The 144,179-nt window shown below is 41.0% G+C and overlaps 2 protein-coding genes across 2 annotated transcripts in view; one reads left to right on the top strand and one right to left on the bottom strand.

The window, feature by feature from the left end:
* Positions 1-24,152, top strand: part of LOC128666743 (gastrula zinc finger protein XlCGF26.1-like) — a 95,773-nt gene extending 71,621 nt beyond the window's left edge. The window contains exons 3-4 of the mRNA XM_053721499.1: positions 13,646-13,756; positions 21,269-24,152. Of these exons, the coding sequence (XP_053577474.1) occupies positions 13,646-13,756; positions 21,269-22,578 (1,421 nt within the window). The 3' untranslated portion in view covers positions 22,579-24,152. The remainder of the gene's footprint in view (positions 1-13,645; positions 13,757-21,268) is intronic.
* Positions 24,153-71,007: 46,855 nt separating this feature from the next.
* LOC128666742 (gastrula zinc finger protein XlCGF8.2DB-like) lies at positions 71,008-142,576 on the bottom strand. Its single transcript, XM_053721498.1, has 3 exons — positions 142,560-142,576; positions 106,152-106,259; positions 71,008-73,047 (listed from the first exon to the last, which is right to left on the bottom strand). The coding sequence occupies exon 3, from the start codon at positions 72,866-72,868 to the stop codon at positions 72,125-72,127; it is 744 nt and encodes a 247-aa protein (XP_053577473.1). The 5' UTR covers positions 72,869-73,047; positions 106,152-106,259; positions 142,560-142,576; the 3' UTR covers positions 71,008-72,124.
* Positions 142,577-144,179: the final 1,603 nt, after the last annotated feature.

Here is a 144,179-nt window from a genome sequence, read left to right as displayed (position 1 = left end):
TGGGACTTGAGTTTTAAGTAGTTCTGTCAGCCTCTCAGTGAGAGCATGGGTTAATGTTAGAGTCTGGAGATGCAGGGAGAGTCTTTCTGCGATCCCATCCCTACTCAGTTTAACAGCTCCATTAGCAATCAGCGTTTCGCTTCCTGCTTTTCTTCTCTCAAGTCTATGTCAGGAGCGACGCTAGGGCCGTGTTCCTGTTCGACGGCATTGATTCTGGTAAGATCGTTTCATTATATATATGTGATAACGCAAGAAGACAGGGTCACAGTGTGACTCCTTTTATCTTTATAGAATCTAGGGTAATATCCTCGGAAAGGGGGTTATGGAACAGGGGGGATTTTATTATGCGTAATATTGTTTGTGTTTTTGCTGCACTTGTGTGAGATGAGGTTCTGTCAGTGTGGAACAGTCAGTCATTAGCGAGAGATTGAGGCGGGCTTTTTTGGCATGTCTCTCTCTCTAGTGCAGGGGCGGTCCTGCATGGCACTACATGTGACCGAGTGTGGCCTCTGTAACTTCCTCTTTCTCAACCTGCGTTTGGAGACGAAAGCTGTTTCTTGTAGTCCGGGTCATAGGAGGTGGTGAGTGCCCCGGCGATTGGAATATAAAGGTGCCGTTTAATAATTTAATCAAGTCCGTAATAAAGGCGCAAGCTATGGAGGATATGTTAGAGGATATTCCCTCTTTATCTAAACCTATTAACTGTGTATACTGTGAGGAAGTTCCTGTCGAACTGCCGTCACAACTCTGTCCCACATGCTTTGACAATATTGCTATATTGAAAAAGAATATGGTATTTAGTACGACTGAGCCGTCCACCTCTGAGGGTTCTCCGCTCCACGAGGTGTGTTCCCTACAATCATCTCTGATTACACAAGCAGTTCCCCAGGGCCCTTTGGCCTCCAGACTTCGTCGATCAGTTACAGACGGCGGTTTCTGCGGCCATAAATGCCATGCCTCGTCCTACTAAGCGCAAGCCAAAGGTACGGCACTGCTATCCATCTCAGGGGTCTTTGACTCCACTGGATTATCCACTGAGTGGGACAACTCAATTTCAAATTTAAGATGGAACATTTGCGCTTTCTGCTGAAGGAAGTGCTTGCTACGATGGAGGTTCTGGAACCGAAACTCCCGGAGGAACCTTCGATCCCTAAACTGGATAGGGTTTACGAGGACATTGTAGTGTCCCAGGCCTTACCGGTGCCTATCAAAATGGCGAACATTATTAAGAATTAATGGGACAAACTGGGTTAGCCCTTTTCTCCCTCGTCTTCTTTTAATAAGCTTTTCCCTGTTCCGGATGCTTGAATTATGGGGAACCATCCCTAAGGTGGATGGTGCTATCTCCACGCTCGCTAAGAGAACGACCATTACGCTTGAGGATAGCTCCTTTTTTAAGGAACCCATGGATAAAAAGATGGAGTCCATGTTGCGGAAGATGTTCCAACTTACGGGGTTTGTTTTCCAAATGGCGGCAGCAGTCGCGGCGGTGGCTGGTGCGGCTACCTACTGGTGTGACGCACTATCAGTAATGGTCGAGGTGGAGACTCCCCTCAATGAGATTCAAGAACGAATCAAAGCCCTAAGGGTAGCGCATTCGTTTATTTGTGATGCTAACATGCAGATTATTCGCCTGAATGCTAAGACATCAGGGTTTTCTGTTTTAGCCTGCAGGGCTCTGTGGCTAAAATCGTGGTCTGCTGACATGACATCTAAGTCTTGCTTGCTTTCCCTACCATTCAAGGGGAAGGTTTTGTTTGGCCCGGGCCTGAATTCTATCATTTCTACAGTCACGGCTGGCAAGGGTGCCTTCTTACCTCAGGATAAGAAGCCCAAACCTAAGGAATCTACTTTTCATCCCTTTCATGCGGACAAGTTTTAGCGCCAGCAGCCTGCCACAAAATCTGAGCAATCCAAGGGATCTTGAAAGCCAGCAAACTCTTGGAACAAGTCCAAGCAGAACAAGAAGCCTGCCGAGTCAAAATCGTCATGAAGGGGCGGCCGCCGACCCGTCCTTGGATCAGGTAGGGGGCCGACTATCTCTTTTTGCGGAGGCCTGGAAGGGAGACGTTACAGACCCTTTGGTCCTGGAGGTTGTCGCCCAGGGGTACAGGATAGGTTTCAAATTGTATCCGCCCAGAGGCAGGTTCCTCCTGTCAAACATCTCTTCAAGACCAGAAAAGAGAGACGCCTTCCTGGGGTGTGTGAGGGATTTCTCATCTCTCAGGGTAATCGTCCCAGTACCTCCGCCAGAAAGAGGTCTGGGGTATTATTCAAACCTTTTCGTGGTCCCAAAGAAGGAGGGCACGTTTCGTCCAATTCTGGACCTAAAGGCCCTAAACAAGTTTTTTTCAGTTCCATCGTTCAAGATGGAGATGATCAGGTCAATTTTGCCCCTGGTTCAAGAGGGGCAATTCATGACAACTATAGACCTGAAGAATGCTTACCTTCATGTTCCAATCCACAAGGATCACTTCAAATTTCTAAGATTTGCCTTCCTGGATCAGCACTTCCAGTTTGTGTCCCTTCCGTTTGGTCTGGCAACTGCCCCAAGAGTCTTTACAAAGGTTCTGGGAGCTTTTCTCGCAGTAGCGAGAGCCAGAGGGGTTGCAGTGGCACCCTATCTGGACAATATCCTGGTCCAGGCTCTGTCCTACAGTCTGGCGGAGGATCACTCAAGACCTCTTCTCCTTCTGTCCCACGGGTGGAAGATAAACAAAGGAAAGAGTTAAACGAAGGAATGGAGCCCTTTGCAAAACCTTAAGAACCAAGTTTAAGCTCCAAGGAGGAGCCGGATTCCTGAAGACAGGTCTGATCCTAACCAGAGCCTGAACAAAGGACTGAATGTCAGGAAGCTCTGCAAGCTTCTTATGCAACAGTACAAATAAGGCCGAAATCTGTCCCTTAGGGAACTGGCAGCAAGAACCTTATCCAGACCGTCCTGGAGAAAGGCCAAAATCCTGGATACCCTGACCTTATGCCAGGGATATCCTCATTCCTCACACCAGGACAAGTAGATCCTCCACACCTTGGGTACAATAATAGATTGTTCAGTAATGAAGATATTTTTGACAGATCAGAGACGTTGCAAGCTTGCGTCCAACTGTCTAGCCCTTCAGACCTTCAGACATCCTCCAGGACATCTGTTGCCAGGTGTATGCAGGTAATCTGACTCATGGTATCCAGCATAGATGTCATTCCATTTGCCAGCTTCCATCTCAGACCTTTTTAGCTGTGCATGTTGAGACAATGGAACGGCGATCATTCAGATTTGTCCCAACAAATATCTCTGGACAGACCGTTGAGGGAGTCCCTATCTTGGTGGATCCGACTGGGGCAGTTGTCTCAGGGGACATCCTTTCTGGGACCATCCTGGGAGATTGTAACCACGGATGCAAGTCTATCAGGATGGGGAGCTGTTTGGGGTGCCTGAAAGGCACAAGGCAGATGGATTTGAGAGGAGTCGAGTCTACCTATAAATATTTTGGAACTTCGAGCGATATTCAATACTCTGAGGACTTGGCCCCCTCTGGGGTCTTCCCAATTCATCAGATTCCAATCGGACAACATTACCTCGGTGGCTTACATAAACCACCAGGGGGGGGACGAGAAGCTCCCTAGCAATGAGGGAAGTATCGCAGAGACTCACAATTTTTCGCTCTAAGCGATCCACATTCCGGGTGTGGACAACTGGGAAGCGGATTTTCTAAGCAGATAGACGTTTCATCCAGGGGAATAGTCTCTCCACCCCGAGATGTTTGCGGAGATCTGCAGCAGATGGGGGACGTCGAGACAGATCTCATGGCGTCCAGACTCAATTGCAAGCTACCCAAATACGGGTCGCAATCCAGGGATCCCCAGGCGGAACTGATAGACGCCTTGGCGGTACCCTAGGGCTTCAACCTAATTTACATTTCTTTCATGTAATTAGCAAGAGTCCATGAGCTAGTGACGTATGGGATATACATTCCTACCAGGAGGGGCAAAGTTTCCCAAACCTCAAAATGCCTACAAATACACCCCTCACCACACCCACAAATCAGTTTTACAAACTTTGCCTCCTATGGAGGTGGTGAAGTAAGTTTGTGCTAGATTCTACGTTGATATGCGCTCCGCAGCAGGTTGGAGCCCGGTTATCCTCTCAGCGTGCAGTGAATGTCAGAGGGATGTGAGGAGAGTATTGCCTATTTGAATTCAATGATCTCCTTCTACGGGGTCTATTTCATAGGTTCTCTGTTATCGGTCGTAGAGATTCATCTCTTACCTCCCTTTTCAGATCGACGATATACTCTTATATATATACCATTACCTCTGTTGATTTTCGTTTCAGTACTGGTTTGGCTTTCTACAAACATGTAGATGAGTGTCCTGGGGTAAGTAAGTCTTATTTTCTGTGACACTCTAAGCTATGGTTGGGCACTTTTTTAATAAAGTTCTAAATATATGTATTCAAACATTTATTTGCCTTGACTCAGGATGTTCAACATTCCTTATTTTCAGACAGTCAGTTTCATATTTGGGATAATGCACTTGAATCAATTATTTTTCTTACCTTAAAAATTTGACTTTTTTCCCTGTGGGCTGTTAGGCTCGCGGGGGCTGAAACTGCTTCATTTTATTGCGTTTCCGGCGTCATACGTGTCGCCGGAAGTTGCGTCATTTTTGACGTTCTTTTGCGCCAAAAATGTCGGCGTTCCGGACGTGGCGTCATTTTTGGCGCCAAAAGCATTTAGGCGCCAAATAATGTGGGCGTCTTATTTGGCGCTAAAAAAATATAGGCGTCGCTTTTGTCTCCACATTATTTAAGTCTCATTTTTCTTTGCTTCTGGTTGCTAGAAGCTTGTTCCTTGGCATTTGTTCCCATTCCTGAAACTGTCATTTAAGGAATTTGATCAATTTTGCTTTATATGTTGTTTTTTCTCTTACATATTGCAAGATGTCTCACGTTGCATCTGAGTCAGAAGATACTTCAGGAAAATCGCTGTCTGGTGCTGGAACTACCAAAGCTAAGTGTATCTGCTGTAAACTTTTGGTAGCTGTTCCTCCAGCTGTTGTTTGTATTAATTGTCATGACAAACTTGTTAATGCAGATAATATTTCCTTTAGTAATGTACCATTACCTGTTGCAGTTCTATCAACATCTAATGTTCAGAATGTTCCTGATAACATAAGAGATTTTGTTTCTGAATCCATCAAGAAGGCTATGTCTGTTATTCCTCCTTCTAGTAAACATAAAAAATCTTTTAAAACTTCTCTTTATACAGATGAATTTTTAAATGAACATCATCATTCTGATTCTAATGACTCTTCTGGTTCAGAGGATTCTGTCTCAGAGGTTTATGCTGATAAATCTTCATATTTATTTAAAATGGAATTTATTCGTTCTTTACTTAAAGAAGTACTAATTGCTTTAGAAATTGAGGATTCTGGTCCTCTTGATACTAAATCTAAACGTTTAGATAAGGTCTTTAAATCTCCTGTGGTTATTCCAGAAGTTTTTCCTGTTCCTGGTGCTATTTCTGAAGTAATTTCCAGAGAATGGAATAATTTGGGTAATTCATTTACCCCTTCTAAACGTTTTAAGCAATTATATCCTGTGCCGTCTGACAGATTAGAATTTTGGGACAAAATCCCTAAAGTTGATGGGGCTATTTCTACCCTTGCTAAACGTACTACTATTCCTACGTCAGATGGTACTTTGTTTAAGGATCCTTTAGATAGGAAAATTGAATCCTTTCTAAGAAAAGCTTATCTATGTTCAGGTAATCTTCTTAGACCTGCTATATCATTGGCTGATGTTGCTGCAGCTTCAGCTTTTTGGTTGGAAACTTTAGCGCAACAAGTAACAGATCATGATTCTCATAATATTATTATTCTTCTTCAACATGCTAATAATTTTATCTGTGATGCCATTTTTGATATTATCAGAGTTGATGTCAGGTTTATGTCTCTAGCTATTTTAGCTAGAAGAGCTTTATGGCTTAAAACTTGGAATGCTGATATGTCTTCTAAATCGACTCTACTTTCCATTTCTTTCCAGGGTAACAAATTATTTGGTTCTCAGTTGGATTCTATTATCTCAACTGTTACTGGTGGGAAAGGAACTTTTTTACCACAGGATAAAAAATCTAAGGGTAAAAACAGGGCTAATAATCGTTTTCGTTCCTTTCGTTTCAACAAAGAACAAAAACCTGATCCTTCATCCTCAGGAGCAGTTTCAGTTTGGAAACCATCTCCAGTCTGGAATAAATCCAAGCCTTCTAGAAAAGCAAAGCCAGCTTCTAAGTCCACATGAAGGTGCGGCCCTCATTCCAGCTCAGCTGGTAGGGGGCAGGTTACGTTTTTTCAAAGAAATTTGGATCAATTCTGTTCACAATCTTTGGATTCAGAACATTGTTTCAGAAGGGTACAGAATTGGTTTCAAGATAAGACCTCCTGCAAAGAGATTTTTTCTTTCCCGTGTCCCAGTAAATCCAGTGAAAGCTCAAGCATTTCTGAAATGTGTTTCAGATCTAGAGTTGGCTGGAGTAATTATGCCAGTTCCAGTTCTGGAACAGGGGCTGGGGTTTTATTCGAATCTCTTCATTGTACAAAAGAAGGAGAATTCCTTCAGACCAGTTCTGGATCTAAAAATATTGAATCGTTATGTAAGGATACCAACGTTCAAAATGGTAACTGTAAGGACTATCTTGCCTTTTGTTCAGCAAGGGCATTATATGTCCACAATAGATTTACAGGATGCATATCTGCATATTCCGATTCATCCAGATCATTATCAGTTCCTGAGATTCTCTTTTCTGGACAAGCATTACCAGTTTGTGGCTCTGCCGTTTGGCCTAGCTACAGCTCCAAGAATTTTTACAAAGGTTCTCGGTGCCCTTCTGTCTGTAATCAGAGAACAGGGTATTGTGGTATTTCCTTATTTGGACGATATCTTGGTACTTGCTCAGTCTTTACATTTAGCAGAATCTCATACGAATCGACTTGTGTTGTTTCTTCAAGATCATGGTTGGAGGATCAATTCACTAAAAAGTTCATTGATTCCTCAGACAAGGGTAACCTTTCTGGGTTTCCAGATAGATTCAATGTCCATGACTCTGTCTTTGACAGACAAGAGACGTCTAAAATTGATTTCAGCTTGTCGAAACCTTCAGTCACAATCATTCCCTTCGGTAGCCTTATGCATGGAAATTCTAGGTCTTATGACTGCTGCATCGGACACGATCCCCTTTGCTCGTTTTCACATGCGACCTCTTCAGCTCTGTATGCTGAATCAATGGTGCAGGGATTACACAAAGATATCTCAATTAATATCTTTAAAACCGATTGTACGACACTCTCTAACGTGGTGGACAGATCACCATCGTTTAATTCAGGGGGCTTCTTTTGTTCTTCCGACCTGGACTGTAATTTCAACAGATGCAAGTCTTACAGGTTGGAGAGCTGTGTGGGGATCTCTGACAGCACAAGGAGTTTGGGAATCTCAGGAGGTGAGATTACCGATCAATATTTTGGAACTCCGTGCAATTTTCAGAGCTCTTCAGTCTTGGCCTCTTCTGAAGAGAGAATCGTTCATTTGTTTTCAGACAGACAATGTCACAACTGTGGCATACATCAATCATCAAGGAGGGACTCACAGTCCTCTGGCTATGAAAGAAGTATTTCGAATTCTGGTTTGGGCGGAATCCAGCTCCTGTCTAATCTCTGCGGTTCATATCCCAGGTATAGACAATTAGGAAGCGGATTATCTCAGTCGCCAAACGTTGCATCCGGGCGAATGGTCTCTTCACCCAGAGGTATTTCTTCAGATTGTTCAAATGTGGGAGCTTCCAGAAATAGATCTGATGGCGTCTCATCTAAACAAGAAACTTCCCAGGTATCTGTCCAGATCCCGGGATCCTCAGGCGGAAGCAGTGGATGCATTATCACTTCCTTGGAAGTATCATCCTGCCTATATCTTTCCGCCTCTAGTTCTTCTTCCAAGAGTAATCTCCAAGATTCTGAAGGAATGCTCGTTTGTTCTGCTTGTAGCTCCGGCATGGCCTCACAGGTTTTGGTATGCGGATCTTGTCCGGATGGCCTCTTGCCATCCGTGGACTCTTCCGCTAAGACCAGACCTTCTGTCGCAAGGTCCCTTTTTCCATCAGGATCTCAAATCCTTAAATTTAAAGGTATGGAGATTGAACGCTTGATTCTTGGTCAAAGAGGTTTCTCTGACTCTGTGATTAATACTATGTTACAGGCTCGTAAATCTGTATCTAGAGAGATATATTATAGAGTCTGGAAGACTTATATTTCTTGGTGTCTTTCTCATCATTTTTCTTGGCATTCTTTTAGAATTCCGAGAATTTTACAGTTTCTTCAGGATGGTTTAGATAAAGGTTTATCCGCAAGTTCTTTGAAAGGACAAATCTCTGCTCTTTCTGTTCTTTTTCACAGAAAGATTGCTAATCTTCCTGATATTCATTGTTTTGTACAAGCTTTGGTTCGTATAAAACCTGTCATTAAGTCAATTTCTCCTCCTTGGAGTTTGAATTTGGTTCTGGGGGCTCTTCAAGCTCCTCCTTTTGAACCCATGCATTCATTGGACATTAAATTACTTTCTTGGAAAGTTTTGTTCCTTTTGGCGATCTCTTCTGCCAGAAGAGTCTCTGAATTATCTGCTCTTTCTTGCGAGTCTCCTTTTCTGATTTTTCATCAGGATAAGGCGGTGTTGCGAACTTCTTTTGAATTTTTACCTAAGGTTGTGAATTCCAACAACATTAGTAGAGAAATTGTGGTTCCCTCATTATGTCCTAATCCTAAGAATTCTAAGGAGAAATCGTTGCATTCTTTGGATGTTGTTAGAGCTTTGAAATATTATGTTGAAGCTACTAAGTCTTTCCGAAAGACTTCTAGTCTATTTGTTATCTTTTCCGGTTCTAGAAAAGGCCAGAAAGCTTCTGCCATTTCTTTGGCATCTTGGTTGAAATCTTTAATTCATCATGCCTATGTCGAGTCGGGTAAAACTCCGCCTCAAAGGATTACAGCTCATTCTACTATGTCAGTTTCTACTTCCTGGGCGTTTAGGAATGAAGCTTCGGTTGATCAGATTTGCAAAGCAGCAACTTGGTCCTCTTTGCATACTTTTACTAAATTCTACCATTTTGATGTATTTTCTTCTTCTGAAGCAGTTTTTGGTAGAAAAGTACTTCAGGCACCGGTTTCAGTTTGAATCTTCTGTTTATGTTTTTCATTAAACTTTATTTTGGGTGTGGATTATTTTCAGCAGGAATTGGCTGTCTTTATTTTATCCCTCCCTCTCTAGTGACTCTTGCGTGGAAAGATCCACATCTTGGGTAGTCATTATCCCATACGTCACTAGCTCATGGACTTTTGCTAATTACATGAAAGAAAACATAATTTATGTAAGAACTTACCTGATAAATTCATTTCTTTCATATTAGCAAGAGTCCATGAGGCCCGCCCTTTTTTTGTGGTGGTTATGATTTTTTTGTATAAAGCACAATTATTCCAATTCCTTATTTTATATGCTTTCGCACTTTTTTCTTATCACCCCACTTCTTGGCTATTCGTTAAACTGATTTGTGGGTGTGGTGAGGGGTGTATTTGTAGGCATTTTGAGGTTTGGGAAACTTTGCCCCTCCTGGTAGGAATGTATATCCCATACGTCACTAGCTCATGGACTCTTGCTAATATGAAAGAAATGAATTTATCAGGTAAGTTCTTACATAAATTATGTTATTTCCACCGTTGCCTCTTCTACCTCGGGTAGTGGTCTGCATTAAGCAGGAGCAAGCTTCGGCTATTCTAAATGCTCCGTCATGGCCGCGGAGGACATGGTTTGCGGATCTGGTGGCGATGTCGTCATCACTGCCGTGGAGGTTACCTTGTCGGAAGGATCTGCTAGTTCAAGGTCCCTTTCAACATCAAAATCTCGATTCTCTGAGGCTGACTGCGTGGAGATTGAACGACTAGTCTTAGCCAAGACAGGTTTTTCTTAAAAGCGTGATTGACACACTCGTTCAGGCCAGGAAGCTGGTCCCTAGACGCATCTATCACAAGGTGTGGAGGATCTGCTTGGTCTGGTGTGAGGACTGAGGATATCCCTGGCATAAGGTCAGGGTATCCAGGATTTTGGCCTTTCTCCAGGACGGTCTGGATAAGGGTCTTGCCACCAGTTCCCTAAGGGGACAGATTTCGGCCTTATCTGTACTGTTGCATAAGAACTTTGCGGAGCTCCCTGAGATTCAGTTCTTTGTTCAGGCTCTGGTTAGGATCAGACCTGTCTTCAGGAATCCGGCTCCTCCTTGGAGCTTAAACTTGGTTCTTAAGGTTTTGCAAAGGGCTCCATTTAAGCCTATGCATGCCCTTGACATTAAGAGTCTCTCATGGAAGGTCTTGTTGTTATTAGCTTTTGCATCGGCATGAAGAATCTCTCTGAGTTGGCGGCCTTGCAATGTGAGCCTCCCTACTTATTTTTTTATGCTGATAAGGCTGTTCTTCACACTGGATTTGGATTCCTTACCAAGGTAGTGTTGAGTCGTAACATCAATCAGTAAATAGTAGTTCCTTCCTTGTGTCCTAACCCTTCTTCTTCGAAGGAGAGGTTACTTCATAATCTGGATGTGGTTCGGGCCTTAAAGTTTTATCTTCAGGCCACGAAGGAGTTAAGACCGACGTCGGCCTTATTTGTTGTGTACTCTGGAATGCACGGGGGGCAGAGGGCCTCTGCAACTTCTCTATCCTTTTGCTTGAGGAGTATGATCCATCTGGCATATGAGACAGCGGGACACAAGCCTCCTCAGAGGATTACGACTCACTCGACTAGAACTGTAGCTTCTTCTTGGACCTTTAAGAATGAGGCTTCTATGGAGCAGATTTGTAAGGCGGCCACCTGGTCATCCTTACATACTTTAGCAAATTTTTATAAATTTGATGTTTTTGCTTCAGCGGAAGCAGCTTTTGGGAGACAGGTTCTGCAGGCTGTGGTGCCCTCAGTATAGGGTCCGCCTCCTTTTACCCTCCCGTTTTTTTCATTCAGTGTCCTCTAGAGCTTGGGTATTTGTTCCCACAAGTGATGAATGAAGCAGTGGACTCTCCTCCCCTTTAGATGGAAAACATAAATTATGCTTACCTGATTTCATTTCCATCTGTGGGAGGAGAGTCCACTGCACCCGCCCGTTCTCCGGTGGGCGGACCTAAATTTATTGTTAATCTTCTGGCACCTTTTATACCCTAATGTTTCTCCTACTGTTCCTTGTTCCCTTGGCAGAATGACTGGGGGATGAGGGGAGTGGGGAGGTATTTAAGCCTTTGGCTGGGGTATCTTTGCCTCCCCCTGGTGGCCAGGTTCTTATTTCCCACAAGTGATGAATAAAGCAGTGGACTCTCCTCCCACAGATGGAAATGAAATTATCAGGTAAGCATAATTTATGTTTTTCTGCAGTGTAGGATCCCCCCTTACCACCCAACCGCCCTGACCCCCCCCCCCAAAAGAGCTCTCTAACCCTCCCCCCACTAACTTTTTGCCACCATTTTGGGTACTGGAAGCTGTCTGCCAGTACCCACTTTGCAAACAAATTTGGTATTTTTATAAAAAGAAACCCCACTTTTTCTGTAGTGTACCCACCCCCTCCCAGATCCCTTTCCAAATATTATTTTCCTCCTCCTTTGCAACCACCATCTCCCAGTGCTCCTGCTCCCACCACCCTCTTCCAAACTATCTGAAGATCGCGCACGCCCATGCCCCATCTCCCGCGCGCGCTTCTGAGCACACCCGGGAGTGATTTCCCACACCTGGCCGGAAACTCACCAGCCTTCCTGCAATGGCTCCCACCCACAAACGATCGGCACCATCGCTGGCCGATGCAGAGAGGGCCACATAGTGGCTCTCACTGCATCGTTGTGCCAAAAAAGGTATTGCAGTGATGTCTCAATATCGAGGCATCATGGCAATACCTTGAAAGCTGCTGGAAGCGATCAGGAACGCTTCCAGCCGCTTTAAACCCCTACCGACGTACAGGGTACGTCGCTGGTCTTTAACGACCAGTTTGGGTATGATGTACCCTGTACAACATGTGTTGTTGAGGGGTTATATATGCACAGTATGTATCAGTAATAAAATTCTGCATTACATAAGGTCTGCACGCAAAATAAATGTTTATTTATACACAGTATATATCCGTAATTGAATGCTGCATTACATAAGGTCTGCACACACAATAAATGTTTATATATGCACAGTATACATCAGTAATTAAGTGCTGCATTACCTAAGGTCTGCACGCACAATACATGTTTATATATACACAGTATATATCAGTAATTAAGTGCTGCATTACGTAAGGTCTGCACACACAATAAATGTTTATATATGCACAGTATATATCAGTAATTAAGTGCTGCATTACATAAGGTCTGCACACACAATAAATGTTTATATATGCACAGTATATATCAGTAATTAAGTGCTGCATTACCTAAGGTCTGCACGCACAATACATGTTTACATATACACAGTATATATAATTAAGTGCTGCATTACAAAAGGTCTGCACACACAATAAATGTTTACATATGCACAGTATATATCAGTAATTAAGTGCTGCATTACATAAGGTCTGCACGCACAATACATGTTTATATATACACAGTATATATAATTAAGTGCAGCATTACATAAGGTCTGCACGCACAATAAATGTTTATATATGCACAGTATATATCAGTAATTAAGTGCTGCATTACCTAAGGTCTGCACGCACAATACATGTTTATATATACACAGTATATATAATTAAGTGCAGCATTACATAAGGTCTGCACGCACAATAAATGTTTATATATGCACAGTATATAGCAGTAATTAAGTGCTGCATTACAAAAGGTCTGCAAGCACAATAAATGTTTATAAATGCACAGTATATATCAGTAATTAAGTGCTGCATTACCTAAGGTCTGCACGCACAATACATGTTTATATATACACAGTATATATAATTAAGTGCAGCATTACATAAGGTCTGCACGCACAATAAATGTTTATATATGCACAGTATATAGCAGTAATTAAGTGCTGCATTACAAAAGGTCTGCAAGCACAATAAATGTTTATAAATGCACAGTATATATCAGTAATTAAAGGGAGAGTCTACACCAAAATTGTTCTTATTTAAAAAGATAGATAATCCCTTTATTACCCATTCCCCGTTTTTGCATAACCAACACAGTTATATTAATATACTTTTTACCTCTGTGATTACCTTGTATCTAAGCCTCTGCAGACAGCCTCCTTATCTAAGTGCACAATGTTATCTATATGACACACATGAACTAGCACTGTCTAACTGTGATAAACTTTCAAAATGCTCTGAGCTAAGAGGCGGTTTTCAATGGTTTAGCTTAGCTAGGTTTAGCTTTTCAAAAATACCACCAAGGGAACAAAGCAAATTTGATGCTAAAAAATAAATTGGAAAGTTGTTTAAAATTGCATGCCCTATCTGAATCATGAAAGTTTAGTTTTGACTTTACTGTCCTTTAAGAACTGCATTACAAGGGGTCTGCATACCTTTTTTTATTTTTTTCCTCTGCTATGAAGAACTAGGCACATATATATGACTTAACATTTATTTGTAAATAACAGGTGCATACGAGGAACAAAACTCTGACATTGTAATAAAACATGAGGAGGGAGAGGATGAGACAGATGACGTTTATATTCTTCAGATGGAAACTATTTCAGACGTTTCTCTTGGTGAGTGATAAACAAGATAAGTTATCTTAAACGTTGTTACTTTAATATTCCCATCCCAAGTGATCAATACAGGAGCCTGCCTCAAAGGTTTTTTTTTCAAAGGAGTTAGGATTTCTGAAAACATTAATGAACACCCTGGTTATAGCCCTTCACATGATCCACTAATAATAATATGATGCAAAAATAAAGACTATATGTGACTTTGTTTGCCCAGAGGACAGCAGGCTCTGTCACAAAACAGGAAGTCATTAAATCAAATTGGGTCATACTTAGATAGCTAAAGCAGTTTCTATCAGCAGACAGAAGGGTAATCATGTGACAGGCAAGAGGTCAGGTACTGATACAGGACAAACAATATCAGCAGACAGAAGGGTGGTCATGTGACAGGCAAGAGGTCAGGTACTGATACTGGACAAACAATATCAGCAGACAGAAGGGTGGTCATGTGACAGGCAAGAGGTCAGTTAGTGATACAGGACAAGCAATATCAGCAAACAGAAGGGAGGTCATGTGACAGGCAAGAGGTCAGGTACTGATACAGGACAAGCAATATCAGCAGACAGAAGGGTAATCATGAGACAGGCAAGAGGTCAGGTACTGATACAGGACAAGCAATATCAGCAGACAGAAGGGTGGTCATGAGACAGGCAAGAGGTCAGGTACTGATACAGGACAAACAATATCAGCAGACAGAAGGGAAATCATGAGACAGGCAAGAGGGCAGGTACTGATACAGGACAAGCAATATCAGCAGACAGATGGGTGGTCATGAGACAGGCAAGAGGTCAGTTACTGATACAGGACAAGCAATATCAGCAGACAGAAGGGTGGTCATGTGACAGGCAAGAGGTCAGGTACTGATTCAGGACAAACAATATCAGCAGACAGAAGGGTGGTCATGTGACAAGCAAGAGGTCAGGTACTGATTCAGGACAAACAATATCAGCAGACAGAAGGGTGGTCATGTGACAGGCAAGAGGTCAGGTACTGATACAGGACAAACAATATCAGCAGACAGAAGGGTGGTCATGTGACAGGCAAGAGGTCAGGTACTGATACAGGACAAACAATATCAGCAGACAGAAGGGTGGTCATGTGACAGGCAAGAGGTCAGGTACTGATACAGGACAAGCAATATCAGCATACAGAAGGGTGGTCATGTGACAGGCAAGAGGTCAGGTACTGATACAGGACAAACAATAACAGCAGACAGAAGGGTGGTCATTTGACAGGCAAGAGGTCAGGTACTGATACAGGACAAACGATATCAGCAGACAAAATGGAGGTCATGTGACAGGCAAGAGGTCAGGTACTGATACAGGACAAGCAATATCAGCAGACAGAAGGGTGGTCATGTGACAGGCAAGAGGTCAGGTACTGATACAAGACATGCAACATCAGCAGACAGAAGGGTGGTCATGTGACAGGCAAGAGGTCAGGTACTGATACAGGACAAACTATCAGCAGACAGAAGGGTGGTCATGTGACAGGCAAGAGGTCAGGTACTGATACAGGACAAACAATATCCGCAGAGAGAAGGGAAGTCATGTGACAGGCAAGAGGTCAGGTACTGATACAGGACAAACAATATCCGCAGACAGAAGGGTGGTCATGTGACAGGCAAGAGGTCAGGTACTGATACAGGACAAACTATCAGCAGACAGAAGGGTGGTCATGTGACAGGCAAGAGGTCAGGTACTGATACAGGACAAACAATATCCGCAGACAGAAGGGTGGTCATGTGACAGGCAAGAGGTCAGGTACTGATACAGGACAAACTATCAGCAGACAGAAGGGTGGTCATGTGACAGGCAAGAGGTCAGGTACTGATACAGGACAAACAATATCCGCAGAGAGAAGGGAGGTCATGTGACAGGCAAGAGGTCAGGTACTGATACAGGACAAACAATATCCGCAGGTAGAAGGGTGGTCATGTGACAGGAAAGAGGTCAGGTACTGATACAGGACAAACAGTATCCGCAGACAGAAGGGAGGTCATGTGACAGGCACATCAAAAATTGCTCATCAATATCCTTTAAAGCTGGAAACACCCAGAGGCTACTTTATGTAAAGACTCGGGCCTGGAACATAAAGTGAAAGCTGTGACATATTGTAAGAGCTGTGACCGCGCTCTAGAACTTGCATGACTAAGCAGCGCAGCAGCAGCATGACAATCTGTATTTATTGGTGTAGTCCGCTGTGCAGCCATTGCCTGTATCTGAGAAGCACAGAGTTTCCGGTTTCCAGCTGGAAGTAAAGTATTTACAATAATGAGTAATGTAAATTAGGCAACCTTCATTTAAAGGGACAGTCTACACCAGAATTTTTATTGTTATAAAAGATAGATAATCCCTTTATTACCCATTTCCCAGTTTTGCATAACCAACACAGTTATAATAATATACTTTTAACCTCTGTGATTATCTTGTATCTAAGCCTCTGCAAACTGCCCCTTTTTCAGTTCTTTTGACAGACTTGCAGTCTAGCCAATCAGTGCCTGCTCCCAGATTACTTCACGTGCACGAGCACAGTGTTATCTATATGAAATATGTGAACTAACACCCTCTAGTGGTGAAAAACTGTTAAAATGCAATCTGAAAGAGGTGGGCTTCAAGGTCTAAGAAATTAGCACATGAACCTCCTAGTTTAAGCTTTCAACTAAGAATACCAAGAGAACAAAGCAATATTGGTGATAAAAGTAAATTGGAAATTTTTTTAAAATTACATGCTCTATCTGAATCATGAAAGTTTATTTTGGCCTAGACTGTCCCTTTAATCCGGCGTTTCTATAGTTATTACATTTGCTTTGTTCTTATGGTATTCTTTATTGAAGAACATACCTAGTTAGGTAGCATGCAAGTGTCTAGAACTCTGCTGCCATCTTGTGCTTTTTCAATTAAGTATTGCTGCCATATAGTGCTCCACACACGTGCATGTCCCTTAGCTTGGCTACCTTTCTTTCAAAAAAGGATACGGAGACAGCAAAATCAGTTTGATAGTAACAGTAAATTGAAATTTATTTTTAACTGTTTGCTGCATCATAAAAGCAAAATTTGGGTTTTCATGTCCTACTAATGAAATTCCTGATACCATTTTTATGCTAAGTAAATAAATAATTCAGTACAGATTTGCCTTCTTTTCCTGTAATACTTAAGTATGTTGCAGTTTTCCTGACCCTGATACATGCTACAGTGGTTGCTTACATCACTGCAGGAGCCTTTCAATGTATCTATTTCCATACTGCTCTTTTTTTTGCAACCCTTCTCTCCAAACAATCATTTTAAATGCTTTTGTAACATTTTATTTTTTGTACTTTATTTCCAACATATACTATATTTATCCTTTAAATGACCAGTGTGGATATATGGTTAAATGTCACTAAATAACTGCAATATAAATCTTCTAGTAGAGTTAAAAGTAGTCACAACTCTTCTGGTTTTGTACTAGAAATCACACTAGTCTCCGTAGGTTTGTGTGAGTTTGGTGGATGTTGTGGTATCTTGTTCTTATGTAATCTAATTATCTCCATCCTAGAGTTGAGGGTAACATTTAATTATCTTAGCAGTGCCTCCACATCAATGTGTAAATTATGATTGTTCAGTTTCATCACACGGGTGACTACAATAGAGCGGCACAGATCAGAGGATCGGCAGGAATTGTTTCACTTACAACAATCTCCCTAAATCAGTTTTGTTATTCACAGATCAGAATACTAAAAGTTGGCTTTATGTCATCACTCAGTCACAATTTTCTGATGTTTGGGGCCAGCATTTGGGAGGTTATTTCAACATTAAGTAACACAGTCCTCAGTCTTTTGTGTATTTAGTTTATGCAATTATTAGACTTTATTTGCAAAGAAATTTGAGCTTCGTTTGAAGACTTTGTTCATTAAAGGGACATAATACTCATATGCTAAATAACTTGAAACTGATGCAGTATAACTGTAAGAAGCTGACAGGAAAATATCACCTGAGCATCTTTATGTAAAAAAGGAAGATATTTTACCTCACAATCTCCTCAGCTCAGCAGAGTAAGTTCTGTGTAAAATGTTATACTCAACTGCTCCCAGCTGCAGGTAAAAAAAATAAAAAAATAAAAATGAAGAAATGAACAGCAGCCAATCAGCATCAACAGTGCTGAGGTCATGAACTCTTTTACTGTGATCTCATGAGATTTGACTTAACTCTCATGAGATTTCATTGTAAACTTCCTTAAGCTGAATAGGGAAATAAGATGAGAGTGCACGTATGCTCGCTCCTTCCTCTGTCCCAGGACAGACATATTGATATGCTGCTTAGAAGTCCTTTACAATGGGATGTGGCTACTGATAAACTTTTGAGGTAAAATATCTTTCTTTTTTACATAGAGATGTTCAGGTGATATTTTCTAGTCAGCTTTTTACAGCTATACTGCATCACTTCCAAGTATTTAAACATTTGGGTATTATGGCCCTTTAAGTAAACTAATTTATGAAAGCAAAGTTTTCTCCTATGTATCAAATGGAGGAACTAAATGAACACATTTTATATTCATTAGTTTGTTTAGATAAAGTTCAGACAAAATTATCTTATTCATAACCAAAAACTGAATGTCTAGCAATTATTTTCATAAAATATTTTACTTCCTATATGGATCTTGTATTAAAGGAGTCTTGAAATATCTCACAGGAAATGTTTCTCAAACCTGACCATATGGTTTATAGGGTCTTGTTGTCCGCTTCTAACACAGATTTCGCTGCTACTGAAACCTTGATCACAAATGAAAGGCTACACTGCCAAAGTGAACTGGTTGAAGCCTATTAAAAACAATGGGAGAATAACAGGAGGATACATTTATACATGGCTGTAATTACATTGTTTTAAGAAAGTGTATTATTTTTATCCATTAGTCGGAATTACATTGTTTCCTTTTTTTAATTTTACATTATCTGTATTGAATTTAGAAACTGATGTCCAAATCATATTTGCTCTACTCTTGACACATGAAATTCTTGGAAGATCAATCAGAAACTTTTTTATATTTTTTACATAAACTAATCTGTGGGCTGGTGAATGATTATTTTTTTTTTTTTTTAAACCCGCTGTTATATGCATTACAGTACCAGTATTAAGTTTAAAGTATTACATATTACTTCTCTTGGGTATGGGGCGTTTACAGGGCCTCAGCTTCAGGGACATTATTCTGTAGAGTATAAATAAGAGACTTTATGTAAGCCTTTAAGAAATTATAGCTTTACATGTTGTCTGTTTTGTTTCAGGGTTACTGTCTTTTCTTCAGTTGTTTAGGGTTCTGTACGTGAGTGTAATACCCTAACATTGTCTTGTGCAATTCATAATTTACTAGTTTCTCTATTCAGATTTTGCTAAGTATTCATATTTCCCATATGTCTCCTTAATGCTTGTCAGTGTCTTGAAAAGACATGTTGGGGATCAATTCACCACAAATACTTTCATATATACAGGAGAGAATGCCATATTGGGTAGTTATCAGTCCTGGAGCTGGACCCTAAGGTTGAGTTAGGATTTTTAAAAAACATTAGTCTGAGCACCCTGGTTATAGCATTTCACACAACACACTAATAATATGATGTGAAAATGAAGGGAAAACTTGGATACCTTACTGAGTCAATGTTAGCTTCCATTTCCCATTAAGCCCATGAGAAAGGACTGTTATGTCTTAAGCTCAGATGCAAATGTTCAGTTGCAAACATAAAGCTACACAGAGGTACTTGATTAATCCAGGAACAAACCAGCAGTGGACAAGTCTCTAAAGCTCAACGCTTGAATCTTTGCTTATCCCAAATGTGTCGCTACATGGGTGAATGTTTTCTAGAATTGTCCCTTCATCAATGGTTAGTTGTGAGTTTAGTAACACTGTCCTGTTATTGGGTGGCCAGTTGTGAGTTTAGTAAAACTGTCCCGTCATTGGGCGGCTAGTTGTGAGTTTAGTACAACTGTCCCATTATTGGGCTGTTCGTTGTGAGTTTAGTAAAAATTTCCCGTCATTGGGCGATTGTAAGTTTGCTGTAGTATCTTAACCTTTTTGCAAACGTCTGGTATCTGTGGCTGTTGATGATGTCAGTTTCTTTGATGGCCGACAAGGATTCTAAAATTGTGAAATTATCTGTAAAGATCCATCAGTGCTTCATTGGTCTGTGATAGGAAATATAAACTATCAGGAAGCCTGGTGCTGGAGTACCCGCAAGGAAGAGGCAATCACAATATCTTACGGGTCTTGAAAATGATCATTGGAAAGAGGTGCTTCAGATTTAGGCTGTAGCTATTATTAAGCTACATCATGGTCTTGCTATCTATTATAAAGTACCTGAGGTTATGTCCCCTGACATACATTGCCTCTTTGTAGTCTAATTTCATTAATTCAGCTTTTTCTTTGAGTAAATTGTTACAGAGAAACAGCTGTGAAAAGCAATAACATTGTCATCTGTGCAAATTCCATGCTTTTCCATGTAGTGTGGTTGTATATAATTAAATTGTTTTGCTTATTCTCCCCCCCCCCCCCCGTGCCTCCATATTTAGCTGTTAGAGTTAATGAATGGATGTATTAATATTATGCTATACTTTTATACCTTTCTTCAGACTGTGTTTTTGTTTTTTATATTTCTCATTGAGAAATTAGGAATACAGTAAGCTGATACAATATATAACGGGTTTCTAGAGTCAGAACTGTTAATAAATGTGCATATGTTTCACCTTATTGTAGAATATTCAGAATAATTTCTTGACATAATGGAAGCCACCAGTTTGAGCTAAGCCAAACTGACCAAGTGTGGGTTTAGCTAATAAAACCTACTGAATCGTTTGAGGCATTGGTATCATTTATGGCAAGGAAAGCACTAGTCAACCTATCACAAGCTGGAATGAATTCAGTTGTTATAAACAATATATTTTGCGTGTTTTTTCTCAAGCATATTTTTTACTTGTTTTTTTTGGTGTAGCTTGACCTTGGCCATATATGCGATTGTAACTTAATTGAAGGAATACAACTGGACATGAAGAGTCAAGACTGGGCAGTATTTCAATTCTATGTCTTTCAACTGGCCAAAGCCATATTCCCTGTCTGTTTAAAGAGAATGAAGATATATACTCTGCTATTGGTCTTCTGCATTTTTATCTGATTATCTTTTAACTATAATCTTGTTGTTTCTTTTTAATAGTTTATCATTTCAAAACTCCAAACACAAATTCTATTACCCATCTGCATTGAAAATATGTCTTGGCCTCAAAAAATGATTAGCTTGTAAGAAAATATGATTTATAGAGACCAGATACATGCATTTTTCAAATACAAAAATGGTAAACATTTTAAATACTCTCTTTTATTTGACGCAAAGAAAAACATTGACTACAATGTCCAGTTAATTACAGAAAATGGTTATCTTTATTTAACATTTTTATTGTTTAACCTACTATATTAAGGAGATCGTTTGAAATGTACTCCCTTCTGACATACAGATAAATATTTTTACACTCCGTGTTATATATCTTCCTACAGGTACCGCACTGTGCCAGAATTCTCCAACAGGTACCACACTGAGCCGGAATGATCCAGCAGGTACCACACTGAGCCGTAATGCTCCAATAGGTACCACACTGAGCCGCAATGATCCAACAGGTACCACACTGAGCCGCAATGATCCAACAGGTACCACACTGTGTCGTAATGCTCCAACAGGTGCTACACTGAGCCAGAATGCTTCAACAAGTACCAGACTGAGCCGGGATGCTTCAACAAGTACCAGACTGAGCCAGAATTCTTCAACAAGTACCGGACTGAGCCGTAATGCTTTAACAGGTTCCACACTGAGCCGTAATGCTTCAACAGGTACCACATTGATTCGGAATGCATCAACAGGTACTGCACTGAGCTGGAATGCTCCAACAGGTACCCCACTGAGCTGGAATGCTCCTGGAACCTATCAGAATTTAGTTACGGATATCGTGGATTGTTGTAACAATATCAATGTTCCCGGAATTCAGAAAAATGATTATTTTGAAACATATAGTTTCAATGACTATAATACACAGCAACATAAGCAGCAGACCGTTAACTCAATGAAGACATTTGATTATCGTGAACAGGGCAGGCATCTTGCCAAGGAAACACAGATTAACAATCAGATGACTTGCACAACGAATAAATCATTAGCATCTTCACTTGGTGGGAAATCATTTGCTCATACAATAATTCAACAGCCAAAAAGCCCTACAACAGAAAAATCTTTTTCATGCATTGAAAAAGGGAAACATCTTACCCAGACATTAGATCTCCAATATCAGAAGTTACATACAGCAAAAAACATTTTTTCATGTACTAAATGTGGCAAATGTTTTACGTGTCAGTTGGAGCTTCTAGCGCATGAGAAAATTCACAGTGGTGATAAACCATTTTCGTGTTCTGAATGTGGTAAGTGTTTTGGCCATCAAGCAGACCTTACTCTACATTACAATATTCATCAAGGAGAGAAATCATTTTTATGTCCGACATGTGGGAAATGTTTTACCCGTAAACAAAACCTTCTCGAACACCAAATTATTCATACAGGGGAAAAACAATTTTGGTGTTCAGAATGTGGGAAATGTTTTGCTCAGAAATCAACCCTTCTTACGCATCAACGAATTCATAGAGGAGAGAAACGATTTGCTTGTTCTGATTGTGGAAAACGTTTTACCATGAAATACAACCTTATAGCACATCAGAGGATTCATAACGGAGAGAGACCATTTTTATGTTCAAAATGTGGGAAAAGCTTTAATCAGAAATCGAACCTTAATAAGCACCAAAAACGCCATATGAAAGATTAATGAATGAAAATGACTTTTTTTTTTAAAGTCTCCTCTTTTTTATGTGTTCCATGAATATTTATTTATTTGGTACTAATGCCTAGATATGCCATGGGGTGCCTTCAGATGTTTTCATGTTTTTCCTCAGATTTACTCAAAGAACTTTCTATAAATGTTCCAAAACTGTGGTTCTGTTTCAGTGGATGTTTCCACTCAGATATTTATTACATTATACACACCTGTAGTCGAACCTGCATACCTCTGAGGTTGTGGAGATAAATCATCCCAAACACATTTGTTTGGGGTGATTGACAGGCCCTGCTTTTACGCAATGTTGCACAAGGCAATCGTCATGCAGTAGTACCTGCTGGTGGAGAACATACAATGTCTACTGCTAGTTCGCTGCAAAAATGGGTGGATAGTTTCCCAAGTCAAACCTTGTCCTCTAACTCATTAGTACATTGAGCCCATAATCTCAACATTCAGAAGTTGATAAGAAGTTCAACTCTCCCTTATAATCCTGGTCAGTGGCTTCCAAAGACACATGCAGAGCTCCTCTCTTCACAAATCTTTTACTTTGTCAATGTTCACTATAAAGCCTTTTGGCAGACGTCCCATAACCTCATGCAAAACAATAAATTCTCAACTAAGTGGCTACAAAAAGGCATTTATGTTTCTGAGATACAAACATTGATCTTCAAACATAAACCCTTATGGAGATGGTTCATAAGTGACAAGCAGTGGACAAATCCCCAGAATGACAGCTGATGTTTGAAACTTAATATTTGCAGCTTATCTTATCCCAGAAGAGTCTATTGCAAGTGGTTATTTTACTGTGGTTCCTTAATCTGATATTCTTCATTTGAAACACTGGTTACTGTGGACCTCATATTGTTTATTTTTAGTGGCAGTCTATGTGACGTGTATAATTTTAAGTTGAGATTGATAATATCTAGTTCCTAAAGTAGCTGGAGGTCTGCTTTGGTTTCAAATTGATGCTAGGTTTCAGCAGCAGGTGTTGTGGTACTTGAAAGAAATAGCCATGCAACATACTTTAGGTTTGAAGTTGACAAAAAAGGAAGTCCAGGAGTCTTCAGCACCATTACTTTTGGACAGAGTCTGTAGCACAGAAATATCTATTATAGTCACACCATATTACTAAGAATAACTCAGGTAAGGGAAAAGCCAAAGCTTTGTATCCTTGAGTTGAAGGGGTATAAGCCATTCATCCTATCTCTTTTCATAAATGATATGTTCAACACCCCTTTTTCTACTTTAATTATTAAGGAGCCAGAAAACAGTGCTCTTAGATACGGTAACCAATTATCATCATGGAGGTCAGCCAACTTGATGGTTGATTGACAAGTATAGGAGCCACTAAGAAGGGTGTAATTCAGCTATACAATCATGTATCTGTCCTTTAGAGGAGCTTAGCACAGTTTGACAAGCTCTAGTTTTCTATGATCCACAAATGTCCACAAGGAATTTGTTACTGACAAAACAAATCTGATACAGGTTGTAGGTTGCATTGTTCTCTCAGTTGTCTTGTATGCATATTTTCTCAATAAAGGTGATTATAAGTTTTTATAATGGGGGGTGGGAGTTTGCAGAAGTATTTTTTTTGCTGTTTTCTAAACCGGTTTAAACTTCACTCATAGCCACAGAGGGTAGAGAACTTGTTGGACTTAACTTGTATTAGACTGTCGGCTCCTACCTTCCCTAGTACCACTGAGACATCACACAATTACTCCTACTTCTTTCCTGTCATTCCAGTCCCTACTGTTGGCTCTTCCTATAAAAGGGTCCTATGATGGAAATGCCCATTATTTTTATTCTTTCCCAGAATAATTTGGACACAAGCTTAATCTCATGAACAAGACTATTAATATAAATGAGTAGGTACCTATTTTCTTTTGTGTGTGTGAAGGGTTTGATGCAATTACACTAGAATATGGGGTTTAGAATTACGAATGAGAGTGTGTGCCTTGTGCAACAACCAGCACTCAATGCTGTTGGCGGCAGCAAGATGAGTCAAGTGAGTTTTCCATGACCCTGCAAGGACAATTTTTAGGGGACTTTACATCTCTTTTCCTCAGGTGCATAATGATTACAAATAGCAAACGTAAAGAACTTAATGAGTTTAATCCACTTCAATACATAAATAATTAAAAATATAAAATAAAAATCCTTTAGTAAGAAAATAATGAAAGTGATATACAGGTGATACCTTTAGTAACTGACTAATAGTGGCTACAGCTGCAAGCTGACACTGAGGTCCCTTAGTCAGGCATTCTGATGTACATTTAGCCTCTAATCAGCCAGCACTTCCCAGATGCCGAACCAAAAATGGGCTGGCTCTTAAGCTTACATTCCTGTTTTTCTCAAATAAAGATAGCAAGAGAACGAAGAAAAATTAATAATAGGAGTAAATTAGAAAGTTGCTTAAAATTGCCGCTCTATCTGAATCATGAAATAAAAAAATTGGGTTTAGTGTCCCTTTAAATGGCCTCTTTATTATACATGTTTTTTCTATTAGAGTAATGAGTGTTTTGTTTATTTTGACACAATCTCACCACTGTTTAGTTTGTGAGATAAAACAACGAGCTCTGCAGGGGAAATGTTTAGGGAATACACTGCTAATAGAGGAGAAGCTACACCCACGGAACACCCACTGTTAAGCCCACTTGCAGAGCTGTGGTAAATCATTTGACAATAAGGAAAACAATATGCTTTGATTTTCATATTATAAATACACATTTTACAGTGTTTTGTGTAGGTGCAGTGTAGTTTATTATGGTTTCTAGAGTTTTTCCTGCATAATTTCAATACAAATTTGAATTTCCATAAAATAATTTTTTTTGTAACAATCTTGTAAGAAATGTAAATGTGATTTAGTTTTAACAATATAATTTTGTTACTGCATATTTTTATTTTAATATCACATTTGTTTGTTTTATACAATTATTAAATTACGTTTTTTGTGAGCAATATTGTAAAAACCAGTCTTTAGAGAGTTACACCAGGGGCTTCATTTTAATAGCGAGATTTCTTATAGAATCTCGTAAGCCGCAAGACTTCTTTACAGAATCTCATAAGCCGCGAGACTTCTTTACAGAATCTCGTAAGCCGCGAGACTTCTTTACAGAATCTCATAAGCCGTGAGACTTTTAGATAATCAGGCACTTAAAGAGAACGATTGAAAATGGAACATTTTAATTAACTGTCTAGTCCACCCCAGTAGAAGGATCATTTCTGCTTGCTTCCTTTTTTCATAGCTTTTCAAAAGAGAATACTGCAGTATTCATGTTGCTATATAGGTGGTGGTTTCATAGGGCAAAAACAACAATTTCAAATGACAAAATAAAGATAAAGAACATTTTACTTTTATATCTCTTTAGATATTGTATATATAAATATTGTGAGAAAGAGCCGCCATATTCTGTAGCACACAATAACTTGCTAGAATATATTTATTTTAAAATGAGTTCTTCCCTCAGTTGAAAGCACTGCTACGCAAATGCCAATGCGTTTCAGTTGGGTCAAGCCAAAATGGCAAAAGTTTGTGTTGGCCCAAAATGAAACATGTTGGCTTTCTTGAAGCAATGCTTTCAGATATTTCAAGATAGTCAACCAATCACAAACTGGAATAATTCAATATATTCTAAAATGTTTTGTTTCTCCAACATAGGTGTGTCCGGTCCACGGCGTCATCCTTACTTGTGGGATATTCTCTTCCCCAACAGGAAATGGCAAAGAGCCCAGCAAAGCTGGTCATATGATCCCTCCTAGGCTCCGCCTACCCCAGTCATTCTCTTTGCCGTTGCACAGGCAACATCTCCACGGAGATGGCTAAGAGTTTTTTGGTGTTTAAAAATTCCTAGGATTTTATCCTTTCTACAAGAGGGTTTGGAGAAGGGATTATCTGCAAGTTCTCTGAAGGGACAGATTTCTGCGTTATCTGTTTTACTTCACAAAAGGCTGGCAGCTGTGCCAGACGTTCAAGCGTTTGTTCAGGCTCTGGTTAGAATCAAGCCTGTTTACAGACCTTTGACTCCTCCCTGGAGTCTTAATCTAGTTCTTTCAGTTCTTCAAGGGGTTCCGTTTGAACCCTTACATTCCGTAGATATTAAGTTATTATCTTGGAAAGTTTTGTTTTTGGTTGCAATTTCTTCTGCTAGAAGAGTTTCTGAGTTATCTGCGCTGCAGTGTTCTCCGCCCTATCTGGTGTTCCATGCAGATAAGGTGGTTTTACGTACTAAGCCTGGTTTTCTTCCGAAAGTTGTTTCCAACAAGAATATTAACCAGGAGATAGTTGTACCTTCTTTGTGCCCGAATCCAGTTTCAAAGAAGGAACGTTTGTTACACAATTTGGACGTAGTCCGTGCTCTAAAATTCTATTTAGAGGCCACTAAAGATTTCAGACAAACTTCTTCTTTGTTTGTTGTCTATTCTGGTAAAAGGAGAGGTCAAAAAGCAACTTCTACCTCTCTCTCCTTTTGGCTTAAAAGCATTATCCGTTTGGCTTATGAGACTGCCGGACGGCAGCCTCCTGAAAGAATCACAGCTCACTCCACTAGGGCTGTGGCTTCCACATGGGCCTTCAAGAACGAGGCTTCTGTTGACCAGATTTGTAAGGCAGCGACTTGGTCTTCACTGCACACTTTTGCCAAATTTTACAAATTTGATACTTTTGCTTCTTCAGAGGCTATTTTTGGGAGAAAGGTTTTGCAAGCCGTGGTGCCTTCCATTTAGGTGACCTGATTTGCTCCCTCCCTTCATCCGTGTCCTAAAGCTTTGGTATTGGTTCCCACAAGTAAGGATGACGCCGTGGACCGGACACACCTATGTTGGAGAAAACAGAATTTATGCTTACCTGATAAATTACTTTCTCCAACGGTGTGTCCGGTCCACGGCCCGCCCTGGTTTTTTTAATCAGGTCTGATGAATTATTTTCTCTAACTACAGTCACCACGGTATCATATGGTTTCTCCTATGCATATTTCCTCCTGTCCGTCGGTCGAATGACTGGGGTAGGCGGAGCCTAGGAGGGATCATGTGACCAGCTTTGCTGGGCTCTTTGCCATTTCCTGTTGGGGAAGAGAATATCCCACAAGTAAGGATGACGCCGTGGACCGGACACACCGTTGGAGAAAGTAATTTATCAGGTAAGCATAAATTCTGTTTTTAATTAGGGCTTTGTATTAACTACTTTAAATAAATAGTACATATAACATACACATAGGAAAACCTGACAATGTCTAATAAAACTACAACTAAACAATATGGCATAATCATAACTGATCACAGTACGCTCAGTGCATGGAAGTCACAAATATACTCCATTGCGCACAAACGATAAATTAAACGTTAATGTGACGTACAACTTGGGACCTACACCACCATAGACTAGACACAGTCTGCTGAAACTCCGATAAGCTTGCCAACTGCGTCCTCTGGTCTTCATCTACTCACTTGTCCGACTGACAAATAAACCTTTAGGGTATCTGAATGTTCTCTCTCAACCAAGACAGCAAAAACTGGTGAGTACCTGAGGAGTCCAGCAGCAATCTGTGAGAGTACAACCTGGGCAGTATTTACAAAGACTTTACTCGCTGGTGACTCAAGTGATATAGCTGAAAGGGAAAGATATCTTGAATCACTCTACCCCAGATTCCACAAACTTAACCCGAGTCTGTTGTGAAATTAGTATCTATCCTTTTCTGAACCCCACACACATATTTGTACAGTACCAATCTTGTTATCCCAGTTTATATGCATGCTAAATACTTGTAAAAGAACCAGTAACAATTAAATATATACAACCCCACGTAGCTCTTTCTGGCAGAGAGGAATTTTCTCTTTTGATGTGAGTTAAGGATGCAATTTATGTATCAGGTGCCAGAGTCTGTTGTTAGGGTCATCAATCTGGCAATAACCATCTTCCCTAACAACTGTGGTCGTGCGTGAGCTCAATGTTAGTTCATGTGTACCATATAGATAACTCCCTCTAGTGGTGAAAAATTGACAAAATATATTCACATAAGAAGCGGCCTTTAAGGTCTAAGAAATTAGCATATGAGCCTACCTAGGTTTAGCTTTTAACTAAGAATACCAAGAGAACAAAGCAAAATTGATGATAAAAGTAAATTGGAAAGTTTTTTTAAAATGACATGCCCTATTTGAATCATGAAAGGTTATTTTTGACTTGACTTTTCCTTTAATGTTGACAAGACATTTTACTTGATAATTCTGATGAGTTGACATGAAATTTAGAAATACCAGTAAATTAATATTTGGTAATTAAGCAGTTGGTTTAGTTGGTGAGGTATGCAATCCGTTACCAGGGTAAATACTAAAAAATCCTTGCGATGAATCATGTAAACAGACAAAGAAAGTGCTTATCTCTAAATAAGCATTGAACAGATTATTGTTTATGTTACAACCCGATATGATGAGAATTGTTTCAAAATGATCTTTCATACTGATGAATGTGTTTACTCATTATTATATATCTTTCCAACAGGTACCACATTGAGCTGGAATGTTCCTGAAAACTCTGCTACACGTATCGTGCAGAGAAGCAATGATAACAATATATCAGGAATTCAGAAAAATAATTCTACTAAGACATATAGTTTCCATGAAAATAATATACAGAAACATAAACATCAAATGGTTAACTCAATGAAGACATTTAATTATTGTGAACAAGGCCGACATCTTACCAATGACGCACAGTTCAATGATCAGATGACTTGCACAACAAATAAATCATTAGTATCTCCAGTAGGTGGGACATTGTTTACTCATATAATAAATCAACATCCTATAAGCCATACAACAGAAAATTCTTTTGTTGAAAAGGGGAACGGTTTTACCCAAATATCAGACCTTTCTGGACATCAGAATATTCATACAACAGAAAAAATATTTTTTTGCACTAAGTGTGGCAAATGCTTTACATGCCAGTTGGACCTTATTATGCATCAGAAAGTACACAGTGGTGATAAACCATTTCTGTGTTCCGAATGTGGGAAATGTTTTAGCCGACAAGCAGACCTTACAATACATTACAAAATCCATAAAGGAGAGAAACCATTTTTATGTTCAATATGTGGGAAAAGTTTTACACGGCAATACAACCTTATCGAACATCAAAATATTCATACAAGAGAAAAACAGTTTTCGTGTTTAGAATGTGGGAAATGCTTCACCCAAAAATCAAACCTTATTACACATCGGAGAATTCACACAGGACAGAAACCATTTTCATGTTCTGAATGCGAGAAGTCTTTTACCCAACAATCAGATCTCACTAGACATCAGCGAATTCATAGAGGAGAGAAACCATTTTCTTGTTCTGATTGTGGAAAATGTTTTACCCTGAAATCTAACCTTATAACACACCAGAGAATTCATAATGGAGAGAGACCTTTTTTATGTTCTAAGTGTGGAAAAAGTTTTAATCAGAAATCTAACCTCACAAAGCATCAAAAACTACACATGGGGGATTAATTTGTTCTATATTCTGAGCATAAGGAAACATGAAGCCTTTAAAATACCATGTAAAATATCACATGTAGGCAAATATATACTTTGCTCGCGTGAGTATTTCCGTTTAAAGGGATAAATAGAAACCAAAAACCTAAAACTATAATGGTACTTACCTTACTAGCACATTAGTCTCCATTTACAAAGCAACAGAAGATCCTGTGGAGCTGTTGTGGCTCTGCTTACTGCAAGTTAAGAAATAATGGTCACCCTTGTTTGTTTAGAGTGATTAACGGGCCTTGCACTAGTGCATAAGAATTGTCTTGTGCAATGATAACTGAGCAGTGGTCGTACTGTATCTGTTTCCCTCTCACCTGTATTCAGGATAGGATGGAGCGTTACTCGTTGCTCTTCAGGTTCTGCTGTTGCCTGTTTTCCTTTCTTCAGGCACTTTTGTTATTAGTTTTATAGTACAAACATCTGGGTCAGCAAGTTTACTACTTTATATGTTGGGATGTATGTGTTTATATCATTTTTATTTATTGACTTATTTAGAGATAGATTGCTATGGGGGATATGTGAGCTGTGTTTCTTTTTTCTTATATGTTTCTTACTAGAGTCTTTTTACAAGGTAACTGCAGGATGGAATTGTTTTTCCCCATAATGCATCATGTTTTGCACTACTGATCCACACAAAAACATAAATGAGAAGCTCTCAACTGGAGATGGGCAGATATTGTCGTATGGGATGATGCCCATCTCTACCTTTCACAGAGCTTTCCATCATTACATCAGTTTGATCACATCCATAAGGACAATCCAACACCATCTCACAGAGCAAACCACAAAGCTCTGTGCATTCCCAGCTGAGCACCTCTGTATTATATCATCGGGTTTCTACAGGTTATAAAGGTACTCATTAAAGGGACAGTTCACCCAAATATTTTCTCCCCTTTAAATTATTCCCAATTATCATTTTAACCTGCTAGAGTGTATTAAATTGGTTACAAGTAGCTCCTTTACTCCTATTTCAGCATTTGAAATAGCTTATTTAGCCTGTGGTATCACCACCTATACTAAACAAATTAATACTGGAGTATAGGCTATTGAATAGCCTAAGTATACACAGCCAGCGAAGAGATTACACTCTCAGTGGGATGCAGGATAGTTAAGTAATAAAATGATAATTTTCCATTGTTCTCTCTATGTATTGAGCTTTGGTGTTCCAGCCAAATAAAAGATAAGGAAGCAAGTCTGTTTACACAAACTTAGAAAATAATGAGATCTGATATCACCTTTAAGTGCAACCCATTGTAATAGGCTGTGGTTGCAAAGCACAAAATAAGCTACTTCATATACACAAATAAGCATGAAAATGGAATTTCTCAAATATTTTATACTCTGCAGTTGGTATAACAAGTCATTTAAAATACATTAATGGAAAAACAATTTTACAGTGTATTGTCCCTTTAACAGTGCTCTGATGGTTAGGTCCATTATTGCTGCCATTAAGTCTGGTCACGTCCATCAATTTTCTTTTCAAGAAGTGGCAAATATTCAGTGTAGGCATTCATCATTAGTGTGTCTATTGAATTTACCTTTTCAAGCTCTGATAGCCTTTGGCATTGAGTGTTTGTATAAGGTATCCCTCTGGATGTCAACATTGAAGACAAGTTTTTTCCTATTTTCTCTCTGTAACAGGACCTAGTGGATTTCACCCTGAGGTGAAGGTCACATCCGTCCCGTTCTGTCCTCCAAGTACCAGCAGAAGGCTACAGGGAACAGGCTCCACTACTAACAGCCCTGTTTGCAGTGGTTACGCTCTGTAGTGAAGAAGCTCTTCCCTCCACTACAAACACCAGACAGGGCTTAGTGCAGTAGAGTAATTTACTTTAGTGGTCGATACAGATTTTATACAGTACAAGGTGTAAAATGTAAACATGCAAAAGCCAATTACATACTGCCCCCTGCTCTCCCCCTTGTGTTCAGATCCCACTGGGAGATAAAGTTTCCCAGGCCTAACAATTAACCCCGTCTGTTTTTATGCCCGGTAACTTTAACAGCAAAGCACACGGCTTCTAGAGGGATCAACCAAAAGTCTAATTTGAAAGCTCTCTTTCAGGCGCACATTTTTTGAAAGTTTGGTGCATTTCAATCACATGGTGTGGGAGCAACAAGACGTTTTGTGTTTACCGGGTGCTCACAAGGTAGCGCAGCCAGGATAGGTAGGGAAGTATCGTGGGTACAATAAAATACGTTCATGCAGCTAGGAAAATGTCCTAAAAACTGTGCTTTTGTGAGGGGTGAGGAACATAGTTTAATAGAGCAGAAAGACAAGAAATAAAGGGACTTGTGGCTAGGAACCATCTTTTTTAACCCCTGGTTACTTCATAAAGGATATATGCTGGCATAGACTACAGTTTCGTGGTTGAGTGTTCACTGTGTAATCCAAATAGATAAGTCCACGTAGATACCTATTCTTCTAGGGATACAGTATAAATCTACAACGGCAGTTTAAACATACTGGGCATATAAAGTTGCTATATTTTCTCAAGGCCTATACAAAACTGTATTGGTTGGATGGTTTTGTATTTGGTAAAGTTTGATCTTCAGCATGATTTGCTGGGTCTCTGTGTGTTTTGGACTACTTGCCATTCTCTTTACCTCTTTCGTACCACTTCATTGGTGCTACTAGGGTGAGTCAAAATAAACAAAAAAATAACTAACATAACTTTAATGCTGTATCCTTAAATAATCTTCACCAATTATCTCTACCTTATATTTTCATATAAATAACATTGCTATGATTTTCAGACTCCTAACCAAGCCCCTAAGTTTTATGAGAATACCGTCAGCTACCTTCTCCAGCTTGCTCCTGTTTGTGTAAAGGGTCTTTTCATATGCAAAAGAAGGGGGAGGGGGGAGTGTCTTATTTCCCACTTGCAGTGGGCTTTCCAACTACCTTTTCAACAGAGCTAAACTGAGAGCTTCTAAGTAAGTTTTTAAACAGTTTTATACTGGATTTTTATATCAGTATCTGTGCATCTTATTCTTTATAGTAGTGTTTATTACATGCAGTTATATGAAAATGAGTGCATACTGTCCCTTTAAGCAGGAAGTTAAGGGACCTAATAAATGTCCAAAAGTGAACATTTAGGCTTTTGGTTTCATTCAGTTCCATTTAAAGGGGGATAGGTTTTCATTGATGAGTGCAAATTATACACATTATACATATTACTCCAAGGTATGGAAACTTTAGTATTAATTTAATTAACATTTTCTTTTATAGTGTCACAACGATAATTACCAACCATCATGTTATTTTAAGTTTGTTGCAGTGGCATCTTCAGAAATGAAATATAAGCTGGTGAGCACTTCCCAGAAGCCCACTGGAGTTTTGTGGGGCTGTGATGGGAGGCGTAGAACCGGATATGTTGTGGGCAGGACCCCTGTAAAGCTAGGGGGTCTGGACAGAGTGGCGGTGGGAAAACGATGGATGATCACAGTTGGGAGGTAGTTGGGGGGAGACATTATGGTTAGAGACACCATTGGTTTTTGAGAAATTTCCAAATAAAATTAACTAATTTCCATCTCCACAAATATTTTCATATTTTTTTATTAGTTTCCATTCAGTATAAACTAACAAGATACTGTTTGTAGAGAGCATGAAGAACAAATTTGTTATTACTACACCATATATGTATAAAGACATTCTAAAGCTATATGGGCTAATATATCCAATTAAATATTATGACTTAATCTGTGAATAGCACAATTATGTTCCATTAGAATGAGGCAACATTTGTAAATAGACAACTTATAATAAACTAATTTAACAAGAGCTGTAAGTTTTTTGTTTACTAATGGTGTCTGAGAACCAACAAGCCTCATTAATATTATTGGATGTCTGTGGGAAGCAAACTCTTTAGAAAAGAAAGTATGGTTTCGAAATGAATCCTTGGTTTGAATATATACTGTATGTTACGTTATGTTAAGTACATGATTCACGATTCTCCATCTCTATGAAACACTGTAACCAGCACAGTGAAAGAAGGCCCCTCCTGGACATTTTTAAACAAAGACTCAAGACCTACCTGTTTACTGAGCCTTTAAGAAATACAATCTGTAACTTCTAACCCTCTTATAGTAAATATACCTTGTGTAAAGCGTTCTGAGCCCAACCCAGAGAAAAGCACTATATGTTAAATATGCTTTTCATAAAAATGATACGTAAAACATTTTAAAAGGAAACAGGAAGTGCAGGATTTTTTTTACAACTGAACACTCCTTAGTGCCCATTGGCTGAGGACGACTCCCAAAGGAACACAAAGGGTTTACTCTGCACAGGTGTAATACATTTTGTTTAGATGAAACAGAAGATATTTGCGTATTATATAAACAAAAAAGACATAAAACGTTCATATAAATATCCTACTACCTGCTGTGCCAGGTCATGTGTCACTGTATAGGTAACAATTTAACCCCCTACCTTATATGGCATTGTGCAGTCTCCTTTGAGAAAATGGAAAATCAGACTGAGGGGGGCGTGTCTAGCATTGTAGCCAATTCCCCATAATCTGATCCCTGCTTTGAAATCACATGATCGAATCGACGATCACGTGATTTAGTTTTTCCAGCAAGTGTTTACATCAGAACTTTGTTCCAATCTATGCACTTGCCCCCCAGCATGAAGGGATTAAGATATTTAACCCAGAACTTGTATACATTATAGTAATTGTCAAGTTTAAAGGGACAGTCAAGTCCAAAAAAAAACTAATTATTCAAATAAGGCATGTAATTTTAAACAACTTTCCAATTTATTTTTATCACCAATTTTGCTTTGTTCTCTTGGTATTCTTAGTTGAAAGCTAAACCTAGCAGGTTCATATGCTAATTTCTTAGACCTTGAAGGCCGTCTGTGCATTTGACAGTTTTTCACCACTAGAGGGTGTTAGTTCATGTGTTTCATATAGATAACATTGAGCTCATGCACATGAATTTACCAAGGAGTGAGCACTGATTGGCTAAAATGCAAGGCTGTGAAAAGAACTGAAATAAGGGGGCAGTCTGCAGAGGCTTAGATACAAGTTAATTACAGAGGTAAAAAGTGTATTATTATTAATACACTTAATATTAACTGTGTTGGTTATGCAAAACTAAGGAATGGGAAATTATCTTTTAAAACAACAAACATTCTGGTGTTGACTCTCTTTAATAAATAAGTGCCCAGTAACTAAAAATACTCTTAAAAAAGGGGCACTTTCATTCAGGTGAGAGACATGGTGGTGGTGTTGGAATCTTACTATCCCCCTCCTGCTCCTATCATCTCCTCCTCCTTTGAAGTCCACTGCATCCGCATTTTCTCCCTCCTCTCCCTCAAGGTGGCAGTTATCTATCGCCCCTCTGGACCAACCTCCCAATTTCTCGACAACTTTGCTGCCTGGCTTTCTCACTTTCTCTACAAATACACCTGCTCTAATCCTAGGGGACTTCAACATCCCCATTGATAACCCATCTGCCCCTGCTGCCTCTAAACTTCTCTCACTCACAAACTCCTTTAGTCTCTCACAATCCACCCTATTCCCTACTCACCGTGACAGACACTCTCTTGATCTGGTATTCTACCTCTGCTCCTCTTCTGATGTCACCTGTCGCCCATTTCCCATCTCAGACCACCATCTGCTCACCTATAATTTCAATGTATAGGCTAAACCTATTTCTACCCCCACCTCCGCAGCTGTGAAATCTGCACACTGTGGATCCTCTCCAACTTTCTAACCTTATTCAAAAACGCCTTCCCCACACTTCCACAGTATCCTGCCCTGACCTTGCTACAAACCACTATAACAATACTCTCTCCTCTGCCCTTGACACCCTTGCTCCTCCACAAATACGCAAAACCCCACATTGTCTGCTCCAGCCCTGGCACTCTCAGCAAACACGCTATCTACAAAAATGCTCCCGTGCTGCTGATCGTGCCTGAAGGAAATCCCGCTCTGAACCCGATTTTCTACACTTTAAGTTCATTCTTTATTCTTACTCCTCTGCCCTTCACTTAGCCAAGCAAAACTACTTCTCTCATATCTTCACTCCTCAAACCCTAAACGTCTCCTCCACTTTCAACACTCTCCTCTATCCACTTGCACCACCCCCTGCTCAAGACTTGGCAGACTACTTTTTCAACAAAACACTTACCATCCGAAGTAACATCCAACCACGACTGCAACCTTCCATCTCTGCCCCCGGTCACCCCCTCCAACACTCTCAGTACCTTCCCCCCAACCACTGAGAATGAAGTGAGTTCCCTAATATCTTCCTCACACTTCACTACCTGCCCACTTGACCCTATCCCTTCACATCTAATACTTTCTCTGTCCTCTACCTTCACCCCAGCTCTTACTCGCATATTCAACGATCCCTTACTACTGGTTAATTTCCATCATCCTTTAAACATGCAAAGTTCACCCCATCCTCAAAAAACCCTCCATCGACCCCAATTCTCCTGCAAACAACCACCCCATATCACTACTTCCACTAACTTCTAAAATCCTGGAAAAACTAGTTTTCAATCGCCTAACACACTTCCTATCCTCCAACTCATTGCTTGACCCCCTGCAATCTGGCTTCCGTCCCCAACACTCAACTGAGACTGCCATCACCAAGGTTACCAACGATCTTCTTTCTGCTAAAAACAATGGCCACTATTCTTATCTTACTTGACCTGTCTGCTGCCTTTGACACTGTTGAACATCCCTCCTCCTACAGACTCTCAGCTCCCTTGGGCTCTGTGACATTGCCCACTCCTGGATCCACTCATCTCTCTAATAGGTCGTTTTCTGTCTCATTTGCTGGTGACTCCTCTCCACTGCCTCTGTCTGTTGGAGTACCTCAAAGATCTGTTCTAGGCCCTCTACTCTTCTCTATTTATACTTCCTCACTGGGTAAACTTATCAGTAGCTATGGCTTCAACTATCACCACTATGCTGATGATACTCAGATCTACCTATCCACCCCTGCACTCTCTCCTTCTGTCCTATCCCACATCAGCGACTGCTTATCTAATACTGAGCTTCTTCTAATCCCCCCATCTAATTCTCCTCCAGTTTCTAACTTTACTATCACTGTTGGTGACACTACTATCTCCCCATCACCCCAAGTCCGCTGCCTAGGAGTTACACTTGACTCCAATCTGTCCTTCATACCCCACATCCAATCACTCTCTTCATCCTGTCGCAACCACCTACGCAATATCTCCAAAATTCATCCTTTTCTGAGTGCTGAAACTACTACACAGCTAATCCATTCCCTAGTAATCTCCCGGCTTGACTACTGCAACAACCTACGAACTGGCCTTCCTCTCTCCCCTTCAATCCATCCTAAATGCCTTGGCTAGGCTCCCCAGTCACAGTAGAATTAAATTCAAAATAATGCAGCCCCCCATACCTGTCCTCAATCATCAACAAATATACTCCAGCCCGTCTAAGATCCAACAACGATCCACTCCTTGCCTCTTCTACCATCACCTCCTCTAATGCTAGACTACAGGACCACTCTCGTGCAGCACCAACCCTCTGGAACGCACTTCCTCGAGCTGTAAGACTTTTCCCCAACCTCTCCTCCTTTAAACGCTCCCTTAAGACCTTGTTCAGGGAAGCCTATCACCAAATCAGTAACTAATGAATTCCACTTGCTTAATAGTTGCCCTCATCTAACTCCACACTAACATCATTCCCACCTTTGCAGTCCCCAGCTCCTGTTTCTCACCCTCCTACCAATTTAGATTGTAAGTTCCCACCGAAACAGGGCTCCCAATTCCCCCCCTATATTTGTTTGTTAAATTTTGTCTGGTGTCTCATATTGTACTGTCCTTTTATCTTTGTTACCCATGGACAGCGCTGCGGAATCTGTTGGCACTTTATAAATAAAGAATAATAATTACCTTTGCATTATGGTAGACATAACACTGATCCTCCCCCCGCAGCTCCTGCTTTCATTAGCCGATCGCTGACAATCCGGCTTCCTCCAATCGTTGTGTGCCCCACAAGCTGGACGCCAAAGGGGGCACGCAACTATTGGAGGAACACGGATTCATCATTGTTCTGTTCAGTGAAAGATCTTCTTAATACTACAGGATACAAAGACATTGTAGACAACTGTGTGCTCCCAATATTGTGGCAACAATTAAGGGAAGGTCCTTTCCTGTTCCAGAATGACTGTGCACCTGTACAAATCGAGGTCCACGACTTTGGTGGAGGAATCCTGAGTGGCCTGTCATCAACCCCACTAAACATCTTTGGGATGAGTTGGAACACCCATTACAAACAAATGCTCTTTTAGTTGAATGGGCATAAGTTGTATTATGTAGCAATTTGATATTTGGATGTTTAATAGGAGATACATAGAGGTTGAACAAATAGGATTGTTTGAGTGGTATGTAAGAGGAAAGACTAAAGGACCCAGCAGATAAACGGAATAAGTCAAGTGAACCTGGAGAAATGCACGTTGGTGATAGTCACAGAGAGTTGCAGATAGGCTTTTACAAAGTTTTCAGGCTAAGTCAGCAGGTTAAATATCTATATTAAAAACAAAATTTATGCTTACCTGATAAATTTCTTTCTTTTGCGATGTACCGAGTCCACGGATTCATCCTAACTTGTGGGATATTGTACTTCCTGACAGGAAGTAGCAAAGAGAGCACCGCAGCAGAGCTATCTATATAGCTCCCCCCTTAACTCCACCCCCCAGTCATTCGACCGAAGGCCAAGGAAGAAAAGGAGAAACCATAAGGTGCAGAGGTGACTGAAGTTTACATAAAAAAAAAATACTATCTGTCTTGAATAGACAGGGCAGGCCGTGGACTCGGTACATCGCAAAAGAAAGAAATTTATCAGGTAAGCATAAATGTTATTCTCTTTTGCATGATGTACCAAGTCCACAGATTCATCCTAACTTGTGGGATACCAAAGCTTTAGGACACGGATGGAGGGAGGGACAAGACAGGAACCTTTTAAACGGAAAGCACCACTGCTTGCAAAACCTTTTTCCCAAAAATAGCCTCCGAAGAAGCAAAAGTATCAAATTTATAACATTTTAAAAAGGTATGAAGCGACGACCAAGTCGCAGCCTTACAAATCTGTTCAACAGAAGCATAATTTTTAAAAGCCCATGTGGAAGCTACCGCTCTAGTAGAATGAGCTGTAATCCTTTCAGGAGGCTGCTGTCCAGCAGTCTCATAAGCCAAACGGATGATGCTTTTCAGCCAAAAGGAAAGAGAAGTCGCCGTAGCCTTTTGACCCCTACGTTTTCCAGAATAGACAACAAACAAAGAAGATGTTTGACAAAAATCTTTGATTGCCTGCAAATAAAATTTCAAAGCACGAACCACGTCCAATTTGTGCAACAGACGTTCCTTCTTACAAGAAGGATTAGGACACAGAGAAGGAACAACAATTTCTTGATTGATATTCCTGTTAGTAACAACCTTAGGTAGGAACCCAGGCTTGGTACGCAAAACCACCTTATCAGCATGGAACGCAAGATAAGGAGAGTCACATTGTAATGAAGATAGTTCAGAAACTTTTCTAGCTGAAGAGATAGCAACTAGGATCAAAACTTTCCAAGATAAAAGCTTAATATCTATGGAATGCATGGGTTCAAACGGAACCCCCTGAAGAACTCTAAGAACTAAATTTAGACTCCATGGCGGAGCAATAGGTTTTAACACAGGCTTAATTCTAACTAAAGCCTGAACGTCTGGAACATCTGCCAGACGCTTGTGCAACAAAATAGAGCAGATATCTGTCCCTTTAGGGAACTAGCTGATAATCCTTTCTCCAATCCCTCTTGGAGAAAAGACAAAATCCTAGGAATCCTGATTTTACTCCAGAAGCCTTTGGATTCGCACCAAAAAAGATATTTACGCCATATCTTATGATAAATTTTCCTGGTAACAGGCTTTCGAGCCTGAATCAAGGTATTTATGACTGACTCAGAGAAACCCCGCTTTGATAGAATCAAGCGTTCAATCTCCAAGCAGTCAGTTGCAGAGAAATTAGATTTGGATGCTTGAATGGACCTTGAATCAGAAGGTCCTGTCTCAATGGCAGAGACCATGGTAGAAGGGATGACATGTCCACCAGGTCTGCATACCAAGTCCTGCGTGGCCACGCAGGCACTATCAAAATCACTGATGCTCTCTCCTGTTTGATTCCGGCAATCAGACATGGAAGGAGAGGGAAAGGTGGAAACACAAGCCAGGTTGAACGACCAGGGTACTGCTAGAGCATCTATCAGTACAGCCTGAGGATCCCTTGACCTGGAGCCGTAACGAGGAAGTTTGGCGTTCTGACGAGACGCCATCAGCTCCAACTCTGGTGTGCCCCATAGCCGAACCAGCTGAGCAAACACCTCCGGATGGAGTTCCCACTCCCCCGGATGAAAAGTCTAACGACTTAGAAAATCTGCCTCCCAGTTCTCTACACCTGGGATATAGATCGCTGACAGATGGCAAGAGTGAGTATCTGCCCATTGGATTATACTTGAGACCTCTATCATCGCTAAGGAACTCTTTGTTCCGCCCTGATGATTGATATAAGCCACAATCGTGATGTTGTCCGACTGAAACCTGATGAATCTGGCCGTATCCAGCTGAGGCCATGCCTGGAGAGCATTGAATATCGCTCTTAATTCCAGAATATTTATCGATAAAAGAGCCTCCTCTTGAGTCCACAAACCCTGAGCTTTCAGGGAATTCCAGACTGCACCCCAGCCCAGAAGACTGGCGTCTGTCGTCACTATAACCCATTCTGGCCTGCGGAAACACATTCCCTGGGACAGATTATCCTGTGACAACCACCAAAGAAGAGAGTCTCTGGTCTCTTGATCCAGATTTATCTGAGGAGATAAATCCACATAATCCCCATTCCACTGATTGAGCATGCATAGTTGCAGTGGTCTGAGATGCAAGCGAGCAAACGGAACTATGTCCATTGCCGCTACCATTAGTCCGATTACCTCCATACACTGAGCCACTGACGGCCGAGGAATGGAATGAAGAGCTCGGCAGGTGGACAAAATCTTTGATTTCCTGACCTCAGTCAGAAATATTTTCATGTCCACCGAGTCTATCAGAGTCCCTAGAAATGAAACTCTTGTGAGGGGGGAAAGAGAACTCTTTTTTACGTTCACTTTCCACCTGTGAGACCTTAGAAAGGCCAACACTAAGTCTGTGTGAGACTTGGCTAGTTGGAAGGACGACGCTTGAATTAGAATGTCGTCTAGCTAAGGCGCCACTGCTATGCCCCGTGGCCTTAGAACCGCCAGAAGGGACCCTAGCACCTTCGTGAAGATTCGCGGTGCCGTGGCCAACTTGAAAGGAAGAGCCACAAACTGATAATGCTTGTCCAGAAAGGCGAGCCTGAGGAACTGGTGATGATCTTTGTGGATAGGAATGTGCAGATACGCATCCTTTAAGTCCACAGTGGTCATATATTGACCCTCCTGGATCAAAGGTAAGATAGTCCGAATGGTCTCCCTCTTGAAAGATGGAACTCTTAGGAATTGGTTTAGGATCTTGAGATCCAGAATTGGTCTGAAGGTTCCCTCCGTTTTGGGAACTATAAACAGATTGCAGTAGAACCCCTGCCCCTGTTCTGCTTTTGGAACTGGGCAGATCACTCCCATGGTAAAAAAAAGTCTTCTACACAGCGTAAGAATGCCTCTCTTTTTGTCGGGTTTGCAGACAATAGAGAAAGATGGAACCTCCCCCTTGGAGGGGAATCCTTGATATCTAGAAGGTATCCCTGGGTTACAATTTCTACTGCCCAGGAATCCTGAACGTCTCTTGCCCAGGCCTGAGCAAAGAGAGAGAGTCTGCCCCTACTAGATCCGGTCCCGGATCGGGGGCTACCCCTTCATGCTGACTTAGTGGCAGCAGCAGGCTTTTTGGCCTGTTTACCCTTGTTCCCAGCCTGATTAGGTCTCCAGGTTGGCTTGGATTGAGCAAAGTTCCCCTCTTGCTTTGCAGCAGGGGAAGAGGTAGAGGGACCACTCTTGAAGTTCCGAAAGGAACGAAAATTATTTTGTTTGGTCCTTGTCTTATTTGACTTATCCTGAGGGAGGGTATGACCCTTCCCTCCAGTAATGTCTGAAATTATCTCTTTCAATGCAGGCCCAAATAGGGTTTTACCTTTGAAAGGGATGGACAAAAGCTTAGATTTAGATGACACATCAGCTGACCAGGACTTAAGCCATAACGCTCTACGCGCTAAAATGGCAAAACCTGAATTCTTAGCCGCTAATTTAGCAAGATGAAAAGCGGTGTCTGTAATAAAAGAATTAGCCAACTTAAGAGCCTTAATTCTGTTCAAAATATCATCTAGTGGGGTCTCCATCTGAAGAGCCTCTTCTAGAGCCTCAAACTAAAAGGCAGCTGCAGTGGTTACAGGAACAATGCATGCTATATGTTGAAGAAAACCTTGATGAACAAAAATTTTCTTTAGGAGACCCTCTAATTTTTTTATCCATAGGATCAATGAAAGCACAACTGTCTTCAATAGGTATAGTTGTACGCTTAGCCAGGGTAGAAATAGCTCCCTCCACCTTAGGGACCGTCTGCCATGAGTCCTTTATGGTGTCAGAAATGGGAAACATTTTCTTAAAAACAGGAGGGGGAGAGAACGGAATACCTGGTTTATCCCACTCCTTAGTAACAATGTCAGAGATCCTCTTAGGGACCGGAAACACATCAGTGTAAACAGGAACCTCTAAATATTTGTCCATTTTACACAATTTCTCTGGAACAACAATAGGGTTACAATCATCCAGAATAGCTAAAACCTCCCTGAGTAATAAGCGGAGGTGCTCTAGCTTAAATTTAAATGCCGTCATATCTGAATCTGTATGGGAGAACATCTTTCCTGAATCAGAAATCTCTCCCTCAGATAGCAAATCCCTCATTCCTACTTCAGAACATTGCGAGGGAATATCGGATACGGCTACTAAAGCGTCAGAAGGCTCAGCATTTGTTCTTAACCCAGAGCTACTGCGCTTCCCTTGCAACCCAGGCAGCTTAGATAAAACCTCTGTGAGGGTAGTATTCATAACTGAAGCCATATCTTGCAAGGTGAAAGAATTAGACGCACTAGAAGTACTTGGCGTCGCTTGTGCGGGCGTTACTGGTTGTGACACTTGGGGAGAACTAGATGGCAAAACCTGATTTCCTTCTGTCTGAGAATCATCTAATGCCAAACTTTTATAAGTCAAAATATGCTTTTTGCAATTTATAGACATATCAGTACAAGTGGGACACATTCTAAGAGGGGGTTCCACAATGGCTTCTAAACAAATTGAACAATGAGTTTCCTCGGTGTCAGACATGTTTAACAGACTAGTAATAAAGCAAGCAAGCTTGGAAAACACTTTATTTAATGAAAAAAACACAATTAGCAAAAACGGTACTGTGCCTTTAAGAGAAAAAAAGGCATACACAAACTGCAAAACAGGTTAAAATTGCTTCAATTTTTCTGAAATTTTAACAGTGTACCCACTAAGCTTCAGAAGGATTGCACCACAAGTAAAAAAGCAAGACCCCCAAATGAAAAAAAAAACGGATTGAAATTTGTCTAAAACCGGTTAAAAACCCCTATCAGCACCTTGCCACAGCTCTGCTGTGGCGCCTACCTGCCCTTAGGAAGCGATAATATGGGGTTTAAAGCTTCAATTAGTCCCTCAGAAGACTATCAGGACCTCAGGAGAAGTTGCTTGCTGCTTGTAAATGCAGGCCCCGCCCACCTCACTCGATGTTGCTGGGGCCTACACAAAACTAACAAACCCTGCCTGAAAGCCATGTGGGTTATAAACAACTCCAAAGAACCCTCAAGCAAATGTCCCATAAAACAGAAAATGTTACTCCCAGACACAAAAACGTTTGTCCCAAATTCACATAACAAACTGAGTGCCCACAAAAAATTAACCCTTTATGCAAGCTAGTAAAAACCTCTGATAACACTAGGATTACTGCTTACCCTTCCCCTAATGGGGACACTGTCAGCCTTTCTGAGTTAACACAGTCTCTGCAGAAAAAATGACTGAACATACCTCATTGCTGTATAGCAAGAAACCGTTCCTCACACTGAAGTTTTCCTGTACTCCTCAGCTTCTGTGGGAACAGCAGTGGACCTTAGTTACAAATGCTAAGATCATCATCCTCCAGGCAGAAATCTTCATCTATGTCCTGCCTGAGAGTAAATAGTACAACACTGGTACCATTTAAAAAACATAATTTATGTAAGAACTTACCTGATAAATTCATTTCTTTCATATTAGCAAGAGTCCATGAGCTAGTGACGTATGGGATATACATTCCTACCAGGAGGGGCAAAGTTTCCCAAACCTCAAAATGCCTATAAATACACCCCTCACCACACCCACAAATCAGTTTAACGCATAGCCAAGAAGTGGGGTGACAAGAAAAAAGTGCGAAAGCATAAAAAATAAGGAATTGGAATAATTGTGCTTTATACAAAAAAATCATAACCACCACAAAAAAGGGTGGGCCTCATGGACTCTTGCTAATATGAAAGAAATGAATTTATCAGGTAAGTTCTTACATAAATTATGTTTTCTTTCATGTAATTAGCAAGAGTCCATGAGCTAGTGACGTATGGAATAATGACTACCCAAGATGTGGATCTTCCACGCAAGAGTCACTAGAGAGGGAGGGATAAAATAAAGACAGCCAATTCCGCTGAAAAATAATCCACACCCAAATTAAAGTTTAAATCTTATAATGAAAAAAACTGAAATTATAGGCAGAAGAATCAAACTGAAACAGCTGCCTGAAGTACTTTTCTACCAAAAACTGCTTCAGAAGAAGAAAACACATCAAAATGGTAGAATTTAGTAAAAGTATGCAAAGAAGACCAAGTTACTGCTTTGCAAATCTGATCAACCGAACCTTCATTCCTAAACGCCCAGGAAGTAGAAACTGACCTAGTAGAATGAGCTGTAATCCTTTGAGGTGGAGTTTTACCCGACTCGACATAAGCATGATGAAATAAAGATTTCAACCAAGATGCCAAAGAAATGGCAGAGGCCTTCTGACCTTTCCTAGAACCAGAAAAGATAACAAATAGACTAGAAGTCTTTCGGAAACTCTTAGTAGCTTCAACATAATATTTCAAAGCTCTAACTACATCCAAAGAATGCAATGATCTCTCCTTAGAATTCTTAGGATTAGGACATAATGAAGGAACCACAATTTCTCTACTAATGTTGTTAAAATTCACAACCTTAGGTAAAAATTTAAAAGAAGTTCGCAACACCGCCTTATCCTGATGAAAAATCAGAAAAGGAGACTCACAAGAAAGAGCAGATATTTCAGAAACTCTTCTAGCAGAAGAGATGGTCAAAAGAAACAAAACTTTCCAAGAAAGTAATTAATGTCCAATGAATGCATAGGTTCAAACGGAGGAGTTTGAAGAGCCCCCAGAACCAAATTCAAACTCCAAGGAGGAGAAATTGACTTAATGACAGGTTTTATACGAACCAAAGCTTGTACAAAACAAAGAATATCAGGAAGATTAGCAATCTTTCTGTGAAAAAGAACAGAAAGAGCAGAGATTTGTCCTTTCAAGGAACTTGCAGACAAACCTTTATCCAAACCATCCTGAAGAAACTGAAAAATTCTCGGAATTCTAAAAGAATGCCAGGAAAAATGATGAGAAAGACACCAAGAAATATAAGTCTTCCAGACTCTATAATATATCTCCCTAGATACAGATTTACGAGCCTGTAACATAGTATTAATCACAGAGTCAGAGAAACCTCTTTGACTAAGAATCAAACGTTCAATCTCCATACCTTTAAATTTAAGGATTTGAGATCCTGATGGAAAAAAAGGACCTTGCGACAGAAGGTCTGGTCTTAACGGAAGAGTCCATGGTTGGCAAGAGGCCATCCAGACAAAATCCGTATACCAAAACCTGTGAGGCCATGCTGGAGCCACCAGCAGAACAAACGAGCATTCCTTCAGAATCTTGGAGATTACTCTTGGAAGAAGAACTAGATGCGGAAAGATATAGGCAGGATGATACTTCCAAGGAAGTGACAATGCATCCACTGCTTCCGCTTGAAGATCCCTGGATCTGGACAGATACCTGGGAAGTTTCTTGTTTAGATGAGAAGCCATCAGATCTATTTCTGGAAGTCCCCATATTGAACAATCTGAAGAAATACCTCTGGGTGAAGAGACCATTTGCCCGGATGTAACGTTTGGCGACTGAGATAATCCGCTTCCCAATTGTCTATACCTGGGATATGAACCGCAGAAACTAGACAGGAGCTGGATTCCGCCCATACCAGTATCCGAGATACTTCTTTCATAGCCAGAGGACTGTGAGTCCCTCCTTGATGATTGATGTATGCCACAGTTGTGTTGTCTGTCTGAAAACAAATGAACGATTCTCTCTTTAGAAGAGGCCATGACTGAAGAGCTCTGAAAATTGCACAGAGTTCCAAAAATGTTGATTGGTAATCTCACCTCCTGAGATTCCCAAACCCCTTGTGCTGTCAGAAACCCCCATACAGCTCCCCAACCTGTCAGATTTGTATCTGTTGATCATAGTCTAGGTTGGAGGAACAAAAAGAAGCCCCCTGAACTATACGATGGTGATCTGTCCACCACGTCAGAGAGTGTCGAACAATCGGTTTTAAAGATAATTGAGATATCTTTGTAAAATCCCTGCACCACTAGTTCAGCATACAGAGCTGAAGAGGTCGCATGTGAAAATGAGCAAAGGGAATCGCGTCCAATGCAGCAGTCATAAGACCTAGAATTTCCATGCATAAGACTACCGAAGGAAATGATTGAGACTGAAGGTTTCAATAAGCTGAAACCAATTTCAAACGCCTCTTGTCCGTCAGAGACAGAATCAAGAACACTGAATCTATCAGGAAACCTAAAAAGGTTACCCTTGTCTGAGGAATCAAACGAACTTTAAGGTAAATTGATCCTCCAACCATGTTCTTGAAGAAACAACACTTATAAAAGACTGGAAAGGTTCTTTCTAGAGAAAATGAGCAAAGGGAATTGAATCCAATGCTGTGGTCATAAGACCTAAAACTTCTATGCATATATAGCAACTGAAGGAAATAATAGAGACTAAAGGTACCGATAGACGGAACCCAATAACATTATCCCTTGTCTGATAGAGACAAGGACAGTGACACAAACTATCTGGAAACCTAAAAAAGGTGACCCTTGTGTGAGGAATCAAGAGCTTTAGAAAAGAAGATCCTCTAACTATGTCCTGAAGAGTAAGTGAATCATTTGAGATTCCGCATCCTCAGAAAATAATCTGAATGAAAACAGAAAAATGAAAATATCCATTTATTGTATCTAATGAAAACAAATAATGCTATCAAAGACCATAAAAAGGCAAAATAATTTGAATAAAACTTCAAAACCCGGTTCCTCAAAAGAAACTGGAAGAAATAGCCCAGAAGATTCCAGGTCTGAGCAGCGCTTGAACCCCATGGGTGCCCAGCCATGCTTCAACAGTACCCAAAATATATAGGACAGAAACACAGTTAAAGAAAGTGTTAGCCTTGCTGGAATAAAATCAAAGAAATTTGGACAAAATAAATTTCAAAGAAGCCTTAACCTGCCCCTTACCAGCCAAGCTGGAATACGGCACGTACATCGCAAATTTAGGGAGCTGATTTCGAACTCCAATTATAGACATGTTACTTGGGAAAGAACTCAGGAATTTGTTCCTTAATAAGAACAACCAAACTAGTATAAGCTTAAAGTTTTAGTCTTAGAACTCAACCTTGAAGCCCAGAGTAACAGTTAAGAATTAAATCCAATTATAAAACAAATAATTGATTATCTTAGAACAAAGGAAATATGGATTTTTTTATTTTTTTTTTAAATCACAACATTTTTCTAGCTAAAAAAGCTAAAGACATAGATTAACCCTCATTTGCGAAAATATTCAATAAAATGAAGACACAAATGAAATTATTAGCATGATAGTTCAGTTTAAAGGACCAGCCAATACAGTGGACTTGCATAATCAATAAATGCAAAACAACAAGACAAATGCAACAGCACCTAGTCTAGTAAATGTTGTCCCTTAAACAATGCTAAAATAAATCATAATCTGATACTTGATCTTAAAGTAAACAGAGAAAATGAAGCAATTGCAATATCCAAATAAATCACAGGACCAAGCCTGAAACTAAATAATTTTCCATAAATAAGATACAGCTATCTAAAGGAAAATAAATACTATTTTGCTATAGAAACAATAGCATAATTAGTAGAATTAGAGATAGCCCCAATAAATTGGAGAACCCTCCAAATTAAGTTTAACTGCTGGCAAAGAATATAGTTTAAAACCTTTTTGAAAAAGGAATAAAAGAAAATTCTCAGCCTATTCCATTCCCTAGTATAGGGAATTGGAAAGAAAACCTCTAAAGAAATAAATAGGCAGAAATGATGTCAGCTAGTCTTAAAGAACTAGTTACCTTAATATCCAAAATAATCAACACCTTTTCAACAAAGAACAAATGTACTTTAATAATTGAAAAATAATAAAAAAGTAGATTTGTTATCTGATGAAGAAAATTTCTGAAAAAAACATCACCAGAGAAGGATAAATTAGTATGTTGTTGGTCATTTGAAACTTCAATAATTAAAAAAGAAGTGAAAAAGACCTAAAAATTTTATTAGAAGGCACGAAGTCAGACAAAGCCTTTAACATAGAATCAGAAAAATATTTCTTATAAATCTTCTAAATATTTCTTGTAAGAAAAGAAAATATATAAAGCATAAATACTAATGGATTCCACATGTAAAAGTATAACATAATATCTTATTACAAACCATAGCTAAAGATAAACATTTATAACATTTAAAATAAATGAACTTAGCTTTGGTAGAACTGAAACTCAGTTAAGCGTTTTTCCAAAAGTGGCTTCTGATTCAGAGTCCAATTGAGACATCTTGCAATATGTAATAGAAAAAACAACATATAAAGCAAAATTGATCAAATTCCTTAAATGACAGTTTCAGGAATGGGAAAAAAATGCCAATGAACAAGCTTCTAGCAACCAGAAGCAATAAATGAGACTTAAAAATTGTGGAGACAACAATGACGCTCGAATTTTTTAGCGCCAAAAAAGCCGCCCACATTATTTGGCGCCTAAATGCTTTTGGCGCCAAAAATGGCGCCACACCCGGTAACGCCGACATTTTTTGGCGCAAAAAACATCAAAAAAATGACGCAACTTCCGGCGACACGTATGACGCTGGAAATGACAAGAAAATTTTTGCGCCAAGAAAGTCCGCGCCAAGAATGACGCAATAAAATGAAGCATTTTCAGCCCCCGCGAGCCTAACAGCCCACAGGAAAAAAAGTCAAATTTTAAGGTAAGAAAAAATTGATTATCCATATGCATAATCCCAAATATGAAACTGTCTGAAAATAAGGAAGAGTATATCGTCGATCTGAAAAGGGAGGTAAGAGATGAATCTCTACGACCGATAACAGAGAACCTATGAAATACACCCCGTAGAAGGAGATCTTTGAATTCAAAAAGGCAATACTCTCTTCACATCCCTCTGACATTCACTGCACGCTGAGAGGAAAACCGGGCTCCAACCTGCTGCGGAGCGCATATCAACGTAGAATCTAGCACAAACTTACTTCACCACCTCCACAGGAGGCAAAGTTTGTAAAAACTGATTTGTGGGTGTGGTGAGGGGTGTATTTATAGGCATTTTGAGGTTTGGGAAACTTTGCCCCTCCTGGTAGGAATGTATATCCCATACGTCACTAGCTCATGGACTCTTGCTAATTACATGAAAGAAATAAACACTTGATTGAAGATAAAATAAAACTAACAGTTTAACACCTCTTCTCTTTACTCTTCCTGCTTAGAGCCAGCAAAGAGAATGACTGGGGGGTGGAGTTAAGGGGGGAGCTATATAGACAGCTCTGCTGTGGTGCTCTCTTTGCTACTTCCTGTCAGGAAGGACAATATCCCACAAGTTAGGATGAATCCGGGGACTCGGTACATCATGCAAAAGAAATTGTGTATATGGCAAATGTGTACCTAAGATTTATACCTTATTGTTATCTTGGTTTTGTCATGGCATCTAAGTGCCAATTATTTAATTTTCAATAAATAATTTGAAGAAAAAAAATAAATCATATTGAGCCTTTGGATTTTGTTAATATATTTTTTTGTAATATATATATATATATATATATATATATATATATATATATATATACATATACATTTAGTCTTAGGATAGTATTATTTAGTCAGTAATTAGTTAAGTCTCCTGCAAGGACATACCTATACTTAGGTAAATAAAACAGTTGCTTGTGTCAATCAAAACAACATTTAGACCTGTATTCTATGAAACTTAAAAAAGCTTAATTTAACTTTCTATCATACCATTGAACTACACAAGAGTAGAATTAAAATAGAATTATCTATATGTCATGCAAATTGGTGAAAGCCTTATAAGGAAACTACAGTATAGATGAAGCCTTCTGCATTTATGGTATAGAGCAAGCGGATTGGTCAGAGATGAGTATAAATTGTGTAAGAATAAGATCTTCCTGGATCTTGATGTATCACGTTAATCTAAAAACGAAGTTTACCTGATAAATTTATTTCCGGATATGGTGAGTCCATGACATACGCAATTACTGTTGGGAATACCACTCCTGGCCAGCAGGAGGAGGCAAAGAGCACCCCAGCAAAGCTGTTAAGTATCACTTTTCTTCCCACAAACCCCAGTCATTCGACCGAAGAAAAATGGAAAAAGGAATAATACAAAGGTGTAAAGGTGCCTGACGTTTAGTCAAAAATAACTGTCTTAACAAAAAAAAGGGGTGGGGTCGTGGACTCACCATATCCAGAAAGAAATTTATCAAGTAAGCATAAATTTTGTTTTCTGTTGAAGTCGTCCTCCTTTCCTTTCAACAGAACCCCTTACTGGGAAAGGAGACAGTCGGTCTCTCTCCCCAGCGGCAGGGTCAGGTACAGGGAGAGGCAGCAGTTGATCTCTCTCCCTAGCGGCCAAACCCCTTCCAGGGAGCAGAGACAGCCGGTCTCCCTCCCCAGCAGCAGCACAGTTTCTCAGGGAGCGGAGCTAGCCGACCTCCCTCCCCAGTGGCGGATCCCCTTCCCGGAAGAAGACACAGCCAGTTTCTCTCTCCCCAGTAGCTGAGCATGATCTCTACCCTTTTTCCACCAAGAAGGATTTCCCACAGGGGGGAGCCATGACATTTGGCCCCGGGGATACCCACCCACGCAGCTGGTGCCACAAGTTTGGGCACCCAAGTCTTGCCTGCCTACCAAGGAGCAACCTCAACCTACAGTCTGGGGTGGGAATACAGCCGGGAAACCTTCAACTGCTTTGTTTGTGGGTGAGTTGGCAGGTACTCAGCTGAGGGTCCCAGAAGGAGGCAGTGTGGCCATGGGACTTAAAGGGACAGTATACACTCATTTTCATATAACTGCATGATATAGACACTACTATAAAGAATAAGATGCACAGATACTGATATAAAAATCCAGTATAAAACTGTTTAAAAACTTACTTAGAAGCTCTCAGTTTAGCTCTGTTGAAAAGGTAGTTGGAAAGCCCACTGCAAGTGGGAAATAAGACACTCCCCCCTCCCCCTTCTTTTGCATATGAAAAGACCCTTTACACAAACAGGAGCAAGCTGGAGTAGGTAGCTGACGGTATTCACATAAAACTTTTGGGCTTGGTTAGGAGTCTGAAAATCAGAGCAATGTTATTTAAAAATAAGCAAAACTATACATTTAACAAAAAAAACAAAAAACTTCATGGGCTATATAAATAGATTATCTACAAAACATTTATGCAAAGAAAAAATGAGTGCATAATGTCCCCTTTAAGGACACTGGGACTTGTAGGAGAGCAAATATTCTGGAGACGGCCTTCAAAACCTGGTTTATGACTGTGCAATGTGTGACTATCCCTGCACCCAGGGTGCAGGGGATAAAGGCTAGCAGAGAACCCCAAGGATGCCCCAAGCCCAGGAGTTATTGTATGACCCCTCCCAACAACCAACAAGTGGAGGGCTACCATCAGACAGCCCCAGGCCACCCCGTTTGGGGTCTAGCTGTGTCTGCCGATCTGACAGGGGGGAGATGTCATGGATACCAGACCACCAAGGCTTCCCCCCACCCCCTACTACCTGGCTAACTCCTTTGTACATCAGATTTGGCCATTTCAAGGCTTACGGGAGCTCCCAGATTTGTGATATCGGTTGTTTCTACTATGTGAACTTTGTCAGAGAAGAGCTGATCTTTGACTGGGAAAACCCTTGTAGGCTGGCCATGCTCCTGGAACTGCCGGCCGGCCGCACTGCAATGCATACCCGCCTAACCCCTTTCAGGCTGGCCGGGCTCCCGCCAGACACCACCTAACTTTATCCCTGGTCGCTCCAGCGGCCCTTTGCCCCAGAGCTCCGTTCTTTTGGTGATTGGTAGCCCCTAGGGATGAAAAGAGGTGTAGGAATTACCGGAGGGGAGCTCCTTTGGGAACCGGGAGTTTTGGACACCCCAACCCCCTATCTTTACCCGGCTGTAACTCCGGGCCAAGAGCTTTCAAACGATACCCTGGAAGTGCCGCCGCTCCCCCAGGATCACCCCGAAACCACCACCTCTGGGTACTGGGACTCTGTGGCTGCTATGGCCGGCGCCACCCTGTCTGGAAGGGCGGGAATGGCAGTAGATTTGTGTGTGTATATAAGGCGAGTGTGTTTCACAATAAAATCAGTTCTTGTTTCACCTGAATGCTAGTCTGTCTAGTTATTTGGGTGGGAATTGATATAATCACTTTCTCTGCTACTGTGGTATTCTGAGCTTTGTATGTCAGTAAACAAGTATTTGTACATTTGTTATAAAGGTTAGCTCTAAAATTAGAGCTTGTTGCTCTTTTTTGTAGTAATCAGAAAACAACTTCTATGTAGCCTGATTAAACAATATGAGACATTTAATATATGATGAATTTATATATTAACTACTAACTTAAGTGTTAATAAACATAAGGATTTATTAATATAATATATATCTTATGTTTGAGATATATATATATATAACCGGAGGCCACAGATGAAAAAGAAATACTGACAAGCTCAGAATCTGAAATGGTAGAAACAATTGATCCTTTTTACTTCACGCAATCACACACAGCCTAAAATATTTACAAGTTCAGACATTCCACAGACATACAATGTTTGTTCATATTGGATGTTGCAGGTAATAGGATATGCCCAATAATTCAGTATGGTAACAAAAAACAAGCAGGTAAGAAGTTTAAAGGCTTTAGCTATGTTCGTGTACGTTACCACCTTGAGGACCGATTATTCTGTTACCGCATTGGAAGATCCGTGTCTGGGACAGGCAGCGTGTGTGAATGCGGCTTACTTCCGGGTAGCGGTGAAAAAGTAGATCCGGCCGTTGAATGATCCAGAGTCGGTAATGACAAAGTAACAATTAGATCGTAAGAGATTCAAGACGCAGCAATAGTAAACAAAGTAAACCACCTTGCACAGGATACAAACAATAGGAGACCTGAAATAAGGAAAGCTACAACAGAGTAGCTATGACTTCAATAATCAGGCAGTAAATGAGTGTTACAGGTATTCCTTAAATAGGGTGGAGACCAAATAGGAGGGGTTAGTGTTAAAGGTATACCACATCTCCCCCCCTTCAAGGAAGCACCCCAGGGGTTTCCAAACTAGGTTTCTCAGGATAGCGGCGATGAAAATTTCGTAGAAGACGGGGAGTGCGAAGATCAGAATGAAGCTGCCAAGAGTTATCCTCCGAACCATAACCTTTCCATTTCACAAGGTACTCTAACCTCCTCCTATGGATCCTAGAATCCAACACAGCTTCAACTTCATATTCCTCTCGATCATCAACGAGTATTGGAGGTGGTCGAGTCAAGGAGAGAGACTGAGGTGAAGGAAGATATGGCTTTAACAAAGAGACATGAAACGAGGGGTGAATCTTAAAATCCTGGGGAAGCTCTAACCTCACAGCATTGAGGTTGATTATTTTAGAAATCTTAAAAGGACCCAAGTATTGATTTGCTAACTTTTTGCTAGGAACTGACAGTTTGAGATTCTTTGTTGAGAGTAGTACTAAATCTCCAATCTGATAAGCCGGGCTAGCAGTGTGATGGGTATCATATAACCTTTTTTGATAATCTTTAGCTTCCGAAAGATGTTTTTTCAGGATGTTAAGTCTTTCTTGTAGGGTAGTTGCGAAATCCAATGCTGAGGGAGAGTTCACTTGTTGAGAGGACAATGAAATGGTAGTAGGATGATATCCATAAGTAACGAAGAATGGGGATAGTTTAGTTGATGTAGAAGTAGTATTGTTATAACAGAATTCAGCCAAAGGTAAATAGGATGACCAGTCATCCTGCAGATGAGATATATAACAACGAAGATATTGCTCAAGGGTTTGATTGAGTCGTTCTGTAAGGCCATTTGTCTGAGGGTGAAAAGCAGTTGAGTATCTAGAATCAATTTTGATTAACTTACATAAGGATCTCCAAAAGTTAGAGGTAAACTGTGTACCACGATCAGTTATAATAACCTTGGGCAGTCCATGTAAGCGAACTATGTTGTCTAGGAAAACGTGAGCTGTAGTGAAAGCTGTAGGGAGACCTTTTAGGGGAATGTAATGAGCCAGTCTTGTTAAATGATCAATGACAACTAAAATAGTATTGTAATGGTGGGATTCAGGTAACTCGACAATAAAGTCCATTGATATGGTACTCCAGGGTTTGTCAGGAATAGGCAGAGGAGATAAAAGACCTGATGGTCTTTTGTGTGTTAACTTATTTCTGGCACAGGTATCACAATGTTTTACATAATTTGTAATATAGGTATCCATGAGTGGCCACCAATAATTTCTCCTGGTTAGGTCTATAGTTTTAGAAATACCTGGATGACCCGCTAGTGTCCCGTCATGGGTTTGTTTAAGAATAGAAGATCTAATTTGTTTGGGGATATATAGTTTAGAATTATGATAAAAAAGACCAGTATTGGAATCTTTTTGACAGTCTATTCCATGTGGTGGTTCATGTTTTAATTCTTTTAATATCTCCTCTTCTAAAGGTGTTAGTAAACCTATAATTTTTTCTTTTGGAATGATTTGGTTAATTTGATTATGAGTGTCTTGTTCATGTAATCTAGAGAGAGCATCGGCTTTGGTATTTAAGTGTCCTGGTCTGTAGGTTAAAAGAAAATTGAAACGATCAAAGAAAATAGACCATCTTGCTTGTCTTGCAGACAAGGTCTTACTTGTTTTTAGAAATTCAAGATTTTTATGGTCAGTATAAATCTTAAAAGGTAGCTTAGAACCTTCTAATAAATGTCTCCAGTGATCTAGAGCACGTTTTATAGCTAGAAGTTCTTTATCTCCTATGCTATAGTTTTTCTCAGCGCTAGTTAACATTTTTGAATAGAAAGCAATAGGATGAGTCTCAGTCTTGTTCTTATCTTGTTGTGATAAAACTGCACCGATACCTGAGTCGGATGCATCTACTTCAAGGATAAATTCTAAATCAAAATCTGGCATAGCTAGAATGGGTGCTGTAGTAAAATATTCTTTCAATTTATTAAAGGCAAGACTAGCGGATTCTGTCCACTTAAATCTTTGTTTTTCACTAGTGAGTGTTGTTAATGGTTTAACGATTGAAGAGAAATTTTTTATAAACTTCCTATAAAAATTCGCAAAACCAATGAATCGTTGTACAGATTTTGTGGAAGTAGGAGTAGGCCAATTTAGAATTGCTGATACCTTCTCGGGATCCATTTGAATTTTGTTGGGACTGATGATGTAACCCAAGAATTTTATTTCTGTGACATGAAAGGAACATTTTTCCAGTTTAGCATATAGTTTGTGTTCTTTTAAACGAGTTAATACCCAGCGTACATGTTTTTCATGTTCTTGAGGTGTTCTAGAATAAATTAATATGTCGTCAAGGTATATTATGACACAAACGTCTATCAGGTCACGAAAGATCTCATTTATAAAAAACTGAAAAGTTGCCGGAGCATTACATTATATTGGAAAAGGCCATATCTGGTCCTAAATGCCGTTTTCCATTCGTGACCTTCTTTAATTCTAATCAAATTATAAGCTCCCTTTAAATCTAATTTGGTGTAAATAGTAGCACCAGTTAGACGTTCCAAAAGTTCAGGTATTAAAGGTAAAGGGTATCTGTTTTTTATTGTGATGTTATTTAATGCTCTATAATCAATAATAGGTCTTATGGTACCATCCTTGTTTCTTACTAGAAACATTCCTGCAGCTGCAGGGGATGTGGAGTGTGAAATAAATCCCTTACGTAAATTTTCGTCTAGGTAGTTTCTTATATACTGGAGTTCCTCTTGAGAGAGGGGATAGATCTTACCATGAGGGATTTTGGAACCAGGTATTATATCGATAGGACAGTCAAAATCCCTATGAGGTGGAAGGTTTTCTGCCTCTTTTAAATTAAATACATCTGCCAAATCCTGATAACACGAGGGTAAACCAATATCAAGTGACGCTATGGTTTGATGTGGGTAACAAGTGTTTAAACAAAAAGCAGAATCTAATGTTACCTTATTTGAAACCCAATTTATGTGTGGGTTGTGTTTCTTCAACCAAGGATAGCCTAGGATGAGAGTATGCTGATGTATGGATATGAGATCAAAAGATAAATATTCAGTGTGTCCCTGCGATGATGTTACAAGCAGGGGAATAGTATGATGTGTAATAGGTCCTTGTTCTATTAATGAACCATCTATCAGCTTAATAGATACAGGATTTTGTTTACAAATAATAGGTATTCGATTTTTATTTACATAAGTGGAATCAATGTAATTTCCGGATGCTCCTGAATCAATTAATGCCTTGGTTTGGATATTTTTCTGGTCCCACTGTAAAGAAATGGACAAAGTCATGTGTGTATCATTAGCTATGCTGTAAATAGAGTCACTGGTTATTGTCTTACCATTCTTTTGTTTTTTCAACAAAGGACAAGTAGATACTACATGTTCTTTTTGAGCACAATATAAACAGAGATTTTCCAACCTCCTTCTAATTTTTTCCTCTGGTGGCAGAGGTCCTCTAAGAACACCAATCTCCATAGGGGTAGCACTGCCATGAGCTCTGTCATGACTTGTTGTGACTTGGTAAGGTTTTCTGTATGAGGTATCATTAGAGGCCTTCTCTGCCCTCCTTTCTCTCAAACGACGATCTAAAGATGTACTTAATTTAATAAGACCCTCAAGGGTATCTGGGATCTCAAGACGTGAAAGTTCATCTTTGAGTGTTTCAGATAAACCTAAACGATATTGATTCTTCAAACTGATTTCATTCCACTGAGAGTCCTCTGCCCACATCTGAAACTCAGTGGTATAATCTTCCACATTTCTCTTACCTTGTTTTAAAGACCTCAATCTCATTTCAGCATTTATTTGAGAATTTGAGTCTTGATATAGACTAGTTAAAGCAGAAAAAAAATCTTGTAATGAATCCAGGATATTGTTATTGTTTTCAAAAAACCTATTAGCCCAAGTCCTGGGTTCACCTTGTAGGAAAGATATTGTGGTACAAACTTTAATCCGCTCAGTATGATAAGTCTTAGGTCTAAGAGAAAATAATAAATTACAGGCATTCTTAAATTCCCTGAACTCAGAACGTTTCCCTGAAAAAGGTTGTGGATAATTAATATGAGGTTCAGGTGGGTCATGAGGCTTTTGTGTAACAAAATCTTTAACTATAGTTTTAAGTGCAGCATTTTCAGTCTGCACTTCAGTCACAGCTCTTGCTAAATAATCAAGTTTAAGATAGACATTATTAAACTCCTTTTTTATTTCATTAGGATCCATAATGTTAATTATTTCAAAATTCGGTTTTGGGCCTGATTATTATGTGGTATTCTGAGCTTTGTATGTCAGTAAACAAGTATTTGTACATTTGTTATAAAGGTTAGCTCTAAAATTAGAGCTTGTTGCTCTTTTTTGTAGTAATCAGAAAACAACTTCTATGTAGCCTGATTAAACAATATGAGACATTTAATATATGATGAATTTATATATTAACTACTAACTTAAGTGTTAATAAACATAAGGATTTATTAATATAATATATATCTTATGTTTGAGATATATATATATATAACCGGAGGCCACAGATGAAAAAGAAATACTGACAAGCTCAGAATCTGAAATGGTAGAAACAATTGATCCTTTTTACTTCACGCAATCACACACAGCCTAAAATATTTACAAGTTCAGACATTCCACAGACATACAATGTTTGTTCATATTGGATGTTGCAGGTAATAGGATATGCCCAATAATTCAGTATGGTAACAAAAAACAAGCAGGTAAGAAGTTTAAAGGCTTTAGCTATGTTCGTGTACGTTACCACCTTGAGGACCGATTATTCTGTTACCGCATTGGAAGATCCGTGTCTGGGACAGGCAGCGTGTGTGAATGCGGCTTACTTCCGGGTAGCGGTGAAAAAGTAGATCCGGCCGTTGAATGATCCAGAGTCGGTAATGACAAAGTAACAATTAGATCGTAAGAGATTCAAGACGCAGCAATAGTAAACAAAGTAAACCACCTTGCACAGGATACAAACAATAGGAGACCTGAAATAAGGAAAGCTACAACAGAGTAGCTATGACTTCAATAATCAGGCAGTAAATGAGTGTTACAGGTATTCCTTAAATAGGGTGGAGACCAAATAGGAGGGGTTAGTGTTAAAGGTATACCACAGCTACATAGCGGCCTGTTGTCAGGTATAGGAAGGACCCTCTGGCAGAGCTACCCAGTCAGGGTAGCCAGAGTCTGTCACAGGGTGGGATCCTGAATTCTAGTGCTGTCTGGTATCAGGGTGGGCTACTGGCTGTAATCACTTGGCGGCTATACCAATGCAGTCGGCAGGGAGGAAGCAGGACCTTTTTGGCGGAGCTACCCAGTCGGGGTAGTCAGGGTATCCGTCACACACACCAATAAAGGAATTTACGCCATACCTTATGGTAAATCTTCCTAGTAACAGGCTGCAAGCCTAAAACGTAGTCTCAATGACCTACTCAGAAAAACCATGCTTAGACAGAACTAACCGTTCAATCTCCAAGCAGTCAGCTTCAGAGAAACGAGATTTGGATGAAGGAATGGACCCTGAGTAAGAAGATACTTCCTCAGAGGCAAGCTCCAAGGTGGAAGAGATGACATCTTCACTAGGTCTGCATACCAGATCCTGCGAGGCTATGCAGGGGCTTAGAATTACAGAGACTCTCTCTTGTTTGATACGAGCAATGGAAGGAGACCAAACGAAGGAAACAGATATACTAGACTGAAATCCCAAGGAACCGCCAGAGCATCTATCAGGGCGGCCTGCGGATCTCTGGACCTTGAACCGTACCTTAGAAGCTTGGCGTTCTGCCGAGACTCCATCAGATCCAACTCCGGCACCTCCCATTTGAGGGTTAACCTGGAGAACAACTCCGGATGGAGACCCCACTCCCCGGGATGAAACGGCTATCTGCTCAGGAAATCGGTTTCCCAGATGTCTACTTTTGGAATGTGGATGGCAGAGAGACAGTCAGCTTCCGCTCACTGACAATCTGAGTCACCTCCTTCATGCGAGTTTCTCCCTAGTGGTTGATGTAAGCCACTGAGGAGAAATGTCCGACTAGAACCTGATAAACCGGACTAAGGACAACTGAGGCCAAACCATCAGAGCATTGTATATCGCTCTCAAATCCACAATGGTTATGGGGAAAACAGACCTCTCCTGAGTCCTAGTCCCCAGCCCAACAGGCTGGCATCCGTGGTCACTATTAACCAGGAAGGGCTCCGTAATCGTGTGCCTTGAGACAGATGGTCCTGAGAAAACCACCACGGGAGAAAATCCCATGTCTAATCAGATCTATCCTCCGAGACAGATCCACATGATCCCCATTCCAATATCTGAGCATGTTTAACAGTTTTACTCTCAGATGCAAAAAAACAAAGGGAATGATGTCCAATGAAACTACCATCAGACCAATTACCTCCATACATTGAGCCACTGAAGGCCGAACAGTAGACTGCAGAGAGAGGCAAGAGAAAGGACTTTGATTATCTGGCCTCTTTCAGAAATATTCTCAGAGATAGGGAAACTGTTATGGTCCCCAAGAAAAACTACCCCTGTCCTTTAGCTGGAACAAGGGAACTCGTTTCCAGATTCACTTCCCAAACCAACCCAAGGAAAAAAGACAACACAGTTCCTATATGAGAGTTTACTTGTTGAAAAGATGGTGCTGGAACCATTATGTCATCCAGGAAGGGCACCACAGCAATTCCCCGAAACCTAATCATTGCCAAGATAGCACCCTCTGGGAGCCGGGGCAAGGCCAAAGGGAAGAGCCACATACTGAAAGAGTTTGACAGGCAAATCTCAAGAACTTGAAAATACGCATCCTCTAGATCTATGGTCATCATGACAAACTCTTGGATCAAAGGAAAAATAGAACCAATGGTTTCCATTTGAAGGATGGTACCCTGAGAAAACTAGTTGAGACACTTTAGGTCCAGAGTAGAACAAAACATTTCCTTATAGGGTCTGGAGCTATCACTCACAGAGAAGAGAGGTCCCAAACACAATTAAAAAACGCCTCACTGTTATCTGGCCTGCAGATAAATTTGAGAGGAGGAACCTGCCTCTGGGAGGAAGGTATGAATTCTATTAAGAAAACCTGGAGATACTATGTCCGTAGTTTATCTGGGACATCTTGTATCCATGTTTGAAGACAGAGAGATTCAGCCCCCCACTTGGTCCGATCCCGGATTGGGGGCAAACTCCTTTAGGTCTATTCATCTTGTCTTGTGGTAGAAAAGTCCTTTTCCATCTGAAATATCAGAAATATTCCTGACAGATCAGGACCCAACAAGGTCATACCCTTGTAAGGAAATGCCAGAAAATGGATTCAGAGGAAACCCCACTGACCAAGAATATAGCCATAACACCCTGCGGGCTAGCACAGCAAAGCCAGATATCTTGGCACCCATGGAAGCATCAGAAATAGAAGAATTGGCTAGCTAAAAAGCCTTAATTCTGTTCTGGATCTCCTCCAAAGGAGTCCCTACCAAAATGGAATCAGACAAGGCGTTGCACCAATAATATGCCGCACTTGATCCATGTAAGCCGCTAGCTTAGTCCATTGATCCTGAAAAGAGTAACTATCCTCTCTAGGGATCGTAGTTCACTTAGCCAGAGTAGAAATGGCCCCTACTACTTTAGGCACCATGCGCCATAATACAGGCGTATCGGAGTCGCTACAAAGTAGCCAAAACCTCCTTTAACAGTACACAAAGGTGTTCAGGCTTAAATCTGAAGGATACTGCTTCAGCATCAGATGAAGGAATTATATTGTCCGAATCTGAGATTTCACCCTCAGAGGCTACCGACATATCCTCATCAACTTATGAGGGAGGGCAACTTTTGTAGCAGTGTGCGAAACAGAAACCTTAGTGTCTGAAACTCAAATTTCCTCATGCACTTTCCCTTGCCTTTATGAAAACATTTGAATTTTTAGGAAATTCATTTTATTGAATATAAACAGAAACTGGCACTTTAAAAACTTGCGTTCAAAAAACCATATCTATTGCACACAGAATCCCATGGACCTTAACTTAACCTTAGCCCGGGAGAACAAAACCAGACAAGAAGCACTGATTAGCACAGTGCAGTGTCTGATCTGCAAATTAAAATGTTAGCGCTACCATAATAACAAACTAGGGAGCAAAAGCAGCATAGGACTCCCCTGCCGAACATATTGCTATTGCACTCAGAGAAAATGTCGGCAGCGGAGAGGACTCTGCTCCGCTTAGAAGAAAGCGGGTCACGTGACTCCCCAAGCACGGCTCAATGCAAAAACCGTTGAGAGTTTAGTAATGGCGGCTACAATTAAAGTGCGCACACAGATTCCACATTTCCACCAAACTCTGATCTCATCAGATAGATTATATACAAGACCGGCTGTCATGTTTATTTTCCACTTTGGAATATCCCTTTAAGAAATCTCTATAAATTCCCACAATCCACCTTGGATCCTTGTCAATTAATTTTGCAAGATGTGCAGAACCTAGTTTACAGACAACCAGATTCTAACCTTCTAATTGACTGCGGATATAATATTACTTTGGACCTTTAATACTGTAAGAACAAATATATCTTATAGATGCATCCAGCTGCCAACTAATATCTAAAGGACTAATCCAGTAAATAGCTGACCGTTCAGTTATACCTACCAGCCTGTGAGTTTCTGGGAAGCAACAAACTTTCTACTTCCAGGAATCAACTAATACAACTCACCTCTCTGAAAGAATCTACCAACAACCATTTTAATCTTGCGGTAAACACCGCCAAACAAAGAAATAACTTTTGGCCTGTTTGTTCACATCGGAGCTGCCGCTTTTCCTCGCACCTGATTGGTGCTCAGCCACACACCTCCATCGGTGACGTCACCGCCGCTCTTCACACTGCCGACGCTGCAGCAGGCTGCTTGAACTCGCTCTCCCCACATCTTCACAGCGGATTGGATTTGAATCCTGTAACAAAGTTACTGCGAGTAAAATATTAATATATAATTCTTCACTGTGCCATCGTGTCAAGCTAAGAGGGGGAAAGATAGACACCTAAGATTTATCTTGTCTTCTATATGAACAAACAGACTTTGCACTAACTGATTACTGGTTGTTACCTATCTATATAATTTATCTAGCTGATAATTAAATACCATCAAAAGACTCTATACAGGATTTACTATCTCTCTCCTGTAACCAAATAGTCCTACCAACCTTAAAGGGACTCAAACAAAATTTAACCATTATATTCCAAACTACTGGTACTTCTGCAGTTGAGATCCTATTATACCTCAACCCCTTTACAGGGAGTTCATCTGCCTGACACCGGTAGACATAAAGTTCATGGCCCATCAGTTATGGGGGCGGCTAAATGCCGACTTTGATATCCCAGCTTCTACTGTGCAGGATCTACCCATGGGAGAAGATGCAAGGATAAAATTAAAGTAACAGCTAGGGTTAGGCCACTAAACCTGCTACTCTCACGTCAGAAAGAATTGCCTCACCAGACAGTACATACAAATCAAAGTAACAGATTGTAACATAACTAGCCACAGCAGGGCATCAAACGTTAATCATACTCAGTGCAACCGCTCTAAAAACAGCTTTAATGCAAATTAGCAGCCCAAATAGGAAAATAACTCCTAGTCTCCAGTCACATAAACGTGTCTGCTCCCTGCCAGAAAATATCCAGCCTACCGGATATACAAGTCCCTTAATATTGCAGAGTAATTTTCTTAAGTGCCCATCTCCTACCCTAGAAGATAAAAAGACACTTACCTGCAGTCGGAGGACAGCTTACCCGGTATGAGAGGACGCCACTCCTCAGAGACCTGTAGAAAAAAAGAACGAACAGAGTAAACCCTACTCTGGCTTTCTATACTAGGGCAGCACAATGTTAGGAAAATGCAGCAAGGCCCACCTCACAAGTTCCTAACTGCTTTAAAGCCACCACTACTCTACTGAAGAGATTAACATGGATTATAGCTAGACCCAATATTTGAAATAAAGGAAAGAACAGAGTAAACCTACTCTGGCTTTCAAAAATAGTTAAATTCTTGCTTGTAGTGAAAGAAAGCCAATTTTCTTCAGACACCAAAACTTCACCACCTCTATGCACCAAGGCAAAGAGACTGACTGGGGTTTGTGGGAAAAGAAGTGATACTTAACAACTTTGCTGTGGTGTTCTTTGCCTCCTCCTGCTGGCCAGGAGTGGTATTCTCAACAGTAATTGAGGACATTATGTACTCACCATATTTTAGGAAAGAAAAAACAAAATGTATGCTTACCTGATAAATTTCTTTCCGGATATGGTGAGTCCACTGCGTCCTCAACTACTGTTGGGAATATCCCTCCTAAGAAAAAAGGAGTAACAAAAGGTGAAGAGATGTCTGAGGTTTAGTAAAAAATAACTATCTTAAAACAAAGTGCGGGGCTGTGGACTCGCCATATCTGGAAAGAAAGAAATGTATCAGGTAAGCATAAATTTTGTTTTCTTTCCTAAGATATAAGAGTCCACGGCGTCCTCAATTAGTGTTGGGAACCAATACCCAAGCTAGAGGACACAGAGGACTAGGGAGGGACAAGACAGGTAGACCTAAACAGAAGGCACCACAGATTGAAGAACCTTCCCAAAAAGAAGCCTCAGCCGAGGCAAAAGTATCAAATTTGGAAAAAGTATGGAGAGAAGACCAAGTTGCAGCCTTGCAAATCTGTTCCACAGAAGCTTAATTTTTGAAAGCCCAAGAAGAAGAGACAGCCCTAGTGGAATGAGCTGTAATTCTCTCAGGAGGCTCCTGTCCAGCAGTCTCATAGGTCAAACGAATTATACTTCTCAACCAGAAAGAGAGAGAAGTAGCAGTAGCTTTCTGACCTTTACGTTTTCCCAGAGAAACAAACAGGGCAGAAGACTGGCGAAAATCCTTAGTCGCCTGTAGGTAGAATATCAGAGCACGCAACAACATCCAAGTTGTGCAACAACCGTTCCTTATGAGAAGAAGGATAAGGACATAGAGAAGGAAAAACAATTTCATGATTAATATTTCTATCCGAATCAACTTTAGGAAGGAAACCAAACTTAGTTTGAAGAACCACCTTATCGTCATGAAAGATAAGGCGAATCACACTGCAAAGCTGAGAGTTCTGAAACTCTCCGAGCAGAAGAGATAGATGAAGGAAGGGACCCTGAAGTAGAAGGTCCTTCCTCAGAGACAGGTCTCTAAGGTGGAGGGACGACATCTCCACTAGCTCTGCATACCAGATCCTGAGAGGCCACACAAGTGCTATTAAAATCACCAACGCTCTCTCCTGTTTGATACCAGCAACGGAGGAAACTGGTATGCTAGCCGGAAATCCCAAGGAACCGCCAGAGCATCTATCAGAGCGGCCTGTGAATCCCTTGACATTATACAGTACTTCGGAAGCTTGGCATTTCGCCGAGACGCCAACAGATCCAACTCCGGCATCCCCCATTTGAGGATTAAGCTGGAGAACACCTCCGGATGGAGTTCCCACTCCCCGGGATTTAAAGTCTATCTGCTCAGGAAATCCGCTTCTCAGTTTTCCACTTCCTGAATGTGGATGGCAGATAGACAGCAATTGTGAACTTCCGCACACTGAACAATCCGAGCCACCTCCTTCATGGCTAAGAAACTCAGAGTTCCTCCCTGGTGACTGATGCAAGCTACTGAGGTTATGTTGTCTGACTGGAATCTGATAAACTGGGCTAAAGACAACTGAGGCCAAACCATCAGAGCATTGAAAATCGCTCTCAACTCCAATATGTTTATGGGGAGAGCAGACTCCTCTCAAGTCCAAAGTCCTTGCGTCTTTAACGAGTCCCAGATTGCTCCTCAGCCCAGTATGCTGGCATCCATGGTCACAATTATCCAGGAAGGTCTCCAGAAGCACTTGCCCTGAGACATACTCCTGATAAACCCACCACAGCCGAGAGACTCTTGTCAACTGCTCTAGATCTATCCACTTGAAAAAGATCCGAATGGAACCCGTTCCATTGTCAGAGCATGCAAAACTGCAGAGACCTCAAATGGAACCAAGCTAGGGAACAATGTCTGTAATCAGGCACCGCACTTTGAGTAGCTGTCTGTACTATGGTCTGAAGAGGGAACTCTGACACACCACGTACTCAAACCAAAGTCTTCTGGTTTGTAGAAAAGTGAAATATTCCAGTAAACCACTAGACCTCTCCATGAACAACCATCCCATCTGATGAGTCATTAAGGCCGAACAAGAAACTCAGAGAATCTTGAATTTCTGACCTCTGCCAAAAATAGTATCTTTGATAGGGAAAATATTATGGTCCCTAAGAAAACTACCCCTGTAGCTGGAACAAGGGAACTCAGTTCTAGATTCACTTTCCAACATAAAACATGGAAAAGATAACAAGATCTCCGAATGAGAGATGGTTTGTTAAAAATATGGCACCTGAACCAAAATGTTCCAAGAAGGGCGCCACTGTAATTCCCCAAAAAACTGATCACTGCCCCGAGTGATAAAAATCAGTGAGCCATGGCACGGCCAAAGGGAGAAACCACAAACTGAAAAAGTCTTTCAGAAAAGACAATCTCAGGAACTGGAAGACACACGTCCTTCAGGTCTATGGTTGTTAAGAACTGACCCTCCTGGACCAAAAGAAAAGGGAAACAAATTATTTCCATGTGGAAGGATGGTACCCTGAAAAAACTTATAAAGACACTTAGGTCTAGAAAAGGACCCAAACGCAATTCCAATTAGTCTCTAATCTGGACTGCAGATAACCATGAGAGGAAAAACCTGCCTCGGGGAGGAAGGCATTAAAAACTCTGAAATACTATGACCACAGCCTAACTGGGACATCTCGTATCCATGCTTAAACAAGAAAAATCAGCCCCCCACATATCCATCCCGGATTGGGGGCAAGCCTTTTATACTGAATTAGAATCAGCAGCAGGTTTCTACTCTGGCATCCTTAAAGTTTATTCTTCTAGTCTAGAAGTAGAAAATACCCTTTTCCACCTGAAATGTCAGAAAAATTTCTGCCAGACCAGAACCAGACAGGGTCTTATCCTTGTAAGAAGCGCCAGAAGCTTGGTCTTGGAGAAAAAATCCAACCAAGACATAAGCCACAACACCCTGTTGGCCAGAACAAAGAAGCCAGACATCTTGTTTCTCAGCCAAGTGACTTGCATGGAGGCAATAGAAGGAAGAAATAGCTAGCTTTAGAGCCTTAATTCTGGCATAAACCTCCTTCAAAAAAGACTTGTCATACACAAAGGATGCCTGTACTTGACCCAGTGGCCCTAAAACTGCCATATAAGCCTCCAGCTTGTCCATTGATCCTAAAAAGGAGCAGCTATCCTCGATAGGGATCGATTCTCTTAGTCAGAGTAGAAATACTCCTACTATAGGCACCATGCTCCATGATATAAAATGGAGACAGCGATAGGAAACATCTTCCTTGCACGGTCTGGACTTCCACAGTGGAATCCTAGCAAATTTTAAATTTACTAGATATCTTAGGTTGACCACGACAGGATATCGGGGTCATCCAAAGTAGCCAAAGCCTCCCTTAACAATAAACGGGGTGTTCAGGCATAAATCTGAAGGTGACCACTTCAGCATCAGATGAAGGAATTATGCTGTCCAAATCTGAGATTTCACCCTCAGAGGCTACCGACGTATCCTCCTAATCAGACCTATGGGGAAGGGAAATCTATGTAACAGCAGGCGGAACAGAAACCTTACTATCTGAATCTCTAATATTCCTCTTGCGATTTCCCTTAGTATAGGAAAAGCAGACAATGCCACAGATACCGCAGAAGATACCTGAGCAAAAATTCTGCCAGCAAATCACTCCTCCAGGAGACTGAGCGGAACCACAGAGCACTGTATGTGATGCCGAAAGGCTTGGGACGTTGAGGAGAAAGCTGTGGCATTGCCTAAACAGCATCATCCGTAGAGACATAAACTTGTATTCTAGAGGCAGAGCTCTAGCTCCGTGAGCAAATACACAAAGATAAGCACAAAAAGTAAAACACTTTAAAAAAATGGCTGTCACTTTAAATGGTATAAAATTGCCTTGGAATGCAAGAGGCAAAAGTTCATAGGAACAAACCCCTGTTCCACAATCATGATAAGATGCTCAAACCTAGACTTTGTTTTCATGCATACTTTAAGTCTTTTATAAATAAAGAAGCTTTATTTATTAAAGGGTTGCCAAATAAATATGCCTTTCACTTGTTGAATGTTAAAACACAGCTCTAAATCTTTGTGTACAAGGTCAAATAACTGCTTTTTGTATCTTGCAAAAACAATAGTTCATCAGAAAAAATAAATCTGACACAAGACAGAAAACCTGCATCGCGCTCCATTCGTGTACACGTATAAGGAGGCAGATCATGTGACCAGACTTCAGAAACAGAGCTTAAAATGGCGCTGCTCCGGTCTTCAGTAAAATGGGAGGCGGAGTCAAATACTCACTAAGGAAGAGAGGCGCACAAAACACCTAAGTGCTTCTCCTTTCACAAAGTTAAGAGTCTATGTCCTCACCTTTAATACATACCCAAAAACTGCCAAATGAAACTGCGCAACAAAGCGCACGTTACACTTGAGCCCAATTATGACTTAATACAGCTTATATCGACACCGCTTTCATAGAGCGGAAGAGAAAGAGAGGAAGTCGTTACTATAAAACTCTGTTGTGCAAAGTCCTCATAGAGGAAACAAAGAGCATATGAGGCTAAAGCAATTTAGGTCTAACGTTCCAAAATAGCTTTTAAAAGTAAATTAACCCCTTCAATCTCAAAATAAGGTTAAAACTCCCTAAACAAGTTAATATACTGTCTGTCACATACATATAAAAGTGCCTGCACCCTGCCCTTAAAGATATCCTTAAAGGGACATTATACACTCTTTTTTTGCATAATTATTTTGTAGATCTATTTATATAGCCCTTGAAGTTTTTTTTTTTTAATGTATAGTTTTGCTTATTTTTAAATAACATTGTTCAGATTTTCAGACTCCTAACCATGCCCCAAAATTTTATGTGAATACTGGCGTTTATAGCTTGCTCCTGTTTGTGTAAAGGGTCTTTTCATATGCAAAAGAAGGGGGAGGGGGGAGTGTCTTAGTTCCCACTTGCAGTGGGCTTTCCAGCTACCTTTTCAACAGAGCTAAACTGAGAGCTTCTACGTATGTTTTTAAACTGTTTTATACTGGATTTTTATATCAGTATCTGTGCGTCTTATTCTTTATAGTAGTGTCTATTACATGCAGTTATATGAAAATGAGTGTATACTGACCCTTTAATAAGGATATACTGTGTCCCAAAAATACTGCAGATAATCTGATAAAGTGCCCAGTCTCCCCTAGAAGACGAAAAGCACTTGCTTGCATCTAGCCGCCCGGCAGGAAGACAGCTTACACAGTATGAAAGGACACATCTCCCCACAGAGACTTTTAGAAAGAGAAAGAATCAGAGTAAACCTACTCTGGCTTTCTATACTTGGGCAGCAAGAATTTTAGGAAAACGCAGTGAAGCCCACTTCACAAGTTCCTAACTGCTTAAAGCCACCACTGCCCTACTGAAGAGATTAACGTGGAGCACGGCTAGACCCAATCTTGAGAAGAAAGATCAGAGTAAACCTACTCTGGCTTTCAAAATAATAAAATCTTGATTGAAGTAAAATAAATTCAATTTTCTTCAGACACCAAAACTTCACCTCCTCCATGCACCAAGGTAAAGAAAATGACTGGGGTTTGTGGGAGAGGAAGAGATATTTATCAGCTTGGCTGTGGTGCTCTTTGCCTCCTCCTGCTGGCCAGGAGTGATATTCCCAACAGTAATTGAGGACGCTGTGGACTCACCATATTTTACGAAAGAAATAGATTTGTGTCAACTATTTAATGTTCAATGTCAGATTACATGTTCCACGAGGTTACAATTGGAGCATAGGTTCCCTATAATTAAGAAAATATTTTTCACTAGGTTTTTACCTTCTCTCCTCTTGAGCAGAATCGTTACTGGTCACTCACTAAGTGAAAGGTCATGTAAATAGTAAAACAAAAGCTTTTACGCCTAGATTGTGTTTAAAAACTCTCCAATGTGTGAATTCTACCAATACCCCTCAAGAGGGAAAGATTGGGGGCGCTCTAACCCATTGCAATAAAATTAGCCCAAACAATTCGCCAAGCTATGCAAGTCCACATTTCAGAGAAAAACTTGCCCAAAACACCAGATAATTTTTAGCATTTTTTTCTATGACTCCATTTATACAGAAATAGAGATTTGTTTTTTATTTACCTATAATATATATATAAACTCAAGGTATTGAGGGGTATCAAGCTCATTATATCTGGGAGACACTTGAACAAAGTGAGTGCTCTGGAACTGGATATAATAGAAACTGGCAGTTACATTTACCCAAGTAGTAATACATTTTAGGAGCTGTAGTTTATAGATATACACAGTATATATTTATATTGTGATCATTCTGAAACTGAATAAAAAGGGACATTGATCCAAGCAGTGCATAAAGGGGGTCTACACTAGACAATGCATGCTTGTCTTTATATTTATCTTATGGGTGCTTATATAGAACATCAACTAGTTACACCTCTTAGAACCCTAAAAAAATTATGGGGCCAAATTAATAATTTACCTAATAAACAAGAGAGAGGGCCAGATTAAATTATCTTTAGGGCCGCATATGGCCCCAGGATCTGTACATTGAGGCCACTGATCTAGACCCTTTTTGGTATATTTAATGCCACCATTTCACCACCAAATGCAATCATAACAAAATGTACTTTTTCACAAACTTTGGGTTTCTCACTAAAATGAATTACATACCGCTTGTGCAATCCTGTCACAAATGATTGTAAAAGCTTCTCTGGGATTCCCTTTGTTTAGAAACAGCAGACATATTGATTTTTGGTCATTTGAAGGGCACTAATTGCAGCTGCGCACAACACATGAGATTTACGGCAGTGAAGGAGTTAGTTGGTAAGGGTGATAATATTATAATGTAGGAATTACCCTCCTACATGACACCACCCAGACAGCTCTCTCCCCCCCCCCCGCCCCCGTCACCACCATTGTAGGTAATGGCAGTCTGTCAGTGTGAAGTTTTACAGCTTTTTTATTTATTTTTTCTACAGTGTCTTTCAGCTAGATCTGCATATACAGACAGGTCCTACTGCGCTACTTATAAATTAATTTCATATTTAATAGTTCATAAAGACGAGGAGCCAGAAACACCACCCTAGGAACCAGACAAATTTATTTGTATACAAAGCATAAGATGATTAATCCACCACACGTACAGGTCATGGAGCCTAGTATTTGACAAGCCCTTAATTACAGTAACAAAAGCACAAACAGCAGAGCAGATGCCCAGATAAACTCTTTACGATGACATTGTGTGACCTGAGAACACGTCATAACAACTGAGGCATCCCATAGAAGCTGCAGTAACTGTATACAAACAAATCCGTATTCTATAATGGCTGGGTTCCTTTAAGCTTAACCATATAATATTAACAATATAGCATTAACTATTTAACATTTAGTATATAACATTTGCAAATCATACCTGGTTTCTCGCCCATAATTAACAAGGATACATTGCAGGGAAAAATATTTCCTGTATTCAAAATATAAAAATAGTTGTTCCTCTTGTAATAATGTCTATTGTTGTAGGCTAAACAATTTTTCAAGTCTTTCATATAAATCGTTTGTTAGAGAATTTTAATATTAAACATCTCTGCAGGGGTTGAACAGATTGGTTAAGTGATGCCGAGGAGCCACGATACATTGCCACTCCAGTGAGCCAACTGGGAGTGGCACACACATGTAGCTAACAATCTTCAGTAATGTCCTGCTTAGGAACAAAGGGAGAGTGAAGTCTGGCCTACAAGCTTTAACTCCTTTGTAAGGGGAGAGGGTTAAACAGTTTACAACTGGGCTCAACAAATCAAGGCGCCAGGGAGTATCCAAGACACCTATGGGCACCCCCACTTCCATCCACAGGTCGCCACCAGCTTGGTGAGGGCTGGATCCTTTCTAGGCCTGGTAGCTGTGAAATCCAAATGTTACTATTCCACTCAAGTGTTAAAGATAGGACAGTGTCAGATTATTATTATTATTTTTATTCGCCTGCTGTAATTTCTTACTCTTCAATGACTAGTGGAAATTTAAAGGTGTGTATATGAGCCAGCCCATATATATCTAGAAGCCAGCCCATACATTTAGAAGCCAGAAACTTTAGGACATTGATGGCCTGAAGTTTCTGGCTCCTAAATGTTTGGGCTGGCTCCTAGATTTTCCCTGGTTTAATAATTTGTTAAATAATCATAAATTCAAGCATTTTCATACTAGACTATGATTCGCCTTTCACCTGGACTTGTTGAAAAACTAACTTCCCTACTGGAGGACAGGGAATTGGAATGAGCTTTGGTGATGCGTGAACTTTCAGATGTGTGACAAGGTGCGATCGCCGGCCAAATTTTTTGTCACACTGGGTACACTTATATGGTCGTTCGCCCGTATGAATTTTCATATGTTTTGTAAGGTTGGCTTTTACTGTGAAATGCTTTCCACACTCTGTACATGACAATGGATTTTCGCTGTTATGATGAGGATGTTTCAGGTGTGCAGTAAGGTTTGACTGACGTTTAAAATTTTTCCCACAGTCCGTGCAAGAAAAAGTTTGCGGTCTGCTATGAATTTTCTCATGCACAAGAAGGTGATGGCGCCGAGCAAAGCGTTTGTCACATTGGTTACAAGAGAACGGTTTCTCTCCTGTATGAACAGTCTGATGTTTGACAAGGGTTGTTTTCTGGGTGAAACACCTGCCACACACCGAACATAAGAATGGCTTCTCTCCTTTATGATTTCTCTGATGCGAATAAAGATTGGATCTCCGGTTAAAACTTTTCCCGCATTCAGAGCATGTAAATGGTTTCTCTCCTGAATGAATTTTTATGTGTGATACAAGCACTGATTTGAAGAAAAAACGCTTCCCGCATATAGTACACAAGAAGGGCCGCTGGCCAGTATGAGTGATCTGGTGATTAATCAGGAATTTTCGCTTGCTAAAAGATTTCCCACACTCCGAACACATAAACGATTTATTGCTCTTATGAGCTTTTTGATGGATAATCAGGTTTGCTTGCTGATTAAAAGATTTCCCGCAATCAGAACATGGAAATGATTTCTTGACTGTTGGAATGATCTTGTGTGCAGGGTCCAGTTGACGAATAATTCGTTTTTTAATTGCAGAAGATAACCTGGTTTTTGATCCTGTGTAAAACAAGAGAATGCTGTTAATAGTTTATTTGTACTGAGAGTCAAATGGTATTGGTTTATTCGAACTGGGAGTAAAATTAAGGTTAACAAAGCTTTGGGGTCTATCCATAGTGGTTTGAACTCGGGTAAAATAGATGATTTGTAGTCATCTGTAAAGACATCTTTTATAACCAAATTGCAAATACCAAGTTGGATGTGCTATTGCGTATTTAACCCCTTAACTACTGAGCCATTTTCACCCCTGTACTGAGCTATTTTGTAATGTTTAGATGTTGCTCACATTAAAGCCCTACAGAAGGTAAGATTGTAGCGAGAAACTTACAAATATTATATATCTTTTTTTCTCAGGAGACCCAGCAAACTATATTGTTATTTCATGTATATATCATTACATGTAAGAAACCTGCAAAAGAGTGAAAAACAAAATTTATGCTTACCTGATAAATTTATTTATTTTTAGATACGGTGAGTCCACGGAATCATCAATTACTTTTGAGAATATCACTCATGGCCAGCAGGAGGAGGCAAAGAGCACCACAGCAAAACTGTTAAGTATCACTCCCCTTCCCACAATCCCTAGTCATTCGACCAAAGGAAAAGAAGAGAAAGGAAGCAACACAAGGTGTAGAGGTGCCTGAGGTTTTAATGCAAAAACTGTCTCAAAATAAAGGGGGGATAAAATACATTTATCAGGTAAGCATAAATTTTGTTTTCTTTAAGATACAGCGAGTCCACGGAATCATCAATTACTATTGGGAATCTATACCCAAGCTAGAGGACACAGATGATTAGGGAGGGACAAGGCAGGTAACCTAAACAGAAGGCACCGCTGCTTGCAAAACCTTTCTCCTAAAAGAAGCCTCAGCTGAAGCAAAAGAATCAAATTTAGAAAATTTAGAAAAAGTGTGCAAAGAAGACCAAGTCGCAGCCTTGCAAATCTGCTCCACAGAGGCCTCATTCTTGAAGGTCCAGAAAGAAGAAACAGCCCTAGTGGAATGAACTGTGATTCTCTCAGGAGGCTGCTGTCCAGCAGTCTCATATGCCAAACGGATAATACTTCTCAACCAGAGAGAGAAATAAAAGTGGCAGTAGCTTTCTGACCCTTGCATTTATCAGAAAAACAAACAATGCAGAAGACTGAAAGTCCTTTATCGCCTGCAAACAGAATTTAAGAGCATGCACCATATCTTAAGTTGTGCAACAAACGTTCTTTACGAGAAGGATTAGGACAGAGAGAAGGAACAACCAATTCCGGATTAATATTTCTATCCAAAACAACCTTAGGAAGAAAACCATACTTGGTACGAAGAACTGCCTTATCTGCATGAAATATGAGATAAGGAGAGTCACACTGCAAAGCTGAGAGTTCAGAAACCCTCCGTGCAGAAGAGGTAGCAGTAAGAAATAAAACCTTCCAAGATAATAACTAAATATCTATGGAATGAATTAGCTGAAACAGAGCCTGTTGCAAAACTTTAAGAACAAGGTTAAAGGTCCAAGAATTAAATACAGGTCTGATACTGACCAAGGCCTGACAAAAAGATTGCACATCTGGTACATCCGCAAAATAGATAGAGCAGAAATCTTACCCTTCGGGGTACTGACAGACAGACAAACCCTTCTCCAAACCCTCCTGGAGAAAGGACAAAATTCTTGGAATCCTAACCCTACTCCCAGAGTAACCCTTAGAAATAAAGATATTTACGCCATATCTTGTGTTAAATTTTTCTAGTGACACCGATTTGGAAAAAACATGCTTAGCTAAAATCAAGCGTTCAATCTCCAAGCAGTCAGCTTCAGATGATGATGAAGTAGAAGAACCTTCCTCAGAGGTAGTCTCCACAGAGGTAGAGACAACATTTCCACTAAATCTGCATACCAGATCCTGCAAGGCCACCCCAGAGCTATTAGAATCATTGATACTCTCTCTTGCTAGATCCATGCAATGACTCGTGGCAGAAGTGCAAACGGACGAAACATATGCCAACCTGAACTTCCAAGCAACTGCCAGAGCATCTATCACAAAGGCCTCAAGGTTCTCTCAAACTCGAGCCGTACTTTGGGAGCTTGACGTTCTGACGAGACACCATCAGATCCAATTCCGGTAACCCCTATTTGGTTACTAACCTGGAGAACACTTCCAGATGAAGTTCCCAGTCCCCGGGATGAAAAGTCTGTCTGCTCAGGAAATTCGCTTCCCAATTGTCAACTCCTGGAATGTGGATGGCAGATAGACAGCAATTGTGAACCTCCTCCCACTGAATAATTCGCGCGACCTCCTTCATGGCTAAGGAACTCCGGGTTCCCCCCTGGTGGTTGATGTAAGCCACGAGGTTATGTTGTCCGACTGGAACCTGATAAAACAGACTAGAGCCAACTGAGGCCAAGCCATCAAGGCATTGAAGATTGCTCTCAACTCCGGAATATTTATGGGGAGAGTCGATTCCTCCTGAGACCAGAGCCCTTGCACCTTCAACGAGTCCCAGACCACTCCCCAGCCCATCAGGCTAGCGTCTGAGGTCACAATCACCCATGAGGGTCTCTGAAAGCATGTCCCCTGGGACAGATGTTCTTGAGACAGCAACCATGGCAGAGAGTATCTTGTCGATTGATCCAGAACTATCCTCAGAGACAGATCTGTATAATCCTCATTTCATTGACTATACATAACTGAAGCGCTCTCAATTGGAATCGAACAAAGGGAACTATGTCAAGCCATCATCAGACCGATTACCTCCTTACATTGGGCCACTAATAGCCATACAGCCGATTGTAGAGCTAGGCAAGGGGAAAGATTCTTGTCTCTTCTGACCTCCATCAGAAAAAAATTCATTGATAGGGAGTCTATAATGGTTCCTAACAAAGCCACCCTTGTAGCGGGAATAAGGGAACTTTTTTCCAAATTCACCTTCCATCTGTGGGAACGAATAAAAGACAACAAGATCTCTGTGTGAGATTTTGCTAGATGAAAAGATGGCGCCTGAACCAGAATGTCGTCCAAATAAGGAGCCACTGCAATTCCTCTAGACCGGATTACTGCCAACAGAGCTCCCAGGACCTTTGAGAAAATTCTGGGAGCTGTGGCTAGGCCAAATGGAAGCGCTACAAAGTTTAAGTGTTTGTCCAGATAGGCAAATCTCAGAAATTTGTGATGATTCCTGTGAATAGGCACATGTAGGTACGCATCCTTCAGGTCTATGGTCGTCATGAATTGACCCTGTTGAACCAGAGGAAGAATGGAGCGGATAGTCTCCATCTTGAAAGACGGCACTCTGAGAAACTTTAGATTTAGAATAGGTCTGAAAGTTCTCTCTTTTTTGGGCACCACGAATAGGTTGGAATAGAACCCGAGATCCTGTTCCTGAATTGGGACTGGGATTACCACTCCCAGGAGAGAAAGTTCCTCTACACATTTTAAGAATGCCTCTCTTTATCTGGTCTACAGATAATCTTGAGAGGTGGAATCTGCCCCTAGGAGGAAAGGTCTTGAATTCTAACTTGTAATCCTGGGATACTATGTCCCCTGCTCACGGGTCTGGAACATCTCGCTCCCAAGCCTGTGAAAACAGAGAGTCTGCCCCCTACTTGATCCGATCCCGGATCGGGGATAAACCTTTCATGCAGACTAGATTCAGCTGATTCTTCTTAGATTGCTTCCCCTTGTTCCAAGACTGACTGGGCTTACAAGAAGGCGTGGACTGATCCTGCTTGGTAGGGGGGGGGGAGGGAGAGACTTACCTCTGAAGTTAAGAAAGGAACGAAAATTACTCTGATGTCCTTTCGATTTGTTCTTATCTTGAGGCAGAAAGGATCCTTTACCACACGTGATGTAGGAAATAATTTCTGCTAAACTCGGCCCAAACAAGGTCTTTCCCTTGTAAGGAAAATCGCCAAAAGTTTAGATTTAAAAGAAACATCTGCTGACCAAGATTTATGCCATAGCGCTCTACGCGCCAAAATTGAGAAACCAGATATTTTGGCCCCCAACTTAATGACCTGTAAAGAAGCGTCAGTAATAAAGGAATTGGAATTTATACTATATCTCCTCCAAAGTGGTCTCTGCTTGGAGGGACTCAGACAAAGCGTTAAACCAATAAGCTGCCGCACTTGTCACAGTAGCAATACACACCGCCGGTTGCCATTGCAGACCCTGATGAATATACATCTTCTTTAAAGTGTCAGTAAACTTTAAAAATAATATTATATAACATTATATCAGCCAAACATAAAACATAATTTCCCCTATTAATTTTAACCCCCCCCCCCCCCCCGCTGTTTCACAGACCCGCTCTCTGCTGAGTGGGTATAGTCACAGCCCGGCCCGACCGCGCCATAAGACTAAGTGCAGCTCGCTCCTGTGACAGGAGCGAGCTGCACTTAGTCTTATGGCGCGGTCAGGTCGTGACTATACAGCTGGCCCGATGCGCTGAGTAAATATAACAGACCCGCTCAGCGGGTCTGTGAAACAGCGTTTTTTTTTTTTTTAAATAATAGGGGAAATTATGTTTTATAAATGTTTGGCTAATATAATGTTATATAATTCTGCACTATGTGCAGAATTAGATAACATTATTTTTAAGGTTTACTGTCCCTTTAAGAAAGCCTCCAGCTTCATGTCCATAGGGTCTTTGAAAGAGCAACTATCCTCAATAGTAGTCCTCTTGGCCAGTGTAGAAATTGGCCCTTCCACCTTGGGGACCGTCTGCCACGACTCCTTAATAAATAGAGTCTTCCTAAAGACTGGAGAAGGAGAAAAAGGAATTCCCGGACAATAATTTCTGTTACACGGTCTGGCACTGGAAACACCTCTCCAGGAAAAGGTACATCAAAAAGGAAATTTATGCTTACCTGATAAATTTGTTTCTTTTACGATATGACGAGTCCACGGATTTCATCCTTACTTATGGGATATCGCCTCCTGGTCAGCAGGAGGAGGCGAAGAGCTCCACAGCAGAGCTGTATAAATAGATCCTCCCTTCCCTCCCAACCCAGTCATTCGACCGAAGTTAGGAAGAGAAAGGAAAAGCCCAGGAGCAGAGGTGACTGAAGTTTGAACAAAAATAAAGACCTGTCTTAGAAAAGGACAGGGTGGGCCGTGGATTCGTCATATCACAAAAGAAACAAATTTATCAGCTAAGCATAAATTTCCTTTTCTTTTACAAGATATGACGAGTCCACGGATTTCATCCTTACTTATGGGATACAATACCAAAGCTATAGGACACGGATGAAAGGGATGGACAAGACAGGAACCTAAACGAAAGGCACCACTGCTCAAAGAAATTTCCTCCCAAAAACAGCCTCGGACGAGGCCAAAGAATCAAATATGTAAAAATTTTAAAGAAATGCGAAGAGAAGGCCAAGGCACAGCCTTGTAAATCTGTTCCACAGAAGCATCATGTTCAAATGCCCATGAGAAAGTCACAGACTCAGAGGAATGAGTCGTAATTCGATCAGGAGGCTGCTGTCCAGCAGTCTCAATACAAAAACGGATGATACTCCGCAGCCAAAAATAAAGAGGAAGCCAAAGCCTTCTGACCCCTACGCTTCCAAGAAAAACAACAAAAAGGGAAGAAGATTAACGAAAATCTATAGTGGCCTGTAAATAAAAACTTCCAGGCACGGACCACGCTTAAGAGCGTAACAGTCGCTCCTTCTTAAAAGAAGGATTAGGACACAAAGAAGGAAAACAATTTCCCAATAAATATTCTTATTATAGACAATCCTAGGAAGGAAAACAGGTTTGGTACATATCACCTTATCAGAGTTGAAACTAAGATAAGGAGAATTACATTGCAGTGCCGAAAACTCAGATACTCTTTGAGCAGCATCAACAGCAACCACAAACAAAACTTTCCAAAATAATAACTTTAATATATATGGAAGGAATAGGTTCAAACGGAATTCTGTGAAGAACTTTAAAAACTAAACGCAAACTCCAAGGAGGAGCAATTGGTCTAAACACAGGCCTGAATCTAGTCCGAGCCTGACAAAAAGATTGAATATCTGGAACATCAACCAGACGTATGAGTAACAAAAAGATCCGACATTTTTACGGAGCCTGACTAAACAGCCTGTTACAGACCACCCGGTTATGTGAAATAACCCTCCTGTCGGTTGCAAGTGTTAAGCACAAAGTAAAACCGCCATGTGGGAAAGTCCCTTGCTATTACTGAGACCTAGCTCCCAATATCAGTACGGCTCAGAGTCGGTCTCTCTAATGCGGTCAGGTCAAAAAAGGCTCTTTACTGACAGAGCCCATAAATATAAATATGTGCAGACAACCTCACTCTAGGAAAATAAAAGCTGCACTTACCTCTGATGCTGCCCGACAGCAGGACAGCCATAATAAAATCTTGATAGGAGAAATTCTTTAAGACACCTAAACTTCACCTCCTCCTTGCACTGAAGGCAAAGAGAATGACTGGGGATAGTGGGAAGGGAAGTGATACTTAACATCTTTGCTGTGGTGCTCTTTGCCTCCTGCTGGCCAGGAGTGATATTCCCAACAGTAATTGATGATTCCGTGAACTCACCATATCTTAAGAATGATTTTTTTTTTTTTAAATTAATATTTTAATAAAACAGGTTATAGACAAGTGTTTTTCACCTAAACTCTATAGTAAAAATAAGGGCTTATCCTCATATATGGGGCTTCCTGTGTAGTTATGATCTGCACATAGGGGCTCCTATAAACCTCTATACATATTAACCGCTGGCCTTTACATGACAAGAATGGATTGTTACATAAACTGCGGCCTTTAAGCGAATGACAACCCATTCTCGTAAGGGGAATCACTGATCGCAGCACCAGATCAGTGATTCCCCTGCACTGCAGGACTGATTACTACCAGAGCTACATCAGAGTGCCGGTGATGTCACCACAAAAGTGAGTGGTGACATCAGAGGGGGTGGGGCTAGAAAAATGACACAGGTAAAGGAGCTGTTCAAACCCCTCAATCTCAGCTCCCTTACTAGCCACAGACCTCTCATTTAAGAGAAAATTGCCTGCTCGTTCAAATGATGGTGGTACTGGAAAGCAAAAAGAAAGCAGATCATTAATATATGTTCAAACACAATACATGGGGATTTGGTAGAGAATAGGGCATTTTAAGCTCTATATGAAAAATGTGTTATGTCTATGTATAGAACCCAAATAAAATGTATTTCTTCACTTTCTTAAAAACATAAATGGATTTGTTTGTACATTCAGGTGATCACGGTGGTAACTAAACACGTTGCAAGAAAAAAGACAGTTACAATATTGCGACTATGTTAATGTATTCCGTCTAGACTTCAATGGAGCACAAAAATTGTAAGAACAAAAAAAAGAAAATGTATGCTTACCTGATAAATTTATTTATTTTTTAACACGGTGAGTCCACGGTTCATCATAAATACTGTTGGGAATATCATTCCTGACCAGCAGGAGGAGGCAAAGAGCACCACAGCAAAGCTGATAAATATCACTTCCCTACCTACAAACCACAGTCATTCGACCAAAGGGAAAGGAGAAAGGAAGTAACATAAGGTGCAGAGGTGCCTGAGGTTTATAGAAAAAAATAAACTGTGCGAAAAATACAGGGTGGGCCGTGGACTCACCGTGTCAAGAAATAAATTTATCAGGTAAGCATACATTTTCTTTTCTTTCTAATGACACGGTGAGCCCACGGATCATCATCCTATGAATCCTAACTCTACTCCAAGAGAAACCTCTGGATTCACACCAATACAGATATTTATGCCATATCTTATAGTACATTTTTCTAGTCACAGGCTTACGAGCCTGAATCATAGTTTCAATAACCAGCGTTTAATCTCCAAGCAGTCAGCTTCCAAGAAACGAGATTTGGATGAAGGAAGGGCCTCTGAAGTAGAAGGTTCTTCCTTAACGGATGTCTCCAAGGTGGAAGAGAGGACATCTCCACCGGATCCACATACCGGATTCTGCAAGGCTATCCCGGAGCGATGAGAATCACTGATGCCCTCTCCTGTCTGATATGAGCAAAAACATACACTAGAATGAAATTCCAAAGGAACTGCCAGAGTATCTATCAGCACAGCTTGAGGATCCCTTGACCTCGACCTGTACCTCGGAAGCTTTGCATTCTGACGAGATGCCATGGTATACAACTCCGGCTGTCCCCACTTGAGAATCAAGCTGGAAAACACCTCCGGGTGAAGCTCCCACTCCCCTGGATGAAAGGTCTGTCTGCTCAGAAAATATGCTTCACAATTTTTCCACCCCTGGAATATGGATCACAGACATACAGCAGTTGTGAGCCTCCGCCTACTGAATAATCTTGGCTACCCCTTTCATGGCCAAGGAACTCCCTGATGATTGATGTAAGCCACTGAGGTTATGTTGTCCGACTGGAACCTGATAAACTGGGCTGAAGTTTAATGAGGCCAGGCGAGCATTGAAGATTGCCCTCAGTTCTAGGATATTTATGGGAAGAACCGACTCCTCCCGAGTCCATAGACCCTGAGCCTTTAATGAGCCCCAGACTGCTCCCCATCCCAGCAGACTGGCATCCGAGGTCACGATCACCCAGGAAGGTCTGCGAAAGCAAGTTCCCTGGGAGAGGTGATCCTGAGAATCACCACAGAAGAGAGTCCCTTGACGCCTGATCCAGATCTATTCGCGGAGACAGATCCACATAATCCCCGTTCCATTGACTGAGCATGCATAACTGCAGAGGCCTGAGATGGAACCGAGCAAATGGTATGATGTCCATAGCCGACACCATCAGACCAATGACCTCCATACACTGAGCCACTGACGGCCGAAGAGAGGAATGAAGGGCAAGACAAGAATTGAAGATCTGTGTTTTTCTGGCCTCTGTCAGAAAAATCTTTATTGATAGAGAATCTATAATTGTTCCCAAGAACACAACTCTTGTAGCTGGAATCAAGGAACTTTTTCCCAAATTCACCTTCCATCCATGAGAATGCAGAAAAGACAACATCTCCGTGTGGGAGTTTACTTGTTGAAAAAATGGCGCCTGAACCAGAATGTCGTCCAGATACGGCGTCACAGCAACACCCCTCAGAGTACCACCAGCAATGCTCCCAGGACCTTTGAGAAAATCCTGGGAGCTGTTGCAAGACCAAACAGAAGAGCCACAAAATGAAAGTGCCTAGTGCTAGGAAAGCAAATCTCAGAAATTTGTGATGGTCCCTGTGGATTGGAATATGCATATACGCATCCTTCAGATCTACTGTTGTCATGAATTGGCCCTCTTGAACCAAGAGAAGAATGGAGCGAATAGTTTCCATTTTGAAAGATGGAACTCTGAGGAACTTGTTTACGCTCTTGAGGTCAAAAATTGGTCTGAAGGTTCCCTCCTTTTTGGGAACCACAAACAGATTGGAATAGAATCCCAGACCCTGCTCCTGTATTGGAACAGGAACTATCACTCCCATGTTGGAAAGATCCTGAACACAACGTAAGAACACCCCTCTCTTTATCTGGTCTACAGATAACCTGGAGAGAAGGAACCTGCCCCTGGGAGGAAAATCCTTGAACTCTAACTTGTATCCCTGGGACACGATGTCCACTGCCCAAGGATCCGGGACATCCCGAACCCAAGCCTGAGGGACAAAAGAAAGTCTGCCCCCACAAGATCCATTCCCAGATCGGGGGCAGACCCTTCATGCTGACTGAGTCAGTAGCAGGCTTCTTAGATTGCTTCCCCTTGGTCGAAGACTGATTGGACTTCCAGGAGGACTTAGACTGTTCCTGCTTGGAAGAGGAGGGGGAAGGCTTACCTGAAAAGTTTAGAAAGAAACAAAAATTACTCTGACGGCCCTTCTGCTTATTCCTCTTATCCTGAGGGAGGGAATGCCCCTTTCCTCCCGTAATATCAGAAATAATCTAAGCTAAACCCAGCCCAAACAAGGTCTTAACCTTGTAAGGAATCAACAAAAGCTTAGACTTAGAGGACACATCCGCAGACCAGGACTTCAACCATAAGGCTCTGCGCGCCAGAAATCCCAACTTGATTACCTATAGAGAAACATCTGTAATAAAGTAATTGGCCAATTTAAGAGCCTTAATCCTATCCTGGATTTCCTCAAGAGCAGCATCTGAGTGAATAGAATCAGACAAAACATCAAACCAGTATGCTGCCGTGCTGGTGACAGTAGCAATACACACTGCAGGCTGCCATTGGAACCCCTGGTGAACATAGATCCTTTTAAGTAACTCTTCCAACTTCTTATCCATAGGATCCTTAAAGGAACAGCTATCCTCAATGGGAATAGTGGTCCTCTTAGCCAAGGTGGAAATTGCTCCTTCCACCTTGGGAGCCGTCTGCCAAGACTCTTTGATAGAATCAGCAATTGGAAACATCTTCTTGAAAATTGCAGAAGGGGAAAAAAGGAATCCCAGGCTTCTCCCACTCCCGTGCAATAATCTCTGAAGCACATCTGGAACAGGAAATACCTCCACCGCGGAAGGTACGTCAAAATACTGATTTAACTTGCCTTCTTAGGAGCCACTACAGCAGTCATGTCAGAGTCGTCCAAAGTAGTCAAAACCTCCTTAAAGGGACACTGAAACCAATTTTTTTCTTTTGTGATTGAGATAGAGCATGCAATTTTAAGCAACTTTCGAATTTACTCCTATTATCAATTTTCCTTTATTCTCTTGCTATCTTTATTTGAAAAAGAAGGCATCTAAACTTTTTTGGTTCAGTACTCTGGACATCACTTTTATTTTTGGATAAATGTATCCACCAATCAGCAAGAACAACCCAGGTTGTTAGCCAAAAATGGGCCAGCATCTAAACTTACATTCTTGCATTTTAAATAAAGATACCAAGAGAATGAATACAATTTGATAATAGGAGTAAATTAGAAAGTTGTTTAAAATGTAATGCTCTATCTGACTCACGAAAGAAAATAAAATTGGGTTTAGTGTCCCTTTAAGCAACAAACTGAGGTATTCTAGCTTAAACCTGAAGGAAACAACTTCAGCATCAGAAGAAGGAATCACACTGTCAGAGTCGGAGATTTCACCCTCAGACGCTATAGAAGTAGCTTCCTCCTCAGATTTATGGGAAGAAACATTTGACATAGCCACAACTGAATCGGAAACCTTACACACTGAATCTTTATACTTCCTCTTACACTTCCCTTGCAGCATAGGGAAAGCAGACAGAGCCTCAGAAACTGCCGAAGATTTGTGGATAGCCATGTCTTTCAAGGTAACTTCAACAGGAGTGTGAGAGGAAACGCAGGGCACTGCATGTGAAGACCACAAGGTTTGGGACGCCTGATGAGAAAGCTGCGGCATAACCTGAACAGGAGCCCACTGAACAGCATCCGCCTTAGACAATGATAGCTCAGATTCAAAAAGTCTATCCCTGTAATGTAATGTTCTCTTAATACATAAAAGGAACAAAAAGGGATTGGTGGTTCCCCATTAGCATCAAAACACAATGTACAAGTAACATCCTGTAGGGCCTCTTGGTCCATCTTTACCCAAAATAAAAGAAAATGCCTTAAACTTTGTCACTTTAAAAATTAAATGTAAAAAAAAACAGCTACTGTCCCTTTAAAATTTACAGTAGGGGCGGAGCCTGGATGAGCATGGTGGCAGACATGTAAAGTGTGAGCTCCTGCTGTAGTTTCAAGTGGGTTTATAATTCTCAAAAGCTTGCAGGTATGTTATAGGTAATTAAATACACTTTACAATAGCAGACAGCAACCAAAAATGTGATCACAAAACTGCAGATAAAAGAATTCAAGCTGGAAAAAGATTTTACAAGCTGCAGGGAAACAAGAAAAAGGAGCTACTCAGAAATGGAGACAGAAAAATCATCTCAGCATCAACAATAACCTGATGCATCTCCACTAGAAGTCTGGTAAGCCTATAAACAATATACATGCTTAAGGATGATAAGAATATAAGAGTTATAAAACTTTATATAGCCATGTGGGAATAAACAAAGATGGCCACCAGACAGGACTCCTAGCTAGCTGCTGAATATAACACAATGCCTAACAATCTATTTTAAACAGTGCAAAGGGAAATCGATACACAAACCAGGGAGGTTTTAGCACTACATATAGTGATATTTAAGACTGAGGGAAATAAATATTAAGATAAAGCAAGTGTGGAGAAGTCAGTTCATAATCTTAACACAGCAGAGAAATGAAACAGTGACAGTTTGCACTTCTCCCTCATAACTTTTCCCAAGCTACAATATAAGCTAAAGGCAACAGAGATTACAACAAAAAAAAGCTGCAGCATTTAAATTTTAATGAAGATACAGTTTGAGATAACAGCTGCATTTGCCCTCATTAACTAAAGTCTGCTTTCTGCATTGTTTGAACTCTGATGACTCTGCATTAACATACAAAAGCAAAGGCAGCACAGTTTCTCTAGCACTAGCAATATTTATTGCAACATGGCAACTAAAAGACAAAATAAATTAACTACACCAGGTAAATCTGCTGCAGCAAATCTTTTCTTCAAATCATCTAAAAGTGATAAAATAAAGGAAATGGAACCTAACACACAAGATGAGGAGTTAGAACATGAATTGGAACCTCAGCAACATGATGGTGACATTCCTGCTACTAAAGGGGACTTAAGGAACCTAGTCTCCAAAAAAGATATCAATGCAAACTTTAATAAGATGTGGGAAAAAATTGATTCATTTCAAAATACAATAATAAGCAGTCTTGCATAAATTAAACAAGATATATTGGAGCTTGGAACAAGAGTGGAAACACTAGAAGAAAAGGATGAATCCATAGAAGAAGATATCACTAACATTACACATCAACTGACAGATCAACAACAGGATATAGAAGATATTCTTGAAAAGATGGAAGACTTAGAAAATAGAAGCAGGAGGTGCAACATACGCCTAAAGGGTGTTCCAGAATCAATAACTGCAACAGAACTAAATGAGTATTTAAAACATCTATTTCAAGCCATCACAGGGACATCTGAAGACTGAAAATTTCAAATGGAAAGAGCTCATAGAGCTCTTAGAGCGAAACCAAAGGAAGGGGAACCTCCAAGAGATATATCTAAATTATCCCGCTTTCAAGAAAAGGAGGAGATAATGGCGGCAGCTAGGAAGAATCCGACTTTTAAATTCAAAGGATCTGTAATACAATTCTACCAAGACTTATGTCTCAGAACTTTACAGAAACGCTCAGCACTACGTCCCCTAACACAATTGCTACGGAAGAATCAAATAGCGTATCGATGGGGATTCCCTTTCACGCTTCATATATTTCAGGATGGTAAAACCACAGTGAAAGTCAAAGAGGATATCTCAGAGGCCTGCCAACTTCTCAAATTAGAATGTCCAGAAATGCGGGAAAGTCAGCCAGACACCAGAAGAAGACCACGCGGACAACAACAAAGCATCTCTCAAACAGAGAAGTGGTCTAAAGTTCCAAAGAAGAAATAAAGACCCTGAATCATGGAGTAGACAGTGACCGAGGCTGGGATTTTTTTCTTTGCCTTCTTTTGGCGCATCCTTAGAAGAGCGCTACTCCCTGAACTCTTGGACTATACCCTACATGTGTCCCTCATAATATTGGCAGAGGATACTGGATACAGATGAGTATATAAATGTCAATCTACAAAACTAACTGCTTGGAATATATTGATGGACATAAAGATGTAAAATTTATGTTATATATAGTCATTAGTTACTTGTGATGGAGGATAAGCAGATTAAGTCCAACATTCACATAAGATCTGGGCAACATCTTTGCCGTATGCCCCTACAACCCGCTCCTTAGACCATATATATAATTCCCACTTTCAATAAATATAAGTTGTTAGTAACTCTATATATTAAGAAACTACTATCCCGACATTATGGTTAGAACTATGCAAATATGCTACAGGGAAAAACAATGTTATAAGATTCAAATGTTTATTGTTGTTTGTTTTTTGTTTATTTCAATTCATTTTATGTACCTTCGAGCAGGTGAGACAAAAGTTTCTCCATCAGGAAAAGTTATACAGGAGAGCAGAGGATTTCATAACATTGCAAGTGGAGATATTGGTCAGCTACAGGTAGAGAAGGGGAGGGGAACTGACTCATGACTCCCAAAATAAGAATAATCTCACATAATGTAAGGGGGTTAAATACAGATAATAAAAGAAAAAGAGCAATTACACAGTATCACAACCAAAATGCTAATATTATATTCTTGCAAGAAACCCATTTTACAAATAATCAAATATCCAAATATTGGAGTAGATATTTCACGCAACAATACCACTCCCTGACTGACAAAAAAAAAAAGAGAGGAGTGTCAATACTTATACATGATGCACTTAACTTTATCAAAGAAGAAGTGCTGACAGATAAAGAGGGCAGGTATCTTATAGTGAGAGGACGTATGCTAGACACCTCGCTTACACTTTGCAATATATACGCACCCAATGAACAGCAGCACGACTTTTTTCACCACTTGTCACACCTACTGACACAATGGTCACTATCAAAAATCATATTAGCCGGAGACTTTAATATTAATCTGAAAACACACAAAGTAGATACGCCCCACAAACTCACTAATAAACAAACCAGACATAATTCCATCTCTAAAAATATTAAGAATATCTTAGAATCTCATAATGTGATAGATACCTGGGTAACGTTATATGGGCAGACGAATTACCATACTTACTACTCCCCAGCACACAATTTATACCAAATTAGATTATATATTTATTAGTCAGATTCTACTCCCCAGTTTACACAGCTCCACAATTCATGCATGTGTCTGGTCGGACCATTCTATTATCCAGATACAATTAGAGGGACTGGTCAATGTGGACAGACAAAGGTCATGGACTTATGATCCAAATTTATCGAAAAAACCTGAATTATATGACAAAATTATGCATAACTTGACAGAATACTAGAAGATAAACACAACCCCAGAAACCACCCCAATGATCACGTGGGCTGCTCACAAACCATTCATAAGAGGTTTATTGATAAAGGAAAAAGCTCTATACACAAAAAAAGCTAAGGCTCACATAGAGATACTCCAACAGGAAATAGAAACGCTTGAAATCCAACATAGAAGCACACTAACCTCAGATATTTTCAATAAACTAACACATAAACGACAAACACTAGCTAAGATTTTAAATGAGAACTCCCTCAGAGCTATGCATAAGTTAAAGGCACATTACTTTATATATGCTAATAAGCCAGATAGATTTCTAGCTCACAAACTAAGGGAAAGGACAAAAAATCTAACTATACAACAACTACAAAAAGAAGACGGGACGCTAATATCTCACCCTCAAGACATAACGGACTGCTTTGCACAATATTATGAATCTCTTTATGACGGGAAAAAAGTTCAACATACTACTCAGACGAAAACACTTAGACACCATTTTCTGCAAAAGGCTAAACTCCCGAAACTTAATGCTACAGACATGGAAGCCTTAAACACAGAAATAACAATAAACGAAATCGCCCTAGCAATAAAAGATCTTAAAATAGGCAAGGCGGCGGGTCCTGACGGGTTCTCAGGTGAATATTATAAAGTATTTAAAAAATGTCTGGTCCCCCACTTTCACAAATTCTGCAATGACATCATGCAGGGTACCCGTATCCCACAGGACATATTGCAGGCCAAAATAGTGGTTATACCCAAACCAGGAAGGAATCCCAAAAAATACCAAAACTATAGGCCAATCTCATTGAATAACCAAGATTTAAAAAAAATGTACAAAAATTTTAGCAAATAGACTCAAATTATATCTACCCTCATTGATACATCCCGACCAGGTAGGATTCATAAAAGAAAGGGAAGCCCCAGATAATGTGAGACGAACGGTGTCTCTGGTGGAGTACTTGGTGGGGAAAAAAACGCCTTCTCTGCTCCTATCTCTGGATGCAGAGAAGGCGTTTGATAGGGTTGACTGGGAATATATGTTTGAGACACTAACATTCATGGGTTTCAAAGGACAATTCATGACGGCTATTAAAAACCTGTATTCAGACCCAACAGCAACTATCAGAGCAACAGGCCATCAGTCTAGGCCAATTAAAATATTAAATGGGATACGTCAGGGCTGCCCGCTATCTCCTCTATTATTTGCACTAAGCATAGAACCTTTAGCGGCCTACATCAGGGGAGCAAAAGACATTACCGGAGTAAAAGAAGAATATAAACCTCACCTTATTTGCGGATGAGATTTTGCTTACATTGACGAGACCTTTAAGATCACTCCCTCATCTATATCAAGTCATTGATGAATTTTCAAAAATCTCAGGCTTCAAAATAAACTCAGATAAGTGTGAGGCTATACCACTGACACTACCACTACATACTCGTAAGTTGATAGAAGCGAATTTTGACTTTAAGTGGGCTAAAAAATATATCAAATACTTGGGAGTTAACATAACAAACACACTAGAGGGACTCTATAAGGCAAACTATACTGAGATCTTTAAGACCGTAATAAGGGATTTCGGTAGATGGAGGAGGGGGGGGTTTCTCCTGGTATGGCAGATTATCGATTATAAAGATGAATATTCTACCGAGAATATTATATCTCTTCAGAGCATTACCAATCAAAGTACCGCAAAGAGAGCTAGCAGATCTCCAGATGGACCTAATTAGGTTCCTACGAGGACCCAAAACAGCTAGAATAGCCTCCCAACTATTAAAACAACACAAACAGCTAGGGGGAGTGGGGGTGCCCAATTTGTTAGACTACTATCAGGCAGCTAGGTTGTCACAAATTATGCTGATAAGCAAAAACTGTCTAGAAATAACTTGGACTAGACTAGAGGCAGACTTAGCTGGGGTGAATGATCCAGCCACGATTGTTTGGAACACCTCAAACACTACAAACAAAACACTATACAAACTCAAGGTGACAGAGGAGTCCAAACATATGTGGAAATACCTCACATCTTCTCTAGGCCTCATACCCAAGGGTACTAAGATAATACCACTGGGTGCTATACTTCCTGCAGAATTTCAAACACTAATATGTAAGTGGGAAAATAAGGGCCTCTACAGAGTTGCAGACTTTTTAGATAAAGGTAAAATGCTCACATACACCCAACTGAAAGATAAACTTCAGCCGGACACCTTACATTGGTTCCTATATCTTCAGATATCCACCACAATATACAAATACAGACAATACAAACCATTAAACCCATACACTACAACAGAACGCATTATTGCAACCCCAGGTAGAAATAAAAAACTAATATCACAACTGTACTTGGCAATACAAGATTCAAAAAAAGGCTCCAAATTGCCACTTCAAGAGAATTGGGAAAGAGACTTAGGTGAAACATATGATGATGACAGATGGACACAAATACTTTCTAGGATTATCAAGGGGCTGATATGCGCAGACCTTATCGAAAATTCTATTAAAACATCTTACAGGTGGTATCTTACACCCATAAGAACTGCACATTATACATTGCAGAAAAGTAGACTCTGTTACAGAGGCTGTGCAGAAACTGGAAATTATATGCATATGTGGTGGGAATGTGGGGAGATTAAACAAATTTGGAACAAACTATCTAAATTGTTAAGTATTCTACTAGATAAATCTATGACGCTAACGGCGGTGCAGGCCCTCTTGCATGTTTCAGATGAATCCTTAAACTTAGCTACCAATATATTCATAAATATACTTTGTACAACCACGAGGATATGTATAGCCAAACACTGGAGAACAGGTTCACCAACATGGTCAGAAGTGATTATCAGGTTAGATAATATATATGCTATGTCAGAATCTGCCTCTTGGTTGCAGGATAAAACACCACATTTCCAAAAGATTTGGGTCCACTGGATCATGAACAGGGATAGAAGACAGATAATGGAAATTTAAGTCTTTCAAGAGTTATAACACGATAGGTGATCTCTCCTAAACTTATTGCCACTAAGTCTTTTATGGGGAACTTATATACATCTTAGATACAATTTGATGGTTCTCTCTCTGCTCGACGGGAAAGGTTATACAGTTATGAGTTTATTGTTTTACAGTTTCAAAAGTTTATGTTTAATGTTTATAATTATTAAAATAAAAGGAAAACACATTAGAAAAGGGAGGGGAAGGAAGACTATAGATAATTTCTCCTGTTAAGTGTGATCAGTCCACGGGTCATCATTACTTCTGGGATATTGCTCCTCCCCAACAGGAAGTGCAAGAGGATTCACCCAGCAGAGCTGCCATATAGATCCTCCCATCTACGTCACCTCCAGTCATTCTCTTGCACCCAACGACTAGATAGGATGTGTGAGAGGACTATGGTGATTATACTTAGTTTTATACCTTCAATCAAAAGTTTGTTATTTTATAATAGCACCGGAGTGTGTTATTCCTTCTCTGGTAGAATTTGAAGAAGAATCTACCTGAGTTTTTACTATGATTTTAGCCGGCATAGTTAAGATCATATTGCTGTTTCTCGGCCATCTGAGGAGAGGTAAACTTCAGATCAGGGGACAGCAGGCAGATTAATCTGCAAAGAGGTATGTAGCAGCTTATTATTTTCTGACAATGGAATTGATGAGAAAATTCTGCCATACCGATATAATGTAAACTCAGCCTTAAATGCAGTAGCAGCAACTGGTATCAGGCTGTCATGTATGTATATTTTACACTTCAGTATTCTGGGGAATGGCACTTCACTGGAATTATACTGTGTGCATAAGACTGTAGCCTAATTTGCAGGGACTAGCAACAGGCTTTTTAATAACACTTAATTTATGTTAAACGTTTTTTGCTGGCATGTAAAATCGTTTCATTTCTGAGGTACTGGGTAAATAAAATATTTTGGGCACTATTTTTTTCCACTTGGCAGTTGTTTTATTTAATTTATGACAGTTTACTGATCTCTCTCACTGTTGTGTGTGAGGGGGAGGGGCCGTTTTTGGCGCTTTTGCTACGCATCAAAAAATTCAGTCAGAAGCTCACTGTACTTCCTGCATGATCCGGTTCATCTCTACAGAACTCAGGGGTCTTCAAAACTTGTTTTGAGGGAGGTAATCACTCACAGCAGAGCTGTGAGATTGTAGTTGACTGTGATAAAAAAACGTTTATTTCTGTAACTTTTTTTTCTGCTATCAGGGTTAGTTATCCTTTGCTAATGGGAACAAGCCTTTGCTAAAATTGTGTTTTTTACAAAGATTTGATGCTATAACCTTTCAGTTTATTAACTTTCAACTGTCATAACTCTTTCTGTGCTTCTTATAGGCACAGTACGTTTTCTTATTATAATAAATTACTTGAAAAGTATTTCCAAGTTGCTAGTTTATTTGCTAGTGTGTTAAACATGTCTGATTCAGAGGAAGACATCTGTGCTATATGTGCTAATGCCAAAGTGGAGCCCAATAGAAATTTATGTACTAACTGCATTGATGCTACTTTAAATAAGAGTCAATCTGTACAAATTGAACACATTTCACCAAACAACGAGGGGAGAGTTATGCCGACTAACTCGCCTCACGTGTCAGTACCTGCATCTCCCGCTCGGGAAGTGCGTGATATTGTGGCGCCGAGTACATCTGGGCGGCCATTACAAATCACATTACAGGATATGGCTACTTTTATGACTGAAGTTTTGGCTAAATTACCAGAACTAAGAGGTAAGCGTGATCACTCTGGTATGAGAACAGAGTGCGCTGATAATGTTAGAGCCATGTCAGATACTGCGTCACAACTTGCAGAACATGAGGACGGAGAGCTTCATTCTGCGGCTGACGGTTCTGATCCAAACAGATTGGATTCAGATATTTCAAATTTTAAATTTAAGCTGGAAAACCTCCGTGTATTACTAGGGGAGGTGTTAGCGGCTCTGAATGATTGTAACACAGTTGCAATACCAGAGAAAATGTGTAGGTTGGATAAATATTTTGCGGTACCGTCGAGTACTGACGTTTTTCCTATAACTAAGAGACTTACTGAAATTGTTACTAAGGAGTGGGATAGACCCGGTGTGCCGTTCTCACCCCCTCCGATATTTAGAAAGATGTTTCCAATAGACACCACCACACGGGTGTGCCTTTTCAGATCCAATGGATAAAAAGTTAGAGGGTTACCTTAAGAAAATGTTTGTTCAACAAGGTTTTATATTGCAACCCCTTGCATGCATTGCGCCTGTCACGGCTGCAGCAGCATTTTGGTTTGAGTCTCTGGAAGAGACACTTGAATCAGCTCCATTAGATGAGATTACACACAAGCTTAAAGCTCTTAAGTTAGCTAACTCATTTATTTCAGATGCCGTAGTACATTTAACTAAGCTTACGGCTAAGAATTCCGGATTCGCCATTCAGGCGCGCAGAGCACTGTGGCTAAAATCCTGGTCAGCTGACGTTACTTCTAAGTCTAAATTGCTTAATATACCTTTCAAAGGGCAGACCTTATTCGGGCCCGGGACCAAATAAAGAAAGAGGCGTTTCTACGCTGCGTACAAGAGCTTTTATTAATGGGAGTAATCCATCCAGTTCCACGGTCGGAACAGGGACAAGGGTTTTACTCAAATCTGTTTGTGGTTCCCAAAAAAAGAGGGAACTTTCAGGCCAATCCTGGATTTAAAGATCCTAAACAAACAGAGTTCCATCGTTCAAAATGGAGACTATTCTGACAATTTTACCCATGATCCAAAAGGGTCAGTACATGACCACAGTGGATTTAAAAGATGCTTACCTTCACATACCGATCCACAAAGATCATTACCGGTATCTAAGGTTTGCCTTTCTAGACAGGCATTACCAGTTTGTAGCTCTTCCATTCGGATTGGCTACGGCTCCAAGAATCTTCACAAAGGTTCTGGGTGCTCTTCTGCCGGTACTAAGACCGCGAGGAATTTCGGTAGCTCCGTACCTAGACGACATTCTGATACAAGCTTCAAGCTTTCAAACTGCCAAGTCTCATACAGAGTTAGTACTGGCATTTCTAAGGTCGCATGGATGGAAGGTGAACGAAAAGAAGAGTTCTCTCTTTCCACTCACAAGAGTTCCCTTCCTGGGGACTCTTATAGATTCTGTAGAAATGAAAATTTACCTGACAGAAGACAGGTTAACAAAACTTCAAAGTGCATGCCGTGTCCTTCATTCCATTCAACACCCGTCAGTGGCTCAATGCATGGAGGTAATCGGCTTAATGGTAGCGGCAATGGACATAGTACCCTTTGCACGCCTACACCTCAGACCGCTGCAATTGTGCATGCTAAGTCAGTGGAATGGGGATTACTCAGACTTGTCCCCTTCTCTGAATCTGGATCAAGAGACCAGAAATTCTTTTCTATGGTGGCTTTCTCGGCCACATCTGTACAGGGGGATGCCATTCAGCAGGCCAGACTGGACAATTGTAACAACAGACGCCAGCCTACTAGGTTGGGGCGCCGTCTGGAATTCTCTGAAGGCTCAGGGACAATGGAATCAGGAGGAGAGTCTCCTACCAATAAACATTCTGGAATTGAGAGCAGTTCTCAATGCCCTTCTGGCTTGGCCCCAGTTGACAACTCGGGGGTTCATCAGGTTTCAGTCGGACAACATCACGACTGTAGCCTACATCAACCATCAGGGAGGGACAAGAAGCTCCCTAGCAATGATGGAAGTATCAAAGATAATTCGCTGGGCAGAGTCTCACTCTTGCCACCTGTCAGCAATCCACATCCCGGGAGTGGAGAACTGGGAGGCGGATTTTTTAAGTCGTCAGACTTTTCATCCGGGGGAGTGGGAACTTCATCCGGAGGTCTTTGCCCAAATACTTCGTCATTGGGGCAAACCAGAGATAGATCTCATGGCGTCTCGACAGAACGCCAAGCTTCCTCGTTACGGGTCCAGATCCAGGGATCCGGGAGCGGTCCTGATAGATGCCTTGACAGCACCTTGGACCTTCAGGATGGCTTATGTGTTTCCACCCTTCCCGATGCTTCCTCGATTGATTGCCAGAATCAAACAGGAGAGAGCATCGGTGATTCTAATAGCGCCTGCATGGCCACGCAGGACTTGGTATGCAGATCTGGTGGACATGTCATCCTGTCCACCTTGGTCTCTACCTCTGAAACAGGACCTTCTGATACAGGGTCCTTTCAAACATCAAAATCTAACTTCTCTGAAGCTGACTGCTTGGAAATTGAACGCTTGATTTTATCAAAACGTGGTTTTTCTGAGTCAGTTATTGATACCTTAATACAGGCTAGGAAGCCTGTTACCAGAAAGATTTACCATAAAATATGGCGTAAATACCTATATTGGTGCGAATCCAAAGGTTACTCTTGGAGTAAGGTTAGGATTCCTAGGATATTGTCTTTTCTACAAGAAGGTTTAGAAAAGGGTTTATCCGCTAGTTCCTTAAAGGGACAGATCTCAGCTCTGTCCATTCTGTTGCACAAACGTCTGTCAGAAGTTCCAGACGTTCAGGCTTTTTGTCAGGCTTTGGCCAGGATTAAGCCTATGTTTAAAACTGTTGCTCCGCCATGGAGTTTAAACCTTGTTCTTAACGTTTTACAGGGCGTTCCGTTTGAACCCCTTCATTCCATTGATATAAAGTTGTTATCTTGGAAAGTTCTATTTTTAATGGCTATTTCCTCGGCTCGAAGAGTCTCTGAGTTATCAGCCTTCCATTGTGATTCTCCTTATTTGATTTTTCACTCGGATAAGGTAGTTCTGCGTACTAAACCTGGGTTCTTACCTAAGGTAGTCACTAACAGGAATATCAATCAAGAGATTGTTGTTCCATCCTTGTGTCCAAATCCTTCTTCAAGGAAGGAACGACTTCTGCACAATCTGGATGTAGTTCGTGCCCTAAAATTTTATTTACAGGCAACTAAAGATTTTCGACAAACGTCTTCCCTGTTTGTCGTTTACTCTGGTCAGAGGAGAGGTCAAAAAGCTTCTGCTACCTCTCTCTCTTTTTGGCTTCGTAGCATAATACATTTAGCTTATGAGACTGCTGGACAGCAGCCTCCTGAAAGAATTACAGCTCATTCCACTAGAGCTGTGGCTTCCACTTGGGCCTTTAAGAATGAGGCCTCTGTTGAACAGATTTGCAAGGCTGCAACTTGGTCTTCGCTTCATACTTTTTCCAAATTTTACAAATTTGACACTTTTGCTTCTTCGGAGGCTATTTTTGGGAGAAAGGTTCTTCAGGCAGTGGTTCCTTCTGTATAAAGAGCCTGCCTGTCCCTCCCGTCATCCGTGCACTTTTGCTTTGGTATTGGTATCCCAGAAGTAATGATGACCCGTGGACTGATCACACTTAACAGGAGAAAACATAATTTATGCTTACCTGATAAATTCCTTTCTCCTGTAGTGTGATCAGTCCACGGCCCGCCCTGTTTTTTACGGCAGGTAAATATTTTTTAAATTATACTCCAGTCACCACTACACCCTTTGGCTTCTCCTTTCTCGTTGGTCCTTGGTCGAATGACTGGAGGTGACGTAGAGGGGAGGAGCTATATGGCAGCTCTGCTGGGTGAATCCTCTTGCACTTCCTGTTGGGGAGGAGCAATATCCCAGAAGTAATGATGACCCGTGGACTGATCACACTACAGGAGAAAGGAATTTATCAGGTAAGCATAAATTATGTTTTTGTTCCTACTTCAGGAAAATAAACAGGACCTCATATATTTCCTACGCCTGAAGGCAACTTCAGTAGGTGGGAGCTTTTCCTAGGACTCTATGGACTTTCAGAGATTTCAGTAATGATGGAGATACATTGGGAAAGCTGGATGGACATACTAATTGCTGAGAGAAGTTGTTTCATCCTCCAACTCTTTTTCATGTTGTTTGAGACAGATATATGGAATTATAAATCTTTATCAAACATAAGAGGTCCTGAGACTGTAACAATGAATATAAATATGTTTATCTGAACTAGGGGCATGATGTATTAGATATGTCTCTTGTCTTCCTTTCTGACAAAGATTATTTCAACTAAAATTTACAGTAAAGTTTTATATTTTTTGCAGAGCAACATCTTTAAATAAAAAAACTTACGCAACCTCTATACCTCAGCAAGCCTTGCTGAGGTGCCTACCTGACCTGCTGGCTACCGGAGCAACTATAGAGAAAAGATCCGGACTCAACCCCCTCCGGATATCAGACAGCCACTCACACAGACCGCAGAGCCGCACCAAACCCTTCCGGCACTCCGGAAACAGAGTAAAAAGCGTGCAATTCTTTTGCCGCTTCCGACAAGACCCACCCATCATGGGCGTACCTCACTAAACCTTGCGGCCATCATTACTCCTACTATGGAGAAACAGCCACCAAGCGTAGTCTAACAGTGAACATAAAACCAGAACACACCACTGAGCCCTTAACACTGAAAATAAAACCTAACGTCCCAGTGCACTGCACAACTGCCCTACAATATCCTGTTCACCTAACAGGAGAATATAAAACCACGTCCCATATATAACAGTATTAACTGTTAAAGTTCCAATTTTTCTTTCTCATAGAAAATGAACTCAGCACTTACCTTAAAACAAATCTGCACGGCAGCTCACAAAGTTTGAGAGGCATCCTCCTCACATGGACCTGTGGAAAAACATAATTTATGCTTACCTGATAAATTTATTTCTCTTGTAGTGTGTTCAGTCCACGGGTCATCCATTACTTATGGGATATATTCTCCTTCCCAACAGGAAGTTGCAAGAGGATCACCCAAGCAGAGCTGCTATATAGCTCCTCCCCTCACATGTCATATCCAGTCATTCGACCAAAACAAGACGAGAAAGGAGAAACTATAGGGTGCAGTGGTGACTGGAGTTATAATAAAAAATTTAGAACCTGCCTCAAAAAAGACAGGGCGGGCCGTGGACTGAACACACTACAAGAGAAATAAATTTATCAGGTAAGCATAAATTATGTTTTCTCTTGTTAAGTGTGTTCAGTCCACGGGTCATCCATTACTTATGGGATACCAATACCAAAGCTAAAGTACACGGATGATGGGAGGGACAAGGCAGGAACATTAAACAGAAGGAACCACTGCCTGAAGAACCTTTCTCCCAAAAACAGCCTCCGAAGAAGCAAAAGTGTCAAATTTGTAAAATTTGGAAAAAGTATGAAGTGAAGACCAAGTTGCAGCCTTGCAAATCTGTTCAACAGAGGCCTCATTCTTAAAGGCCCAGGTGGAAGCCACAGCTCTAGTGGAATGAGCTGTAATTCTTTCAGGAGGCTGCTGTCCAGCAGTCTCATAGGCTAAACGTATTATGCTACAAAGCCAAAAAGAGAGAGAGGTAGCCGAAGCCTTTTGACCTCTCCTCTGTCCAGAGTAAACGACAGAGAAGAAGTTTGCCGAAAATCTTTAGTTGCTTGTAAGTAGAACTTCAGGGCACGGACCACGTCTAGATTATGCAAAAGACGTTCCTTCTTTGAAGAAGGATTAGGACATAATGATGGAACAACAATCTATTGATTGATATTCCTGTTAGAAACAACCTTAGGTAAAAACCCAGGTTTAGTACGCAGGACTACCTTGTCTGAATGAAAGATCAGATAAGGGGAATCGCAATGTAAGGCAGATAACTCAGAGACTCTTCGAGCCGAGGAAATAGCCATCAAAAACAGAACTTTCCAAGATAAAAGTTTAATATCAATGGAATGAAGGGGTTCAAACGGAACACCCTGAAGAACTTTAAGAACCAAGTTTAAGCTCCAAGGAGGAGCAACAGTTTTAAACACAGGCTTAATTCTAGTCAAAGCCTGACAAAAGGCCTGGACGTCTGGATTCTCTGCCAGACGCTTGTGTAAAAGAATAGACAGAGCAGAAATCTGTCCCTTTAGTGAACTAGCGGATAAGCCCTTTTCTAAACCCTCTTGTAGAAAGGACAATATCCTAGGAATCCTAACCCTACTCCATGAGTAACTCTTGGATTCACACCAATATAAATATTTACGCCATATCTTATGGTAAATTTTTCTGGTAACAGGTTTCCGAGCCTGTATTAATGTATCAATAACCGAATCCGAAAACCCACGCTTTGATAGAATCAAGTGTTCAATTTCCAAGCAGTCAGCCTCAGAGAAATTAGGTTTGGATGGTTGAAAGGACCCTGAATTAGAAGGTCCTGCCTCAGGGGTAGAGACCATGGTGGACAGGACGACATGTCCACTAGGTCTGCATACCAGGTCCTGCGTGGCCACGCAGGCGCTATCAGAATCACCGATGCTCTCTCCTGTTTGATCCTGGCAATCAGTCGAGGTAGCAACGGAAAAGGTGGAAACACATAAGCTATGTTGAAAACCCAAGGGGCTGCTAGTGCATCTACCAGCACCGCTCCCGGGTCCCTGGACCTGGATCCGTAACAAGGAAGCTTGGCGTTCTGGCGAGATGCCATGAGATCCAGATCCGGTTTGCCCCAACGATGAATCAGTTGAGCAAATACCTCCGGGTGAAGTTCCCACTCCCCCGGATGAAAAGTCTGGCGACTTAGAAAATCCGCCTCCCAGTTCTCCACTCCTGGGATGTAGATCGCTGACAAGTGGCAAGAGTGAGACTCTGCCCAGTGAATTATCTTCGAGACTTCCAACATCGCTAGGGAACTCCTGGTTCCCCCTTGATGATTGATGTAAGCCACAGTCGTGATGTTGTCCGACTGAAATCTGATGAATCTCAGTGTTGCTAACTGAGGCCAAGCTAGAAGAGCATTGAATATTGCTCTTAATTCTAGAATGTTTATCGGGAGGAGTTTCTCCTCCTGAGTCCACGATCCCTGAGCCTTCAGGGAGTTCCAGACTGCTCCCCAGCCTAGTAGGCTGGCATCTGTTGTTACAATCGTCCAATCTGGTCTGCGAAAAGTCATTCCTTTGGACAGATGAACCCGTGACAACCACCAGAGAAGAGAATCTCTGGTCTCCTGGTCCAGATTTAGCAAAGGGGACAGATCTGAGTAATCCCCGTTCCATTGACTTAGCATGCATAGTTGCAGCGGTCTGAGATGTAGGTGCGCAAATGGCACTATGTCCATTGCCGCGACCATTAAGCCGATTACTTCCATGCACTGAGCTACTGATGGGCTTGGAATGGAGTGAAGGACACGGCAAGCATTGAGAATCTTTGATAACCTGGACTCCGTCAGGTAAATCTTCATCTCTACAGAATCTATAAGAGTCCCTAGAAAAGGGACCCTTGTGAGTGGTAACAGAGAACTCTTTTCCACGTTCACTTTCCACCCATGCGACCTCAGAAATGCTAGAACTATCTCTGTATGAGACTTTGCATTTTGAAAACTTGACGCTTGTATCAGAATGTCGTCTAGGTACGGAGCCACCGTTATGCCTCGTGGTCTTAGTACAGCCAGAAGTGAGCCCAGAACCTTTGTAAAAATTCTCGGGGCCGTAGCTAACCCGAAGGGAAGAGCTACAAACTCGTAATGCCTGTCTAGAAAGGCAAACCTTAGGTACCGATAATGATCTTTGTGAATCGGTATGTGAAGGTAGGCATCCTTTAAGTCCACTGTGGTCATATATTGACCCTCTTGGATCATGGGTAGGATGGTCCGAATGGTTTCCATCTTGAACGATGGAACCCTTAGGAATTTGTTTAAGATTTTCAAGTCTAAGATTGGTCTGAAGGTTCCCTCTTTTTTGGGAACCACAAACAGATTTGAATAAAACCCTTGCCCCTATTCCGTTCGCGGAACTGGGTGGATCACTCCCATCACTAAGAGGTCTTGTACACATTGTAGAAATGCCTCTTTCTTTACTAGGTTTGTTGATAACCTTGACAGATGAAACCTCCCTTGTGGAGGAGAAGTTTTGAAATCCAGAAGGTATCCCTGAGATATATGTAGGAAAAAGAAAAGATGCAGGCACTGCTGTGGGTAACTTAAAAACAATAAGTCTTTATTTGAAAAGCCATAAAAAATAAACAGCTACAACCGCTGTACAGGCATGAGCAAAAGGTACAAAAACGACAGAGGCAAGGCAGGGTAGAAAAATAGACAAAAAATTGTCTGACTAGTTTCGAGTGCGGACTGCACTCTTATTCATAGACATGTCTATGAATAAGAGTGCAGTCCGCACTCGAAACTAGTCAGACAATTTTTTGTCTATTTTTCTACCCTGCCTTGCCTCTGTCGTTTTTGTACCTTTTGCTCATGCCTGTACAGCGGTTGTAGCTGTTTATTTTTTATGGCTTTTCAAATAAAGACTTATTGTTTTTAAGTTACCCACAGCAGTGCCTGCATCTTTTCTTTTTCCTACATCTATATAGTGGCTGGGTTTCGCCACTGCTACGGCACTCCGTTGGCTCTCTATGGAAGGACTATACTGATACCGGCGTCACTTCCGGTTGTCTCGCTGAGTCCACAGACGCTGCTAGGAACGCCGCATCTAAGTATCCCTGAGATATAATCTCCAACGTCCAGGGATCCTGTACATCTCTTGCCCAAGCCTGGGCGAAGAGAGAAAGTTTGCCCCCCACTAGATCCGTCTCCGGAAAGGGGGCCCTGTCTTCATGCTGTCTTAGGGGCGGAAGTAGGCTTTCTGGCCTGCTTGCCCTTGTTCCATGACTGGTTGCCTTTCCAACCCTGTCTGTAACGAACAGTAGTTCCTTCCTGTTTTGGAGCGGAGGAAGTTGATGCTGCTCCTGCCTTGAAATTACGAAAGGCACGAAAATTAGACTGTTTGGCCTTTGATTTGGCCCTGTCCTGTGGAAGGGTGTGGCCCTTACCTCCAGTAATGTCAGCAATAATTTCCTTCAAGCCGGGCCCGAATAAGGTCTGCCCTTTGAAAGGAATGTTCAGTAGTTTAGACTTAGAAGTTACATCTGCTGACCAGGATTTAAGCCATAGCGCTCTGCGCGCCTGTATGGCGAATCCGGAATTCTTAGCCGTAAGTTTGGTTAAATGCACTAAGGCATCCGAAACAAACGCATTAGCCAGCTTAAGGGTTCTAAGCCTGCTCAAAGACTCATCCAATGGTGCTGTGCGAATCGCCTCTTCCAGAGACTCAAACCAGAATGCCGCTGCAGCAGTGACAGGCGCAATGCATGCAAGAGGCTGTAATATAAAACCTTGTTGAACAAACATTTTCTTAAGGTAACCTTCTAAATTTTTTATCCATTGGATCTGAGAAAGCACAGCTATCCTCCACCGGGATAGTGGTACGCTTGGCTAAAGTAGAAACTGCTCCCTCCACCTTAGGGACCGTCTGCCATAAGTCTCGTGTGGTGGCGTCTATAGGGAACATTTTTCTAAATATCGGAGGAGGGGAAAAAGGCACACCGGGTCTATCCCACTCCTTGCTAATAATCTCTGTAAGCCTCTTTGGTATAGGAAAAACGTCAGTACACACCGGTACCGCATAGTATTTATCCAGCCTACATAATTTCTCTGGGATTGCCACCGTGTCACAATCATTCAGAGCCGCTAACACCTCCCCTAGCAACACGCGGAGGTTCTCAAGCTTAAATTTAAAATTTGAAATTTCTGAATCCGGTCTCCCCGAATCAGAACCGTCACCCACAGAATGAAGCTCTCCGTCCTCATGTTCTGCAAATTGTGACGCAGTATCAGACATGGCTCTCGTGTCATCGGCGCGCTCTGTCCTTAACCCAGAGCTGTCGCGCTTGCTTCTTAACTCAGGCATATTGTATAATACTTCTTTCATAACATTAGCCATATCATGTAAAGTGATTTGTAAGGGCCTTGATGTACTTGGCGCCTCAATCTCACGCACCTCCCGAGCGGGAGACGAAGGTACTGACACGTGAGGAGAGTTAGACGGCATAACTTCCCCCTCGTTGTCTGGTGATAATTTCTTTATCGGTACAGATTGACTTTTATTCAAAGTAATATCAATACAATTGGTACACATATTTCTATTGGGCTCCACATCGGCTTTTTAACATAATGAACAAGCAGATTCCTCTGTATCAGACATGTTTAAACAGACTAGCAATGAAGCTAGCAAGCTTGGAAATTACTTTCAATAAGTTTACAAGCAATATAAAAAACGCTGCAGCGCTTTTTAAAAAACACAGTTGAATAACAAAGAACTAATTCAGTTATAGTCAACAATTCTTTAAATGTATTAATTAGCAGAGGATTGCACCCATTAGCAAAAGGATGATTAACCCCTCAGTACCCAAAAACGGATATCAAATTAAGATTTAACGCTTTTATCACAGTCAAACACACTGTCACAGGTCTGCTGTGACTGATAACCTCCCTCAAAAACGAATTTTGAAGACCCCTGAGCTCTCTAGAGACGTCCTGGATCAAGGAGGAAGAAGCAGGAAGACTTGCTAGAATTTTAACTGCGCAACAAGGCGCTAAAAAAGGCCCCTCCCACTCATTTACAACAGTGGGAGACCTGATATAACGGTTTCTATGCAGAAATATACGTTAGCCATGTGGAAAAAAATCATGCCCAAAAGGATTTATCACCAAAGTACCTCACAAAACGAATAACATGCCAGTAAACGTTTTAAAAACAACTTCTTTTAATGTCATGCAAAGTTATCACTAAGCCTGCTACCAGTCGCTTCCACTGCAGACAAGGCTTAAGCATTATTTCAGTGTTAACAGTATTTTCTCAGTCAAATTCTAGTCCCTAGAAAATAACTCTACTGTGCATACGTTTATCAGCCTGATACCAGTCACTACTACTGCATTTAAGGCTGTACTTACATCATACAGGTAACAGCAGTGTTTTCTTAGTCAATTCCATTCCCAGAAAAAATTGTACTGCACATACCTCATTTGCGGGGGACCCCGCATGCTATTCCCATTTTCTTTAGTTACCCCACTCCTCAGAATGTCGAGAACAGCCAGTGGATCTTAGTTACGCCTGCTAAGATCATAGAAAACGCAGGCAGTTTCTTCTTCCAAATACTGCCTGAGATAGAAAAACAGCACACTCCGGTGCCATTTAAAATAACAAACTTTTGATTGAAGAATAATTAAGTAAAAACTCCAACTCCTCTCGCGACCTCCTTCTTTGTTGAGGGTTGCAAGAGAATGACTGGATATGACATGTGAGGGGAGGAGCTATATAGCAGCTCTGCTTGGGTGATCCTCTTGCAACTTCCTGTTGGGAAGGAGAATATATCCCATAAGTAATGGATGACCCGTGGACTGAACACACTTAACAAGAGAAATAGAGAAAGACTGAATAAACCTACACAGGCTTTCCAAATAGGGCAGCAACAAACTGTTTGAGAGGCACAGTGGGGATTATACCCCACAAGTTCCCAAATGCTTATAAGCCACCACTGCTCTACCGAAGAGACTGACATGGACTACGGCTAAACCCCAGAAAGATCAGAGCAAACCTGCTCTGCTTTAAAATAACAAACTTTTGATTGAAGAAACCTAAACATTACCATCTCCTTGCAACTGTTACAGGCAAAGAGAATGACTGGGGTTGTGGGTAGGGAAGTGATATTTATCAGCTTTGCTGTGGTGCTCTTTACCTCCCCCTGTTGGTCAGGAGTGATATTCCCAACAGTAATTATGATGATCTGTGGACTCATTAGAAGCATGTGTATCCTGAACCGGTAGCTGATGTGTGTGATTACCCCTACCTGCAGCCTGTGTATCCCAAACCGGCAGCTGCTGTGTGTGATTACCCCTACCTGCAGCCTGTGTATCCTGAACCGGTAGCTGATGTGTGTGATTACCCCTTCCTGCAGCCTGTGTATCCCGAACCGGCAGCTGCTGTGTGTGATTACCCCTACCTGCAGCCTGTGTATCCTGAACTGGTAGCTGCTTTGTGCGATTACCCCTACCTGCAGCCTGTGTATCCTGAACCGGTAGCTGCTGTGTGTGATTACCCCTACCTGCAACCTGTGTATCCTGAACCGGTAGCTGCTGTGTGTGATTACCCATACCTGCAGCCTGTGTATCCTGAGCCGGTAGCTGCTGTGTGATTACCCCTACCTGCAGCCTGTGTATCCTGAACCGGCAGCTGCTGTGTGTGATTACCCCTACCTGCAGCCTGTGAATCCTGAACCGGTAGCTGCTGTGTGTGATTACCCCTACATGCAGCCTGTGTATCCTGAACCGGTAGCTGCTGTGTGATTATCCCTACCTGCAGCCTGCGTATCCTGAGCCGACAGCTGCTGTGTGTGATTACCCCTACCTGCAGCCTGCGTATCCTGAGCCGGTAGCTGCTGTGATTATCTCTACCTGCAGCCTGTGTATCCTGAAGCGGCAGCTGCTGTGTGTGATTACCCCTACCTGCAGCCTGTGTATTCTGAGCCGGTAGCTGCTGTGTGATTAAACCTACCTGCAGCCTGTGTATCCTGAACCAGTAGCTGCTGTGTGATTACCCCTACCTGCAGCCTGTGTATCCTGAACCGGTAGCTGCTGTGTGTGATTACCCCTACCTGCAGCCTGTGTATCCTGAACCGGTAGCCGCTGTGTGTGATTACCCCTACCTGCAGCCTGTGTATCCTGAACCGGTAGCCGCTGTGTGCGATTACCCCTATCTGCAGCCTGTGTATCCTGAACCGGTAGCCGCTGTGTGTGATTACCCCTACCTGCAGCCTGTGTATCCTGAGCCGGCAGCTGCTGTGTGTGATTACCCCTACCTGCAGCCTGTGTATCCTGAACCGGTAGCTGCTGTGTGTGATTACCCCTACCTGCAGCCTGTGTATCCTGAACCAGTAGCTGCTGTGTGATTACCCCTACCTGCAGCCTGTGTATCCTGAGCCGGTAGCTGCTGTGTTATTACCCCTACCTGCAGCCTGTGTATTCTGAAGCGGCAGCTGCTGTGTAAATATCTAGTGCTGCGGCTTTGTGAGTAAATATCTTTATGCACTGAAATTATTTGGAGCCGCATATTACAGTATGGCTCTAGGAGGCGCCATCTGTTTCTGTTTTTCAGAATGGAAGTTAACTTGTACTTTCCCCATCAGCCTGAGGGCGGAGCCCGATCTCACTGGTTAATTATGTTTTAACGTAAATGAAGACAGACAAATGTTGGCGTTTATGGACTAAATAAAATACTTAATATAAATCTTTTTCAAGATAATATATAGAAAACCTGAACATTGTACAGTAAAATATTCTGTAACGTTTCAATCTAACATATTTCTACAACCCAGAGAGAAGACTTACAAACTGTACAAATAACTTATGTTGCTCACTCACCTGCAGATGCGCCGGGAACGATTTCCGACTGATGAGCGCCACTTTCATCTCTCGCATTGTCTTCTACCTTATGAGTGGCTATAGCGTCCGAACTTTCTTCATGAAGTCCTATTATTGCAGATAAAGAGGTTACACAAAATAAATAAAATCGCTCTATTTTCATCAATACATAACTGAGGAAATTTAACAGTAAAAAAGGAAACTTATGCTTACCTGATTAATTTATTTCTTCTACGATATGACGAGTCCACGGATTTCATCCTTACTTGTGGGATTTATCCACCTGCTAACAGGAAGTGGCAAAGAGCACCACAGCAGAGCTGTATATATAGCTCCTCCCTTCCCTCCACCTCCAGTCATTCGACCGAAGTTAGGAAGAGAAAGGAAAAGCCAAAGGTGCAGAGGTGACTGAAGTTTAACTAAAAAACAATATATACCTGTCTTAAAAATGACAGGGTGGGCCGTGGACTCGTCATATCGTAGAAGAAATACATTTATCAGGTAAGCATAAATTTCCTTTTCTTCTACAAGATATGACGAGTCCACGGATTTCATCCTTACTTGTGGGATACAATACCAAAGCTACAGGACACGGATGAAAGGGAGGGACAAGACAGGGACCTAAACGGAAGACACCACTGCTTGAAGAACCTGTCTCCCAAAACCAGCCTCAGAAGAAGCAAAAGTATCAAATTTGTAAAATTTGGAAAAAGTGTGAAGAGACCACTAAGTTGCAGCCTTGCAAATCTGTTCAACAGAAGCATCATTTTTAAATGCCCACGAGGAAGCTACAGCCCGGGTAGAATGAGCCGTAATTCTTTCAGGAGGCTGCTGTCCAGCAGTCTCATACGCCAGATGGACGATACTCTTCAGCCAAAAAGAAAGAGGTAGCCGTAGCTTTCTGACCCCTACGCTTTCCAGAAAAAACAATGAATAATGAAGATGATTGGCAGAAATGCTTAGTCGCCTGCAAGTAAAACTTCAGGGAACGGACCACGTCCAAGTTATGCAACATATGCTCCTTCTTAGAAGGGTTAGGACATAAAGGAGGAACAACAATTTCCTGATTAATATTCTTATTAGAAACAACCTTAGGAAGGAAACCAGGTTTGGTACGTAAAACCACCTTATCAGAATTGAAGATAAGGTAAGGCGAATCACATTGTAACGCTGAAAGCTCCGAAACTCTACGAGCAGAAGAAATAGCAACCAAAAATAAAACTTTCCAAGATAACAACTTAATATCTATGGAATGCATGGGTTTAAACGGAACCCCTTGAAGAACATTAAGAACTAAATTCAAACTCCAGGGTGGAGCAATTGGTCTAAACACAGGCTTAATTTTGGTTAGAGCCTGACAGAAAGACTGAACGTCTGGAACCTCTGCCAAACGTTTATGTAATAAAATTGACAAAGCATAGATTTGTCCCTTTAAGGAACTCGCTGATAACCCTTTCTCCAATCCTTCTTGGAGAAAAGACAGAATCCTGGGAATCCTAACTTTACTCCATGAGTAGCCTTTGGATTCACACCAAAAGAGAAATTTACGCCATATCTTATGATAGATCTTTCTAGTGACAGGCTTACGTGCCTGAATCAAAGTATTAATGACCGAATCAAAGAACCCCCGCTTAGATAAAATCAAGCGTATAAATCTCCAAGCAGTCAGTTGCAGAGAAACTAGATTTGGGTGTTGAAAGGGTCCCTGAAAGAGAAGGTCCTGCCTCAATGGAAGCTTCCACGGCGGCAGAGAGGACATGTCCACTAGATCGGCATACCAAGTCCTGCAAGGCCATGCAGGCGTAATTAAAATTACTGAAGCCCTCTCCTGTTTTGATCCGAGCAATCACCCGGGGCAGGAGAGCAAACGGTGGAAACACATAAGCTAGGTTGAACGACCAAGGCACTGCCAAGGCATCTATCAGTTCGGCCTGAGGATCCCTTGACCTGGATCCGTATCTTGGAAGCTTGGCATTTTGACGAGATGCCATCAGATCCAACTCCGGTCTGCCTTATCTGAGGATCAGAGTGGCAAAGACCTCCGAATGGAGTTCCCACTCCCCAGGATGAAACGTCTGTCTGCTTAAAAAGTCAGCTTCCCAGTTGTCCACTCCTGGGATGTAGATTGCTGACAGATAACAAGAGTGGGCCACCGCCCACCAAATTATCATGGATACTTCAGTCATCGCTAAGGAACTCCTTGTTCCTCCCTGATGATTGATGTAAGTCACAGTCGTGATGTTGTCCAACTGAAAGCGAATGAATTTGGCCAAAGCCAACTGAGGCCATGCCTGAAGCGCATTGAATATTGCTCTCAATTCCAGAATATTGATTGGAAGAAGCGACTCCGGCTAAGTCCACACACCCTGAGCCTTCAGGGAATTCCAAACTGCACCTCAACCTAGAAGGTTGGCGTCTGTCGTTACTATCACCCATGAGGGTCTGCGGAAGCACGTCCCTTGAGACAGATGATCCTGAGACAACCACCAAAGAAGAGAGTCTCTTGTCTCCTGATCCAGATCTAACTGAGGAGACAAATTTGCATAATCTCCATTCCACTGTAGTGGTCTGAGATGAAAACGAGCAAATGGAATGATGTCCATTGCCGCCACCATCAATCCAATTACCTCCATGCACTGGGCCACTGATGGCCGACGATTGGACTGAAGGGCTCGGCATGTATTCAGAATCTTTAACTTTCTGACCTCTGTCAAGAAAATTTTCATGGATATGTAATCTATTAGAGTTCCCAGGAAGGGAACTTTGGTCTGTGGAATTAATTAACTTTTCTAGATTCACCTTCCACCCGTGAATCCTCAGAAAGGACAGGACCATGTCTGTATGAGACTTTGTCAGATGGTAAGACGCCTGGATCAGAATATCTTCCAGATAAGGCGCCACTGCAATACCCCACGGCCTGAGAACCGCCAAAAGGGACCCTAAAACCTTTGTGAAGATCCTGGGTGCTGTGGCCAACCCGAAGGGAAGAGCCACGAACTGAAAATGTTTGTCCAGAAAGGCAAGCCTTAGGAACTGATGATGATCCTTGTGGATAGGAATATGAAGGTATGCATCCTTCATGTCCACGGTAGTCATATATTGACCCTCCTGGATCAATGGCAGAATTGTTTGAATAGTCTCCATTTTGAAAGATGAGACTCTGAGAAACTTGTTTAGACTCTTTAGATCTAAAATGGGTCGGAACGTGCCCTCCTTTTTGGGGACCACGAAAAGAATTGAGTAAAACCCCTGTCCCTGTTCCAGTCTTGGAACGGGACGAATTACTCCCATAGTAGAGAGGTCTTTTACACAACGTAAGAACGCCTCTTTTTGTCTGGTCTGCAGACAATCATGAAAGAAGAAACCTCCCCCTTGGGAGAGAACTTTTGAATTCCAGCTGATACCCTCGGGACACGACTTCCAGTGTCCAAGGATCCTGAACATCTCTTACCCAAGCCTGGGCAAAGAGAGAAAGTCTGCCCCCTACTAGATCCGGTCCCGGATCGGAGGCCGCCCCTTCATGCTGTTTTGGTAGCAGCAGCGGGCTTCTTGGGTTGTTTACCCTTGTTCCAAGCCAGGTTGGGTCTCCAGACGGACTTGGCTTGAGCAAAATTCTCTTCCTGCTTGGCGGAAAAGGAGGAAGAAGAGGGGACTCCTTTAAAATTCCAAAAGGAACGAAAATTATTTTGTTAACCTCTCAGTTTAGCAGTTCTATCCTGAGGTAGGAGATGACCCTTACCTCCCGTAATGTCAGAAATTATCTCTTTCAAATCAGGCCCGAATAAGGTGTTCCCTTTGAAAGGAATAGCCAAAAGCTTTGACTTAGATGGCACATCAGCAGACCAAGATTTTAACCATAACGCTCTACGCGCTTGGCAATCTGAAGGGCGGCATCTGTAATAAAAGAATTAGCCAGCTTAAGAGCCTTAATTCTGTCTAAAATATCCTCTAAAGGAGTCTCAGTCTTAAGAGACTCTTCTAAAGCATCAAACCAGAAGGCCGCCACAGTGATAACTGGTACAATGCAGGCTATTGGTTGTAAAAGGAAACCCTGATGAATAAACAATTTCTTTAGAAGACCCTACAATTTCTTATCCATAGGGTCTTTAAAAGCACAACTGTCCTCAATAGGAATAGTTGTACGCTTAGCCAGGGTAAATATAGCTCCTTCCGCTTTTGGGACTGTTTGCCAAGAGTCCTGAACAGTGTCAGATATGGGATACATTTTCTTGAAATTTTCTTGAAATTAGGAGAGGGTGAGAACGGGATACCCGGTCTGTCCCATTCCCTCTTAATAATCTCTGAGATTCTCTTAGGATCCGGAAAAAGATCAGTATAAGCAGATACCTCTAAGTATTTGTCCATTTTACACAATTTCTCTGGTGGTATCAAAATAGGGTCACAGTCATCCAGAGTCGCTAAAACCTCTCGAAGTAACAGGCGGAGGTGTTCATGAAGTCCGAGTCTGTCTGAGGTAACGCACTTCCCGAATCGGAAAGTTCCCCCTCAGACAGGAGTTCCCTGACCCCCAAATAAGATCCCTGTGAGCAATGTTCCCTCTAATTTTTTTGAGCACTGGGCACAAAATGTTTTACCTGTGCAAATTTTGGGCAAGTGTCAAGAGAGTGTGACCAAAAAAAAATGTGTACACTACTGCACTTGAAAACATAATTACACACATACGCAAATTCGCACATAGATATTCACACACTCTCCCTCACACTCATATACACACTCTCCCTCACATTCTCAAGCACACACTCTCCCTCACATTCTCAAGCACACACTCTCCCTCACATTCTCAAGCACACACTCTCCCTCACACACAGTGAGTGACACTCCACAGGGAAGCAGGACAGGTTCACAACAGACATCCTCAGGCACATTGGTAAAACCCAAGAGAAGCAATAGAAGGATTTTCCAGTAGCCCACATACTATCCTCTAGACTCAATAAGAAAGGATCTCCCATACTTAATGACAGAGGGGGGGGGGATCAATTAAATGCCACTAAACATGTGCTCAATCTACTGTTCCTGGAACGCAAGCTCTCACCATATATTAACACAAATAATGTGGAACCTGTAAGAGGCCTTCTAGAACACATTCAGTAAAATTGCACCATTTTTGTTTATGGCGTTTGATACTAGATGTTCGTATTTGTAGTTCAGCTAATATGGGCTCACACCTCACGGACAACCAATTCTTAAAGACAAAGTGTTGTGAAATGCATTATTTTCTATTTCATACAAATGATTTATGCGGTTTATTTGACCGCTTGTTTAATCCGTGCTGTTTACCAAGCTATAAAATAGGGTTTCCCATTTAAAAGATGGTGATCAGCAGCTGGTCACATCCTGGTTACGCCACGGGTGTATATTGCGAACCTCCATAGAAACAGCGTGCTATTACCATGCGGAAGTGGCTAACGGATATCCTAAACTATATGCATAGGCTCCCTCTTGCGAAGTGGTATAAGAAATGTCAGCTATTATTTATTTGCATTTTTCTATATATATGATGGATATGCTACCACTTGATTCTTAAAAAAACAGGATAAAAACAGGATAAGCAAAACCTGGAGTGACCTCAAATAGAGAAAGCAATAACATACAAAGTAGTTTCTCCCTGTTTTTTTATTCTAGCGAAAATACATCTTTGTTAATCAAGATTAATAACATTTTGTAAGACTTAAAGGGACAATGCAGTAAAAAAAGAAAAGAATGGGCGATATTTAAAAAAGGATGACTTTAAAAAAAAAAAAAAAAAAAAAAATCAGTTTACATGTATTTTTCTTTTCAAGCTGAAGTTAAAATTTTGTAAACGAACTACTCTGTGTCACTGTAAAAGGCCATTGTTTGGGCTGGGCGGGAGCCTCACAGGGTGCTGGATAGCCCAGCATGAGGGGAAAAGCCCAACTGATGGCATCTGACAGCAACACAGTAGTTCTTTGATGCGTCTGAGGCCAAGCTCTGGAGAATAGGGAGGGGGTGGAGGACCGGGCATACACAAACACGACCCGGGATCTCATGTAAACCTTACTGGCAGGTAGAAGTCAGTTTAGCACAGTTTGATGCGGGAGGAAAAGCCCATTTTACAGTTTATTAGAAAACCTTTAGCGTGCGGTGGTCTATTACTGATTACTCATCAGTGGGTTCAATATTCTATAAGTTCTCTGCTCTGGCGATACTATCAAACATGTCTCATCATGAGACATGTTTGATAGTATCGCCAGAGCAGAGAACTTACAGAATATTAAGCCCAATGATAAGTGCTAATCACTAGTCAGTACTGTAATGCAATGTGCAAACTTACTATGCAGAAGCTCCTTCCACCTTCTTCACACAGATTCCACATGCGTCGATGCTGCCTGCGCTTACTACTCAAATGTGCACTGAGACTTTTGGCGCGCTGAGGGCTCCAAGATGATCAACGGCCCTTTTGATGCGCAGCAGTACGTTAGAAGTGCGCAGGACAATAGAAATCAATGCGCTGCCGCGCTCATTAGAGGGAACATCGCCTGTGAGGGTACATCGGAAATAGTCAATAAAGCATTAGAGGACTCAGTATTCACATTGACTTCTGTCCTACTGCGTTTACCCTGTAACACTGGCAATTTAGATAATACCTCTGTAAGGGTAGTTGACATAACTGCAGCCATATCCTGCAGGGTAAAGGAATTAGACGTGGTTGAAGATCCAGGCGTCGCTTGGGTGGGCGTTAAAGGTTGTGACTCTTGGGTAGAAGTTTGCGGTATTCCCTTCTTCTCATCCTTAGATACATTTTCTTTACATAAAATCTGTGCTTTACATTGCAAGGCCCTCTCAGTACACGAGGGACAAAAAGACAGAGGGGGTTCCACAGTGGCATCTAAACACATAGAACAATGAGTTTCCTCCTCAGAGTCAGACATGTTAAACAGATTAGCAATCCTATAATCTTTTATTAAAAAATTCTTTAGCTCTGAATTCAATTATAGTCAAAAAGTTAATGCAGCAAAAAAACTGTACTGCGCCTTTAAACTTTAAAAGCGCAACTATTTTTCTGGGACATTCAAAAAAGTGTTTATAGCAATAAAAATTATTTTGATGTGCCCAAAACTCTCTAACAGTATTGTATCGCTTGCAGAAATATGTCAGACCAATATACTAAAGATTTTAACAATTAAAGTTTAATTAGGCCCCTGCACCATGCCACAGCTCTGCTGTGGCGAATACCTGCCCCCGGAATGTAACTGCTGCTACTCGAGGAGCCTTTCGGGTCCCTAGGAAGACAGGACAACTTAGGCCCCACTAGAGATCAGGACTCTATCGCCCACACGATCCGGCTGTACTGCGCGTCTGAGCGCGCAAAACTAGGCCCCGCCCACCGTGGGCGTCACTAAAGCTCAGTAAGACCCGCATGGGTCATAATTGAAAATAAACATGTCCTCTAAGTACAAGCCATGTGCCCTCTTATAAACACTCCAGATATCGAGGGAAAGCATCCTAAAAAACACTGCACACCTCCGGCCAGTGGACACAACAATGACAGCTTATAAGCAGAACCGCAACTCCCAGCATCTAACCCCCCTTGATAAGACAAGGAATATCTAACATACTTTGGCAATAAAGATAAAGGGATTCCAGGTACACCATTTCTTTACGCCTAGTGTATACTGCTTACCCCTTCCCATAAAGGGAAAAATGTCAGCCTGTTCTGTGCATCAAGTCTCCCAGAAACAAAAAGACTGAACATACCTCAAAGTTGGTTGTAGCAAGACACCGTTCTCCACACTGAAGATTTTCTTACACAACCTTCAGCTGCTGTGGGAACCATCATGGACCTTAGAAAACGTTTGCTAAGATCATCCACATCAGGGCAGAAAGATTCCTCACTTTCCCTGAAAAAAATAGTACTCAATGGCACCATTTTAAAATAAAAAAACTTCTTGATTGAAGAAACTAAACTAACACCTCACTTTACCTCTTCCTATTACTATACAGGCAAAGAGAATGACTGGGGATGGAGGGAAGGGAGGAGCTATATATACAGCTCTGCTGTGGTGCTCTTTGCCACTTCCTGTTAGCAGGAGGATAAATCCCACAAGTAAGGATGAAATCCGTGGACTCGTCATATCTTGTAGAAGAAAAGTATTCTGGTACTGAATGAATAACCGTAAGAACCTACATTTCAATTTAAACTGCTACAACTTTATTTTAAAAAAAATGCAATAGCTCCTCTTTGATGCCAGTTTGAGATTTATGCAGCTTTTGAGTGGTGCACGTGCTCCATGCATACACTTTATTAATAGATAAGTGATGGAATGGCACGTGCAGACTAATAACAAGATCTACCCATTGTGCATGCTCTGATGCCAGTTTGAGATTGGCATGTGTATATACAGCTTGTAATTGGTCGTGTGCTCTGTGTATGGTCTTTATTGATAGATTATGAAAACTTAAATTATGCTTACCTGATCATTTTATTTCCATCGAGGGGAGGAGTGTCCACTGCTTCATTAATTACTTGTGGGAATTAAGAACCTGGCCACCAGGAGGAGGCAAAGACACCCTCAGCTTAAATACCTCCCCCACTCCCCTCATCCCCCAGTCATTCTGCTGAGGGAACAAGGAACAGTAGGGGAAATATCAGGGTATAAATGGTGCCAGAAGAACTAAACTAAATTTAGGTCCGCCCACCAAAGCAATGGGCGGGAGCCGTGGACTCTCCTCCCCTCGATGAAAATAAAATTATCAGGTAAGCATAATTTATGTTTAGCATCTAAAGGGGAGGAGAGTCCACGGCTTCATTCATTACTATTGGGAACATATACCCAAGCTCTAGAGGACAATGAATGAAACCGGGAGGGCAAAAAAGGCGAACCCTAATCTGAGGGCACCACAGCCTGCAAAACCTTCCTCCCAAAAACTTCTTCCGCCGAAGCAAAAACGTCAAATATGTAAAACTTTGTAAAAGTATGTAAGGAGGACCAGGTAGCTGCCTTACAAATCTGCTCCATAGAGGTCTCATTTTTGAAGGCCCAAGAAGAAGCCACAGCTCTAGTCGAATGAGCCGTGATCCTCTGAGGAGGCTTATGTCCCGCTGTCTCATAGGCTAAGCGAATCATGCCCCTCAACCAAAAGGACAAAGAAGTTGAAGAGGCTTTCTGCCCCTTGCGCTTCCCTGCATACACGACAAAAAGAGACGTAGATTGTCTGAAATCCCTTGTAGTTTGAAGATAAAACTTCAAGGCTCGAACCACGTCCAAATTATGAAGTAACCTCTCCTTAGGAGAAGAGGGGTTAGGACACAAAGAAGGAACTACTATTTCCGGATTGTTGTTACGGTTAGACACAACCTTGGTAAGAAATCCCAAACCAGTGCGCAAAACAGCCTTATCAGCGTGAAAGACCAAATAAGGAGGCTCAAATTGCAAGGCCGCCAACTGCAAGGCTATTGCGAGCCGATGCAATAGCCAACAGAAAGAGAACCTTCCAGGAAAGAACCTTAATGTCAATAGAGTGCATAGGTTCAAACGGAACCCTCTGCAAAACCCTAAGAACCAAGTTCAAACTCCAGGGAGGAGCGGACCGTTTAAAAGCAGGCTTGATTCTAGACAGATTAAAAGGAAGGGGTTGTCAGCAAGCATCAGTATTCCCCATTAAGGGCGAGTTCAATAGTCTATCTAAAATACTTTACAGGCTATTGGTGCAGAAGGAAAGTTCAATAATTGGATATTGGGAAAGAGCACATAAAGCCAATCCTATCCAGCACACAGTAATCCCTAATAATAATTGGATATAGCCCCCTGTAGATGGGGACCCTCAACACAGCAATACATATTCTAGTAATTCACAGCAAAAAAGTGAGAAAAAACAAAATTTATACTTACCTGATAAATTACTTTCTTTTACGATATGACGAGTCCACAGATTTCATCCTTACTTGTGGGATATTAACCTCCTGCTAACAGTAAGTGGCAAAGAGCACCACAGCAGAGCTGTATATATAGCCCCTCCCCCTCCACCCTCAGTCTATCGGCCGAAGGTATAGGAAGAGAAAAAGGAAAGGCTAAAAAAGGTGCAGAGGTGACTTAAGTTTACAAAAAATATAAAGAAAAACTGTCTTAAAAAGAACAGGGTGGGCCGTGGACTCGTCATATCGTAAAAGAAAGTAATTTATCAGGTAAGCATAAATTTAGTTTTCTTTTAAAAAGATATGACAAGTCCACAGATTTCATCCTTACTTGTGGGAAACCAATACCAAAGCAATAGGACACGGATGAAAGGGAGGGACAAGACAGGAACCTAAACGGAAGGCACCACTGCTTGAAGAACCTTTGCCAAACGTTTGTGAAACAGAATTGACAAAGCTGAAATTTGTCCCTTTAAGGAACTTGCTGGTAACCTTTTCTCCAATCCTTCTTGGAGAAAAGACAAAATCCTAGGAATCTTTATTCCATGAGTAACCCTTGGATTCACACCAAAAAGATATTTATAGCATAAAATAAACATTAGAAAAAACGTGTACTGTGCCTTTAAGAAAAGAAAGTGTGAACAATTTTTCAAAAATGCACAAAAAACGTTAAATTATTTCCAAATTTAACTTAATATCGTTGGTTAATCCAAAAATTACTGCACCCAGAAGCAAGGGCAGAAATAAGGCTGTAGAAGTACTTATATCAACATATAGTCAAAAGATAGATAAAAATACACTCTGCATCTCGCCACAGCTCCGCCTATCTGCCCCCAGGGTACTCAAATCAAGTTTCCAACCCTTCAGACCAGCTGCACAGTCCAGGAGCCACCGAGCTACTGTTTGCTGCTGCTAAGCCTGAAGAAATTGCGCCAAAATTGCTCCGCCCCTTAAGGTCAAAAGTTGGAGTAGGTCCAAACAACACCGCATGGAAATGCAGTTTTGCACTAAAGTAAAAATACACACACAATATAACCCTCAAGCATAAAACCAATAAGTTTTAAGTGCCAAAAATAAAAAAAAACATAAAACATCGTTTTTTTATATTGTCTCCCATGTCACATAATGCCCAAATATCAACTAATGATAAATATAGAATAGGGACTCCAGTAACACCCCTCTTATTAAAATAGGTTTTACTGCTTACCCCATTCCCATACAGGGAAATAATGCCAGCCAGTTCTGATACACCAAGTCTCCTCAGAAAAAAGGCTGCACATACCTTAATGCTGCTTGAAGATGTCTCATGGTTACCTTCAGAAGTCTTGTGGGAACCAGCGTGGATCTTAGTTACAAATGCTAAGATCATCAAACCTCAGGGCAGAAATCTTCTTCCATATCCCCCTGAGGAAAATAGTATGCACCGGTACCATTTAAAATAAAAAACTTCTTGATTGAAGAAACTAAAACCAACACCTCACTTTACCATGTCTTCCTAGTATAACACAGGCAAAGAGAATGACTGAGGGTGGAGGGGAGGGGGAGGGGCTATATATACAGCTCTGCTGTGGTGCTCTTTGCCACTTCCTGTTAGCAGGAGGTTAATATCCCACAAGTAAGGATGAAATCTGTGGACTCGTCATATCTTTGTAAAAGAAATTAGCATTTATTAATAAAAGACTAAAAAGCAGCTGTACTTAAATGTTACATACTGGGATATCCACTAATACTATAGTGCACTGATGGAAAAATTCATAAAAAAAAAAGAGCTCTCAAAAAAAAAAATATATATATAGTCTCAATGTCCTGTTATATCACAGGAAACAAGTAATGCCCAAATAGCACTGGTGTAGAAGTATATATGTCCCATTAATTAATTCAGCAGTTATAGAGGAGAAATATAGTTGAGGAGTGTGTCAGGAAACAAACAATGCAGCATAGGCCCTTTTTTTTATTATAGCAAATACGCTCTCCGGTGGAGATCCTGGCAATCAAAGCTGTATGTGATGTAATCACAACAGTCCCAAAGTTAAATAACTCACTGATACCACCAAGGAAACCAATACATCACTGCTTCTGTAAACAATTCCTCCGCTGTAGCGGTCAATGTTGCGGTTTGAGGGATCCCACTGTTGCGGTGCCACACCACCTAGGTACACCAATCTGTTGTCTGATGCCACAGTGTATTCAGCATAGGGTGCTATCTCCACAACAGGTTCCAACTTCAGCGATAAGGAGTTAAGTTGTGAAGACCAAGGTTATTCGCCTCCTGACACCCCCTCCTTCTGCCTCTGAAAATATTACGCCAGTTTAACTGCTCCAATAAACACTCCAGCTACGCGCGTTTCACCCCTAAGGCTCTGGGGCTTCTTCCGGCTCCAATAACTATCACATGTGTGGGTGTTTAACCTTTTCTTATGTAGAATAATAACGGAAGCCATTAGTTTTGTCTGGGGTGAAATAGTAACAGAAACTATTTTGTTACAAATGAATTTGTTACATTTACACAAAAAAGAAACACAAAAAAGAAAAACATAATTTATGTAAGAACTTACCTGATAAATTCATTTCTTTCATATTAACAAGAGTCCATGAGCTAGTGACGTATGGGATATACATTCCTACCAGGAGGGGCAAAGTTTCCCAAACCTTAAAATGCCTATAAATACACCCCTCACCACACCCACAAATCAGTTTAACGAATAGCCAAGAAGTGGGGTGATAAGAAAAAAAGTGCGAAGCATATAAAATAAGGAATTGGAATAATTGTGCTTTATACAAAAAAATCATAACCACCACAAAAAAGGGTGGGCCTCATGGACTCTTGTTAATATGAAAGAAATGAATTTATCAGGTAAGTTCTTACATAAATTATGTTTTCTTTCATGTAATTAACAAGAGTCCATGAGCTAGTGACGTATGGGATAATGACTACCCAAGATGTGGATCTTTCCACACAAGAGTCACTAGAGAGGGAGGGATAAAATAAAGACAGCCAATTCCTGCTGAAAATAATCCACACCCAAAATAAAGTTTAACGAAAAACATAAGCAGAAGATTCAAACTGAAATCGCTGCCTGAAGAACTTTTCTACCAAAAACTGCTTCAGAAGAAGAAAATACATCAAAATGGTAGAATTTAGTAAAAGTATGCAAAGAGGACCAAGTTGCTGCTTTGCAGATCTGGTCAACCGAAGCTTCATTCCTAAACGCCCAGGAAGTAGATACTGACCTAGTAGAATGAGCTGTAATTCTCTGAGGCGGAATTTTACCCGACTCAACATAGGCAAGATGAATTAAAGATTTCAACCAAGATGCCAAAGAAATGGCAGAAGCTTTCTGGCCTTTCCTAGAACCGGAAAAGATAACAAATAGACTAGAAGTCTTACGGAAAGATTTCGTAGCTTCAACATAATATTTCAAAGCTCTAACAACATATAAAGCAAAATAGATCAAATTCCTTATAAGACAGTTTCAGGAATGGGAAAGAATGCCAAATATCAAGCTTCTAGCAACCAGAAGCAAATGAAAAATGAGACTGAAATAATGTGGAGACAAAAGCGACGCCCATATTTTTTAGCGCCAAATAAGACGCCCACATTATTTGGCGCCTAAATGCTTTTGGCGCCAAAAATGACGCCACATCCGGAACGCCGACATTTTTGGCGCAAAATAACGTCAAAAAATGACGCAACTTCCGGCGACACGTATGACGCCGGAAACGGAAAAGAATTTTTGCGCCAAAAAAGTCCGCGCCAAGAATGACGCAATAAAATGAAGCATTTTCAGCCCCCGCGAGCCTAACAGCCCACAGGGAAAAAAGTCAAATTTTTGAGGTAAGAAAAATATGATAATTCAATGCATAATCCCAAATATGAAACTGACTGTCTGAAAATAAGGAAAGTTGAACATTCTGAGTCAAGGCAAATAAATGTTTGAATACATATATTTAGAACTTTATAAATAAAGTGCCCAACCATAGCTTAGTGTGTCACAGAAAATAAGACTTACTTACCCCAGGACACTCATCTACATGTTTGTAGAAAGCCAAACCAGTACTGAAACGAGAATCAGTAGAGGTAATGGTAAATATAAGAGTATATCGTCGATCTGAAAAGGGAGGTAAGAGATGAATCTCTACGACCGATAACAGAGAACCTTATGAAATAGACCCCGTAGAAGGAGATCACTGCATTCAATAGGCAATACTCTCTTCACATCCCTCTGACATTCACTGCACGCTGAGAGGAAAACCGGGCTCCAACTTGCTGCGGAGCGCATATCAACGTAGAATCTAGCACAAACTTACTTCACCACCTCCCTTGGAGGCAAAGTTTGTAAAACTGATTTGTGGGTGTGGTGAGGGGTGTATTTATAGGCATTTTAAGGTTTGGGAAACTTTGCCCCTCCTGGTAGGAATGTATATCCCATACGTCACTAGCTCATGGACTCTTGTTAATTACATGAAAGAAATGTATGCATGGATACATTGAACAAACACATTTGTTACATTTATATTTATTATACAGTAACTCACTTTTAAGCTGTGAACAAATTTTTGTCTACATTTAGATTTACCTAATATTTTAAGGAATCCTAAGTTACTTATGATGAAAATTCATCATAATATATACTCTTAATAATATGCTTAATCTCATTTGACTGATATGGCAGCATTTATAAAAATACAATGAGAAGAATATATACATTGTCAATGGGATATGAAAAAGTCTAAAATACTTTTGACTTAGTGAGGCCTTGATATGAACCTTTATTTCCTTTGTTAGATGAAAAATGGCTTTTAACTAATCTGTCTAAGATTAGGTGCTTTTTTGCTGTCATTTGTGGGACATCTACAAATTTAGCCATTGAGGTATACAAGGTTAGTACATGCCAGTGTCTTAAAAGAATTGTTCTAATTTTAGCCCAGCTATCATTGCAAGTACTAATGAACCTTATTGGTTCTTCTCTTGGTTCATTTTTGGTTTTATATAACATATCCTGCCTATTTGAATATCTTGCTTTATTATAGGCCTTTTTTAAACAGTTCTGGGAATATTCTCTTTCCTTGAATCTCTGTTTTAAATCACCAGCTTCTGATTTAAAAGTTTCAAGTCTAGTACAATTGCGCCAATGTCTAAGGTATTGTCCTTGTGGTATGTTCTTAAGCAAGTGGGCTAGATGGAGACTATCCGCTCTTAACAGAGTGTTTCCTGCTGTTTGTTTTCTATGGGTAGCAGTTACTATTGAAAGATTTTCATTTCTGATTATTAAGTCAAGAAAACTAATTTCGGTTTTGCTATGTGATATGTAAAATTTTAAATTATATTGGTTCTTGTTTAAAGAATTCATGAATTGAATCAATTGTTCTTCTGTACCTTCCCATAGCATCAGTGCATCATCTATGAAGCGCATCCATAATCCTGTATAGACCATCCCAAATATATTCATTTCCAATAGCCAACAGAAAGAACATTCCAGGAAAGAATCTTAATGTCAATAGAGTGCATAGGTTCAAACGGAACCCTCTGCAAAACCCTCAGAACCAAGTTCAAACTCCAGAGAGGAGCGGACTGTCTAGAAACAGGCCTGATTCTAGACAGAGCCTGAACAAAGGACTGAATATCAGGGAGCTCAGCGAGCCTCTTGTGCAACAAAACAGATAATGCCAAAATCTGTCCCTTCAAGGAACTGGCAGGAATGTCCCTTTTCCAAACCATCCTGGAGAAAGGACACAATCCTGGATACCTTAACCTTGTGCCAAGGATATCTATGCTTCTCACACCAGGACAAATAAGTCCTCCACACCTTATGATAGATGCGACGAGTGACCGGCTTCCTAGCCTGAACGAATGTATCAATCACTCTCAGAAAACCCTCTCTTGGCCAAGACTAAGCGTTCAATCTCCATGCAGTCAGCCTCAGAGAATCTAGATTTTGATGTTGAAAGGAACCCTGTACCAACAGATCCCTGCGACAGGGTAACCTCCATGGAGGAGAAGATGACATTCCCACCAGATCCACAAACCACGTCCTCCGCTGCCATGATGGAGAAATCAGAATAGCCAAAGCTTGCTCCTGCTTGATGCGGGCCACTACACAAGGTAGAAGTGGCAACGGTGGAAATATGTAAACTAGGTTGAACCCCCAAGGCACTGCTAAAGCATCTATCAGCTCTGCCTGGGGATCCCTGGACTGCGACCAGTATCTGGGTAGCTTGCAATTAAGTCTGGATGCCATGAGGTCTATCTCCGGCGTCCCCCATCTGTGACAAATCCCCACAAACACCTTGGGATGGAGAGACCATTCTACCCGGATGAAAGGATTGAATGCTGAGGAAATCCGCTTCCCAGTTGTCCACACCCAGAATGTGGATTGCTGAGAGTGAGCAGTTGTGGGACTCTGCCCATTCCAATATCCGAGAAACCTCCCTCATTGCCAGAAAGCTTCTCCCCCCCGCCCCTCCCCCCCGGTGGTTGATGTAAGCCACAGAGGTAATGTTGTCTGTCTGGAATCTGATGAAACTGAATGACTCCAGTAGAGGCCACGCCTTCAGTGCATTGTAGATCGCTCAATGTTCCAGAATATTGATTGGGAGGAGAGACTCCGCTCAAGACCATTTTCCCTGTGCCATCCTGACACCCCAAACAACTCTAAACTACCCACAACCACTTATTAAACTACAGTTAAAAGAATAGCAGCCGCCAATCACTCCTCTGTTTCCTGGCCGATAGCTGGAAACATCGGCGTCAGGTGGCTGGAGTGAGTGGACGACCAGGTATCAAAAGTGCGGAACAAACACGTTTGGGCTATGTCTTAGCCTTTATCAATGTTACACTTTCGGTAGCAAAATGAATAAGCCGAGGCTTCAGTGTGCAGGACTTAATATGTCCGTGAACCGGTTGCCCACAGCCAATCAGGGATACTTCCGGGACCTCCGCCTCCATTTCTACCAACCAGCGTAAAGCAAAACTCACGCCCACTGGTAGAAGTAATCTGAGTGGAGGAATGTCGGGCAACGCATGGATCGCCTGCACTTTTGATTTGACATAAATATAATGTAAGCAATAATTAGAAAACACACAATGGTTCTCCACAATCCAATATAGTTTTGTGTTACATTTGTTGAGTATGAATGATTTTATATTATTATTACTCATTACTGAGTGAGAGCTATATTAACCCCTTACCTGTCTTGTGTAATCCTACTCAGTTATTTAATAAGGGGTAGCACCGGAATTAATCATTAATTCTAATCTCACCTACATAAGTGTAGTGCCAGTTTTTGCTTTCTTTTGTTCCTTATATTATTATAATCAATGTGAGAATAGCACTCGCATTTTCTTAAAAACTAGAGCACACATTTAAACCTTTTTTGACCCAATGGCCTCTTGATTTAGGAGCAGAAATGATCCAGTGGACTAACGATATAACTAATTTAACGGCAGAATTGAAAAATAAAAATACTACTGAAATGGTTTGAATCTTTGAAACAACTCAAAAAGATAAGAAGGAAACAAATAAAAAAGCAATGGAATATTGGCATGTACAACTTCTATAAAGAAAATAATGTCATTCCAAGGGGATTACGTTTAAAATGGTTTCCTTCTTTCAAAGATTTCAAACCTGAATTTAAACTAAAGTGGGAAAATGCACTAACTGAGTGCTCTTTAAAACTTATGGGATATCTAACTGAACGAATTAGATAAACTCACAGAGATTAATGAAGGTATCCCTATAATTTGTGATGAACTTAAGCAATATGAGGTAAATGAGGAATTTGAAAAATCTTCTAAAAAGATTAAGGCAGAAGTCGAAAAGTTTGCACGCTTTATATCTGAGAAAAAAGAACGTAAGATCGACAGAGACATTAAAGATTATTCCTCTGATACCATATATGCATGGGGGAAAAACATAATTTATGTAAGAACTTACCTGATAAATTCATTTCTTTTATATTGGCAAGAGTCCATGAGCTAGTGACATATGGGATATACAATCCTACCAGGAGGGGCAAAGTTTCCCAAACCTCAAAATGCCTATAAATACACCCCTCACCACACCCACAATTCAGTTTAACGAATAGCCAAGCAGCGGGGTGATAAAGAAAGGAGTAGAAAGCATCAACAAAGGAAATTTGGAAATATGGAAATAATTGTGCTTTATACAAAAAATCATAACCACCATAAAAAGGGTGGGCCTCGTGGACTCTTGCCAATATGAAAGAAATGAATTTATCAGGTAAGTTCTTACATAAATTATGTTTTCTTTCATGTAATTGGCAAGAGTCCATGAGCTAGTGACATATGGGATATCAATACCTAAGATGTGGAGTCTTCCACTCAGGAGTCACTAGAGAGGGAGGGAATAAAATAAAAACAGCCATATTCCGCTGAAAAAATAATCCACAACCCAAAAAATAAGTTTATTTTCACTTTTGAAAGAAAAAAACTTAAAAGCAGAAGAATCAAACTGAAACAGCTGCCTGAAGAACTTTTCTACCAAAAGCTGCTTCCGAAGAAGCAAATACATCAAAATGGTAGAATTTAGTAAATGTATGCAAAGAGGACCAAATCTGATCAACTGAAGCTTCATTCTTAAAAGCCCATGAAGTGGAGACTGATCTAGTAGAATGAGCTGCAATTCTCTGAGGTGGGGTTTGACCCGACTCCAAATAAGCTTGATGAATCAAAAGTTTCAACCAAGAAGCCAAGGAAATAGCAGAAGCTTTCTGACCTTTCCTAGGACCAGAAAATAAAACAAATAGACTGGAAGTCTTCCTGAAGTTTTTAGTAGCTTCCACATAATATTTCAAAGCTCTTACCACATCCAAAGAATGTAAGGATCTCTCCAAAGAATTCTTAGGATTAGGACATAAGGAAGGGACAACAATTTCTCTACTAATGTTGTTAGAATTCACAACCTTGGGTAAAAATTGAAAAGAAGTCCGCAAAACTGCCTTATCCTGATGAAAAATCAGAAAAGGAGACTCACAAGAAAGAGCAGATAGTTCAGAAACTCTTCTAGCAGAAGAGATAGCCAAAAGGAACAACACTTTCCAAGAAAGTAGTTTAATGTCCAAAGAATGCATAGGTTCAAATGGAGGAGCCTGTAAAGCCCTCAGAACCAAATTAAGACTCCAAGGAGGAGAAATTGACTTAATGACAGGCTTAATACGAACTAAAACCTGTACAAAACAGTGTATATCAGGAAGCATAGCAATCTTTCTGTGAAATAAAACAGAAAGAGCGGAGATTTGTCCTTTCAAGGAACTTGCAGACAAACCCTTATCTAAACCATCCTGAAGAAACTGCAAAATTCTAGGAATTCTAAAAGAATGCCAGGAGAATTTATGAGAAGAACACCATGAAATGTAAGTCTTCCAAACTCTATAATAAATCTTTCTAGAGACAGATTTACGAGCTTGTAACATAGTATTAATCACTGAATCAGAGAAACCTCTATGACTTAGAACTAAGCGTTCAATTTCCATACCTTCAAATTTAATGATTTGAGATCCTGATGGAAAAACGGACCTTGAGATAGTAGGTCCGGCCGTAATGGAAGTGGCCAAGGCGGGCAACTGGACATCCGAACCAGATCCGCATACTAAAACCTGTATGGCCATGCTGGAGCCACCAGCAACACAAAAGACTGTTCCATGATGATTTTGGAGATCACTCTTGGAAGGAGAACTAGAGGCGGGAAGATGTAAGCAGGTTGATAACACCAAGGAAGTGTCAGCGCATCCACTGCTTCCGCCTGAACATCCCTGGACAGGTATCTGGGAAGTTTCTTGTTTAGATGAGAGGCCATGAGATCTCTCTCTGGAAGCCCCCACATCTGAACAATCTGAGAAAACACATCTGGATGGAGAGACCACTCCCCTGGATGTAAAGTCTGGCGGCTGAGATAATCTGCCTCCCAATTGTCTACACCTGGGATATGCACCGCAGAGATTAGACAGGAGCTGGATTCCGCCCAAGCAAGTATCCGAGATACTTCTTTCATAGCTTGGGGACTGTGAGTCCCACCCTGATGATTGACATAAGCCACAGTTGTGATATTGTCTGTCTGAAAACAAATGAACGGTTCTCTCTTTAGTAGAGGCCAGAACTGAAGAGCCCTGAGAATTGCACAGAGTTCTAAAATATTTATTGGAAATCTCGCCTCTTGAGATTTCCAAACCCCTTGTGCTGTCAGAGACCCCCAAACAGCTCCCCAACCTGAAAGACTTGCATCTGTTGTGATCACAGTCCAGGTTGGGCGAACAAAAGAAGCCCCTTGAACCAAAAGATGGTGATCTATCCACCATGTCAGAGAGTGTCGTACATTGGGATTCAAGGATATTAATTGTGATATCTTTGTATAATCCCTGCACCATTGATTAAGCATACAAAGCTGTAGAGGTCTCATGTGAAAACGAGCAAAGGGGATCGCGTCCAATGCTGCAGTCATGAGACCTAAAACTTCCATGCACATAGCCACTGAAGGGAATGACTGAGACTGAAGGAGCCGACATGCTGCGACCAATTTTAAACGTCTCTTGTCTGTTAGAGACAGAGTCATGGACACTGAATCTATCTGGAAGCCTAAAAAGGTGACCCTTGTCTGAGGAATCAAGAAACTTTTTGGTAAATTGATCCTCCAACCATGTTTCAGAAGAAACAACACTAGTTGATTCGTGTGAGATTCTGCAGTATGTAAAGACTGAGCTAGTACCAAGATATTGTCCAAATAAGGAAACACCGCAATACCGTGTTCTCTGATTACAGATAGTAGGGCACCCAGAACCTTTGAAAAGATTCTTGGAGCTGTTGCTAGGCCAAATGGAAGAGCAACAAATTGGTAATGCTTGTCTAGAAAAGAGAATCTCAGAAACTGATAGTGTTCTGGATGAATTGGAATATGAAGGTATGCATCCTGCAACTCTATTGTGGACATATAATGTCCTTGCTGAACAAAAGGCAGAATAGTCCTTTATAGCCACCATCTTGAAAGTTGGTACTCTTACATAACGATTCAAAATTTTCAGATCCAGAACTGGTCTGAACAAATTTTCTTTCTTTGGTATAATGAATAGGTTTGAATAAAACCCCAAACCTTGTTCCTGAGGAGGAACTGGCATGATTACCCCTGAAGACTCCAGGTCTGAAACACACTTCAGAAAAGCCTGAGCTTTTACTGGATTTACAGGAATGTGTGAGAAAAAAATCTTCTCACAGGAGGTCTTACTTTGAATCCTATTCGATACCCTTGAGAGACAATGCTCTGAATCCAATGATTTTGGACAGATTTTATCCAAAAATCTTTGAAAAACCTTAATCTGCCCCCTACCAGCTGAGCTGGAATGAGGGCCACACCTTCATGCGGACTTAGGGGCAGACTTTGGTTTCCTAAATGGCTTGGATTTATTCCAATTTGAGGAAGGCTTCCAACTGGAAGCAGATTCCTTGGGAGGAGGATTGAGTTTTTGTTCCTTATTCTGACGAAAGGAACGAAAACGGTTAGAAGCCTTAGATTTACCCTTAGGTTTTATATCCTGAGGCAAAAAAACTCCTTTTCCTCCAGTGATAGTTGAAATAATAGAATCCAACTGAGAACCAAATAAATTATTACCTTGGAAAGAAAGAGATAGAAATCTAGATTTAGATGTCATATCAGCATTCCAAGATTTAAGCCACAAAGCTCTTCTCGCTAATACAGCTAAAGACATGGATCTAACATCAATTTTGATAATATCAAAAATGGCATCACAAATAAAATGATTAGCATGTTGCAGTAAGCGAACAATGCTAGATATGACTGAATCCAATTCATGTTGCGCTAAATTTTCCAATCAAAAAGTTGATGCAGCCGCAACATCACCCAAAGAAATAGCAGGTCTGAGAAGATGACCTGAATATAAATAGGCCTTCCTTAGATAAGATTCAAGCTTTCTATCTAAAGGATCATTAAAGGAAGTGCTATCTTCCATAGGAATAGTGGTACGTTTAGCAAGAGTAGAAATAGCCCCATCAACTTTGGGGATCTTTTCCCAAAACTCTATAGATTTTGCTGGTAAAGGATACAATCTCTTAAACCTTGAAGGAATAAAGGAAGTACCTGGCATATTCCATTTCCTAGAAATCATATCAGAAATAGCCTCAGGAATGGGAAAAACACCTGGGGAAACCACAGAAGGTTTAAAAACAGCATTTAAACGTTTATTAGACTGAACGTCAATAGGACTGGTTACCTCAATATCCAAAGTAATTAACACTTCTTTTAATAAAGAACGCATATACTCAATTTTAAATAAATAAGTAGATTTGTCAGATAGATCCTCATCAGAAGAGGATGAATTATTATGTTGTTGGTCATTTGAAATTTCATCAGCTAAATGAGAAGTTTTAAAAGACCTTTTACGTTTATTAGAAGGTGGAAATGCAGACAAAGCCTTCATAATAGAATCAGAAACAAATTCTTTAAAATTTACAGGTATATCATGCACATTAGAAGTTGAAGGAACTGCAACTGGCAATGTACTATTACTGATAGAAACACTATCTGCATGTAAAAGTTTGTCATGACAACTATTACAAATGACATTCGGTGGAATAATTTCTACAATTTTACAACAAATGCACTTAGCTTTGGTAGAACCGATGTCAGGCAGCAATGTTCCAGCAGAAACTTCAGAGACAGGATCAGATTGGGACATCTTGCTCAATGTAAGAGAAAAAACAACATATAAAGCAAAATTATCTATTTCCTTAAATGACAGTTTCAGGAATGGGAAAAAATGCAAAAGCATAGGCCTCTTGATAGAGAAGAAAGCAGGAGGCAAACATCAATGGGGTATTGAAATAATGGAAACAAAATTGGTGCCAAGTATGACGCACAACGTAACGTAAACTTTTTTGACGCCAAAAATGACCGGAAATGACACACTTGCGTCACTAATGATGTCGCCGTGTGAAAGGTCTCGGCGTCACATATGATGCCGGAAATGACTTAGTTGCGTCATAAACGTATTTTTTCGCGCCAAAAAAAGTTTGCGCCAAAAATGACGCAATAAAGTCTAGCATTTGACGCACCCGCGGGCCTAACACCCGCAATTGCAAAAAGTAGTCAAATTGAAAAAAGACTAAACCCCAGGTAAGAAAAAAAATTCTTAAAGTGTTTACATTCCCAAATATGAAACTGACAGTCTGCAGAAGGAAATACATGAACCTGACTCATGGCAAATATATAAGTACAATACATATATTTAGAACTTTATATAAATGCATAAAGTGCCAAACCATAGCTGAGGTGTCTTAAGTAATAAAAAACATACTTACCAAAAGACACCCATCCACATATAGCAGATAGCCAAACCAGTACTAAAACGGTTATTAGTAGAGGTAATGGTAAATTGAGAGTATATCGTCGATCTGAAAAGGGAGGTAGGAGATGAATCTCTACGACCGATAACAGAGAACCTACGAAATAGACTCCCGTTAGGGAAATCATCGTATTCAAATAAGTGATACTTCCTTCACGTCCCTCTGACATTCGCTGCACTCTGAGAGGAATCAGGCTTCAACAATGCTGAGAAGCACATATCAACGTAGAAATCTTAGCACAAACTTACTTCACCACCTCCATAGGAGGCAAAGTTTGTAAAACTGAATTGTGGGTGTGGTGAGGGGTGTATTTATAGGCATTTTGAGGTTTGGGAAACTTTGCCCCTCCTGATAGGATTGTATATCCCATATGTCACTAGCTAATGGACTCTTGCCAATTACATGAAAGAAATATGAGTGCCAATTCAGATATAGACACATCAGATAGGGAGGGTGACAGCACTGATGTAGAAGTATCTGATGGAGAGTCTATACCTAGAACTATTCTGAAAAATAGAATTAAGCCTCATAAAGTAACTAACGCGAACATCCCTTTAGGCGTAGAACTAGAAGGGGGCGCAAACGTAAAACCCAGAACCAGGAGACAAGTGAAGTTCACCCAGAAATCCCCACACAACAAGAAGTAAATACCACTGAATTAAATATTATTAATCTCTCGAATATTATTCTGACCCCTGACCAAATATCAGTCCTTAAGAAAGGCTTATCATTCATACCCACACCACAATTTAATAAATTTGAGGCGATAAAAGATATACACCTATTCACTCGGAAAATTCTTTTGAAAAAATATTTCAGCAATCCAGATCATGACCAGTTAAATGCCACTGATCAAGCAGCCATTAGCGATTTAATTTCACTGCTAGAGGAATCTATCAGTACTGTTGAAACTGAAGATAATAATAGTTGGCTCCAAATATTGAAGGCTAAATCTAAATTTGTACCTCCCAATAACACATCATTTAATGCATTAACTTTCCTCAACTTAGTGTGCCAAGATATTCTTGGCATTCAGGGACATGTTGAGACACTCAATTATAATCTGAGTAAGGAAGAAAATTTGGCACTAAAACAATTATCTGAAATGAAGAATGTTCAGATAAAGTGCAGTGACAAAGGAGGTAACAGTTATCTGGCCGGACACTATGTACCGTGAGGAGGCACTACGCCAACTAAGCAATCCGTTGAATTACAAGACCTTATTGTGTAATCCTATGGATATGTTTTTAAACAGTTACAACAAACTTATCAAATCAGCTTTAACTAATGGCGCCATTGATCAAAAAGAATATAACTTTCTTGAAATAAAACAACCCAAAATAGCCACACTTTATTTATTGCCTAAAATTCACAAAAATGTATTAAAACTCCTGGGAGACCTATAGTCTCTGGGATTGGCTCCTTAACTGAAAAGGCAAGATGCAAGGTTAAGATACATTGTGGAATCCCTTCCATCACATACCAGGGATACCATGCATCTGCTAAACAAAGTGAATGGCTTACAGCTTGACATGAACTCTTCACTATTGGTTACGTGTGATGTAGAATCGCTCTACACTAGTATTAAAACAGAGTGTGGGTGTAAAGCGATCTCTTACTATTTAGCCAAGAATACCAAGATGAGTCAAGAGGTTAAAGAATTCCTGCTCAATTTGTTGGAATTTGTACTTACACACAACTTTCGTATTTGACGACAAATTCTTTTTACAAATATGTGGCACGGCCATGGGCACGTCCTGTGCCCCGACATACGCGAATATATATCTGGGCTGGTGGGAGGAAACTGGTATTCCATGACAACCTCAAACACCTTACCAAACACGTATCCCACTGGTCCAGATATATAGATGATATATTCTTTGTATGGGATGGCCCTGCACACCTTTTGACAGAATTAATTAATATTCTCAATAAGAATCCTTTTGGACTGTATCTTACATCCACTATAGAGAAGTCTAAGGTGGAATTTTTAGCTCTCTATATCCAAAAGGTTGACAGCTCCATTGTAACTAATGTATATAGGAAACCCACATCAACTAACAACATCCTACATGCTAGTAGTTACCATCACCCAAATACCATTAGAGGGTTACCGATGGGGGAGTACATACGTCTAAGATGAAACTGCAGTACCATTGAGAATTATAAAAAAATCAGCTAGAGATCTCAGACAGAGATTACTCGAATGTGGTTATTCAAGAAAGCTACTTGCTAAGGCATACAACATTGCTTTGCTGAAAGATAGAAAGGAGCTACTTACTCCTAGATCAAAGGAAAGTAGTACCCCTCTTAGGTTTATCACTACATATTCACCACAAAGTGACAAGATTACCAATATTCTTAAAACACATTGGCATGTCCTTACCCAAGACACACTATTAAAACAATTGTTACCAGATAGGCCATTGGTGACATACAGGAGAGCAAGCAACCTTAGTGATAAGTTAGTAACTAGTCACTATTATAGGAATGCTAAAATATATCCGGTGCACAAAGGTTCTGTCGCTTGTGGGCACTGCAAAGTGTGCCAACATATGGTAAAAAAACAATCTATAGTGGATAGATTTGGTAAAACGTGGGCCATCAAAGAACACATTAATTGCCAAATTACCAACGTAATTTATTGTATATCTTGCAGCTGCAATTTGTATTACGTTGGTATGACCACACGCTGTCTGGGCACATGCATGACTGAACATCTTAGTAATATAAGGACAGCCCAGAGGGATGTAGAGAATAAAAAACAAATCACAAGTGTAGCTAAACACTTCCTACTATCCCATAATGGGAATACCAATGTAATGAAATGTTGGGGACTTGAAAAACTTAAACCTGCAATAAGAGGTGGGGACACCGAACAAAGATTGTTAAGGATGGAAACCAAATGGGTTTTTAATTTGAACACGGTCATACCGAACGGTATGAATGAGTTCAATAATTACTGGGTGTATATTTAAATATTTGTAAGCAACTAATGATCTCGACTGATATAGCTAATATATTATTCATCTTGTATTTGTCATGTGGTACAAGAGAGGTCAGTATTGACCATAAACCATATGACTTGGTAACTACCTTTAGATGTCTAATTTTGTGCTAATACTTTGTTAATTAACTATTGACAATAAAAGGGACGCCTTGGTTGTTCAGGAATATTAAATAGGAAACATGGGTTATTTCTTATATAAGGTTAATTGACATCAGAAGTAGGGTTACTCCTTTTTAAGATTTTTTCATAACCACCTGTTGATATTCCTGATAAGTAATCTGATTGCACCAATACCACTGCTTATAGTTTGACAAATCATTATTAATAAGTTCCTGTGGGATGTGCACAGGTTATTTATATTCCTAGGTGCTAAAGCAATTTTACCCATAACAGTAAATTACGACTTGCCGGTTTACAGTGGGGAGTACATAATGTGATATTGATGAAACCACCCAACATACACATTGTGTTTACAACCCTTTGTAATGTAACTGAGTTGATACGTGATTTATTACGGCGGAAGATGATCCATGAATCACCATAGTACATTAATACTAATTGATCACGGTTATATAAAGCATAATTTGAGTAATACAATCACAATACTCGTTATACGGTGATATATAATCATTTAAATATATGCTTTAAGCCATAGTGTACCCACAGATATTCACATTTCTGAAATAAGTTCACATTTCTTTTTAGTTGCAATTGATCACCATCTTCTGCCGTTTAATATGTTTGAATGTAATTACCCTGTACTCGATAGTTTAACAAATGTAACACAAAACTATATTGGATTGTGGAGAACCATTGTGTGTTTTCTAATTATTGCTTACATTATATTTATGTCAAATCAAAAGTGCAGGCGATCCGTGCGTTGCCCGACATTCCTACACTCAGATTACTTCTACCAGTGGGCGTGAGTTTTGCTTTACGCTGGTTGGTAGAAATGGAGGCGGAGGTCCCGGAAGTATCCCTGATTGGCTGTGGGCAACCGGTTCACGGACATATTAAGTCCTGCACATTGAAGCCTCGGCTTATTCATTTTGCTACCGAAAGTGTAACATTGATAAAGGCTAAGACATAGCCGAAACGCATTTGTTCCGCACTTTTGATACCTGGTCGTCCACTCACTCCAGCCACCTGACGCCGATGTTTCCAGCTATCGGCCAGGAAATAGAGGAGTGATTGGCGGCTGCTATTCTTTTAACTGTAGTTTAATAAGTGGTTGTGGGTAGTATAAGGTTTCCCAGGGCTGTCGATCCCGTTTTTTAACATATAAATAATAAAGTAGGAATGATTTTATATTATTATTACTCATTACTGAGTGAGAGTGAGTGCTATATTAACCCCTTACCTGTCTGTTTTGTGTAATCCTACTCAGTTATTTAATAAGGGGTAGCACCGGAATTTATCATTAATTCTAATCTCACCTACATAACAGTGTAGTGCCAGTTTTTGCTTTCTTTTTTTCCTTATACCCCAAACAGCTCCCCATCCTGCCAGACTCGTGTCCATAGTCAAAATCTCCCAGGACGGTCTCAGGAAGGATTTCCCTTGGGACAGTTGTTCTGGATGGATCTACCAAGTGGGATTCCCTCATCCGATCGTCCAGAGAAATCTGTTAGGATAGGTCTGTATGATCGCCGTTCCACTGTCTCAACATGCATAACTGAAGAGGTCTGAGGTGGAACCTGGCGAATGGAATGACATTGATGCTGGACACCATGAGGCCGATCACCTCCATACTCTGAGCCACCGAGGGGCTGGAGGAGGACTGAAGGGCAAGACAGGTGGACGCAATCTTCCTGCGTCGCTGATCTGTGAGAAATATCCTCATGGATATAGAATCTATTATCGTGCCCAGGAACTCCGCCCTGTTGCTGGGAATCAGGGAGCTCTTTCCTGAGATTATCTTCCAACCACGGGATTGGAGCAAAAGAAGAGCCCTCGAGTGATCCTCTGCGAGACTGAATAACGGCGCCTGGACTAGGATGTCGTCCAGATAGGGCACCACAGCAATGCCTCTGGATCTGGCCACTGCAAGTAGCCTTTGTTTGTAAAGACTCTCGGGGCCGTCGCCAGAAAAGGGAAGGGCCACAAACTGGAAATGTTGGTCCAGGAACGCAAATCTCAGGAACCTGAAGTGGTCTCTGTGGATTGGCACATGAAGGTAGGCATCCTTCAAGTCTATTGTCATGAACTGACCCTCTTGAACTAGGGACAGAATAGATCTGATCATTTCCATTTTGTATGATGGAACAGCCAGAAATTTGTTTAAACATTTTAGGTCCAGAATCGAGCGGAACGTTCCCTCCTTCTTTGGGACCACGAAAAGGTTTGAATACCCTAGACCCCTTTCTGCTGGGGGTACCGGTACAATTACTCAGAGGAGAGCGAGAGATCCCTCACACATTCTAGAAAGGCGAGTCTCTTTTCTGGTCTGGAAGACAAGTTTGACAGGAGGAATCTGCCCCTAGGAGGATGAGATCTGAACCCTATCCCTTGCAACCAGGCCTCTGAGAAGAGAGATAATCTGCCCCCTACTTGGTCCGGGGCCGCCCCTTCATGCCGACTTTATTTTGACTGATCCACTTTTGCAACGGGTTTTTGGTGTTGGGCATTGTCTGCACAAAAGGGACGAAAAAACAGAATTTATGCTTACCTGATAAATTACTTTCTCCAACGGTGTGTCCGGTCCACGGCGTCATCCTTACTTGTGGGATATTCTCTTCCCCAACAGGAAATGGCAAAGAGCCCAGCAAAGCTGGTCACATGATCCCTCCTAGGCTCCGCCTACCCCAGTCATTCGACCGACGGACAGGAGGAAATATGCATAGGAGAAACCATATGATACCGTGGTGACTGTAGTTAGAGAAAATAATTCATCAGACCTGATTAAAAAAACCAGGGCGGGCCGTGGACCGGACACACCGTTGGAGAAAGTAATTTATCAGGTAAGCATAAATTCTGTTTTCTCCAACATAGGTGTGTCCGGTCCACGGCGTCATCCTTACTTGTGGGAACCAATACCAAAGCTTTAGGACACGGATGAAGGGAGGGAGCAAATCAGGTCACCTAAACGGAAGGCACCACAGCTTGCAAAACCTTTCTCCCAAAAATAGCCTCCGAAGAAGCAAAAGTATCAAATTTGTAAAATTTGGCAAAAGTGTGCAGAGAAGACCAAGTCGCTGCCTTACATATGATGGTTGATATATGCAACAGTCGTCATGTTGTCTGATTGAAACCTTATGAATTTGGCCTTTGCTAGTTGAGGCCAAGCTTTGAGAGCATTGAATATCGCTCTCAGTTCCAGAATATTTATCGGGAGAAGAGATTCTTCCCGAGACCATAGACCCTGAGCTTTCAGGGGTTCCCAGACCGCGCCCCAGCCCACCAGACTGGCGTCGGTCGTGACAATGACCCACTCTGGTCTGCGGAAGCTCATTCCCTGTGACAGGTTGTCCAGGATCAGCCACCAACGGAGTGAATCTCTGGTCTTTTGATCTACTTGAATCGTCGGAGACAAGTCTGTATAATCCCCATTCCACTGTCTGAGCATGCACAGTTGTAATGGTCTTAGATGAATTTGTGCAAAAGGAACTATGTCCATTGCTGCAACCATCAATCCTATTACTTCCATGCACTGTGCTATGGAAGGACGAAGAACAGAATGAAGTACTTGACAAGAGCTTAGAATTTTTGATTTTCTGACCTCTGTCAGAAAAATCCTCATTTCTAAGGAATCTATTATTGTTCCCAAGAAGGGAACTCTTGTTGACGGGGACAGATAACTTTTTTCTTTGTTCACTTTCCATCCGTGAGATCTGAGAAAGGCTAGGACGATGTCCGTATGAGCCTTTGCTTTTGACAGAGACGACGCTTGAATCAGGATGTCGTCCAAGTAAGGTACTACTGCAATGCCCCTTGGTCTTAGAACCGCTAGAAGGGACCCTAGTACCTTTGTGAAAATTCTCGGAGCAGTGGCTAATCCGAATGGAAGTGCCACAAACTGGTAATGCTTGTCCAGAAAAGCGAACCTTAGGAACTGATGATGTTCCTTGTGGATAGGAATATGTAGGTACGCATCCTTTAAATCCACCGTGGTCACAAATTGACCTTCCTGGATGGTGGGAAGGATCGTTCGAATGGTTTCCATTTTGAACGATGGAACCCTGAGAAATTTGTTTAGGATCTTGAGATCTAAAATTGGTCTGAATGTTCCCTCTTTTTTGGGAACTATGAACAGGTTGGAATAAAACCCCATCCCTTGTTCTCTTATTGGAACTGGATGAATTACTCCCATCTTTAACAGGTCTTCTACACAATGTAAGAATGCCTGTCTTTTTATTTGGTTTGAAGACAATTGAGACCTGTGGAACCTTCCCCTTGGGGGTAGTTCCTTGAATTCCAGGAGATAACCTTGAGAAACTATTTCTAGTGCCCAAGGATCCTGAACATCTCTTGCCCAAGCCTGAGCAAAGAGAGAAAGTCTGCCCCCCACCAGATCCGGTCCCGGATCGGAGGCCATCCCTTCATGCTGTTTTGGTAGCAGTGGCAGGCTTCTTGGCCTGCTTACCCTTGTTCCAGCCTTGCATTGGTCTCCAGGCTGGTTTGGGTTGTGAAGTATTACCCTCTTGCTTAGAGGATGTAGAATTAGAGGCTGGTCCGTTTCTGCGAAAGGGACGAAAATTAGGCTTATTCTTAGCCTTAAAAGACCTATCCTGAGGGAGGGCGTGGCCCTTTCCCCCGGTGATGTCTGAAATAATCTCTTTCAAATCAGGTCCAAACAGTGTTTTACCCTTGAAAGGGATGTTAAGCAATTTTGTCTTGGAAGACACATCCGCTGACCAAGACTTTAGCCAAAGCGCTCTGAGCGCCACGATAGCAAACCCTGAATTTTTCGCCGCTAATCTAGCTAATTGCAAAGCGGCATCTAAAATAAAAGAGTTAGCCAATTTAAGTGCTTGAACTCTGTCCATAACCTCCTCATACGAAGATTCTTTATTGAGCGACTTTTCTAGTTCCTCGAACCAGAAACACGCTGCCGTAGTGACAGGAACAATGCATGAAATTGGTTGTAGAAGGTAACCTTGCTGAACAAACATCTTTTTAAGCAAACCCTCTAATTTTTTATCCATAGGATCTTTGAAAGCACAACTATCTTCTATAGGAATAGTAGTGCGTTTGTTTAGAGTAGAAACCGCCCCCTCGACCTTGGGAACTGTCTGCCATAAGTCCTTTCTGGGGTCGACTATAGGAAATAATTTCTTAAATATAGGGGGAGGAACTATGTCCGCCACCCGCTTGGGTATAGGAAAAGCGTCGGGGGGCACCGGAACCTCTATGAACTTGTCCATCTTACATAATTTCTCTGGAATGACCAAATTGTCACAATCATCCAGAGTAGATAATACCTCCTTAAGCAGTGCGCGGAGATGTTCTAATTTAAATTTAAATGTTACAACATCAGGTTCAGCTTGTTGAGAAATTTTTCCTGAATCTGAAATTTCTCCCTCAGACAAAACCTCCCTCCTAGCCCCTTCAGATTGGTGTGAGGGTATGTCAGAACAGTTATCATCAGCGTCCTCTTGCTCTTCAGTGTTTAAAACAGAGCAATCGCGCTTTCTCTGATAAGTAGGCATTTTGGATAAAATGTTTGCAATAGAATTATCCATTACAGCCGTTAATTGTTTCATGGTAATAAGTATTGGCGCACTAGATGTACTAGGGGCCTCTTGTGTGGGCAAAACTGGTGTAGACACAGAAGGGGATGATGCAGTATCATGCTTACTCCCCTCATTTGAGGAATCATCTTGGGCAATATCATTATCTGTGGCATCATTGTCGCTACTTTGTTTGGACACTATGGCACAATTATCACATAAATTTAAATGGGGAGAAACCTTGGTTTTCATACATATAGAACATAGCTTATCTGATGGTACAGACATGTTAAACAGGCTTAAACTTGTCAACAAAGCACAAAAAACGTTTTAAAATAAAACCGTTACTGTCACTTTAAATTTTAAACTGAACACACTTTATTACTGAATATGTGAAAAAGTATGAAGGAATTGTTCAAAATTCACCAAAATTTCACCACAGTGTCTCAAATCCTTAAAAGTATTGCACACCAAATTTGAAAGCTTTAACCCTTAAAATAACGGAACCGGAGCCGTTTTTACATTTAACCCCTATACAGTCCCAGCTATCTGCTTTGCCGAGACCCAACCAAGCCCAGAGGGGAATACGATACCAAATGACGCCTTCTATAAGCTTTTTCAGTGGTTCTTAGCTCCTCACACATGCATCTGCATGCCTTGCTCTCCAAAAACAACTGCGCATTAGTGGCGCGAAAATGAGGCTCTGCCTATAACTAGAAAAGGCCCCCATCTGAAAAAGGTGTCCAAAACAGTGCCTGCCGTTTTTCTAAACAATCCCCAAGATTATAATAACTATTAAGAGTTATAATCTGCAAAATATGCTTAGCAAAGTAATCGTTTTAGCCCAGAAAAATGTCTACCAGTTTTTTAAGCCCTTATGAAGCCCTTTATTCTTTTACTTAATCTAAGAAAATGGCTTACCGGTCCCCATAAGGGGAAATGACAGCCTTCCAGCATTACATAGTCTTGTTAGAAATGTGGCCAGTCATACCTCAAGCAGAAAAGTCTGCCAACTGTTTCCCCCAACTGAAGTTACTTCATCTCAACAGTCCTGTGTGGAAAAAGCAATCGATTTTAGTAACGTTTGCTAAAATCATCTTCCTCTTACAAACAGAAATCTTCATCTCTTTTCTGTTTCAGAGTAAATAGTACATACCAGCACTATTTTAAAATAACAAACACTTGATTGAAGAATAAAAACTACATTTAAACACCAAAAAAACTCTTAACCATCTCCGTGGAGATGTTGCCTGTGCAACGGCAAAGAGAATGACTGGGGTAGGCGGAGCCTAGGAGGGATCATGTGACCAGCTTTGCTGGGCTCTTTGCCATTTCCTGTTGGGGAAGAGAATATCCCACAAGTAAGGATGACGCCGTGGACCGGACACACCTATGTTGGAGAAATAGATCCTGTAGGCTTAACCTTCTTATCCTGCGGTAGGAAAGCGTCCTTGGTTCCCGTAACCGTGGATATGATCGAGTCCAATCCTGGACCGAACAGGATTTTTCCATGAAAAGGAAGGGCCACGACTTTAGCCACAGAGCCCTGTGGGCTAATACGGAAAAACCTGACACCTTAGCGTTCAGGTGATTAATTTGCATACTGGCATCACAAATAAAATAATTAGCGACCCTCAAGGCCTTAATTCTCTCCTGTATCTCGTTGAGGGGAGTCTCCCTCTCGACCATGTCAGACAGTTTCCCACCAATATGTTGCAGCACCGGCAACCGCAGCTACCACAGCTGCCGGCTGAAAAACAAACCCTGTGTGTTGAAACATGTTCTCTTAACTTTTTATCCATGGGCTCCTTAAACGACGAACTAACCTCAAGAGGAATCGTCGTCTAGGACAGTCCCCCATAGCTCGAGCTGACACGGGGAACAGCTTCTTAAAGGAAGAAGGGGAAAAAGAACAACCTAATCTCTCCCATTCATTCTTAATAATGTTAGCCATCTTAACAAGATCCGGGAAGGTCTGAGGCACCACCCTGTCCTCATATACTTTATCAAGCTTAGGAATCGAAGGTTCCTCCAGTAGTTTTGGTTCCGGAACCTCGAGGGTACCAAGAACTTGCTTCAGCAAAAAGCGTAAATTTTCCATCCTAAAACTAAAGTCAGGCTCCTTTGCAGTCGGAGCTTTAGACGACAGACTCCGACCCAGAAGGAACATCCTCCGAAGAGTCGAAGTCGTCCTCATCAGCAGATAATCTTTCCGAAATATCCATTGGAGTAGAGGACCCCTGGGTGGGATCGCCATATTTTACCCTACACTTGCGCTTAGCAGAACGTGGTAAAGAACTAATCACCTTAGACACCGCCGTTTGCAGTTGATCTGCAAAATCTGATGGCCAACAGATCTCTCCAGTAGGAGAAATAGTTGTGCCCTGGGGCGCTGCATGTGTAATCGGAGATGAATGTAGGTTAAGCACCTCACGGGACAGAGAACCCTCAGAGGTGGACGGCTCAGTAGTACTAGACATTCTACTCTTTCTAGATGTCGTAACTTTATAAAGGCATGTGGAACATAGTTGGGCAGGCGGATCTATCAGAACCTCCTCACAATAAACACAGGTACTAGACTTTGTTAAATAGGGAGTACCCTCTAATGCATCAGAGTACTCCATAGCTTGCGCCTTTATTACGGATAAGATATAATATATATAAAATGGCACCTTTATAACCTCCAATGGCCGGGGCACTCACCACCTCCTATGACCCGGACCACAGAAACCGTTAAGTCACCTGCAATCGCCGGACAAGTCAAGGAAGTCGATTAGGCCATACCCGGACAAAAAGGAATGCCTCGCAGGACCACCCCTGCACTAGATGGAAAAACGAGCCAAATCGGCCGCGCAAATACTTCCGGAAATTAAACCAATAGTCCACCCATTGCCAGAGCCTCATCTCACACATATCGAAGCAATGACACAATAAACAATATCATGTACAAACACCCTTTGTTCAATAATCCCCCTACCAGGGATATTAACCCTTGATTCTATAAAGATAAAAGGCGTCACACTGTTACCCTGTCTTCTTGCGTTATCAAATATGTATAAAAAAATAAATAATGAAAAGATCTTACCAGAATCTATGCCGTGAAACAGGAACACGGCCTCTCAAGTGCGACAGTGTAGTAGCATCGCTCCTGACATGGACTTGAGTGAGGAAAGCAGGCTCCACGCCGATTGCTTATGGAGCTGTTAAAATGAGTCGGGATGGTTTTGCAGAAAGACTCTCCCTGCATCTCCGGACTCTAACATTCACCCAAGCTCTCACTAAGAGGCTGACAGGACTACTTAACACTCCTGTCCCATTTCGAAGAGTACTACCCTCCATAAGAGGCTACTCCAAATCTTCTGACACTTCTCTGCCAACCTCCTGTGATGAAAGGTAAAGAATCAGGGAAATGGGGGAGGTATTTAAGCCTTTTGATGGGGTGTCTGCCTCCTCCTGGTGGCCAGGTTCTTAACTCCCACAAGTAATCAATGAAGCCGTGTGCATATAGCCACCAATCAGAAGCTCATCATGCTCCTAGGCTGGCACCTAGCGTGCGTTTCCATGCCATTCCCAGCTTTGGGATAACAAGTGGTATATTTTTGCTTAGGCTAATAGCCTTTTGCCTAGGGCAGTATAATTAATGGAGGCAGAAAATACAGAGGGAGTATGTACCATGGCATAATGCCCTCCTACACTTCTTTCTAATAAAATTAATAAAACTTCTGGAGAGCACAAGTGACCCCCTTCTATGTGTCCATGAATTCCTTTTGGGTAAAATATAGGAGCTAAACCAGTTAGGGGGTGGGGAACAGCAGATTTCCTAGTGCCTAGCGCAACAAATAAATACAGTCAACTAAAAATCCCTTTAAGAGGAACTAACAAGAATACACAGAGGAGCTGGCACAAAGTTTCCAGAAGCTAAACACTAGTTTCTGTACATAGATAAATGTAGAATAATCTACACAGTATGGGGAAGTGGAGGGCTGGCGCCAAGTGTTTCATGGACGGATTTAAAGTAACGAATCGTGGATCAGATACAGTGCAGGATTTAAAAAGACTTTAAAGAGACAATTTGACTTTGTTCTCTTGCTGAATATCCTACCTAGGTAGGCTTATTAACATCTTGAGGAGTACTATATAGCAGTCTTTGTAACAATTTTATACATGTGAACACTCTTAAGCCTTCCAACAAAGGATACCAGTAGAACAAAGCAAATATCAAATAAACTATCTGATCCACCTCTTGGTTGTATATTGTAGACGTGCACAAATGGCCGTTGCCTACAAATGCTGGATACTTTTCTGCACATGCCTAGTATTCTGTATGCTGCCACTGAGCATTATCTTGTAAACAATGCGCCAAAGGGGTTAAAAAGGGGCATAAAAAATGTGATAAATTTCATTTAGAACAACAAATTAATTAGTTCTGCGCTAGAGCCGCTTGCTAACCGTGCGTTTCACCTACTAAGGTGCGGTAATTCACTGATGCGTATGGCTGTCCTGCTGTGTCCTGTCAGTCAGAAGGCACCATAGAAAGGAATTTCTTTTTTTTTCCTCTGTATTTTGCTATTTACTTTCTTTCTCGCGTGTGATGTTCAGTGATTTATTTACTCTTTATTTCTCTGTTGTGTTTATATCTTTATATTTCCAATAAAAACTGAAAATGCAAATAAAATTATTATCGGGGACACGTTTATGAGGGGGGTGGCTCTATAAATCCAATACTATTCCCCCCCAAAATCCAATTCTATTCCCCCCAAAATCCAATTCTATTCCCCACCCAAAATCCAATTCTATTCCCCACCCAAAATCCAATTCTATTCCCCACCCAAATCCAATACTATTCCCCCACAAAATCCAATACTATTCCCCTCCAAAATCAAATTCTATTCACCATCCAAAATCCAATTCTATTCCTCTCCAAAATTTCTCTGTTGTGTTTATATCTTTATATTTCCAATAAAAACATAATTTATGCTTACCTGATAAATTCCTTTCTTCTGTAGTGTGATCAGTCCACGGGTCATCATTACTTCTGGGATATTACTCCTCCCCAACAGGAAGTGCAAGAGGATTCACCCAGCAGAGCTGCATATAGCTCCTCCCCTCTACGTCACTCCCAGTCATTCGACCAAGGACCAACGAGAAAGGAAAAGCCAAGGGTGAAGTGGTGACTGGAGTATAAATCAAAAAATATTTACCTGCCTTAAAAACAGGGCGGGCCGTGGACTGATCACACTACAGAAGAAAGGAATTTATCAGGTAAGCATAAAACAGAATTTATGTTTACCTGATAAATTACTTTCTCCAACGGTGTGTCCGGTCCACGGCGTCATCCTTACTTGTGGGATATTCTCTTCCCCAACAGGAAATGGCAAAGAGCCCAGCAAAGCTGGTCACATGATCCCTCCTAGGCTCCGCCTTCCCCAGTCATTCGACCGACGTAAAGGAGGAATATTTGCATAGGAGAAACCATATGATACCGTGGTGACTGTAGTTAAAGAAAATAAATTATCAGACCTGATTAAAAAACCAGGGCGGGCCGTGGACCGGACACACCGTTGGAGAAAGTAATTTATCAGGTAAACATAAATTCTGTTTTCTCCAACATAGGTGTGTCCGGTCCACGGCGTCATCCTTACTTGTGGGAACCAATACCAAAGCTTTAGGACACGGATGAAGGGAGGGAGCAAATCAGGTCACCTAAATGGAAGGCACCCCGGCTTGCAAAACCTTTCTCCCAAAAATAGCCTCAGAAGAAGCAAAAGTATCAAACTTGTAAAATTTAGTAAAAGTGTGCAGTGAAGACCAAGTCGCTGCCTTACATATCTGATCAACAGAAGCCTCGTTCTTGAAGGCCCATGTGGAAGCCACAGCCCTAGTGGAATGAGCTGTGATTCTTTCAGGAGGCTGCCGTCCGGCAGTCTCATAAGCCAATCTGATGATGCTTTTAATCCAAAAAGAGAGAGAGGTAGAAGTTGCTTTTTGACCTCTCCTTTTACCAGAATAAACAACAAACAAGGAAGATGTTTGTCTAAAATCCTTTGTAGCATCTAAATAGAATTTTAGAGCACGAACAACATCC

Source organism: Bombina bombina, chromosome 7 (genome assembly GCF_027579735.1).
Source record: "Bombina bombina isolate aBomBom1 chromosome 7, aBomBom1.pri, whole genome shotgun sequence".
Classification (NCBI taxonomy): Eukaryota; Metazoa; Chordata; class Amphibia; order Anura; family Bombinatoridae; genus Bombina; species Bombina bombina.
Note: the sequence above shows the minus strand (reverse complement) of the source record. Positions and strands in the feature narration are given on the sequence as shown.

Excerpts from the sequence above, each read along its gene's own strand:
- LOC128666742 (XM_053721498.1), bottom strand. The coding sequence starts at position 72,868 with ATGTGTTCGGAGTGTGGGAAATCTTTTAGCAAGCGAAAATTCCTGATT.